The following is a 144179-nucleotide window of genomic DNA, read 5'->3' as shown; positions in this document are numbered from 1 at the left end:
GCAGTGAACTATCTGAAAAGGAAATTAAAACATTAATCTCATTTAAAATAGCATCAAAAAGAATAACATACTTAGGAATAAATTCAATGAAGGAGATCAAAGATTTGTGGGATGAAATCTGTGAAACATCGATGAAGGAAATTGAAGAAGAAACAAATAAAAGGAAATAAACTTTCTAATCATGAATTGGAAGAATCAATATTGTCAAAATCCTATACTACCCAAAGTGATGTACACAGTCAATGAAATCCTTACCAAAATTCAATAACATTGTTCATTATTCACAGAAATTAAAAAACAATTTAAAATTTGTATGAAACTACCACAGACATATAACTGAATAGCTAAAGTAATATTGAGCAAGAAGAACAAGCTGGACGTATCACACGTCCTTATTTCAAATTATATTACAAAACTATCATAATCAAAACAGTATGGTACTGCATATAAACAGACACATAGAGCAATGGAACATAATAAAAATCCTGGAAATAAACCTACATATATAGGGTCCACTAATTTTTGACAAGGGCACTAAGAGGACACAATGGGGAAAGAATAGTCTGTTCAGTAAATGGTGTTGGAAAAAACAGGTATCTTTTATGGAAAAGAATAAAACTGGATCCTTATATTACACTGTACACAAATATTAATTCAAAATGCATTGAAGACTTAAATGTAAGACCTGAAATCCTAAAACTTCTAGAAGAAAACATAAGGTAAACTCTCCCTGACATCAGTCTTGGCAATGATTTTTTTTTTTTTTTTTTTTTTTTGTATATGAAAACAAAGGAATGGGCAACAAAAGCAAAAATAAACAATGACACTATACCAAACTAATATGTTTCTGAACAACAAAGGAAACAATAAAAAAATGAAATGACAACCTATGGAATGGTAGAAAATATTTACAGACCATGTATCTGATAAGCAGTTAATATTCAAAATTTATAAGGGACTCATATAACTCAATAGAAAAAATAAACAACCTGATTATAAAATTAGCAAAGGACCTCAATAGATATTTTTCCAAAGATACTCAACATCACTAATCATTAGGGAAATGCAAATCAAAACCACAACGTGCTATCACTTCATACTTGTTAGGATGACTATTATCTAAAAGTCAAAGATAACAAGAGTTGGAAAGGGTGTGGAGAAAATGAAACTCTTGTACATTGCTAGTGGAAATGTAAATTGGTATAGCCACTTTGTAAAACAGTATGGAAGCTCCTCAAAAAATTAGAAGTAAAACTATGATATCATCTAGTTATTCTATTTCTGGATATACAGGTTGAGTATCCTTTACCCAAAATGCTTGGGACCAGAAGTGTTTCAGATTTCAAACTATTTTGGATTTTGGCGTATTTGCATATACATTATGAAATATCTTGCAGATGGGACCAAAGTCTCAATATGAAATTCATTTATATTTCATATATACCTTATACACATAGTATAAAGGTAATTTATACAATATTTTAAATAATTTTGTGCATGAAACAAATTTTTGACTATGAACTGTCATTTAAGTTAGCTGTAAAATTTTCCATTTGTGACATCATTTCAACACTCAACAAATTTCTGATTTTGGAGTATTTTGAATTTTGGATCTTCATATTGGGGATGATCAGCCTGTATATGCAAAGGAAATGAAATCATTATCTTGAAGAGATATCTGCACTCCCATGTTCATTGAAGCATTATTCACAACAGCGTATGTTCAATATACTAAAATATAATATATATATATATTTACAATGGATAATAATGATATATTTTTAATCAGCCTTAAAAAGAAGGAGATTCTGCCATTTGCAATGATATAGATAAAGCTGGAGGACATTATGCTAAGTAAAATAAGGCAAACACAGAAAGAGATTCAATGATCTCACTTACATGTGGCATCTAAAAAAGTTGAACTCGTGGAAAAAGAGAGTAGAAGAGTAGTTACTAGGGGTCCCGGGTTGGGAGAAATAAGATGATGGTCAAAGGGTATAAACTTTCAGTTAGAAGATGAATAAATTATGGAGACAATGTATAACAAGGTAAGTATAGGTAATAACAATGTATTGTATACTTAAAATTTGCTAAGAGAATAGATGTATGATATTCTCATCACACACATCACCACACACACATACACACACACACACACACACACACACTATGTGAGGTGAGGGATATAATCATTAGCTTGATTGTGGTGATAACTTCACAATGTATGCATATATAAACACATCACGTTGTACACTTTAAATATATATCATCTTTTGTCAATTATACCTTAAGTAAGCTGGGGGCAGGGGAGAAACATATTGTAATGTTTTCCAGTTATTCATATTTCATTTTAGCCAAAATGACAGCTCTGGGGGCAATCTGACTGTAGATTGTCAGGGCTGATTTGGCTAAAACTGAATGGCTAAGCAGGTGCCTCTTTTTCTGTCACTGTTCTGCATAACCCTAAACCTCATGCAAGTTCCACTGAAGAGTATAGCAAAGTTTTCATACCCGGAGAAACCTTCTTCACACAGTTACTCAGGTTTATCAGCAGAATCTAAACTGGGTTTCAAATCTGTATGAATTCCCCCAGTATATCTAGTAGAATACTGTGTACACAATTATGATTAAACCAACTTTATTTGCATTTGTAAGCAAATATATTTTTCCTCTCCGACTATTGTTGGATAGATTTGTGGTTACTAAGTCTACTAGACCCACATTTAGTTTTCTATTTCCTCGATGTTACCTGAAAATCCTACTTGTTATTTCACTGTGCACTGTGCATCTATTCTAAGAGGATGCTGTATTCAAGTGCTTTGGTGAATCTGGCTATGGTTATTCACTTATTACATCAAGTATTTCCAATAAATTTTAAAACGCAACCTAATACTTTCTGATTTTCTTTTAAAGCTAGTTATAATGAACTAATTTGGAGAGAAGTTTGATAATACTTCTTGGTAATATAGTAGTTCCCCTTTATTCACAGGGGATATACACCTCCAGCAGATGCCCAAAATCTTGCATAGTACCAACCCCTATACATATTATGTTTTTTTCTATACATACATATCTATGATAAATTTTTTTTTTATTATACTTTAGGGTTTTAGGGTACATGTGCACAATGTGCAGGTTTGTTACATATGTATCCATGTGCCATGTTGATTTCCTGCACCCATTTTAATTTATAAATTAATCATAGTAAAAGATTCATAACAGTAATGGATAATAAAACGAAAATTTTAACAACCTGCGAGTATCACTACTTTTGGTCTTTGGGGCCATTAAGTAAAATAAGGGTGACTTGAACACAAGGTCTGCAATACCATAACAGTTGATCTAATATCCCAGATGGCTACTAGGTGACTAGCAGGCTGGTAGTGGACAGCATGGATATGCTGAACAAAGGGAGGATTCATGTCCCAAGCAGATGGAGTGGGTCTACAGAGATTTCAACACTACTTAAAACGGCTGCTTGATAGCATTTTACTCACTATAGAGCTTCTTTCTGTAAAGAAGATTGAAGTCAATCCTCTCAAACTCTGTAGCTGCTTCCTCAGCTAAATTGATATAATATTCAAAGTCCTTTGTTGTCACTTCAACAATATTCACAGCATCTTCACCAGAAGTAGATTTCATCTCAAGAATCCACTTTCTGTGCTTCTTCACTAGAAGCAACTCCCCGTTCACTGAAGTTTTATTATAAGATTGCAGCAATTCAATCACATCTTCAACCTCCACTTCTAATTCTAGTTCGTCTGCCATTTCCACAACATCAGCAGTTATTTTTTCCACTGAAGTCTTGACCCCCCTCAAAGTCATCCATAAGGGTTGTAATGAACTTCTTCCAAACTCTTGTTAATGTTAATATTTGACCTCCTCCTGTGATTTATGAATATTATTTATGGCATCTAAAATGATGACTGTTTTCCAGAAGGTTTTCAATTTATTTCAATTATCCAGCAGAATAAATCATTATTGATGGCAATGATAGCCTTATGAAATGTATTTCTTAAATAATAAAACTTTAAAGTTGAAATTACTCCTTGATTCATGGGCTGCAGAATAGATGTTTTGTTAGCAGGCATGAAAACAACATTGATCTTCTTGCATCAGAGCTCTTGGGTGACTAGGTACATGGTCAATAAGCAATAATATTTTGAAAGGAATTCATTTTTATAAGCAGTAGTTCTCAATAGGGGGCTTAAGATCCATAAACAATGCTGTAAACAGATATGCTGTCATCCAGGCTTTGTTGTTCCATTTATAGAGCACAGGCAGCGTGGATTCAGCATAATTCTTAAGGGTGTTAGGATTTTCAGAATGGTAAATGAGTATTGGCTTCAAATTAAAGTCACTAGGTGCATTAGCCTCTAGCAAGAGTCAGCCTATTCTTTGAAGCTTTAAAGCCAGGCATTGACTTCTCCTCTCTCACTATGAAAGTCATAGATGGCATCTCCTTCCAACAGGAAGCTGTTATGTCTCCATTGAAAGTCTGTGGTTTTAATGTAGCCACCTTCATCAATTATCTTAGCTAGATCTTCTGGATAACTTACTGCAGCTCCTACATCAGCACTTGCTACTTCGCCTTGAACTTTTGTATTATAGAGGTGGTTTCTTTCCTTATTTCATGGATCAACCTCTGCTGGGTTCAGTTTTTTTCTTCTGCAACTCCTTCATCTATCTTAGCCTTCGTAGAATTGAAGAGAGTTTTGGCCTTGCTCTGGATTAGGCTTTGGCTCAAAGGAATGTTGTGGCTCATTTGATCTTCTATCCAGACCACTAAAACTTTCTCCCAATCAACAATAAGGCTACTTCGCTTTCTTAACATTCGTATGTTCACTGAGGTAGCACTTTTAATTTCTGTCAAGAACTATTCCTTCACATTCACAAGTTGGCTAACTGGCATAGAGGCCTAGGTTTTTGTCTATATTTGCTTTTGACATGTTTTCCTCACTTAGCTTAATCACTTCTAAATTCTGATTTAAAGTGAAAGCTGTGTAACTACTCTCTTTTTCACTTGAACGCTTAGAGGCCATTGTGGGATTAACTGACCTAATTTCCATATTTTTGTGTCTCAGGAAATGGGCAGGCCCAATGAGAGAAAGGGAGATGGGAAATGGTTGGTTGGCGGAGCAGTCAGAAAACATACATTTGTGGATTAAGTTGCCATCTTATAAGGGTGTGGTTCATGGTTCCTCACAAGAATTACAATAGTAACATCAAAGATCATTGATCACTTATCACCATAACACATCAAATAATAATGAGAAAGTTAGAAGTATTGAGAGAATGACAAAAACGTGACACAGAGACATGAAGTGAGTACATGCTATTGGAAAAATTACACTGATAGGCTTGCTCAAAGCAGGGTTGTCACTAATGTTCAGTTTGTTAAAAATGCAATATCTGCAAAGTGCAATAAAATGAATGAAGAGTAATAAGACAAGATGTGCTTGTACTCTGACAGATACCAAAATCAATACTGAAAATAAAGTTTTTAAAAAATCTGCCAGTAAGTATCTACTTATAACTGTTTTATGCATTTGAATTTAAAATTCTGAAAACAATTCTGGGCCGGGCGCGGTGGCTCACGCTTGTAATCCCAGCACTTTGGGAGGCCGAGGCGGGCAGATCATGAGGTCAGGAGATCGAGACCACGGTGAAACCCCGTCTCTACTAAAAATACAAAAAATTAGCCGGGCGTGGTGGCGGGCGCCTGTAGTCCCAGCTACTCGGAGAGGCTGAGGCAGGAGAATGGCGTGAACCCAGGAGGCGGAGCTTGCAGTGAGCCGAGATTGCGCCACTGCACTCCAGCCTGGGCGACAGAGCAAGACTCCATCTCAGAAAAAAAAAAAAAAAAAAAAAAAAAAAAAAAAAAAAAAAAAGAAAACAATTCTGAATTGTGAAGGATAATAAAAGGATTCCAATAGGGTTTTGTAAAGCACAAATTATCTCTTGTTGAGATTTTTAAAGGTAACATTTTAGTACAGAAAGTTTATACTTGAAATAATATGTTCCACATAAATTCTTTTTGCAAATGAAAGTAATCGTTTTTATTAGTTTTTAATTTTAATTTTATTTTTCCATAAGTTATTGGGGTACAGGTAGTATTTGGTTACATGAGTAAGTTATTTGGTGGTGATTTGTGAGATTTTGGTGCACTCATCACCTGAGCAGTATACACTGCACACTCTATGTAGTCTTTTATCCCTTGCCCTCTCCCACTCTTCCCCCCAAGTCCCCAAACTCCCCCAAATTATATCATTTTTATGTCTTTGAATCCCCATAGCTTAGCTCCCACATATCAGTGAGAACATACGATGTTTGGTTTTCCATTCCTGAATTACATTACATCACTTACAATAATAGTCTCCAATCTCATCCAGGTCACTGCAATTGCTATTAATTCATTTCTTTTTATGGCTGTGGAGTATTCCATCATATATATATATAGAGAGAGATAGATATTATATATATATATGTATATAAATTATATCTATCTATATATATGTATCTCCCAGTTGCTTTATATACTCATTGATTGATGGGTATTTGGGTTGGTTCCACAATTTTGCTGTTGTTAATTGTGCTGCTATAAACATGTGTGTGTAAGTATCTTTCTCGAATAATGACTTCTTTTCCTCTGGGTTGATACCCAGTAGTGGGATTGCTGGATCAAATGGTAGTTCTACCTTTAGTTATTTAAGGAATCTCCAACTGTTTTCCATAGTGGCTGTACTAGTTTACATTCCAACCAGCAGTGTAGAAGTGTTCCCTGTTCACCGCATCCACACCAACATGTATTGTTTTTTGATTTTTTGATTATGTCCATTCTTGTAGGAGTAAGGTGGTGTCACACTGTGGTTTTCATTTGCATTTCCCTGATCATTAGTGATGTTGAGTATTTTTTCATATGTTTGCTGTCCATTTGTGTATCTTCTTTTGAGAATTGTCTATTCATGCCCTTAGCCCACTTTTTGATGGGATTGCTTGATATTTTTTTTTTTTTTTTTGAGATAGAGTCTTGCTGTGTCACCCAGGCTGGAGTGCAGTGGTGTCATCTCGGCTCACTGCAACCTCCACCTCCCAGGTTCACACCATTCTCCTGCCTCAGCCTTATGAGTAGCTGGGACTACAGCACCCACCACCACACCCAGCGAATTTTTTTGTATTTTTAGTAGATACAGGGTTTCACCGTCTTAGCCAGGATGGTCTCCATCTCCTGACCTCGTGGTTTGCCCACCTCAGCCTCCCAAAGTGCTGGGATTACAGGCATGAGCCACCGTGCCCAGCCTGTTTGAGTTTTTCTTACTGATTTGTTTGAGTTTGTTGTAGATTCTGGATATTAATCCTTTTTCAGATGTATAGATTGTGAAGATTTTCTCCTGCTCTGTGGGTTGTCTGTTTACTCTGCTGACTGTTCTTTTTGCTGTGGAAAAACTCTTTAGTTTAATTAGGTCCCAGCTGTTTATTTATCTTTGTTTTCATTGCATTTGCTTTTGGGTTCTTGGTCATGAACTCCTCACCTAAGCCAATGTCTACAGGAGTTTTTCTAATGTTATCTTCTAAAATTGTTATAGTTTCAGGTCTTAGGTTTAAGTCCTTCATCTTGAGTTGATTTTTGTATAAGGTGAGAGATGAGAATCCAGTTTCATTCTCCTACATGTGGCTAGCCAATTATTCCAGCACTATGTGTTGAAAAGGGTGTCCTTTCCCCACTTTATGTTTTTGTTTGTTTTGTCAAAGGTCAGCTGGCTGTAAGTTTTTGAGTTTATTTCTGGGTTCTCTATTCTGTTCCATTGGCCTATGTGCCTATTTTTTATACCAGTGCCATGCTGTTTCAGTGATTATGGCTTTATAGTATAGTTTGAAATCAGGTAATGTGATGTCTCCAGATTTGTTCTTTTTGGTTAGTCTTGCTTTGGCTATGGGGGCTCTTTTTTGGTTCCATATGAATTTTAAAATTGTTTTTTCTAATTATGTGAAGAATGATGGTGTATTCTGATGGGGATTGCGTGGAATTTCTGGATTGTTTTTGGCAGTATGGTCATTTTCACGATATTGATTCTACCCATCCATGATCACGTGATGTGTTTCCATTTGTTTGTGTCATCTATGATTTCTTTCAGCAGTGTTTTGTAGTTTTCCTTGTAGAGGTCTTTCGACTCCTTTGTTAGATATATTCCTAAGTATTTTATTTATTTATTTATTTAGCAGCTATTGTAAAAGGGGTTGAGTTATTCATTTGATTCTCCACTTGGTCACTGTTGGTATATAGAAGAGCTACCAATTTGTGTACATTAATCTTGTATCCGGAAACTTTGCTGAATTCTTTTATCAGTTCCAGGAGCTTTCTAGAGGAGTCCTTAGTGTCTTCATATCATCAGCAAACAGTGACAGCCTGGCTTCTTCTTTACCAATTTGGATGCTCTTTTTTTCTTTCTTTTGTCTGATTGCTGTGGCTAGGACTTCCAGTACTATGTTGAAGAGGAGTGGTGAAAGTAAGCATTCTTGTCTTGTTCCAGTTCTCAGAGGGAATGCTTTCAACTTTTCCCCATTAAGTATTATGTTGGCTGTGGGTTTGTCATAGATGACTTTTGTTACATTAAGGTATGTCCCTTGTATGCCAATTTTGCTGAGAGTTTTAATCATAAAGGATGCTGGATTTCGTTGACAACTTTTTCTGTAAGTATTGAGATGATCATGTGATTTTTGTTTTTAATTCTGTTTATGTAGTGTGTCACATTTATCGACTTGAAACCCACTTGATCATGGTGGATCATCTTTTTGATTTGTTATTGGGTTCAGTTAGCTAGCATTTTGTTAAGGATTTTAGCATCTATGGTCATCAAGGACATCGGTCTGTAGTTTTCCTGGTTTTGGTATTAGAGTGATGCTGGCTTTATAGAATGAATTAGGGTTGTTTCTTTCTCTTTCTTGTGGAATAGTGTCAAAAGGATTGATACCAATACTTTTTTGTATGTCTGGTAGAATTCTGCTGTGAATCCGTCTGGTCCTGGACTTTCTTTTGTTGGTAATTTTTAAAATTACCATTTCAATCTCACTGCTTGTTATTGATCTGTTCAGGGTATCTAATTCTTCATGATTTAAGCTAGGAGGTTGTATTTTTCCAGGAATTTATCCATCTCTTCTAGGTTTTCTAGTTTATGTGTGTAAAGATGTTCATAGTAGCCTGGGATGTTCTTTTGTATTTCAGTGGTGTCAGTTGTATATCTTCTATTTCATTTCTTCCTGAGCTTACTTGGATTTTCTCTCTTCTTTTCTTGGTTAATCTTGCTAATGGTCTATCAATGTTATTTATCTTTTCAAAGGGCTAGCTTTCTTTTCATCTAACTTTTGTATTTTTTTATTTGTTTGTTTGTTTCAATTTCATTTAGTTCTGCTCTGATCTTGGCTACTGCCTTTCTTCTGCTGGGTTTGGGTTTGGTTTGTTCTTCTTTCTCTAGTTCCTTGAGGTGTGACCTTAGATCATCTGTTTGTACTCTTTCAGACTTTTTGATGTGGGCATTGAGGGCATGAACTTTCCTGTTAGCTCTGCCTTTGCTGTATCCCAGAAGTTTTGATAGGTTGTGTCATTACTGTCATTCAGTTCAAACAATTTTTTAATTTCCATATATTTTTTTTGATCAATGCTCATTCAGGAGCAGATTACTTAATTTCCATGTATTTGCATGGTTTTGAAGTTTCCTTTTGGAGTTTATTTCCAGTTTTATTTCACTGCGGTCTGAGAGAGTGCTTGATATAATTTCAATTTTCTTAAATTTATTGAGGCTCGTTTTAAGGCCTATCATTTGGTCTATCTTGGAGAAAGTTCCATGGGCTGCTGAATAGAATGTGTATTGTGAGGTTGTTGGATGAAATGTTCTGCATATATCTGTTAATCCCCTTTGTTCCAAGGTATAGTTTAAATCCATTATTTCTTTGTTGACTTTCTGTCAAGATGACCTGTCTAGTGCTGTCAGTGAAGTACTGAAGTCCCCCACTATTATTGTGTTGCTGTCTATCTCATTTTTTAGATCTATTAGTAATTTTATAAATTTGGGTGCTCCAGTGTTAAATGCATATATGTTTAGGATTGTAATATTTTCCTGCTGGATGAGGTCTTTTACCATTATGTACTGTCCCTCTTTGTCTCTTTTAACTGTTGTTGCTTTAAAGTTTGTTTTGTCTGATATAAGAATAGCTACCCCTGCTGCTATTGGTGTCCTTTTGCATGAAATACCTTTTTTTCCACCCCTTTAAGTTTATACGAGTCCTTATGTGTTAGGTGAGTCTCCTGAAGGCAGCAGATAGTTCGTTGCTGAGTTCTTATAGATTCTGCAGTTCTGTATGTTTTAAGTGGAACATTTAGGCCATTTACATTCAATGTTAGTATTGAAATGTGAGATATCATTGCTTTCATCATGCTCTTTGTTGCCTGTGTACTGTGGTTTTTTGTTTCAGCTTTTTAACTTGTATTTTTGTTTTATAGCTCCTGTGATTTATGCTTTAAAGAGGTTCTGTTTTGATGTATTTCCACGATTTGTTTTAAGATTCAGAGCTCCTTTTAGCAGTTCTTGTAGTGCTGGTTTGGTAATGGCGAATTCTCTCAGCATTTGTTTGTTTGAAAACAACTGTATCTTTCCTTCATACATAATGCTTAGTTTTGCTGGATACAAAATTCTTAGCTGATAATTGTTCTGTTTCAGGAGCCTGAAGATAGGTCCCCAATCCCTTGAAGCTTGTAGGGTTTCTGCTGAGAAATCTGCTGTTAACCTGATAGGTTTTCCTGTATAGGTTACCTGGTGCTTCTGTCTCACAGCTCTTAAGATTCTTTCCTTTGTCTTAACTTTGGATAACTTGATGACAATGTGCCTAGGTGAAGGTTTTTTTGTGATGAATTTTCCAGGTGTTCTTTGTGCTTCTTGTATTTGTCTAAGTCTCTCGCAAGGCCAGGGTAAATTCCCTCGATTATTCCCCCAAATATGTCTCCCAGGCTTTTAGAATTCTCTTCTTCCTCAGGAACACTGATTATTCTTAGGTTTGGTCGTTTAACATAATCTCAGACTTCTTGGAGGCTTTGTTCATATTTTCTTATTCTTTTTCTTTGTTGGATTGGATTAATTCGAAGACCTTATCTTCAAGCTCTGAATTTTTCTCCTACTTGTTCAATTCTATTGCTGAAACTTTCCAGAGCATTTCAGATTTCTAAAAGTGTGTCCAAAGTTTCCTGAATTTTTTATTGTTTTTTCTTTAAGCTATCTATTTCTATGAATATTTCTCCCTTCACTTCTTGTATCTTTTTTTTTTTTTTTTTTTTTTGGATTTCCTTGCATTGAGCTTCACCTTTCTCTGACCCCTCCTTGGGTTAGTTTAATAACAATCTAATTAAGGTTAGCTTAGTAACTAACATCCTGAATTCCTTTTCAGGTAAATCAGGGACTTCTTTTTGGTTTGAATCCACTGCTGGTGAACTGGTGTGATTTTTGGCGGTGCTGAAGAGGCTTGTTTTGTCATATTATCAGGGTTGGTTTTCTGGTTCCTTCTCATTTGGGTAGGCTCTGTCAGATGGAAGGCCTAGGGCTGAAGGCTGTTGTTCAGATTCTTTTGTCTCACGGGGTGTTCCCTTGATGTAGTACTCTCCCCCTTTTCCTATGGATGTGGCTTTCTCTGAGCTGAACGGTAGTGACTATTGTCTCTCTTCTAGGCCTAGCCACCCAGCTAGTCTACCAGGCTCCAGGCTAGTACTGGGGTTGTCTGCATAGAGTCCCATGATATGAACTGTCTATGGGTCTCTCAGCCACAAATACCAGCGGCTGTTCCAGTAGAGGTGGTAGGGGAGTGCAATGGACTCCATGAGGGTCCTTAGCTTTGGTGGTTGAATGCTCTATTTTCCTGCTGGGAGGTGGCGCTTTTCAGAAAGCATCAGCTGTAGTATTGTGGAGAGGGACAGGTGTTGGGCAGGGCCCTAGAACTCCCAAGTTTATACACCCTTTGTCTTCCACTACCAGGGTGGGTAGGGAAGGACTACCAGGTGGAGGCAGAGCTGGGCATGTCTGAGCTCAGACTCTCCTTGGGCAGGTCTTGCTGAGGCTGCTGTGGGGGATGGGGTGAGATTCCCAGGTCACTGGAGTTGTATACCTACGAGGATTATGGCAGGGAAGTGGGGGAAAGCCAGCAGTCACAGGCCTCACCCAGCAGTCACAGGCCTCACCCAGCTCCCACACAAACTGAAGGGCCAATTTCACTTCCATCGTGCCCCCACCAACAGCCTGGAGTCTGTTTCCACCAGGTGGAGGGTGAGATGAGCTTGAAAACTTGTCCGAGGATATCCACCACCCAGAGTATTTGGGGTGTCTCCTAGGTCTTGCAGTAGCAGTCCGCTTCCTTCAGAGGGTCTGTGGGTCCTCTCAGGATTGCAGGTTTGTTCTTGCTGTTGATCTGGAGCTAAAATTCACAATGCAAGCCTCTGCTTGCTGCTCTGTCCAGGGTGACAATCTAGTCCTGCCTCCCATCCGCCATGATCCTAATGCCACTTCACCAGAGTTGAGAATTTCAGACGCAAGGAAACAGTTACCAAATCTATTTGTTTTGTGTCCTCCTGGACAGGTACAAAGTAGTCCATTAACTTTATTAACTCTTGAATTTATGTATTTATATGTTTAGGCTGTTACTGATGTTCAAAGTGAAAGTGGCAGCTAAGCTTCCACATATATTATCTTCAAAAGCAAAACAAAAAATGCTTGGTTTCCGCTAAAAGTAGATATGTATTTGCATCAATATATTTTTGAGTATATCATTTGCCACTCAGATAATGATAATTTCCTACAAAAACATGATTTTTATATTCAAACCTATGAATTCAAGTTGTTTAACAATTTGTATGAGGCCATGGTTTTCTTGTAATACTGTAATAGTAACTTCAATTGAAAAATATTTTAAATACAGGTGGAAAGCCAAAAAGAATTCTTCAGTTACTTTCAAATAAATTATTCAATTGTGCATTTCCCAAATGCATACTTCTATAACAATTTAAATAAACATCATACTAACAAATATCAAATATGAAATGGCTTTTTAAATGGAAGAAATTATTTCTTTTTCTAGGAATCCTAGTCACTTTGTATCTATATCTGACTGAGTGAATCCTTTAATCATAATTTTACTGACATACATATATTAAATTATCTTGGAAAAAATGAACATTTTCATGCTTCTTAATGTGTAGTCATGTGATCACTTTAGTACAGCTTTCAGTTTGCCCAAGAGTACTGCTCTGGTTTTTCCCATAATTGGATCTCATCCAGTTAATGTATGACCCCTTTTAGCCCTTGTAATATCTGTTTCATAATGAGGAGGGGAAGAAAAAAAAAGCTGTTGAAACTCTATCACACAGTAACTGTACCAAGAAGAGGAGGTGGTTGAATTTAATATGTAGCATTACTAACCAGTGATATGAAGCATTCACTGTGAGCCTGCATTGCTGGGGTGCTAATTCCTTTACCTCTTGCAAGCATGTGAGAAAATAAAACTCAGGTTTTTACTATGTGGGATATGGGAAAGGGTCACAAATTACAGATTAATATGTATTTCATATCTCTTTTCTTTTTTTCTATTAGTGCTATACCGTTGAGACCATGTAAATATGGATTGATTTAAACTACTTGAAAATCTGGCTATGCATTTTGTGAAATCAGACCATTTGTTTCTGGAGAGAAAACTATGTATGTAATACGAAGAGCTTTACTTGGAGTGCTCCAATATTCTCATGTAATTTTCATGCAGGACAAATTAGCAAAGCATCTTATAAAATAATAGAAAAAAGAACCATCTGGATATTTTTAATTTCAACTGGGCAAAAGGAACTTTGACAGTGATTCTGAAAAAAAGGGGTTTTGTTTTGTTTGTTTTAGTTTTTTGTGTGTTTTCAGATTCTCATCCATCTAGGCTTATCTTTAATCAGGAAATGGCTGTTGAATATCATTATAAGAAAATTGGAACTCGCATTGTATTATGACAAGAAAGAAATTTCTTCTTCTTTTAAATGAATTCAAATTTTTATGATCAAAATCATTATATATCAAGACACTGATATATCTTTTAAGCATGACTCCATAAACTTAGAAAATTTAGAGACAATAGAAATGTTTCCACATAAATTATGAAACAAAATTCTACAGAAGTTTATGAAGGGTAAATAACAGAAAGATTCTGAAAAAATATAGACTTGCAAATTGGATATGAATTCAAAATAATAGCCCAGAATGAATGCTGAAAACAATTGAACAGTGACAAAGAATCACATGAAGAAAGATGGAAAAGAACCATAACTTTGGTTAAAGTAGAAAAATTGTCTGATAAGACACAAAGAGCTTTCCTTAAATGTCTTCAAAAATTTGAAGAAAGAGAAATTAGATTGGAGTAGAGTTTCAAAGAGCAGACCATGGGCCAAAGTGTTAGGCCAAAAAAGGGATAGATTGTCCAATTATTTGAGCTATTTGTAAATGTAATGGGCTATAACAGTGGAGTTTAAGCATAAGTTGTACACTGTCACTTATGTTTTAAAATACTAACAAAAACAATTTCTGTGCCCCCCGCCACAAAATTTCCCGTGTGGCATCAGATGAGGAAGATGATTTCTAAGTTATTCAACTCATGCTTGTTTCTTCTAGCTCCATAAACACTTCCTTTTCCCTATTTTTTAAACCAATTACAATTTGTCCTTTAAAATTGTGTTTAGCTTTGATGACAAGATTTTAAATGTATTATTTTTAGATTATGATTTAGCAGATAAGGAATACATACTTGAGTTTTTAGATCTTTGCAAAGGATGCCCTAAGATAAAATCACTGTAAATCAGACTACTGGCTATTTGTATAGATTATTATTTCTTCACAAAAACTAGGAACTTTGAAAATAATCTCATGACTTCTCCCAAAACACACTAAAATGTAATAAATGTAAGAATTGAAATGCAGTAATTAAAAGAAATTTTTTATTTTGGGGGTTGAATTTGTTTGAGGTAGTACTGGATGGTCTCAAAAAAAAGAAAAAAAATGCATGTATATGTTCATTGCAGCACTATTCACAATAGTAAAGACATGAAATCAACCTAATTTCCCATCAATGATAGACTGGATAAAGAAAATGTCATACATATACACCATGGAATGCTATGCAGCCATAAAAAAGGACAAGGTCATGTCCTTTGCAGGAACATGGATGTAGCTGGAGGCCATTATCCTTAGTAAACTAACACAGGAACAGAAAACCAAATGCTGCATGTTTTTTCTATACACATAGAGTGGAACAACACACACTGGGGTCTATTAGAGGGTGAAGAGTGGCAGGAGGGAGAATCAAAAAATATAGCTAATGCTTACCAGACAATACCCAGGTGATGAAATAATGTGTACAACAAACTCCCACGACACAAGTTTACCTATGCAACAAACCTGCATTTGTATATCTGAACTTAAAATAAAATTTTAAACAAAACAAGATAAACACACACAAAAAACTAATAAAAATAAACATAGTTACATGTTCACAGTAACGCAGGATGCTTTCTACTTGGTTGAAATTTAAAGGTTGGTTTATTGTGGCAACTTCCTCCTTGAGTTAATTGTAGCATTGAATAAATTTTGAATCAGCTAGAGGAAAGTGCTATGTGTAAATAGAAATCCTGCTGAGTTTGATTGCTTTTGTCTCTGGAGATAAGGCACCATGGATATGCTCGTCTTTGGCATGAATGGAGAGAAGCAAAGGTGTAATCAGCTAAATCCATTAGTAAGTTAGAGTAGGAGCAAAGTAAGAAGCAATGAAGGATTATAGGGGAAAGCAATGTGAAAAGAAAAGTGGATACATTCTAGATAATTTCTGAAGATACTGTCCAAAGAATTTTCTATTTTTTTTCTATGTGGGTCCTGAAGGCAAAGGAGTCAGAATTGACTGCTCAACAGCTAAACTTAAGCTACTGTCCTTTTCTGAAATGGAAAATTCAGAAAGGAACAAGTTGTTACTTTTTTTAGTGGGGGGCTGGAGGGAGAACAGGATCAAATATGAACATGTGAATTTTTAGATGCTTATGAGGCATTTATGAGGATATGTCAAGTGAGATACATGAGTCTGGCACTTAGAAGAATTAGCTTGGCTGGAAGAAAAAATGGAGAAATCTCTATATTTACAAGGTATTTAAAGCAATGAAAAATAGAATTATCTAGGAGAGTTTAGAAAAAGATAAAAATGGATATTGACCTATAAAAAGATAGAAATAACATTAACATACATTTCTCCTATAGGAATTTAATCATAGAGTAGGACATAAAATTTGCCCACATAATTTATTAACAAGAACTGAGCCTCTTACCCAGATATTTCTGAATGGATCTAGAACAAGTCAATTCTAATATTTAGGACACTGCTTGGCAAGACTGAACAGATTGAAGAGTTAAGGAAACTAAGAGTGGAATGAAATATGGCCCACGGATGGGGTTGGCACTAGGAGACACTGATGCAGCTGTGGTAACTAACAAATTTAGTAAGCACACACATCCTTGCACAAATACGAGGACAGGTCAACAAATGAGGGTCAGGGTTGTGTAACAGAAGTCAATAATAGGTTGTAATTGGTAGAGCACAGTAAGCAATGTTAAATTTGATGACTCGTATAGCTGCAGATACATAGGAGGAGTCAATCCTTCAGTAACCTTCTTCTCTAGATAGGAAGTAAGCTAGTATTGCTCTCCCTACTGACATCACGCTAGCATGTTAAATTCTACATTTGCCTCAGTGAATATCACATCCCTGTCTACTCTATTGTCTCCTCTTTCTTCATTAAGGATAGGCTTCTTGTTCCAGCCGACCGATCAACCCAAATTAATAACTTAAATGTAAATCAGTTCATATCATTCTTTTTATAAAACCCTTCCAAGGGCTTCCATTTGCACTTAAAATAAAATCTATGACTTCAAGGGCTCTTAATGTTCAGGCCTTTGACCCCATTTTTCCTCTTCATACCACTCTCTCTTATTACTCTCTGGCCAACTAGACTTTCATATTCTTAGAGGCAATAAAATCTCACCTTCGTAATTTTACTTACTCACTTCTTGCACAGAAGGCACTTTATTTATTTATTTATTTATTTATTTATTTAATTATTTATTTATTTTGAGACAGAGTCATGCTCTGCCGACCTGGCTGGAGCACAGTGGCATGATCTCAGCTCACTGCAGCCTCCACCTCCCAGGTTCAAGTGATTTTCCTGCCTCAGCCTCCCAACTAGCTGAAATTACAGGTGCCCACCACCACACCAAGCTAATTTTTGTATTTTTAATAGAGATGGGGTTTCACCAGGATGGCCAAGCTGGTCTTGAACTCCTGACCTCAGGTGATCTGCCTGCCTCAGTTTCCCAAAGTGCTGAGATTACAGGAGTGAGCCACCACACCTGACCAAAGGCACTTTACTCTTTAGGCAGGTGCGTCTGTTCCTTCAAGTTTCAGTATAAGTGTCACTTTATTGAATGGAACTTTCTGAACACCTTATTTAAAATAGTTTCCATCTTTTCGTCCCTCAACTCATTTTGTTATTTTTTTCCCACATAAGTTAGTGATTATATATTTTCTAATACATATTTACTAGCTAAATATCTGCTCATTCATTAGACTATAAACTCCACAAGGGCAAAAATTATGGCTTTTTGATTCATTATTAGACTCCTGGTATTTGGCATATGGGATATTAACATTAGCAATATTTACTAAAGAAATGAATAAACACAGGGATAAATGAATGAATTAATGACTGAACAAGTACATAAATACATAAACAAATGAGAAAACTTCCCATTAGCATCTGGCATTTTAGTACATGAACATAAGCCATCAGTAACAATAGTAGGGTTCAGGCCATCAACATCTTTCTACACCATGTGAAATTACAAAGAGCTGTTAATAGTCATACTCCAGTAAGTAAAATATTATTACAACATCTGTTCTTGGATTTCAATGTGCTCTTGGATAGTTGATTTAGAGCCTTTTTTGGTATTGTTCTAGATTTTAAAATAGATTTGTAAATTTTAAATTATTTTCCTGAGTATAGTTAATAAATTTTTATCTTAATTGATCTAGATATTGGAGTCTAATTTTATATACTTCTTGACCAACCAAACCATGAAGACTATTTAAATAGATTACATCAGATAAAATATGATTTTAATTTTACAATTTACTAAATTTCTCTATTCCATCTAAAACTTAGAAAACTTACTTGTTCTCTTTATTCTAGCAAGTTACTGGATAATCCTAACTTTAGTCTGAGATTATTGCTAAAAAGCAAAACAAGCTATGTCTGAACAACAGATCCCAAACTCTGTTATCAGTTTTAAACCTAGTTTTTACACATTTATATTAATGTCCAAAAGAAATTATTTAGGAAATGAGGCCAGTATTTTGCTCTGGTGTTGATAATATTTGTTGAAAATTTGTAAACCCTGCTAAAATCTGTGGCCTAGGGAAGAAAAAATATACTAATTATTTTCATTTCAATATAAATTTTGTTTAAAGTCACAAATCATCATGACTTTTGCACATGCCAAGACAGGTCTGATATATAATAGGGACTTAGACAACATTAAATAATGAAAAAGAGCCATATCATGTTAAAATTCTAACAGTAATCTAAGTAGCCCTTATTGTACACAGTTTTATATGTACTGATTTTCATTACCACACTTTGTCTATAATATCAGTACTTAAACAACATTGTTCAAATTTTAGTTACCATAGCATATTAACTGAATAATCACACAAGATATAAAATTTGCTTCTATCTCTTCAGGCCACAGATTACTATGTAAATAACAGACGCAACTCATGTTCAGCGGCCAATCACGTCACTTCTTTCAGAAAGGTAGGTGTTTTGTCACAATGCATCTGTTGCTCCGTTCACACACAGACAGCTAAGCAAGTCACTGAGTTGTATTCTTGTCTTCTAGTCACAAATCCATGCGACATTTTATAAAACAAATAATCAAAATGAGGAACTGGATAAGGAAGATGAAATTTCAGCAAAGAAATGAAAAGTGATGATACTGGAAGTGAAATTTGAATAGATGGGGGTATAGAAGGCATGGTTGACTAAGACAAGGAATGTTGACTACTGCATGTATGTAGTCAGGAGGAACTTAATGAGGGTGAGTTTATCAATATAGTGAAAAGGATAAGGATAAAATGATGATGATGTCCCAGAGGAAGTGAAGCCAGCAAAAAAAAAAAAAAATTATATTAAGGGGATTCTCAACAATACTTCATGCCTTCAAAAATTCAAAAGATGAAATGTTAAAAGCTTATCTAAACTTGGGAAGAATATGTTGGTTTGTTAAGGCATAGGAAAGACACTTACTCTTTGAAATTATGTGACAAGAAGGAGGCAAACACCGTTCAAACCACTCTCAACGAGATTTTTACAGTGAAATAAAACACAAATTCTCAATGTTTCTAAATGATTTAAATTACAGTGTTCTAAGAATATAAATTGTATTATTTGTTTTCATTTCACCTACATTTATAACTGATAATATCAGGAGAGGCCTTAATGTTCCGAAAAATAAAAACTGTAAAAATCATAGAACAATTGTAATTTTCTCACTGATAAGGAGATCACTTTGTACTGCCAGCTTTCACATCTTTTAAAAGTCCTACACTACCGTGAAAAGCAAGGACTGCTTGTACTAACTTCTTTACTTTATCTGAGTGAACAACAATCAAGTTCAATACATTTTACCAGGAAACAGGGACTATGTGGTTTCTAAATTACCTCTAATCATGTTTATATAATAAAAAAGTCTACAGTTTTGATATGCCTTGGAAATTTTTAATAGCCTAAAATTAAAGACAATCACTGCTACAAGCTTTTCAATATAACCATTAATTGACCCTGCTACTGATCAACATTGTGGGAAGAATAAAGCGTATGGAGTTTTCACTGGTCACATACAATATATTGTAATTCACCACTGAAAAAAGTAATCTATGATGCATAATTTAAGCTTGGAAGATATATGCTGAAGTTATAATTTATTATTTTGAAGAAAAAAGACTCATCTATATTTTCACCCATCCCAAGAAAGATGTCATAATTTTTTGGGAAAAGCTATAAATTATTATCATATCTCTGCAGATCATAAATAAATTAATTGCATTAAAATTTGCTCCCATAATAGAAGCAAGAAGATAAATTAATAATACATTTTAGTGTTAAAGAGGTACACATAAAGGCGTATATTAGCCTAAGATGAACCACAAACCAGGAAGCAGACCAGAAACATTCTATATAATCAGGGACTATGCTGGAAACAGAATACACTAAGATGGTTCAAGAGATTATAATGAAGGGTTTGAAGAGAGTTAAAAAAAGAATAGTGTGTTGAAGCAGCCAGAGATTAGCAAACATGAGAAGCCTTTATCACCTCTTGGCCTAAAGGGTTAAGGAGACGATGTGTTAATGAAGCCCAGGGAACTCTAGTGTGGAAAATAGGGACTAACAGACAGGAGTTATAGTCCTGGAGGATTCAGCTATTGCTGGAAATGTGGCTTAGAGCGGAAGAAAGAGGTCAGGAGATGCTCTGATCTGATCTCTTCCTTCTTTCCTCTGCAGTCTTTCACCAGTGGACCCCAAATCCACCACCAGTGAATCCCATTAGCCAAATCCCACTAGAATAAGCCAACAAGGGAAGTCAATGCAATCCATGAAGGTTGACTTCCTGAGGCCCTGAAAGGGACAGATAAGTAAGGAGTTTGATTCTGGAGGTATGGCAAATGGAATAAGCAGAATAACATAATAATAAGACCTTAGTAATGTACCTGTGTCTCACTGAATTATACCCCAGAAGCAAGACTGAAACACATCTCAAGATTTGAAAGTAAGCAGAAGTTTTAGTAAACTCGAATTCTGAAAAAGAAGCATTTTATTATAATAATGCTACAATATCAAGGAATTTAAGCTTCATTTTTCTATTTAATTATACTTAATCCTCACTTTCCCACCTCATTTAAGCCATTGCCTATATTTTGAGAAACTCTTAACCACTAACCTGGGAGTGGACAAAGATACAAACAAAATTATTCAAACATAGCATGGCATTACACAGAGGAGTGAGTGTTTAATGCCGCCTGCCCAGTCAATGGATCTCATGAAGTGAGGCCATTAAAAGTGGACAGGTGTCCACTGTCCCCAGAAGGTTGAGGCAGCATGAGCAAAGGTGAGAGAGGAAGCAGGAAGTGGCCTGATGCTTTTTTGAAACAGCAAGCTTCTCTATATATGGGAGTACAGAGTAAGAACGTGAGGTGATACTGGTTTGGAGAAGGGCAACTTTCTCTGAATAACTAGCCTCATGTGTCTTGAAAACAATCTTGGACTTTATAACTTAAGAGAAGAAATGGAGAAACACTAAAAACTGAGAATCAGGGGAGAACTAATTACTTTGAAAGCTTGCTCTGGCCGGGCACTGTGGCTCCTGTATTCCCAGAACTTTGGGAGGCCAAGGCAGGCAGATCACCTGAGGTCAAGAGTTTGAGACCAGCTTGACCAACATGATGAAACCCCATATCTACTAAAAATACAAAAACTAGCCGGGCATGGTGGCACATGCCTGTAATCCAGCTACTTTGGAGGCTGATGCAGGAGAATCGCTTGAACCTGGGAGGCTGAGGCTGCGGTGAGCTGAGATCCTGCTATTGCACTTCAGCCTGGGCAACAAGAGCGAAACTCCATCTTAAGGAAATCAAGAAAACGTTGGAACAATTTAATTCAGTATTAACTTGTTTCTTACTCTTGGGGAAACAAGAACAGGAAAAAAATAGAAACGGCGATTATGTTGTTTACGTAATTATAAATAATGCTTCCTACAAATGCTTTACAATGACAATTAATAATTATAAAGATGAAGCTATAAACATTGCACCAGACCAGGTATTTGGCAATGATTACAGCATGGTTCCTTAGGTATCCAGACAAAGCACATAAAACTGTGAAAAGAACATGGTTGCCATTTATAGCGACGTATGTGTATAAATCTGAGTGTTTTGACACATTGTGACTTTAAGACGAAGAAGAGAAATTGTGTGGTTACTAAACCTAATAGTAAGTGTCAGATCTGCAGCTCTTACTAGAAAAGAAATGCAAGAAATTCGCTGATTTATATAGACAAATCTCTGGAGAATACATGTGAGAATTAATTCTGAGGTGATAGAACAAAGAAGGAGAAATAATTTTAAATCAAGCTGAATTTATCAGCTTTGATGCACTTACCGGGGAATCTGGCCACAAACAGTTATGAGTAGTTTGAATTATTTGCTAGTTTGGTTTGATTCAAGTGACCCACACTCAATACAGTTTAGATAGCAGATAGTTATTGTTATAATGTAGGGAAGGAATCCAAAGACTTTAGAGGTTGTGCACTGTTAAAAACATAAATATCTTTCTCTTCATCCAAGCCTTAAGAAAAAGTAATTGGTGAGGGATGCATTGCTTTTTTTGAAGAGGAATTTTGTGGAAACATTTTATAGACTAAGCATACTGGCAGTGGACTCCACAGTTGATTTTAAGAAGAATGAGAGAAGTTGGTCATGCCAAGTAGTGATAAAATGTTAATTTCAGATGAGAGAAGTAATTATGATAGGCTGCAGTATAAGCCTACTCCACAGATTGGCCTGATTAACATACAAAAATTGGTTACAGAGTCTCCAGAGTCAAAAGAGATGGGCAATCCACAAAAATCTTCTTTGTTTTATTAAGGGAAAATTCACCTGGTAAAAAGAGGCCTGAGATGATGCATCAAAATAGAGAATTGTTCCCCCCCTCTCAATTTGCAGCTAGCCAATTCACAGGGCAGAGCTACTTGAATCAAAAACCTTGAAGAAAGGCCCTGCAATCGTATTCAAAGAGCATATTGTAGATTTTCCGACAGACGCCCCCCCGACTGGTCCTAATTTACCAGGGAATTCTCCACTGAGAAAAGGAAAACGCCTCAATTTTTCAGATATTATTGGGCCTTGGATTGAGGTAGTATTAATTCCTAAGAATCCAGAATGCCTCCACAGGCTCTCAGTCAGAGGGCAGTACTTCTTTTCTTTTCTTTTTTTTTTTTTTTTTGAGACGGAGTCTCGCTCTGTCGCCCAGGCTGAAGTGCCATGGCGCTATCTGGGCTCACTGCAAGCTCCGCCTCCTGGGTTCACGCCATTCTCCCGCCTCAGCCTCTGGAGTAGCTGGGACTACAGGCACCCGCCACCACGCCCGGCAAATTTTTTTTTTTTTTTTTTTTTTTGTATTTTTAGTAGAGATGGGGTTTCACCGTGGTCTCGATCTCCTGACCTCGTGATCCTCCCGCCTCAGCCTCCCAAAGTGCTGGGATTACAGGCGTGAGCCACCGCGCCAGCCAGAAGGCAGTACTTCTGAGCATTATTTAATGATGGGCTTTTGTTTGGAGCTCACATCATAGTAAGCTCATTGAGTTCTAAGACTCATTTCATGATTTTATACTGAATTCCTGAGTGTGTAGCTGAAATACATAATTTTCAGCAATTGGCAGGATCCTCATATTGGTTCTCTGGCTGATAGATTAAAGGCTATTATGTCAGGCAAGACTAAGGGGAAGAACCTGAAACTCCTAGTCATTACCAAAACATTAAACCAAGTTCAATTCTATGTACCTAGGGATAACACAGAGATTAATGCCATCATCAAAGACTTAAAAAACTGTCGGGTGGGGATTCCTATTACATCGCCATTAAACATTGCAGTTTAACCAGTGCAAGAGACAGATGAGTTTCAGAGAATGGCAGCAGATTATGGATTATTTTCAGTTTAATCAGATAGTGACTGCAATTGCAGTTGCTATTCCAAATGTTGGTCTTAAATAAATTAAAACAGGAATCGAGTAAGGATTATCAAATGAGCCAGAGGTGAGGACCTAGGTCATAAGAAACAAATGAAAAAGGGAAAGAGAGGAGAAATCTACTCCATTGTCTGATTCCTTTTTAACCCAAAATAACTAGAAAGAAAGCTTTTTACTAGAGGGAAGGAGTGATTACATTCTGGGAGGGAATGGATACAAAAGAGAAGCTGGCAAGTGACTTTTATTGCAACTTCTATTCCAAATGTAGCATATTTCAAATATTTTCTCCCCCACTTTCTCTTTCCTCTCATTTATATATGTGTTATACTGCTTGTCATTGTCCCACGGGTTATTGAGGCTCTACTCATTATTTTAGCTCCTTTTTCTCACTGAGTTTCAATTTGAATAATTACCACTGTGCTGCACAATCACTATTGTGATCTCTTCTTCTGCACTGTCAATCTCCTGTTAGGCATACCTAGTGAAGTTTTTATTTCACTTATTGTATTTTTTGTTCTACAATCTGCATTTGGTTCATTTTAATAGTCTTCATGACTCGATTTAGATTCCTCATCTTTTCACTTATGTTCGTCTTTTTCTTTATATTTTAAACAAATTTTAACAAATGTTTTAATGCCTTTGCCTGCTAGAGGCTCACATTTTACTATTTCTTCTCATGCCTAATAATTTTTAACTGTTTTCTGGTATTATGGATATATTGTAAGGAGTCTACTATTGTCTTCCTTTCAAGATAACAGGAATGTTTAATTTAGTTCTGAAAGGCAGTTTTGCACTTGCAGATGAGTTAGATCTTTTGGAGGTTTGTTTTCAGTTGTTTTCTAGAATGGAATTTTAGTTCTAAGACTACCTTGTTTCTAATATGTAGCCATTCTGAGGACTCACTTAAATATCTGGGTTGTTCAGTGTGTTCTGTCTACTCTGGGTCATTGGGAATCTTACGTGGCCCAACACCAGGATCTTTGTTCAGCTCGTAGACCCCTTACTAGTTATCTTGTGCCAGATCTCATCTTAACTCCCTCTGTTCATGCACAGTTAATATTTGAACAAAAAAAGTAGGGGGCCCCTAGGCAGATTTCTGGATCACTTTCTTTGAACCACTGTCTTCCATTTGGTATCTTGCCCTGCAGTATACATCCATTTTAACAACTTCATTTTTCTTTTTCTGTTGATATATTGCCTCAATACTCTGCAAAATACAGATAGAAGAATAAAGGAGATTACTGCCAGTACAATTATAAAGTTTTGAGCAGAAAAGGTTAAGAAAGGAACAGAAAATTCAAATATGCAAATATAGACATATACAGTAAAAAAGGAAATATGGATAGGTGAGGCTTCTGCCGTTTGTTACAAAGTAGGCAAAGAGCCAGAGGCCTGAAGGAATGAGGCATAGCAGTTATATTGTTAGCTCTGTCATGTAAAAGAATTCAGCTATCTGCAATTTTCCCCTGTAGTTGCCATAGCTATAGATCAATATAGTTACAATGATATCAATTATAATTATTTTATTAATTTTTGGCAATAAAGTATTATATGCTATTAAAACAAGAACATACAGACTTTTTTTTTTGAGACAGGATCTCACTGTGTTGCCCAGGCTGAAGTGTAGTGGTGCAGTGGTGCAATCTTGGCCCACTGTAACCTTTGCTTCCCAGGCACAAGCTATCCTCCCACCTCAGCATCCTGAGTAGCTAGTACTACAGGCACATGCCACTGTGCCTGGCTAATTTTTGTATTTTTTTTTTTTTTAGAGAAAGGGTGTTGCCATGTTGGCCAGGCTGGTCTCAAACTGCTGGGCTCAAGTGACTCACCTGCCTCAGCCTCTCAAAGTGCTGGATTACAGGTTTATTTTTATGTACTTAGAATATTTCAGAATGTTTATCCTATTAGTGTAATAGGTCAGACTCGGGGCACCAATTTTTAAGGTATTCTTGAATATTAACTTATACTCAGGATTTTAAGTTTAAATTGTATTAGGTACATATTTAAAATTCAAACATTTAAGAAAACAAAGTTCACTTGTTATAAGCTGTCTTATTCTTAAAAATTATTAAAATGCTTATAGATTTTGCTTGTGGTTTTGTTGATTATATAATTGAAATATTCTAAAAGAAAGGAGAATATAATAAACTTAAATATGGAGCTTAAAATATTTAGGTGAGTTTAATTAATTAAATTTATAGGTGAAGCCAAACATTAATCTGGGCTATATTTACTCTTAAAATTAGCCAGACTTATAAATAAAATAAAATTGGAAAACTGACCTTAAAAATACAAGGATTAACTAATATCAAATTATATATTTTAAAAAATAGTATCAAGTAGTTCATTTTTGTGCACATAATCTCTCATCGAGGACATTAAAAATTTGATCTACAATGCTTCACCTTCATATACTTAAGAAAGCTTTAATTTTACATTTGTATGGTTAATTAATTTTGATGTCCTCTATTGAACAGAAGATTCATGAAGGCAAAAACCTAGTTGGTTTCTGTTTTTTATTTAAGCCCAGTGGAGTGCTCCGAGTAGGCCCTCAAAATATATTTTTAGATATGGTGAATACATTCAAAGAGCATTTTTTCATTATCCAAAAAGACAGATATGAATCATCTTTATATCTAGGTAAATATAGATATATGCATATGTGTGAGGAAAATATTCCATTTATTTCTCAGGTAAAATATATACCATAAAAACCTTCAGTCTTACAGCAAGACAGTTCCAGGTACTCTCTTCCAATCCAAGAGTATCTGACCATTCACGTCTTCCTCTCTATACTACTATGAGAAAGGGGGAATGCCCTGGATTGGGAAATAATTGCTGGCATTAGTAAGTGTTCCAGAGGAGCGCAAGGCAAGAGGCCAGACTAAAGGTGATGGAGAGGACCGGCTGTAAAGGGAATATAACGAGAACGATGTGTAGACAGAATTGAGATTTCCTTTTCGTGTGTATGTGCGCGAATGATAACAATTTAGTCATATTAATACTCATTTAAAGAGAATGGCCTGTGCAAAGAGAAAGTATTCATGATGCATTGTCCTTAATGATGCATTGTCCGCATGGAGTTGCTAGTATGGCAGGAACACCAGAGGGATTAACCTTGCATATAGGAAGAGAAAATGTGCCACTAAGACAAGAAAAGAAAGAAAAGGAAAGGAGAGAAGGATGAGAGTGGATGCAGATACATGCTGATGACATAGGGCACACTTGGGCAATGCAATTTCAGGCTTTCTTATTGCCCTTTCCTCTTTTCCAAATCCCCCCTAGCCAAGTTCAAGTTTGCCTAAAATTCTGATTTTTAGATGTAATACTGTGATTTCATCTCTCCAACTTTGAAAGGTAATTTTTTTGTTAGTCACTGTACTTTCATTTGAACATTTATTACAAATATTCCTACTAAATTTTTTGAAAATGACTAGTTTAATGACTATCAGAATCAAATGTAGTTTTAATAATATTTATATATACATAATTAATATATACACAAATATATTGATTAACTAACATATATATATATTTTGTCATAGGGAAAATTGTAAAGCAGCACAGAGACAAATAAAGCACATCAAATGAGAGTATGAGGCGAGCATTGTCTATTATGGCTGACCTGTGTTTGCTGTTTGTCTAGCTGTTATTGATGATCAAAAAATATTTGCTCCACTCCTGAGATAGGAAGAAGTGTCTTCTCCCAAGATAGGAAACAGTCTCTTGACAGCTTTTTAAGCTAGCCAAGAAGACAGTGAAAAGTAATATATGTAAAAAGTGCAGAGTCAAGTGTACTGTAAAATGAAATGCATAAATGTGAAGAGTAAGTATGTGGTACAAAGAAACAGGAAAAATGATAGAAACACACAAATACAATTTTTGTTTTATCTGTAACCCTTAGAATAATATCTAGGAACTTTTAACAAATGCTCCATGCAATTTAAAGATTAATCTTACCTCACAATTTAAAGATTTCACAATGAAGCTAGTGACCCTGAGGCACCTTAGTGACAAGCCAATGATTAGTACCTGAGTTTCTACTTTGCTTTTAGCCATTGATTCAGGCTGCCTCTCCCAGGACACCAAGTTATTTCTAGGAAAACCGCAGCTCACATTTGACTACTTTATTGATCATTAATCTTCCATTTTAAGTGTAAGGATCTGAAAGTAAATACTAATCACCTTTTCCTGGAAATATTAAAACTTTAAAGGTTCACACAAAGGGGCTGAATGACAGGGGAAAAACTATACATTAAAAAAAAAAAGATTTGCAGGATGAACCCCCAAGGGTTTATATTCTCTATTCTGCTCTTATCCTATTTTATCATTCTCTATGATGACATGGCATATACTTTTCTAGTCATTTTCATTCGTAAATAGACTTATGTTAACATAAATTCATAAGGCTATTTTAAATCATGAGAAAAATACTGATCAAATCCTGTATTTAAAAAATGGAATATTCCCCACTTCATGTAAATTCAATGAAAGCAGAGTGTTTCTGTCTTATTCATAGATTTATCCGCAGCATCTCGTGTAGTACCTGACTCAAGATAAATGGTTAATAAATATTTGATGAATAAATGAATGAATGAACTATATTTCATCAAATCGAATCAATCAATACCATAAGCAATCAACTGTGTTACACATTAAAGAAACGCAAAAATGAGTACCCTGCCTACTCTGTAGTGGTAATAGAAAGAAGATTCTTCACTTGATCTGGGCCAAAAGTCAGAGAAGTAATGAAAGAACATTCTTACAGAGATGGGAGATGTGAAGTAGGAGACTGATGTTTAGCAGGCCACTTCACATACTTGAGACTCGGTTCCATGATTCGTTAAGTAGGAACCAATAAGCTGAGTATCACTGGCTCCCCATGAATATAAAAGGATGTATATTATACTACTATTTCCAAGAACTTTCCTACAAAGTGCCTGTGATGGATTGAATTGTTTTTCTCAACTTGTTACTCCCTTTTTTCCATACGAGGATTACATATCCCTTTCCCATTGGCATTGGTGACTTATTTTGGCCAACGAAATGGGATTGTATGTGATACACTCCTCATACATAGGTACCTAGTGGCAGAAATTGTATAACATAGGAAGTATGTTCCCCTTGTTCTTGTTCATGGCCCCTCTATTGTGTCCCAGCCAATAGCTATTCCTGCAGCCTAATTCTCAGAATAAAAAGTGAGGGGAAGAAAATCCAAACCTGACACACAACCAGAGGCAAACAGCAGCTGACCTGTAGCTGCTGGTATCTGTTAACAATTTATCTATATGAATAATAAATAGTTGTTGTAAACACTCAGTATTTTTAGCTTATTTGTAATGTAGCATGACCTCAAGAAAATCTGACTAATACAATCCCTTAACCACAAAAGCAAGTAATGTGTAAATGTGTATCCCTCTCCACAAGGTCATAACTTAAACTGAATCATCAGAAGTCTGTAAGTTCTTTCTTTTTTTTTTTTTTTTTTCGAGATGGAGTTTCACTCTTGTTGCCCAAGCTGGACTGCAGTGGCGCGATCTTGGCTCACTGCAACCTCTGCCTTCCGGTTTCAAGCGATTCTCCTGCCTCAGCCTCCGGAGTAGCTGGGACTACAGGCACGCGCCACGTCCAGCTAATTTTTTGTATTTTTAGTAGAGATGCAGTTTCACCATGTTGGCCAGATGGTCTCGATCTCTTGACCTCGTAATCTGCCCACCTTGGCCTCCCAAAGTGCTGGGATTACAGGCGTGAGCCACCGCGCCCAACAGAAGCCTGTAAATTCTTAAAAATCTTGTGGTATCTAATTTTGCACTCCAGTTCATAGTATTTGTGTTTGTTTTATAAGCAGTGTTTCGAAATACTTACAATGAGGTAATGTTACTCTCTAGGAAGGTTTCAAATCACATGTACATGTGGCATATCACAGCACTTATGAGAAGCACAATGCTGTGAAACTTCAAATAAAATAAGGTTTTTGCTTTTGTTTTCCTGTAGTAGAATAAGTCTATACTGATAAATTAAAAAAAAAACTTTTTAAAATGTAAAACTTAAACATTTTATAATGTAAAACTTATGAGGTAGCTCAAGTTTTAAATATATGTATACTGAAAAAAAACGTAGTTTACAAACATAAACAGAGCTCAGCAGAGCTGGTATGTGTACATGTTGACATATGCATGTTTTAAGTGTGCATATTAATGTTAGTTATTTGTTTCTTATTTGGTTATTTTGTTTTTTTATCTGGTTAATTACGATTTTTTAAAAGGGACTCTCATTATACTATCCCCAGAGAAAAACAGATAGATCTTCGACAGTTTTTTGATGGAAATAGACAATTTCAGGTTGAGACAACACATCAACTTCATGCATTCCTTCAGCTTGAAGTCAGCTGGGCCTGAGTTGAATCTGGTTCTGTTTTGTTGTTGTTTCATTTTGTTTTTTAGCATTTGACTATGTACAGCCTCCATTTCTAAGTCTTGATTTCCTCATTTATAAAACAAAGCAACTAAATGATATCCAATACACTTGTTTTGAAAATCAAAGAATAAACATGGCACCCAAGACAATTTTTTGTATCACAGGCACACATGAATGCTTTTTTCCTTTTCCTTTTCTTATCATAAAAACCTATATTTTGTGACTTTTATATTTATTCCTAGATGCTCTCATATGTATTATCTCATTTTTATAATAACATTATAAATATAAACACTATTATGCTATTTTACAGATGAGAGACTTGAAGCACAGAAGGCTAAAACTACCTTTAACTTCTAAAGAAATTTTGTGAGAAGCATCTGAGACTCTTGACAGTTAAAATCCCTATCATTTCAGAAAGTGCAACTGGGGATCACATGTATTTTAAATAATTCTAGTCAAGAATAGTAAAAAGTTGCATTTATGAAGGAAGATTGACATTTTTAACCTTCCCAATGATTTCATCAATCTCCTTTAGTACTCCTAGCCTCAGTTTCTTCACTTGCAAACAAGAATAAACAAAAACAGAAGCTTCGTGGATTAATTTTAAGAATAAATGGGAAAATGTTTATTGACATTTTAGCACAAGCCTGCTTACAATAAGCATTTTAAAAGGTTATTTATCTTAATAAATATCGATTATTTAAAATGAATATATTTTATTTGTGATTTTGTTTTTCTTGCTTTTTTTTTTGACAAATCTGCCAGGTGTTCATGAACATTTATTGATCAATTTGAAGTCATCCCATTTTGGTTAAATGGATTTAACTGTATGTATGAAGATGGTAATGATAAATATAAGTAATCTCTAGATGGCACGATTGCAGATGATTTTCACTTATTCTATTTGTTTATTAAATATTTTATATTTTCTGGTAAAATGCATTTATTTTATATTAAGAAACATTATTATATATTAAAACAGACTTTTAATCAAGAAGGCTTAAAGAACTGCATGCAATGTTATAAGGCTCAAAGGTGGGTAATGCATATTCAAAATGCTCAAACTCAGTTTTGTCATATTGTAAGAAAATTGTCCTCATGATCATTTCAAATGTTTGACTGGCCTCCTTTTAGAATTTACTAGAATGTCATTACTTTTGCTTCTGGACGTGACCAATGAGTAGCTCTAAAGAGAAAAGGTGTTAGCTCTGCCACTTTCTCATTTGTTTCACATCTATTTTGTGGTATCTTTAATCCATATTTGATTACAAGATTTTTTTTATCACTTGTCAATTTTTGGAGCATTTATGCTTTTAAAATTTGAAAATATAATTCATAAATCCATACCACTAGGCACACAAAAATCATGTCACAATGTGCTTAAATGAACTAATACGTGAGAAAACCATTGTGGTTATTTTCCATTGTGAAATGCTCACTCATTTTGCCTTGGAGTATGTCACTGACGAGAGAAGGCATGGAGTTATCTGTCAGAGTGTGATAAAGTCAATACAAATATTTAGAATGCTTAATGCCCATCTAACTTTTTAAATTAATACGTGTATATATAACATATTAATCCACAAAGACATTGTATATATACATATATATATGAAAATCAGCAGAAATCCTACTTACACTTTGAGATGTTATCATTTCACTTTGAAAAAATGCTGTAATAAGTAATTATTAATCATTTACTAATTAATCATTAATCATTTACATAATAAATGAGGACACATACTGAAACAATAATATTACACAGCTTCCCATATGCACTCATAAAGTCAAATGAGGAAGACAGATGGTAAACAGTTCAGAAGAAGGAAAAAAGCAGAAGGAAATAAAAGAGTTTAATGAGGAAGCTCATTTAGACATGATGGGCAAAAAAGCTCTCAAAGAACTGGTGTTATGGCTCTTCTAAAAGATTAGATGCCATGAATCAGGGAACAGTAGGAATGAAGGCTTTGAGTTAGAAAAGAGGAAATTTTATTGTAAGGGACTGTCTAAATCCAATATGACTGGTGTAGTGAAAGAGGGGAACAGTTGAATGGTAAGAGGTGTGAGAGGTAGGCAGGAATGAATTATAACAGGCTTTTCAGCCATTGAACGGGTTTTGCATTTAATCTTCATGCAGTAGCAAGGGTTTTACATTGGCTGCATGGAGAATAGATTAGATGAGCGAAAAGTAGAAGGTAGAAAACAAATTTGGAGTCTGTCTCTGTAAAGCAGGGAGGAGATGATGATTGAATGAAGGAATAGCATTGAGGATGCAGGAGAGCAGGTGAATTCAAAGTACATTCTGAGGACTGAACATTCAGGACTTGCTGATAGATTAGATGTATGGTATAAGGAAAAAGGAAGCATCAGGAGACTCCAAAACTTTTAGCCTGAGCAACTGGTAGATTGTAAAGACATCTACATCTATTGTGATGAGGAAAATTTGGGAAGAAGCGTGCTTGAGAGAGTAAATCAAGAGTATCCTTTCAACCAGATTGGGCTAGTGCCTTGGTGATGTAATGTAATGTTCAAAAGGGAAATTCAAGTTTCTATCTTTTGTAATTGGATGAGTGGTGGCATGATTTACTGAGATGGGAAATAAGAAAGAAACACATTCGTTCTTACTCTAAATTGGTGGGATTATCAGATCTCTATTTCCAAGGCATATTCAGGAGGCATTTAAGATGAGAGGCTGAATATGAATTTGGAACTGCAAGTTTGGCATACAAAGGAGAGATCTGGGATCTGGATATATTCATTTTAGAGTTAAAGTACTGTTATTTAAAGCAAGGGGTATGGAACCTGGGGAAAGAAATATAGAGACAGAAGAAAACCTGGTAGCAAGACAGTAGCAAACTCTGTGGTTCCAAAGAAAAATTTTTAAAGTTCCATTCTAGTATTCATGCCTCATAGAAAAAAAAATCCTAAAATAAACTATAATGGTTTTAAATAAACTCCAGCTTGCTGGTATAGCTTAATGACGTATGAAAGTATGGATTCTCCAAATCACATACAGATGCCCCTCGGCGTAGATTGGGGTTACATCCTGACTAACTCATCATAAATTGAAAATATTGTAACAGAAAAACGCATTTAATTCACCTACCAAACATCATAGCTTAGCCCAGCCTACCTTAAACATGCTGAGAACACTTACATTAGCCTATAGTTGGACAAAAACCTTTTAGCAGAAAGCCTATTTTATAATAAGGGGTTGAATATCTCACATAATTTATTGAATACTGTACTGAAAATGAAAAATAGAAGTGTAGTTTTTACTGAATGCACACTGTTTTCAAACCATTCCTAACGTCAAAAAATCAAAAATCAAACCACTATGAAAAGTGGGAGACTGTCTATATACAGTCTGAAAACTTTTGGCTACTTTTCAGAGTCTAGGTCACTAAGTTGCCTGATACTTTGTAACACTATTTCTCTGTTTCTTACTGTATTCAAATTATTGTTTTTGAAAAATGATTTTATTCACTACAGAACCTCTGCTAGCTGTGGTTAATTACTACTCTACCTTTTTGTGTACCTGTCTCTCCTGCAGGGTATGGAAAATTAAAAACTATACTTCTCGATTTCCCTTGTAACCATGATAGGCAATGCAAATTCAGTTCTTTCAATTAGATGCACCAAAAGACTGAAAACAACTTACAATTATTGGCTATTTTCTGTTGTCAAGTCATGGAGATGCCAGAGTTAGCCTTGTGGAAGTTGAGAGACCTTGATGATGGTCACAAGTCCTGGCATAACAGAGTCTAGTCTGTACTGTCTTGGATGTTAATTGCATTTTAGCTGTGACCAGACTCTTTCCAGGGTATAAGCTTCTCTCGGGGAGAGAGCCTGATTCTGGCTTCCTGATCCCTGCATCACAGCCAAGTTAATATATTCTCGCATTCAATAGTTGCAGTTTCAACTTCTGATTCTCCATCTTCCTGCCTGTGTTAGAAAGTAGTAGTTCACCTGGCAAATGAGTGCCACAGTGTTCTGTCAATCATTCTAGAAAGGCCATCATAGAGCCCATTATTCCAGTATTTGCTGCAGTTTTGTAAGAACTTTTATAAAAACCGATAGTTTCCTAAATCCTTGTCTGCACAAAAATACTTAGAGATATTTTTACTTCCTTTATTAAAACAAGACCCATAGCCTGATTTAACTCTGGGGATAAGCAGAGTATCAGCTGGAATTAAACACTATAAAATTGTCAATAGAGGGGATCCTTTCCAATTATGAATTTTTCATTATTTAATTTAGTATAATACATCGATTTATTATGGGTTTACATTGAGAAATACAGACAAACTTAGTAGCGAGTACCCAATTTCAAAATTCATGAGATAATTCCTGGGTAAAAAATAAGTGACTTGCAGTCATGATTAACAGTTCACACTCTTGTGCTTAATGTCCCTATCCATTACACACAAATTGAAGTAATTTATTTCTAAAAGCACTTTATTAATAGAAAAAGTAAAAGAAGATTCATTTATGTAACTGCACTCATAATAAAATTGTCAGAATCATTCTATTAGAAGAAACAATATAGCTTCTTAAAGACACAAATATATCCCTTTTTATGGCTAAAGTATTTGATATAATTTGATTTATGGCATAAGAATTGAACAATCTAGAAATGCAAAATGTACTCTTTTCAGATTTTGTGATAAATATTCAGAGAGTTCTGAGCTCATATCTATTATATTTTATTGTCTATATCAAAAAAAATATGAAAGAACAGGAGTTTGTCGCCCTCAAAAGTTAAGTTTAGTATTCTCTAGTATTAGTCCATTCTCACACTATTAATAAAAACATACTTGAGACTGGGTAATTTACGGAGGAAAGAGGTTTAATTGACTGAGAGTTCAACACGGCTGGGGAAGCCTCAGGAAACTTAGAATCATGGTGGAAGGGGAAGAAAACATGGCCTGCTTCACATGGCAGCAGCGAGGAGAAATGCCAAGCAAAAGGGGGAAAAGCCCGTTATAAAATCATCATATCTCATGAGAACTCACTCACTATTATGAGAATAGCATCATGGGAGAAACTGCCCCCATGATTCAATTACCTCCCACCAGGTCCTTTCCACAACACAACACATGGGGATTGTGGGAACTATCATTCAAGATGAGATTTGGGTGGGGACACAGCCAAACCATATCATCACTTGTGTGATACTTAAATATGGAAGATATTTTTCAGGCCAGAAGAACAGGTCAAGCACAGTGGCTGGCATACACCAGGTGATCAATAATTATATGTCCAGTGAATAAATGAATGACTTAAGAGATTCTAAACAATGGTTGGCCACACAAGTTTAAACAAAGCAGTTATTAAACAGCCATTATGAAGAAAAGAATCAAACATATCTCTGAAGTCAGTGAAGCTGGCTTTGGTTCCTAAATATGTGTTTTATTTAATATATTACATGTTCAAATAATAAAACAATTCCAACCTTGATATTTTCTCATCTGTAAAATAGGGATAAGAAAGCTTCCCTTGCATAGAGGTGATAAGGGTTACCTGATGGGTGCTCAAGAAATCATAGTTATAGGTATTGCACAAGCATTTTATTTTTAATAGAAAAAAGTGTTTAAACCGAGAAAATTTAAATATTATCCCTTGCTTTTTAAGAAAGAGTAAAGCAAAGTGTTTATAGAAGACCTGCTGAGCACTTTAGGTGCCTCGTGACCTGCCATGATAATTCCTCCGCTTCTATGAACATCCTTCACTCCCACTACACCTTTTGAGAGAAGATTAAATTCAGTATTGATATGAATCCTGTCTACAGTTTAATTCTCTGATATATGGGTTCTTCCTCCCACTGATGCAAAAAGAAGTATTAATACAAGTGAAACCATGTCTGCTTTAAATTCAATTTTACAGAATTTTTTTTCACATTTGAAAACTGTGCTAATGAAGGTTAAATTACAAGTGTATGTCTTTATATGAACATAAATATTCATGCCAAATATGTTCCTACACATGTATTATATTGCATGTTTTTCATGTTAAGCCGCTGAACCCTCATACTGAACATGGGTGCATCTATGTCCCTCAAGGACAATGAGAAACCAAGTGTGCCAAGTGTGTGGTTACATGCAGAGCTGGAAAAGAGGAGGTGACAGAGTAGTTTGGCTAATTCTCAACATGATTTTGAAACCAGCTCTCCAGAAGAGAGAGCTTAAAGCTACAGAAATACCTCTGACATGCTATGCAAAAGTTAAAGACTCATCTTAATTTATTAATCCTATAAATTCACACAAAAATTATACCAGTTTCTGAAAGAAAGTGTCTATTTGCCATCACATCATCCAATAAATAGCATGGTAATGATAAAAGAAGCAAACATAGTTTAATGTTTGGAGTTCAATTCAAATGATCTCATTAAAATAGAAATGTCTAGTGCATGAGAAGCACAGTAGACTAGTAAAAAGTTAATTAACTCGTATTTATTTTCAAAATGCATTTATTAAAAATGAATTACACGGGTAAGTTATGTTTGCCAATTCTTACAGCTACACACTTCCAAGGACATCAGGGATTTCCTGAATGCAAACTTTTAAAATATCACTACCCCTTTAAAGCTACCTTGAAGAAATTTTGCTTATGGCATAAGCACTTGTAACACAGGACACAGTAACAAGTGAAAGAAGAAATAAAATTCATCCTGCACCCATGGTGCTAAGTGGGCTTTTTAAGGAACAATTTAAAAGCAATAAGTAACTATTTTTACCCATTTTCTTGATACATAATAAATTCGGGAAACAGGGAAATCAGCAACTGAATTGATAATTTCTTTGCACTATGGTGCCTTAGTTGTCTATATAGAGCTTTATTACTCTATAAATATATAATAAAATTTGGAATGATAGGCCCATTTGGCAGTGTAGTGAATAATTAGTAAACTCAAGGTACAAATTGAATCACATTTTGGCAAAGAATTGAAGAAAACACAAACAATGCAACAAAATTCATTGCTGAGGATGTTCAAAAGCTAATTCACATCAGCAAATATACTTCACCGAAAGTGACATATAAAAACACATAGAGGAAAGGAATACTGGTACTCAGGATAAACTCAACCTAAGCAAGAAAAAAAAACTAATGCAAATGATTATTTTCAAAGAGCAAAATTCATCACATCTAAAATTTAATGCCCATTTTTGTGGGCTCAGCCAGCCCCAGTGAAATGTCAATTACCAGAAGACTAACAATCCTCATGTGTAATAGTAAGCCCTAGCCAATCAACAGAAAATTGAAAATACTATAGTACAATGTGGGAACTCTATGACCTGACACAAGATTATACACTGATACAGGGGGTTATAAGCAAGAACATGCTGAATGAATCTTCAGTGAAATGGCCCACACATTGCATCACTTTGATTATCAGATAAGACCTACCACCACAAGAAAAATGACCCATCTCTTGACTTCAGGGAAACGCAATAGGATATTAATTAATATACTAGTTTTTTTTGTTAAAAGTCTTAGATTTATTCATTATTTTAAAACTTGTTACCTCTTCTTGTTCTTTATTGAGACAGCAAAGGAAGATGTGCCTGGCTCAGGTATAAAACGTGAGTAGCCAAGGAATGAAGATGCATGGGATGACATCAGAGAACAGGACATGGTTTTGCTTTTAGTATTTTGCAGTCCCCTTCCAGTTGCCTTTCTACTTATATTCAAGTAGAAGAATTGGTAAAACTCGAGAGAGAGAGAGAGAGTGTGTGTGTGTGTGAGAGAGAGAGAGAGAGAGAGAGAGAGAGTGTGTGTGTATTTTTTTCCTCTTAGGACTGAATTATAGAAACACCATAAGTATTTTAAATCAAAGATCAGCTATTTTAGGAATTCATAGTAATATCAATCCTATCTTATGTATTAACATTAGCAATCTAAGGTTTTCTCTAGCATGGGGAAATAGAGAAAAAACAATTCACGAGTTAGAAAAAAAAATCTTATTCTAAGCTTAAGATTTTTGTGATTAAAACATAAAATTATTGAGAGTGACATTTCTGTAATACTAATGGATGTGAGAATCATAAATTACAATAGAATGACTTTCTAAAAAACAATATTGAATACATTTTCTTCTTTTACTCTGATGTAACATCACATAGATCCTAACTCTGTATGTAGGTTTTATAGCTGTATTGGGCTGTTATAAGCCATGGCCCTTGAAAATCCTGATCTTTATTCTCTCTGTAAGATACAGAATGAGTTTTAGCACACAAGAGATCATCTGGAAATAAATAGAAGATTTTCATGTTAACAATTTTCCTCTCTTCTGTTACATTCAGTATCTAAGGTTTTCACTTTCTCTTTGTCTGTAAAGAAACTAGATGATGTTTATCTGCTTGAAAACTATCATAACATAATGTACAGTATTATAATAATCTACTACGATAGTACCTTCTGTGTTTCTATGATTTTATTTAAATGCATTAACTTTCCCACAAGGATATATCATTAACTCTGCCCCAACATTTATTAGGAAAAATCATCTACGTTTTCTTGATCAGATTTAAAACTTCATCAATACTTCTACGTGCTTTATGCTATTATATGCCAAAGCAGAATTACAAAACTATGAAGAATATATACTTATAAATTAACATTACATATAATTAACATTAATATAGAGGTTAATGTTATAAACATTTCTTATGTATATATCTCTCTTGTGATAAAGCACTTACTTCCTCTCAAAATAACCCAGTTAATCTTTGAAACTCTTTTGATATGATGTGTTGTGTTATTATACACAGTATATGTAGGGATTAGGTTAAGAAAAAAAAGTCTACTAGAAAAACAAATTTAAGAATTGCTCCCTTCCAATTTTCCTTCCAGTTTAGCCATTACTGAGCCAAAGGTGAAAAGACTGAAAAAATTAAACTTCTTTTCTCTAATTCTACATCCCACTCAACTAGTAGGAGATTTAATTTTTATATACTTGTAAAAATTTGATTCATGTATGAAAATCTAGATTGTCTATGCTTTTCTTTGTTTAGTTCTAAAGAATTTACATTGTGGCCTATTAAGAGCTCTGAGGTGCCTCATTGTGAGTTCAAGTGCAAAAGAGGATCTCTATTTGCATTTGAATTACCGCTATCCTCAAATAACCAATCAAGTAATGTCTCATTTTGAAGGGCAAGTGGGTGGGAAGAAAGAGTAGTAAGTATAAAGTTTATTTTTCACATGAGGTGCCAGATCTTCCCCCACATATGATTTTTCAAACTGGGAAAGAATGGAGGAGTCGGGTGATTATTATACTCCTGGCATTTGGATGAAGACAAGGACATAGCCATGCCAATCATCTTTCCTATTTCATTTCCCAAAAGGGAAAGATCAGTTAGTATGATTATCGTATTTGGTGTGCAGTAATTTTACAGAAAGTATTGATTCTTTTCATTTATTTAAATGTGTACCACATATTATCCCATAAGATTCCACAGTACTATGTTCCATAAAAGTATATAATTTCTCATTTAATAAAAATAAACAATAAGAAAATAAGATACTATATTTTATTTGTCGTCTGATCCTTTAATATTTCAAATATTAACATTAACACTGAATCATAATCAGTGTGCTAAAATTAAAGGCAAAAATAGGTATTTTTGTTTTGCTTTATGTCAGAATAATTGTTGAAATGTTAAGCCTTTTTAAATTTAATGATTGGAAGAAAAAAAATGAAGACCACACTTAATGGAAATCAAAAGAATTTGTAGAATTTGACAATTTTCATGATATAAATACTGCATACATTTTAGCATGTATTAAAATTATATTAATATGCAATATATAGTAAACATGCAGTAAAAGGTTTCTACTGACACCTAATAACCATATCAGCATTTAGTTAACAGAATAACTATATTCGTCTTAGTTATATTGAAAGTGATAATTAATTGAGTTCAATCACTGGCTTCTTAAAAAAAGATTATATAGGTGGTATAATTCAGAGGTAGATTTTCTGTAACTTAACTAAATTGACCCAAATATGGCTATACTTGCATTATTGTAATAGCTAATCAATGAGCAGTTAATAATTGCCATTTGGTCACCATATGGCCAAACTAATTTAGTTATTCCAAGTGACCAAAATAACATAAAGAGCTATTTGTTATTCTATTAAAACCTTAAGTACAAATTGGAGTAACCATGTAACCAATATTCAAACTTGCAATAAAATATATTTCTTATAAGAAAAATATTAAATCTAAATCATATAAATGTTCTGCTCATACCATCTGAGAGCATAATATGGCTACATTCCATACTTGAGTGCCAAATTTGTTGTCTGGCTGCTCTGGGATTAAGGTACATCCAAATAAAAGCATATGCTTGAAATATACAGAAGGCTACAAATACTCAAAATGCACTTTTCTGTAGCTTTGGAAATGAACATGGACTATCTATCAAGAGAACTACAAGGCAGCAGAAGAACTTGAGCATCTATATCTAGCTACCAAATGAAGAGCTCTGTGTGTGTGTGTGTGTGTGTGTGTGTGTGTGTGTGTGTTTCCGTGCTCTTCTTTTTAATCATGGTCATGTAAATCAGCATTGAAAGCCATGTGGGTGATTAAGCTGAGAATCACACCCAAAACTTTCACAATCAGTGCACATATATGGTATTTTGGCTTCTTATATTTCTGACCATCTGTCAAAATGGCAAAAGGCCCAATTCAAAGTTGCCAGATCCTAGCAAGTAGTTTTCAGATGGTTATGGGTTTCAAGGGATATTCTAAATAATAAATAACACTTGTCATTTAAGGATTTCTGGCATTCTAATAAAAAAGAAATCGTATTATACTTCTTTTATGCCAAAGTAAATAGTATATAGATAAACATCATACTTCCTAGTAAGTGAAGTAAGTAAATGGGAACATCTTGAAACAACAACTAAAAATATTACTTCTAGGTTGTTTGAATCATTGTCTTCTTTATATAGAGATTTAAGTGTTTTCCCATTCAGTAATGGATCTATATGAATTGGCCTGATTTGTAATTATATTAACTGGCCTCAACTGGACGTAGGGGTAGGATTTGTGAAGTTCCTGTGTGAAATAGAAAGTCCGGTGACCTGAAAACCAAGGAAATCCTTGTACTTTATTTCTCTTTGCCTTTTATTTTTGGTGCCTTTCAACACCTTACTTAATAGCTCCAACTCTCATTTTATTCATGTTTAAAATTAAGCAACTGAAATAAGTAATTGCTCAAGTCTTTTTAATAGTATTTTTTAAATTCTAGAATGCATAAAATATTCTCTATTCCTCAATGCCCCAATCACAGATCTTCTCTGTGTATCTTTAAAAATGGGCCCCCCTCTTTCCCAATCAGAATTACTTCCTCATTTGTGTTCCCATAGTACTTTGTACATAAATCTATTAGAATACCTAGTACATGATAGTGTAAATTTACGTGTGTTTACGATATCTCTGGTAAACATTTTGAGAGCTCCTCAAGAGCAGACACGTTTTGGCATTCCTAATATTTAACCCAGTGCCCAACATACAGTATCTACTGAATAGTCATGTATTACAGTAAACAGAGACACAAGTATGTGCAACACTAAAACAATAGTAACTTTAGAAAAATAAAAACACACGCACACATTTTATATATATATATTTTCAAATAAACATATATCTTACATATTATATATCACTTATATAATATGTATATACATATATATTATATATGTACACATATAAAATATATGTATATATTACATATATGTATGTACACATATGTAATATATGTATATATTATATATATATGTTTATTTGCAAATTTTGGCACTCTGAAGTGAGCATGACTTGCCCTAATGCACAGGAAAAAAATTTGTCCTATAATCCACTTATAAATGTATGCATCAATGATAGCTTATAAGATTTATCCCTGCCAACATTTAATTTGATTAGGTGAGAATTATTCCATTATTTTAGAAACTAGAACTAATTATTGCTATCTTTTAGATGCTTTCTTCGCAAAGACGTTTATGTCCATCTGTCTTCTTTGTAGACTTTGTCAAAACTTGATGGGTTTCTATTTCAAGACAAGCTTTTGCTACATTCTCATTAGCTGCCATTTACCTCATTCTCTGAACTCTGTCATTTGGTTAGGATCAGTGCATTCACTTCTCATCTTCTGCATGGCATCCAGACCAGAGTGCTCCTAAGCCCTGTCGTCAGACCCAGGTGGCCTCACTTGGCCTTACCTTCTCACACGTAGACATTATAGATTTACTCTGTTCAGCTTTTTTAAAAAAGTATCACTCTAGTACACAGACCTAAAAGGACAGTAATTCTTAATACTCTGTAACATGGTTAAGGGCAATAAGTGGTAGGGCTGGAATTGGAACCTAGATCTTGCCTTTTTGACTTCACAGCCTTCCTTCTATTAGTTGTTTTCAACTGACCCATTTGATCGTTCTACAGTTTTCTGGAGTATTGACAAGCTCCTATGTGTGGTATTGCCTGAGCTTACTCATTTGATATCTGGCAACATTAGATTCCAAAGTGAGAAACAGAAATCTGGTGTCTCTAAGATCCATGCAGAGCATACTTTGAGAATGAGCCTTGTGAGACTATAGTATCCAAAGCATTCTGTATTTCATGTAGGCAGAGTTTAAGATGTGAGACCAAAGAACGACACTAATTGTTGGATAAAATAATAACATTTGGATGTTTCCAAATGATTTTCTTAAAAAATGTAATTAATAAATGGAACTGGGCTTTCATTTCCTAAATAAATATTTCATACAGTGATTGCACAAGACTTTCTTTGCATTTTGCACAACTGAAAGTTGGTCAAACATGTTGAATATGCAGCAATAATGAGATCTGTCATCCGAAATGGTAATTTTGCTTGAAGTCATGATTTCTTTAGAGTCCTTGTTATTTAAATAAATGCACTTATCCTCATGCTAGGCTTGATGCATTTTATTTTTACTTTACTTTTTAAAAATGGCAACAATTTAAAGAGAATTTTGTAGGATAAATTATGAGGATCTTATTGTACAGCACATCTTTTTAGTCTCACTAAATCTTTCTGAACATATATAATCCATATCTGTATAGAAATTGTAGAATTTTTTTTCAAAAAAGCACAGAAAGCATGAATCTAATTTGAAGTTGGCTCAGTATCTGAAATGAAATATGAGAAAAACAAAAGTATGCAGTTAAAACTAGAACTAAACTTTAGCTGAAAACTTTGGGGTTTTTTGAAAAGGAAATGTCAAAATTGCAAGTAAGCAAAAAATTATTTAATCTACACAATGTCACTTTAAACAAATAGTTATTTAAAAAAATAAAGATGATGAAGAAGAAAACAAATTACAAAAGACAATTGAGTATCTTTCCAGAGATTTTAGTTATCCTAGAAGAGAGATGCCCCTTATTTTTATACCCATGAAGCTAACTTCATAACATTGCACAAAATTTGTTTAAGAAAAAAAATAAGCCTCATGGACTGTGGCATATAATTTTCCAATGTGTTATTTCTCAAAATAGTAACATCTTAAAATCTATACAGTAAGCTTCAGATTATTTCCAAACAAGGGCCATGGTCAGAATAAATTAGTAGAGAAACTTCTTTGATTCTTCTATAAGAAATTATGTTGGGAATATTAAATGCTTGGCATACAAATATTTAAAGTAGACAAATGGTTATCTAAATTGACCTTTAAGTGGATACTAATATTTTTGTTATACAAATATAAAAAGAAACTCACCTAGGGTTTCTACTTTTAATAAAATTATAGAAAAAGCAATTTATATATAAATGTATTCTAGTGTCTCTAAAGTGGAAAAGAATTGTGTAGTTCAACAATGCATCCACTTTAAGCAAGTCCAAGACATTCTATGAGCTTGTGGAATGATATTCAAGATTTTGCTGAAATGGATTTCTACAAAGCCCTTGTTCACTTTTCCCCATGTGCGTGTGTGTGTGTTTGTGTGCACGCACAATTTTAAAGAGATTTAATCACAATGAGTCTGATTAATATACTTTCCTCTGATCAAAATGCTATTTAGCAAGAGTTGGATATTTGATAGCCAGTTATCTATGCTGGACCTTTTTCTTTGTATGGGGAAATGCGCATTTTGCCAAAATTAAATGGAAATCAAATATCAAGAATATGTGAGTAAGGTAAGGTATGAGATTTAGTGAGTTCCAAAGCTATAAATAAATTACGGTTGTGGTCTGAAATTCATTCCTACTGCTTATTCTCTATACATTAGGCCAGAAGTTTCACTCTAGATACTTATTGAGGGCAGGGCTGGATTAGACTCCAGAAAAATCAGGGACACCGGGTGGTCTGATTCAAATGAGCAGCTCCAGGTCATTTTTCATACATTAATTAAAAAAATAATCAACTTAAAGAGACTTTGTCATGGCCTAGATATTGCTCTAAATACTTAACACATGTGAACTTGTTTAAGTTTCCTACCAAGTATATGACGAAGGTCACATTATATAACCCATTTTACAGAGGAGGAAGTGTTAAGTAACTTGCTCATATCCGTCTAGTTGTTAAGTGGCAGAGCTGAGCTTCAAACCCAGGCAGCGAGGTTTTCCCAAAAGAAATGCTTGAGAAAACTATTAATATCCATTTAAAGGTCAATTTTAGATATGCATTTGTTTAAATAATATTTGTATGCTAAGCATTTAATATTCCTAACATGATTTCTTACAGAAGAATCAAAGAAGTTTTTCTACTCAATTATTCTGACCATGGCCCTTCTTTGGAAATAATCTGAAGCTTATTGTAGAGATTTTAGGATGTTACTCTTTTGAGAAATAACACATTGAAAAATTATACATGACACACAGTAAATTAGGCTTATGTCTTTTTTCTTAATAAATTGTTGTGCAGTGTCATGAGGTTAGCTGCATGGGCACTTCTTTTGGGAAAGCCCCACTGCCTGGGTTTGAAACTCAGCTTTGCCACTTAACATCTATATGGCCATGAGCAAGTTACACTAATCTCATTCTTAGATTAGGTTAATGATGCCCAAATTTTCTTCTTTAGTGAAGGGATTACAATAGGAGCCTCATAGATTCTACTCAGCAGAATGGAGGTGTTCATTTGACCTGAGACATGCTGAAAAGTGGTTAGTAATTCCAAAGAAAACAAGTAGCAAGGATTTAATAAATTCAGGACTCACGAGCCTTTTCTAGAGCTGCCTTTTCCTTGCATCGACACCTTCTCATGTGGCTGCGTGTCATCAGCACAATCTTTTACATTACTTCTCACAATTTCAAATGTGTAGCAGACATTCCAATGTACCTCAAATTGTGCCCATTTTAGGAATCCAGACAATTCTAGGGCTAGAATATGGTGCTTTTGGCCAAGTCATTCGACTTTGATAAACTATAGTTTACCATCTGCAAAATGGGGATAATGGGAGCAACTACATCATCACCTTTTTTTGTGGATCAAAGGAGAGACCATAGGTAAAGAACCTCAAAATGATAAGCATGCAATACTATTTACATGAGGACATTTCCATGAAGTGAAAATGTTTGCATGGAGCCACCAGGCTAGAAAGAAACATGGAGAAAATAGCTTGTGGTCTATTTTCTGAGCTGCGGAATGAACTCATGTCTACGTCCTAAAGGAAAACACCAGTTCCAGGAGGCAGCCTGTGAAAACACAGGGCTCACTCAGTTTTATGTGGGGGCAACATGTAGCATGACTTAGAGGACAGAAGAATTTCCTCATTGCTTTAAAACAGAGAGGGCAATAGGAAGCCCAGAAACTCTTGGGAATCTCAAGGCTGGGCAGAGGGTAATCATGCCCTTGGTGTGGACATTGGCTTTTCTTACTGAGACAGAGGCTGTTGATCATAGGAAGACTGCACCTTCCAGGGATTTTAAGTACCAAAAGGGAAATGTGGAGGAAGAAGGGAAGGAATGAAAATACATTAGTGTGAAGTACACAGAAGACTCTTCTCTGGGTTTTCTAGAAATAGTAAGTTGAAACCTTGAGGGAAGCAAGCTGAAATCCTTTTTGTAAATGCACATACACGTGCACACATTCAACAGTGACCCTATTAATACCTACTTTGAGGCTTATAAAGGAAACTTGGGTTATATTGGGTATTAATTTTGTCATTCTAACTACATTATAATGTCTTCAAATGGAAACCTATTTTATGAAAAGCCTCTAGTACATAGCCCAACATGTAGATAATTGATCATTATTTTCCCACTCTCTGCTTTGCATAATTAGTGATCCTAGAACCACCTCTGGACTTAGGTGAATCTCCCAGTAATATGTTATCATCTTTGGCTTTCTTAAGGTTGATTTTTTATTGTGTATTTTGTACACCTCTGATCAATTGTTGAGGAACAAATGTTTCAGGTTCTTCCTCAACCTCTCACCCTCAGCTTTCTAACCTGTTTCTTTATCATTTTGGTAGAGTTTCTTTTTGCTTTTATACAATCAAATAATTTTTTTCTATATTATATAATATGTGGTCTAACATAAATGTCTCTAATGTTGTATAAAAAAATTCTTGAACACAGAAATTTCCAAAACAAACAAATGAATGTGTAAGGTTTGTATGGATAAATTCTATTTTATTTTTATTAGGCTGAAATAATTAAAATAAAAATTTTGAGCTGAACGTATATAAAAATGCTTACATAAGTAATATTTTTGGGTTTTTTTCTATGTGAAAAATTATGATAGAACTTTTCAAATGCCTTGGCAAATATTCACTGGGGTGGAGGGGGAATATGACACAATTAGAAATAATTGTCTTCCAAGACTTTTTCTCTAAACACTGGGAAGAATTATAATATTATGAATTTTAAGTGTAATGAAATCCATAAGAGTAAAATTTTAAAAGAGAAGGACAAAGAAAAAGAGGAGGAGGAACAGGCAGAGAAGGAATTAGAGGATTTCATATACAAAAGCTGTTTAAGATCTATATATCACACATTTCCATAATGTTATGACAATTGTTTTATAGGATCACATGTTGTCAAGAGAATTCAAAACCTGCTTTTTCTTTGTTTGATTGTATATTTAAAAACTCAATATTTTTGCTGGGATTTTTCAGACCGTAAAAAAATGCTAAAACTCTTTCCCTACTGGAATGCCTCTGCTTAACCCATTTTTCCACATCGTTTCTTCCTGCATTTATAACTGGATCACACCAAACCAGAATACGCCCCACAGTACATCCAAGAAATATAGTGATAACATAGGTTCACCCATATCTTTGTTACTTCGTTGGCCTTAGTTTTCGGTTGTGCCTGCTCCCCCTCCCCTTTGTTGGCAAATAGATCAATTTGAGGTGTCTGCTTTATTTCTCACAAGCATATGTAAGCATTTATTTATGGGTTTTCTCTTAATGCATTCCATATTAGAAAAGGCCAAGAGTACAACATTTCTTTAAAAATTCAAATTTCTTGAGAAACAAGGAGGAGGTGAGGGGGAGGGAGTGTTAACTTGGCAGACTGTGTTTAAAATATTTTGCAAGAGGAGCCCCCTGAGGAGCTGTCCATTAAACTCCCACCATTTTGCTGTGAGTAGTGAATGTTTTTCCTGGCTCTGAATTTATGTGATTCTTAAATGTTCTCACAGGTTGAAACAAAAAAGAAATAACTGAATGTATACTTGACTATTCATGACTAAATTATCTCTATTACAAAGAGAATTTGTTTCTTGCTTGAACTTCATACTTCCTTTTATTTTTCTTAGAGAAAGCATAATATGTGGATAAGTTTTAACACTAGTCCTCTAAGAATATCAGAAGGAACATTACATTTATGCCACGATTTTTTTCTCTTGTCTGCATTTGCCTGATTTTGGAATGCTATTCACAGTCGCAGGAAAGCAGTTACGTCTTTGAAAAGCACAAAATAAGTTCTGTTCACTGAGTGGGTAATTGTTCAAGGTCATCCATTTATTGTCTTTGTCTTGATTGTTTGAATTAGTAGCTAATAATGGTGCTGAAATGTGAATGAATTATTAGCAATGGGGCATATTTTGGGGAGTGTCAGGAAATATTACAGGGCAATTAAGGTTATCCAATAGCAAAGCTGTGTTCCCAGCAGATGTCTTGTAATTACTGTGTTTAAGGAGTGTAAGGCTTAAACTAAGATCACAGCTTTTATATTGTCTGCCTTTAGAAGTCATATTTGGAATTTATTCAGTTTATTCTCCTGCCCTTTCCCTTTTGTTCTGATTCTGTCACTTACATTTTCATTTAAACATAGTCTTTTTATGAATTAAAATAAGCATCAGCAGATGGTATGCAGTATAGATGTTTATAAAATAGGAAAATGATTGCAGAGACATTTAAAATGACTATTGATAAATAATTTATATTGGTATTATTTGTTACTCACTTTTTAATTTCTGGAATTCAAATATTTTTAAATCTCAAATAGTTTTACAACCTGGCATTTATGAAAGTGTTGCCCCAATTTATTCATACTTACCAGGGTGGTAAAAATCATTCAAGAAATGTTGAGTTACATATAATCTGGAAGCTTCTAAGTTTTAAAGGCAACACTCATCACGCACTTAATTTCTTCTTTCAACATTGACCTGTCACAATTGTTTTTGCTTAAGTTTATAAAATATATTAAAATAAGTGGAGTAAAAATTGTTATGTCTCTAATAATAAGTATTTTTGATTTGTAGATAGAGCTTTAGGAAACAGCATTGCATGCATTGTTCACATCTGCTGTGAGTATACTTGACACAGCTGCTGTGGAGAGATGCTTGAAAAACATACTGTAAAATACACTCGGTTTCCTCTTATTGACATATTTAGCAGAACAAGGCTAATTGGACTATTCCAAGAAAGTATTCATGATCAAATCTGAAAGTTATGTATTTGACCAACTCATAAATTATTAGAGGACAAAGAGAATGGGTAGAAGGGGGAGTACCTAGCAAAATGTCCTTATTTGTAGATTGCTATCTCTCCTGAACTATGTAGAAATTTTAAAAGAACTAAAAAGAAAATAAATAAAGAATGAGCATTAAGGTAAAAAAAGTTGCATTAAAATCTACAGGTCTCTAGCTTACAATTATTAAGACTTTCTCAGTTTTGTATTCTCCATAGAATTGAATAGAGTATCTTGCTAATAAAAATGCCGCTATTAATGACACCTATGAGACCTTGGATTTTCATATTGTATTTAATTTCAACATATTTGGGAAATACTAATTAGGGCTTTGCTAATAATTTTTGAATAAATAATTTTAAACATAAGTTTTCTAGAACTTTTGGAATAATTTTATGAGTCATTGGAAGCCTTAAAACAATTGGTTGCTGAGTCTTGAATTTCTCCTTATAAATGGCAAAGCATGAAAACATTTTATAGTTAGAACATTTTGGTCACTATCTTTGATAGACTCATTATGAATATTAACAGTAAATAGGCATACATATTTATGCAATTTTAAAATATTTTGTTTAAAATTCAACAAGCAATTCTTGCATACTTACTCTTTGTAGGCATTGTGATAAACATTCACAGAAGTATGCCTCTGAGTAAGACACAGATTCTCCTCTCAAGGAAAAAGGGAATTTTGTTTTGTGGACCAGATAGGTGTAAGGTACATACTGTGACCCAAAACAAAATGTTGCTAGTGTTATAATAAAAACACAGTGCACAGTGGCAACACAGGAGGAAAAATGATATGTCAGTGCAGGTGATTGGAGAAGTTTTCCTGGGCCTTTAGCGTTTTGTGTATGAAAAATATAGGAAATAAGTTAGGTCAAAGAGGGAAGAGCAAATGATAAGAACTCTGGGCCAAGAAATAGACTTTGGGGACTTGGGGGAAAGGGTGGGAGGGGGTTGAGGGATAAAAGACTACACATTGGAGGCTGGGTGTGGTGGCTCACGCCTGTAATGCTAGCACTTTGGGAGGCCAAGGCGGGTGGATCATGAGGTCAGGAGTTCGAGACCAGCCTGGCCAAGATGGTGAAACCCTGTCTCTACTAAAAAATACAAAAATTAGCCGGACGTCGTGGCGGGCACCTATAATCCCAGCTACTCTATTAAGGAGGCTAAGGCAGGAGAATCGCTTGAACGCGGGAGGCGGAGTTTGCAGTGAGCTGAGATCATGCCTGCTTGGGTGACGGGTATACCACCAAAGTCTCAGAAATCACCACTAAAGAACTTATCCATTTAACCAAACACCACCTGTTCCCCAGAAACCTATTGAAATTAAAAAAAGAGAAATGGATGGAAGTGTAAAGGGATTTTCTTATTTAGAGATGAGAAAATAATCTTTTATTGCTAGGATGTAGATTTATAACATTGATTAATAAAGAAATAAACTTTAGTTAGGTTGGAGTTAGACTAGATAGGGCCTTAAATGTCACACAGAGGAGTTTAACGTGATCAATCAGTAGCTGTTTTGGGCTTTTGAACAAGAAAGTGAATGACCAGATCTGTGATTAGGAGATAATTTTGGAAACTCTGTGAAAGATGGAATTAAAGGGAGAGATTGGTGACAGAAAAATCAGCAGGAACCTTATTGCAATAGCTCAGTTTAGTGACAAAAGAGTCTTCGAAACCAGTAATTGTGTACTTTACCATTTTTTTGTTTTTGCTCATTTTATCTTCTCTGTCCTCCTCCACCCCATTGCTGTCAATAAGCCAAGAACAACAAGAAAAAAATCTCAAAAAATAATATGTGTTAGTTTTTAAAAATTCAATTAATAACTCAAAATAATAATAAAGACTCTGGCCCCCAGGGACAAAAGAGGAAGAGGGGACACTGAAGTGTAATTTAAACACAAATTTTGATATAATTTTATTGAAAGGAGGGAGATAATAGAAATAAAACTTTTACCAAAATAAAATAGAAAAAGATCCCTTTCTCTTTCTTCAGGCTTCATATTATGAAATAATATGTATCACTGATACCAATGACTTATTTTAATGCAAAATTAAAATTAGCACTTTTGTACCATGATACCAAATTCTCTCCACTCCTCTCTCCCGCCTCTCAATAAAATTGTATCAGAATTTGTATTTAAATTACCACTTCAGTCTCCACCCCTCAACTTTTTAAAAGTTGTGTTATATTGCTCACTTCTGAACCAAGTCATTTACTAAGATTTGCACCCTTACCCAAATAACTCTGTTTGTCCTGGAGTTAATACTCGTCTCTTCTTTTTCATAAATTGCTACATTCCAAACAATAAAATACCTATGGAGATTGTTTTGTTTATGTTTGCTTATGGTCAGTCTCACCAGGTAACGTGTCATGAATTCATTGGTTCCTTTTTTGTTTCCTGGAGACATTCATTCCTTAGTCTTCATGCTCTCAATAGCCTTGGGGTTTCTAGACTTGAAGAATGGCTGATGTCTTAGGATTTCCCTTCAACATTATTCCAGGAATTCTTTCCAACCTCTCCTATGTTGTAATCATTTTTCATTAATCCTATGTCTTATTTATTCCATTATTTTGGTGATGTATATCTTCCCACAGAAGGGTGTATCACAAATACATATTTTTAGATCTAACCTATCTGTAAGTTGCTTTACTTAATCTTTGTCTTCTGATTTTTTAAATGGCGCATAGAATTCTAGGTTCGAATTAATTTTCTTTCAGAAGTCTAAATGTTGTAACTCCCATATGTGATCTTCTTTATCTTTGTAGAAGTTTTTAGCATCAAATATTTATACGCATTGTGCAATTTCAGAATGATATACTTTTGAATATGTTTTTATTCATTTATTATGTTGACTCTTCAGTGTGCGTTTTTCTTTATTTAGCAAATATTATTGGATATTGTCAATATGCTAGATACTAGATGTTAGGGAAAAAAGCGATCTATATTCTTAAGTTCTCGGAAATTTCATTCAATTATTTCATGTATTATTTTTAAGATTCAATGGCTGTGGGATGTAAAGAGATCCCCAGAGAAAGTATAGAGTGGGAAGAAGACCTTGAAGACAACAATAAGAGGAAAGGAAAATCATCAATTAGAGGCTGACAGAAAATATCAGGTAAGTAAGATGAGACTCATTCATTTACTCAGACACTCATCCAACCTCACTCTTGGGAGCCTGTGGTTTCTGTTGCACATGGCTCCTGCAGTTCATGGAAGTGAGCCACTTCCCTGTTGCTCTCTCCCTTGGGCAACAGCAGAGTGCCTGTGGTCATGGTGTGCTCACTTGGCCCCTTGGCCCATCTCTAGCTCAACCCTAGGGATAGTGGCTAGTCCGTATATCTGTATTCCCATATTTCTTAACATTATTTTACTGCTGGTTGCAAATCCATCATTACTTCAAACCTCTGTTACAGTTAAAAAAATTCTCATAAACTTCTTTGTTCAAATTACCATGTGTTTTTCCTCTTTTGATTGTATCCTAACTGAATCACTGGATAAATATAGATCAAATTATAAACATGTATAAAATTATTATACCCCCCAGATTGTATTAATGTTAGTTATCTTTGGATATATTGTCATTATATTGCTTATCTGCATATTCTAAGTCCTTACAATAAAAATATATGTTTGTGATAAGAAAACTATCAATATACTTTTCTTAATCCCCCCAAAAATTGTTTTTTATCCACCTGTAGACCGTAAAGAATGACCTGCAATTAGCTGCAATTACTCAGTATGATTTAATTTGGCTCTTTGTGCCTGTTCAAATACTGTGTGATGAACTTAGAGATAAATAACCAACAGAAAACCCAGAGTTTTGGTACCATTTCCAGTACAAATTCATGATCCAAAGTAATTTACTGATGCATTAATGTTCATGGAACATTGCAAGAAATTATTTTCAGAAGGAAGGCAGGTACACAATAGAAGTGTTAGGGTTTCAGCTTTCCCATTACATGGAATAATCTTCCTTGTCTAAAACTTTATTGGTTTCCACATCTAATGTATACTTACAGAGATCGGAGGGAGGATTATTTAAACCTTTTTGACATCCGAATTTGAATTTTAGTTGACATCTTATAAAAATCAGACAGTGTATTGATCAGAAGTAATCTAATTGGAAAAGGTCCATCATTTTAAAATTTAACTTCTCTTGATATTTGTTTATGTGTACTGGATCACAGGAATTCTGAAATGAAAATGCTCTTACTTCAATAGAGAACCTTAGGTAAGCTAGGTAGTTACTCTAAAGGCCAGTAGAAGGGCTAGAGAACACACAGTGAAACTAGAGTAGTTCTCTTAAAGTTTGATTTAGACTATAAAGTGGTTTCTAAAAATTGCAATTTTCTTTCTCTCAGAAAATACATAATTTTCACCTTTAACTTGATTCAAAGTGAACTTGCAGTTATAGCTTTGACATTAGTAAAATCCTGCACTACTATTATTTTTAAAGCACTATTGCAAAAACCTAATACATACCATATTCTATATTTTATTTTGCAATAAAATAGAAAATTTCATCATATGCATTTAATTGTTTCACTATTTCTCAAAATAATAGTTTCACATAATTTTAAAGTATAACTGTAGTATTTTAGCAGTTAAATCTTGCCTTTCCTGGTTCAACCTAAAATTTCTGCCCTGGAAAAACAATTTAGCAGGTTTTTATCAGGGTACTAGATGGTAGCCTTAGAATGAAGCAAATGTGTGTACTAGGAATAAAACACAATGCTTTAAGAATTAGAAATGTTACACACAATTAAAATTATACGACACAGAAAAAGGACTAAATCAACTTTGTTTAACATATCATTGTGTAATATTATGTATGAAATATATAGGCTTGGTATGGAAAACCAGGTAGACAACTCAAGTTTATTTTATGAAGTATTGTCAAACATGAGCTGCTCTTGAGAATATTGAAACTCAGATTGGAAGCATTGCCATAGAGACTACATACTTGATAGGAACAGTTTTCTTTTCTTCTTTTAAATTTGATTAGTAATTTTGATATTTTCAACTTCATGACATCAGAAAAGTCATTCAAAATATTCATGAAGATATTAGAATTCCTTCTTCTGGAATAGGAATACATTTGTTTTATTTTCAGCCTTAAGTAGCTCATTTTTAGTTATTGGTCTGATTTTCCTAAATTTAGGATAATAATATCTTGCCCAACCCGTTGTCATAATAGAAAAGATCATTTTATGTACGATTTTGGTTAGCTTCTGCTTTGCTTTGTCAAATTTAGAACCACTTGAACATCGTGGTTTCTAAATTTAGTCAAACCCTTTGAGCTTTAAGTTCCGTTTGGTGCTGGCTGAACATGAACTGCTGCTTTGAAAAAAAAAAATCTCTTGGCACTATCAGAATCTAGATGTGTGCACTGCACAGACCTCCTCTTATTTAAAAGAAATACATTTACTTTTATTTGAAAGTTGGGAGCTCCAAGAGGATAAATAATAAAATGAGAAACTTGAAAGAAATAGGTCATATTTTGAAACAGCTCTCAAGCAGAATTAGGCCTTTGGGTTTAGGGCATAATATTATTTAAAAGAGAGAGAGAGATCCATTTTAGTTATTTTAAAATGTAGTGATTTAATTTATCTCAGGAAGTTAAAGCAAACTCTGTCCATTATGTTGCCATTAGTTTGGTGTTACTAAGAAGGATCTTGTTGAAGTATTTTATTTTTCATTAAAGACAACTTATTTTCCACAGTGTAAGGGATAATCAGAATATACATCCCTCAAAGTCAGTGGGTTAATTTTCTTTTTCACACTTGTACAACAAATTTAATATAGAATGATAATTAAAATTAACATTTATGGCTGGGCGCGGTGGCTCACACCTGTAATCCCAGCAGTTTGGGAGGCCAAGGTGGGTGGATCACCTGAGGTCAGGAGTCTAAGACCAGCCTGGCCAACATGGTAAAACCCCATCTCTACTAAAAATACAAAAATTAGCTAGGTATGATGGCACCCACCTGTAGTCCCAGCTACTCAAGAGGGTGAGACAGGAGAATCGCTTGAACCCGGGAGGCAGATGTTGCAGTGAGCCAAGATAGTCTCATTGCATTCCAGCCTGGGCGACAGAGTGAGAATAAAAAAAGAAAGAAAAGATAAAGAAAGAAAAAGAACATTTACAAGGAGACACATCAGGCAATGTCCTAAGCTTTTTACATGTATTAATTCATTGACTACAACCACCCTTTAAGGTAAGTACTACTATTATTCCCAATTTACAGATGACGAGGCTGAGGCTCCAATGGTGAACTAACTTTCTAAGTATCACACAGATAGTAACACAGGAAGTTGCACAGGAAAAGCCCGGGTCAGAACCAGAGCCATCTGTTAACTCCTACTATGCAGTATCTCAGTAGGCTGGATGAAATCTAAAGGCAACGATGTTCAGGGATCCAAGCTTCCCCTCATTCTGTCCACATCAAGCAAGTTAGCCTGTGTTTATGTAGCAAAGATTTTTTTTTCTCAACTTGTGCACTCACTCTTTAGACACATGTACAGAAAGCTTATGTAAAACCTGCCACACATAATGTTCAAATTGTGACATAACACAAGGTTGTAAGCTCCTAGACATTTTCTAAAGGAATCTTACTTGTCTCTTAAACTGAACATTCTGTCAACTTGCTTGAAACTTTCTGGGAAAACACACACACACACACGCACACACACTTCACATGATTCTTTGTATTTCCAGTCTCAGCACGCTTTTCCTTCCTTGGTAGCTCAAATCTAGTCTGAGCATTCCTAGTTTATGTGTTCATCCTCCTAATATTCTCTATACTATCTCCCTGTATACTTTGATGGCTTCTCCTGCAGGCCTCATGCACAGTTAGTAAGCGCTGGTTGTAACTAAATGAATAAATAAAGGAATTGCTGTAACACAGAGAGCTGCTGTTCCTGAGAGATGACTCTGTAAACACAAATAGGAGAGAATATTATGTAGACAGACTTCTGAAGGTAGATACATTTTTCCTTTTGTCTGAGAATAACCGAAAATCTGGTTAGAGAAATGCCCAGAAAAGTAATCTTTTCTCTATGCTTACTGCCCCCTTGTAAGATAAATTCAGAGTGGTCCCCTAAAGAGTTGGGAGGATTAAACTGAAATGCCACCGAGATCCTATCTGAAAACACTTTGGGATAACATCTCCAACTCTAATGAGCCTCTTTACTGGCAGCAAACAAGACAGAACATTTAGATATTTACGGTTTTACAGCAGGTTGGACCTTATGGGTAAAATTTCCTAAATCATACTTTCCTTTGTTATTTTAGTTTTAGTTTATTACTCTTAGGTTTCCTTCATAAGGATGCTAGAGAGCCAAGAGACTTGTGAGCCCTATGGAAAGAAATTGTTCAATACCAACCAGCCCTTCCCCAAAAAGAGGTAGTCATTTTCTTTTTTTTTTTTTTTTTTTTTTTTGTATTTAAGACCTCACTTGTAGCATTTACTGTACCTTATTATAGTGCAGCCATAATATTGGGTATTCAATAAATGTTGTATTGAATTGGATTGAATATTTTAGCTCTTACCTTAAAACATCTTTCTTATAATAACAAACTGAGCGAAAAGTGCACAAATGGTCTCCATTTTATGTTGGATTATACATGACATTTCTAGAAAGTGAAAAATGTAGGGAATTGCAGGGGCAATAATTTGTAGAGTGTTGGAGATAGAAATATCAACAAAATGATATACTCCAAGCTCATCCACTACTTAATGGTGGGTAGTCGGGTTCTATTCTGTGTCTTTAAGTTATTGTCACTGCCCCGTCATAAATTATAGTGACATACACTGTAGCTATTTCTTACATTCTTCTGTAGCAGAGTAAGCAGAATTACCAATTTCACATTTTCTGTGCAGTTCCCTGTAGATGGGATTTTTTTAAAAAATGGGAGTTTGAATGAGAATAAAGGGTAGAAGGGCTATAACAATCCAAAATAAATAAATTTGTAAAACTCTATCATCATGCATTTATTTTCCCATGTGCTCTGGTGTGTAAATTCTTTTTTCCCTACATAGATACCTGACAGAGAGTATAAATGCTTATGTATCTTTAAAACAGCCACTATTCCAATACAAGAGAAGAATAAAACTAAAATGTTGGTATATGACTGCAGCCAGAAAAATCAAGAAATCTGCCTCTCCGTACTCCAGATTAGCTTGAAATTTTCTGTCTTCCTTTTCTCTTTTGGAACTCTAATTTTCTTTTTTTAAATTGGAGCATACGAATTTTGCAGAAGTACTTATTATTAGCTCTTCTCCCCAGGTTTTGTTTGTTTCCGAAAAATTAGGTTTTCTTGGAAATTTGCTTTAGTGAGTAAACCATATTTAGAATATTATCTTGCTCAAAGTAGACACTCAAAATGTATTAAATAAATTAATTAATGTGTTTTACTTCATGTAAATGCACCTATTTGATTATATAGCTTTGAATAAGAATATTTCAAAGAGAGATTGTAAAGAGAGGGATCACGTTTGAAATCCCTTTCAGCTCTAAGCTCCTTCTTTGCCATCCTTTTTGGGTCATCTTGTCTAAAACTTCAAAATTAGTATCTGAATGTAGCATGAAGCTACCCTAATCGCTACACAGCAAAAAGGAAAAAATATAACTCATAGAATGTGATGAAAACTATTTGAAGTATATTAAATATAAAAAATATTTGGCGGAATATACACAAAACCAAATAGTGTTTACCTGGAGAGGGTGTGATGGGAAAGTCTGGGCAGAATTTAGTTTCTTCCACTAGATTATAAGTTTTATACAGCAAAGTCATGTCAGTTTTGTTTTCTATTGCGTGTCAAACTGCTAATATGGGGTTCAACCCATGGTACGTGTTCAAGAAATATTGATTAAATGATATTATATTCATTTTTCTTCTGTATACGTTTTTACAAAGAAAAAATATTCCTTTTCTAATCAGAAAAATAAACAATGAAGTTTTATACACAACTATGCAATATAGCATGTTATTGAACCTCTGTAAACATTTGTTGAGTGACTGAAACCAAGAAAAGAGCATGAAGTTAGTTGGGCAGACTGTGAAACATGAGCCACTGTTCTTTAGCAGCATGAAAACCACACCTTTTTCATCAGGATAAAACTGAACACCTAACACAGGCATGTCCAGGCCACCTGTATCATGGCTCTTCCCAGTGTTTCCCGTCATTAGGCTGATGCTAAAGAGGCCAGAACTTTCCAGTGGGAGCTTATTTGACATATCTCTAGTCCACTTCAAATGTATCTCTAACTCCAGGTATTCACTTTCCTTCTTCTACAGACTTAGAGAAAGAAGTGTCATTTTCTATCTCAAAAGCTCACGACTCCACCTATGCCTGGGATCCAGTCCCCATGGTCCTGCTCCAGGGCCTGATTCCACCAAGCTGCCCTCTTGTTTCTGGAATAGAACTCCTTACCATGGCTGTCCCCATCCATTCCACAACTGTGCATGACTCATGTCTTCTAAGAATAAAAAATCAAACCTCCAGCACCCAAGGAGCTGATCAAGCCACTGCCCCTTTAATAACTTCCCATCGCCTTCCAAAGGTAAATTATTCACTGAAAATCTGTGTGGCATTTGAAATCTCTGGGGAAGCTGGTGAGGTGGAATGGATAGCGATTTTGAAGTAGCCTACACACCAGCAAGGTACCATCCAATAGGTTTGGCTGGACTTCTGCTCCTTGGCTACTGCTGCTGATTCCCACTCCCAGCTCTGACTGTTGCATTCGCCTCATGAAGCTCTTTGTTGTCTCCAATGGGGACACAGTATTTAGCCTTGTCATTCCCCTGTTGTCTGTGACCAGCCATAACCTTCTCATGGCTGTTTTTATGACTACATGACAGAGTTTTTTTCAAGTTTTACATTACTATAAATTCAGACAAGGTTTTTTTGTTTCCTGGTCACCCACTTTCTCCTTAAATCTTATGCTTCAGTTTCTGCTTCCACCATTTAATAAAACATCTCTCACCAAGAGATGATTAAGAAACTCTTACTTGTGAAACAATGGTTTTCTTCAATTTCATTCTACTTCTCTTCTCTGGATTATACATTACTATAGACTAGAGATCACAAACTGGCACCCTGTGGACCAAATCAAGATAGCGATGTATTTTCTATAAGGATATTGTTTTTAAAAAATGTATTTATTTTGAAGTCAGTTACTTTATATGCGTCACATGCATTTCACTTTGCCTTTGTCCCGTGCCTTCTTATTACTTTAGACTTGGCTTGCTGCAATATTTGCTTGACCGCTCAAAAGATTCAACTTTGCATCTCTTAGATGATTCTCTCCTTTGAGCTACTACTCTACTCTCTTTGTTGTTTTTAACTACCTTTAGGATCACTCTTTCTTTTTCTTCTCTCTCAAGTTCTTCCAATTCTGCTTCCTCATCCCATCTTTGAGATATACTTTATAAAGATTTGCTCATAGTCTTTGTTTTTTCTCTAACCACACTCACTTCCTTGGTAATTTTGCTCAGTCTTATACTCTCAATTGTCACCTTTACCTAGTGAATTCCAAGAATCCACCTGTCTCCTCCTGACTGCCTGTGGGTTCTAGTGTGCATTGTACATCTTCAGCAACAGTTCTGAAAACCACTTAAATTTAGTATATATAAGTCAATATTTTTCTTGTAGCCCTAAAACCTACTCTTTTTCCAACATACCTTTCTGGTTATTACTAACCTCCTAATTGCCTAGATTAAAAATGTCAATTATTACTATTATCTCTCTCTGATGTTTCTTTATTGTCAAGTTCTATTTATTTCCATCTATCATATTTCTTTATCCTGATTTTCACTTCCCTTATATGATGCTCATGAAAAATCAGCTTGATGGTGCTTCCAATAGAGTGAAATTTTTTTAATTACACAAAATAGTGCACATCTAATATCCAGTATTTTCCTAGACATACTACTGTTACTCTTTTTTAATATATGGTCTTTTAAAGATGGTATCTTATGTTTACAAGGTTCACCTTTCTTCCCCTTGATGAGTATCATGAAGTCTCATTTTCCACACCTGAGTGTCTCACAGACCCACCTCTCCTTCTTATAGAGACATTCTCAAAGAACATTTTACACATGCATGTACAAAGGGAAGCCTGTAATTTTGACCTGGTAAGGAATGGGTGAGTTGCTGATCACCCTTTCTTTTTGTAATTCAGTTTAAGAAACAAGCTTCATTTTAAATTCCAATTCTATAGTCATATTTTCTACAATATTCATTATTTCATTCTTTCAACAAGTTAATATATTAACTTTTATTCCTAAACCAATTATTTTTTCCTTATTCATTTTATAACTCATTTCCAGATTAAACTTTCTGAAGCCTAGTTCCACTAAGTTTCCCCTACTATTCAAAAATGTAACAACGGTTTCCTCTTGTATATAAAATATAATGTTCAACTCCAGTGTAAGGCATTCAATTCTTTCCACAACCTGAACCCAGACTTCTTTTCCAACCTGATTTTCCCATGTACATGTGTCACACCCTTCAGCTAAACCAAAACTTTCACCTTCCACCCTGTGGTGGATAGGCTATGTGGTGGCCCCCCGTGATCCCCATGTCCTGACATTTATGGCCTTGAATAGTACTTTCCCCTGAGTATGACCATGACCTGTGACTTGCTTCTAACCAATAGGATACAGCAAACAAGACAGGAGGAATGTGATTATATATTTATGATTACGTAGAGAAGATGGTGTGATCATCTTGTTAAAGTTTATTTTTTCCTGGCTGGATTTAAAGAACTATACTGCCATGTTGTAGGCTGTATGTTGGGTGACCATTGTGACAAGGAACTTAGGGTGGCCTCTAGGAGCTGAGGATGGTCTCCAGTTGAACATCAACAAGACACTGAAATTCTCTGTCCTTTAACTGCAAGGAACTAAATTTTGCCAACAGAAATGAATCTTTCTCCAGTTGAGTTTCAGATGAGACTGCACTTCCTGGCAAATCCTTTTTGCAATCTTGTTCACCCTAAATAGAGGACTCACCTAAGCCCTTCCCAGACGCCAGATCCACAGAAATTTTAAGGTAATAAATGTGTGTTATATTAAACTGGAAATTAGTGATAATTTCTTATTCTGCAATAGAAAACTACTACTCACCTTTTGCTTTTGCATTATGTCTGAAAAGTCTTTCTCTATATGATCATATATTTTAACTCTACCATATATTATAACTCAATGCCAATTACTCCCAGAAGTATCCTTATGTCTTGGGAAGCAATCTATCCCATCTCTCAACTCCAACATCACCTTACTGGATCTGCTTCTAAGAACATACTTCTTTTACATTTTTATTATGGGTGCTTATTTTCTCTTTTAGACCATAACCTTCTAAAAGGCAGAATTTTATTTGATTCATCTTTAAAAACAAGGGATCCAACACATTGCTTTGAATATGTTAATAGCTCAATAAATACTTTAACTAAATAAAATTTTACAAAATATTTGAGCCTAAATATTTCGGTGCTGGGAAGATTAAAATATATGCTAACTTTCTGTTTTATACAATGACAAGCTTAGTGGGCAATTGATCACACTAGTAAATACTGCAGAGAAATAGACTCATACTTCTAATTATTTATTTTTTCAAAATCTGCTCAAACTCCTTTGCATTGTGAAATATAAGAAGTTTTTCTAAAGGAATGATATAAATACATAGTATTAGAAAAAATTAGAAATTAATTTTTATGTAAAAAATAATAGTTTTCTAAAGGTTTTACAAGGGCCTTACTATTAAAATAAAAGGAAAGCAGTTTAACCTTATTTCTCCATGGTCTACAGTATTTGTCTTCTATTGATAATGAACACTATCTGCTACACTCATAACTGTCGTTTGCATTGGGAGAATGATTTTGATTAACATACATAAGAGCATAAAATAAAAATTTAACCTTTTTTAGTTCTTCAAAAACATCTATAAAAATAGTAAGTGAAATGAAAGCAATTTTCTATTAACAGGAAGATAGTCTAGGGCTGAGTTTATGCTTTGTGGAGCATCCATGTTGTATGTGAAAGGTAGCTGCACTTTCATAAGAATTGCTGAATAGTAAAGAGAATTGGAATAATATTTAATACTACATATGGTAATACCATTAAAATATAAGCAGATTTATACATGTTTTCTCCTAGGAATGTGTCTTCATGTACTAGTTTTCTGTCTATATTGAGAAGTCATGATTATTATATCCTTATTCCACACTAATTAGCTCATTTCCTAATAGCAGTAAGTGCCAGTGTATCAGAGATATAAGATTGTTCTGAAAACTGCTTAGATGTAATGGAGACTCAGGACACTTTTCTAAATTTTCATTTATTCAAATATTATGTATTTATAGAACTATGGTTTTTAAAAATAACATTTTTAGATCTGTACTATATAACCCTGGTAGAACCAGTATCACACCAAATGTGTTCGATAAACACCTCTAAATTGCTAAGAGTAAGAAGAAAATGATCTTTTGTGATAAGAGATTTAAAAATGGTAGTCTATTTCAAAAATATCAAAAATAAAAGAAGGAATAAAAGCTTCACAATAAATTAATGCTTTACTCTCTAATACACTTCCTTTAAATATAAAACATTCCATTTAGCATTCAGAAACTGCTATTGAATCAGTCTACATCAAAAACATATTCACTCACTACAATTTGTGTTGTCATTTTGGAATATTACTTTAAAGCATGAGTCACAAAGCATGTGAAGTGCTATTGTCAAAAAAGTCATAACATACGTTATTTAAAGGAACACATTAAATTCTGCATTATTGTAAATACACTTTTCATAATGCTGTTTGCTAAAATACTTTAAAAAATCTACAAATTTACTTTCAATAGCTTTTCATTGAATAGGAGATTTTTAAAGCATATACTCCGATTTTGTGCTTCTCTGCAAGGTGATAATTTCAAGATTATCATTATAATGAGTACATTCTTTAAAATTTAAATGTTTTAAATTCAATATGCCTATAATTTTCTGTGAATCTGCACACATAAGTATCCACACGTAATTCTTATGAATATAGACTTCATCTCCTTTCCCCACCTATATCCACTTTCCTGCAGAACAGCTAGAGTAAGCCATTTAAAATGAAACCCAGATTATGCCATTCTGCTACTTAAAACACTCCCATATCTCTCCATAACACTTAGGATAAACCAAATTACTTGGCTGCTCAGCACCCTACTTGATTGGTCCCTGCCTCAGCCTCTCTAATGTCAATGCCTATCATTCTTCCTTAGTTCAGGGTGTGATAGCTATACTGGTAACATTCTGGCCCTTGAATGTCCTTGAATATCTGAAGATTTACCTCTGCATTATGGTCACAGCTGCTCCCCCTTTATCTTCTTATGCTTATTTCCTTCTTGACACGCAAATCTTAGCTTATATGTCACCATCTCAGAGAAGTCTTTGTAGGTCACTAACTCAAAAGTAGCTGCCATCTTCCAAGAGTTGCCCATAATGTCACCCCTGCTTAATTTTCATCTGAGCTGTCATCCTTTGTGTATGTAGGTGTATATATATTTATTTTGGTTTGATGTCAGCCACACCCAACCAAAAGTAAGCGGCATAGACCTAGCGCCTGGCCTTTAGTAGATGTTTTGAAGGGATGAGTGGAACAGTAAGATACAGAGGGCTTGCTGTAGCTTAACTCCTAACTCTTAGATTTTGGCTTTTTATATCATTTGCTATGTGACTTTAGGCAATTACTCAAACTCTCTAAGCCTATTTCCTCATCAGTAGAAATAAAATTGTCATATCTATTTCATGAGGATTTTTGAATAATAATGAGATACTATGTATTCAATATTTAACTTGTTGATTGATACACAGAAGTCAAAAATTGTTAGCTATTTAAATGTTGTATATATGTGTGTGTATACATATGTACACATATATGTATATACATATGGAGAGAAAGAGAGAGTCTCATCTTCAATACATTATATTTCCGAGGCTAATGTTTTATGTTATTTATGAATAATTTAAAACATAAAATAACACTTATGAGAAAAAATAAAGTTGTGAATGATAAAAGAAACATTAAAGGTTATATTTGGATTGAAATGTAATTTTCTCAACATAATTGTTAGTAACTTTTCTCCATAAAATGTGTCTGTATTTTATTGCAAATATAAAACAATCAATACAGAAGAGTATAAAGTTTCAAAAGTACTTGCTTCATGATCACTTTAATTTTACTATTATAGATTTCATCTTACATTGTCTGTTTTTATGAAAGCACGTGATTCAAATGCTCCATTACTTCTATTACTCTATAGAGTATTGAAAATCAATGTATTTTTAAAAAGTAAATGACTGGTGGGCTGATGATAAATGTTATTTAATGAAAGACAAATATTACTTTTCAAATGTTTTAAAACATAACTAATATGTGAGAATTCATATTTTTATAAATATGGAGTTTTTATCCTCCAGAAAATTTAATTATCTCACCTTTTAAAATTTATGCTGCTATAAGGGCCTTCTGTTTCGCAACATTATTGGAAATACAGTCTCTAAATCTTCATTTTAAAACTTGGCTTTTAAATTGAAAAATTTAAAAATATGGGCTTTTAGAAATACTTCTGGAATTAAGGGAAGAAAATTTATAAGAATGAATGAAGTTACAATATTCTAAGACAGAAAATGACAGGTTGCTGTCACTGATGTACAAGCTAGACCAATCTGTTTGGGTCAATGTGCGAATGTTGACTTAGGAAAGAGATATAGCAGGAAAGCAAAAGTTTTGTACACTAGAAAGCCACATGGCAGTCTGAACTTTTCAGAGGAGATGGGTGGGGCTTATGGATTCTTTAAAAAAGCAAAGTCATCACACTTTTAATATAGCATATAGGGCTTTCTTTAGTAAAAACGTATCTTTCTCCTAAATCAACATTTAGACTTATAGTCAACTATAAAAAGAAAGGCTGACTACCAATTAACTGACTCTTTCATACCACCCAGGCAAGCTTCTCAGTTACATTTGTTATTTTAGAAAAGTACATGTTAGACTGAAGAGGGAACCCACATGGGTTTTGGCATTCTTCTTTTCTCCTCAAATAAAACATGAAAAGCTGTATTGAAAAGAAGATCAAATGATGAACAAACTGAATTTGTTATAATCGTTGTTAACAATATCTAATAATTTTGTTTCTTCTCACAAAGTTCAAATAACAGTGTTAATTCAGTTCATACCATTTGAATTACAGTGAGATGCTTCAAAAGTGTCAAGTTAAACGACTTTACAAAACTGAGTTCTAAAATATAGATTTATTCAGGTTAAAACTTTCATTCCAATGCTATGTTAAAATAGTAATTTATAGAATAAATACACAGAGATTACTCAGCATATGCCAGGTAGTCTTCTAGGTGCTGAGACCCAAAACTGAACAAAAAAATACCCAGCCATGGACAGGTTCTACACATGTTATATAATACCTTCCATGAACATCTCTGTGCTTGGAATTGGAACTTTAAGGAGCTTGCCACCAGAATTTTATTCAGAACTTACCAATAAGGATCTATATAATTCAAATGAACTCCATTTAAGTTTTTTACGTCTTTATTTCCATGTGTGCTATAGGGTAGAGAGGAAGTATCCTGTGGTGGCTAAGCATGCATGCTCTGAAGCCAGGTGGCCTGCCACATTGCTTCCGATCCGTGCAACACTGGGCCCTCTCTGACCTTTGGTTTCCTCATCTACAAATAGAAGGTTATAATGATAGCTACCTTCTAGATTGTTATAAGGAATAAATTAAATAACACTTGTGTAGTACTTAGGCTAGAATTTACATTATAAGCACTCAACAAATGTTCATTATTATTATTGCTTAAGCTGAGGGAATAGCTAGATAGCACCAGATTCTTACATGGACTGCATAAGAGAAGGACCGCGGGAAAAAAATCCATATTGTTTGCATTCTCTTCTTAGAAAACAAGAAAGTGAAACATGAATGGAAGGATTTGTGCTTGTTGTTCTAACATCTGGCATAATTTTAATCAAAGAGGAGGACTACATGTCTCATTAAGTTTCTACTATTATTTTTCACCAAATTAAAATAAAAACACTGCCAGACTTCAATTTTCGAAAGAAGCTCAAACTATATATGTATAATTTCTACTTCTAACCATTTTATGATATGGTTATGGTAATATTTGGGAAGAATCTTCCCTTTGGGGATCTCTTTCTCATTATGTGTCACCTTTATTACTATTCTTTAAAGAAAATGAACAGTTTGTTAGTAATAAAATTATGGAAAATGGCTTTTGGTCCACTTTGGAAATAAACTTGAATAGCAAGCATGAGAAATATTTTGGAGAGTTTTTCTTTTAAGAGGCAAGCTATTGTTCTATTATGGATATAGTCAAGGTTAAAGAAGTTCCATATGGCTTGAGCAGTAATAACACCACCAATAATTAAAGGCTGCCCCAATGTCTCTACTTAGCTATGACACCATAACCATAATTATTTTAGGACTGAAATGAACTATAGTTTTTCTCTAGTCTAACCTATCATTTAACAGTTGAAGAAACTGAGGCTTCGTTAGATAAATTTGCTGACCCAAGACCACTTGGCAAGTTGGCAATGGAAAAGGGAATGCAATTCACATCTCCTGCCACTCATAACAACACCCTTGCCCTTGAACATTGGCATCTGGCAATAATGGAAAAGGTATACATCTTGAGCATTTTGTTCAATCACTTTTCCTTTATTTTCTCTAGAAAATATAACTATGAAGAATTATAATGTAAGTGAAGATAATGGGAATCTGGATTAATTTTTACTTTCAGTTCGCATATATTCTGACCCATATAAGAATTCACCTTTTTCCTCCCCCTTGAAAATCTGTTATATTTTTCTCTTCCACTTATAAGTTTTAACAAATAATAAATGAGTACCTCAGAAACATACATAATGACATGCATTGTTTTCGTTTTTTATATCACTTCAGAATTTTTAAGTAAAATTTATAATTAAGTTTATAATTTATAATTTATAAATTTAAGTAAAATTTATAATTTATGGTTAATATAGCAAGTACTATTTTCTTCCCATTATTCCCCTTAGGCACATGGAAATTGGGGATACACTTTAAGTATGATTTTAGAAGTTACCATGAAGGTAAATAAGTTTATTTGACATAAACACACTGTCTCATAGTTTAGCTATATAATAGAAGCTGTTTAATCTATCTCTGTATATATGTTTATCCCTTAGTCAATTGTGTGTTCCAGATAAATCATTTTGGTTTTCTTCCCCATTTTTAATCTTCAGAGTTTTCTTCCCTAAGAACAAAAGTCAATAAGCATATTACATTTTATACATTAAACAATTAACTGAATGGATTAAGATGGTTTTATTTTAGCCTAACTCTTAAGCAGGAAAAGAGATTCAATGTTGCCTCTTCAGTTTGAATTGGTTAGCTTTATGTGTAGGCAAAAAGGCAATTGCAGTTATATTATCTGATTATTTGTAAGAATTAAGATAAATTAGTGCTCTAAATGGAGTCAGTCAACCCTCTTCCATTTCCCTTTCTAGTAAATAGAATGAAGACAAGATTATTTTCAGAACAACATTCAGAAAGCTCCAGGCTGGCTCTTTGAGTAGGTAGGTGGTTTACTGGGCATCTGGGTGGAGTATAGAAGCACTGAGGTAGAGGAAGGAGAAGTGACAAAAAAGTACATATTTGCGAGATCTATTATTTGTCTGGCCTTTAACATAAATGTATGGTCTTTCTTCTTAGGTTTTCATAAGACATTCTCTTTAGGCATGCTTCAACTAGACATGTGTAAATAAGATTTGTTTTAACATATTTTCACTCCATGTTTGTATGTAGACACTGAGTACACTAGTTAAAATAACTGACTTTGCTGCCTTAAACATTTCATCAAGTCAGTTAGAGCTTCCACTCCATCAAGACAGGGAGTTTGCCCATGCTTGAGACCTGCTCTGTAATATTTCTTTATAATTGCAGCTATGACTTGGTTCATGCTGGTACAGAATTTAATGCTCACTCTTTGATTACTGTTGAAACTTTGCAATTTATAGTAGATTTTACCATTATATCATGGCCATTCACGTTTCTTATATTTCTTTTAGCCTTAAATGCCACCTTTTTTGGTATTAACATTGAGTCTTCTACTTTCTTTGTTTGCATTTTTTCTTATCTTTTTGTTCACTCCTTGACTCTCTAATTCTCCTTACCAATTGTTTTAAGCATGACTGTGTAAACATTAAGTACATTGGTGTTATGTTTACTCAATGTGAGAGTCTACCTTTAATGTCAAAATTCATCCCATTCTCAGAGTAGAGATCAGTATATCTTATGTTTATTACTGGCTTAAATTTTTTATTATTTTTTTCTCTTATTGCTTTATTTGAAGAAATTACTATTTATGTTATCTTTTGTTTTTGTTTCAATTATAGTTTTCCATTCTGTTAATGGTTTCCCCTTTTCTTGCTCTTCTTATCTTCTTATTAGATATCTATGACTCTACTATTATTTTAAGAAGATAAACTATGCTCTCAGTTGAGATAGACTGTCTTACTCAGCCAACACTCAGTTTTCTTTGATATCTTTCTCATTCCTCAAAACAATAACAAAGGAAGATGAAAACCTTAGAAAAAATTATATTAGGTCTCTCCACTATTTGCAAGATGCCATTTCAATTTTAAGATTTTTTTTTTTTTTAAGACAGAGTCTTGTTCTATCACCCAGGCTGGAATGCAGTGGCATGATCATAGCTCACTGCATCCTCGAACTGCTAGGCTCAGGTAATTCCTCCACCTTGGCCTCCCACAGTATTGGCATTACAGATGTGAGTCACTACATCTGGCTGCCTCAAGATTTTTTTTTTTTTTTTTTTTAAGACAGAGTCTCACTCTGTCACCAGGCTGGAGTGCAGTGGTGGTGATCTCAGCTCACTGCAAACTCCACCTCCCAGGTTCAGGTGATTCTCCTGCCTCAGCCTCCCAGGTAGCTGGGACTACAGGCGTGCACCACCACACTCAGCTAATTTTTGTATTTTTAGTAGAGATGGGGTTTCACCATGTTGGCCAGGATGGTCTCAATCTCTTGACCTTGTGATCCACTGGCCTCGGCCTCCCAAAGTGTTGGGATTATAGGCGTGAGCCACTGCACCCGGCCGGCCTCAAGATTTTTTAATTTAGCATTAAATAACCTACTAGATTTTATTTATTAAGATAGAAAAATTAGATTGAAAAAAGATAATGAGTAAATAAATAGGTGAACGAATGAATGGATAGGTGGATATGTACATAGATCACCACCTTCCTTCTCCCTCTTGTTTCTTATATTCCCTTTTGCTCGGTGTGAGTCTTTTTTCAAGTAATTTTTTCATGCAGTCTATTTGTGTGGTACATATTCTAAATTCTTGTGTATTTTAAAGTAAATAATATCTTAGGTTGCTATAGAATTATTGAGTTATAAATCTTTTCCCCCTTTTTAGTGTCAACTATTACTAATAAGAAATACCATGCCAAACATACTTTCTCCACAAACCTTGCAGACAACTTTTATTTCTATTTGGAGGTGTCTATATTTAAAAAACTTTTGACTTTAGGAATTTCACCAGGATAAAATGTTAGATTTATTTCTTTATTCATCAATTTAGTTTAGAACTCTTAAAGTCCTTTGGCTGCAGAGACGTTAGCTTTGTCTTCACGTCAGGGGAATTTTCTTAAATAATTTATTCAATTACTGTCTCTCCTATTTCTGTTTTTTTTTTCTCCTGAAAATTCTATCATTTATATTGTATCTCATGAATCTAGTCTTCAGTCCTTCTATCTTTTCCCTCATGATAGCCATCTCTCTATAGTTTTGCTTTGTCATTAGAAATGTTACTTGTACTTGACCTCTTAAGTTACTTAATATGATTTTTATATTGGCCATTCTCTTTCAGTTCAACTATTATATTGCTTACCCTAAAATAATGATTTTTTGTTTTATTTTGCTTTGCTATTGTTTCAGCACAAGACAGACTTTTGAAACTCAAGTGTACTGAATGCTATATTTTGTATTTTTATCTCTCCCCACAAGCAGTTTTGCTTCACTGCAAATATGCCCTGATTATTCTGCCTGATCATCCTTTCTGACTGGTGGGAAATTTGAGATAGGTTGTTATTTCTGACTTCTTGTCTCATGCAGCTCAGATCTAGAGGTTGGAGCTTCCTAAGAGTTTAGAATCCCATTGCTAAGAAAAGCAGAATAGTTCTGACACCCACAGTTTAGAGGGTTGCCTGTTTCTTGCCAAAGAACCTGGAGGAATTCTCTTCACTCTCTAGCTCTCCTGAACTCTTTCAGCCTCTAGGGACAGGAGAACTCATTCATCACTGCCCCTTTCCATCTTCTAGGGGCCAGAGGCACCTTATATATTCATTCAGAAGAATGTCACCCTTCTTCTTATGGTTTCCCAAAATGTAAGAAGAGAGCAGTTATGAAAAAAATGAAAGAATCATAGGATAGGTCCAGAAGATATAAAGCTTATTCCTTCCTTCCACAAATCTGTGAAAGCTAGAGTCTTCCTACAATCTACTTCTTTATTCTCCTTTTTCCCAGGCAATAATGCTTTACTCTAGTAGCTTGCCGTGCCACAGTTCTTCCTGCTGTGATTTTAACAGACATCGTATCCCAATTATACCAGTTTTCCATGGGTTCCAAAGTCTCCTGCATTAATAGAGTCAAATATCTTGGAATAGGAGTTGATAAAAGGAGAAGGTGGCCCAGCTGCTGCCAGAATCTCTGCTCATGGTATCTATTTTCTGTAACACTCCTATAGTGAGCTGATCAAATCCTACTAGTGAGCGAGTTCTCGTGAGATCTGGTCATTTGAAAGTGTGCAGTACCTCCCCACTCATTCTCCTGCTCTTGCTTACATGTGACAGGCCTTCTCTCCCTTTGCCTTCTGCCATGATTGGAAGCTTCCTGCGGCCTCTCCAGAAGCAGATGTCGCTATGCTTCCTGTAGAGCCTGCAGAACTGTGAACCAGTTAAACTTCTTTTCTCATAAATTACCCAGTTTTAGGTATTTCTTTAAAGCAATGCAAGAAGGAACTAATCCACTGCTCCAGAAAAGATATCATATATGACACAGCATCTACAATTAAGGCGTAAATTTACTTGAGTTATGGTAGCTCACTTTCATGCTCAAAGATCCATCTGACTTTTTTATGTTGGTGAATAAATGGCGATATCATCGGGACTACCTCCCATGGATCCTTAGGTCTTTAATAATGGCACTAACTGTGGCTATTTTTCCAGAATATGGTATTATTTTGGATTTATTCTCTTGACTGTAGAGTACAAGGGTAATTTCAGAGGCTTCCATTTAGCATTTCTTCTTACAATATCCCCTACCTCACAGGCCAAGGAACCAGGGTGGGATTGTTTCCAATGATAAGGTGTGCTTACTTTAATTATATATTGAGGACCAAGAAAATGATCATCCATGGCCCTAGTAGACCCACTGTGAGCTGGACCTGTTCCAGAACCTGCATTTATTATTCAGCCCTCATTCACACCAAATCTAATATAGCGGCCATGGTATTTCTTCCAGCCCCTGTTTATCTAGGTCAACTCGAGTCCTACATGAAACAGTCCTCGAACTATTTCAGTGTTCCCTTTCCCCAGTGAACAATTACCTAAGCAAATGGCCACAGACCTTTTGGGGAAGGACTGGAGAATTGTTACCTAAATACTTTTCATGGTAATGTTGGGTCCTTCCCCTGAGGAGTTGGCATCTCCTCCCATCAGTGGGTTCCTGGACTGAAAACTGCTACAAGTTCTGCAGTAGGAAAGAAATTGTGACTCTTTATTGAGGCAACTGCCCTTAAATTCTTGTTCATCCCTCTGTGGTTTTCATGGCTTGTACAGATTGAGCTAGACTGTGTAGCAGGAGAATATCACAGGTATGATGAACACATTTGGAAATATGTGATCTCATTTGTGTCTTCATCTGTTGTAACTATTCTGGCCACTGCAGGCTCTTCTTACCTACTGAGGAGAGCTGATCTGGCATTGCCCTTGGGAGTTTCTCTACTCTTAAATTTCTTACTAACATGATGTGTTTCTACTAACATAGATTAGTAGAAACAAACAAACACATGGGGTGTTGCTTGAGTGTGACCAGTCTCAGATTCCACTGTGTATGACACAGTTTCACCAGCTCTCAGTCACTTCATCTCCTCAACAACTGACTCACTGATAGTGTTCTGCCTGTAACTACATCAGGAGTAGGAATAAACAGAAGTGTGTGTGTGTGTGTGCGTGTGTGTGTGTGTGTGTCTGTGAAGAAGGGGAGGATTGTGGTGGGAAAAGGTCTGTATCTCAAATATATTTTTTCCTTCTATAGAGCACCTTCTGACTCACCCATTTACTATAATCTAACACTGAGATAAAGTGCAACTTTCTCAGCTTCCTTCAAGGTTAATTTTCAGAAATCTGAACATGCACACTGACTTGAGCTGTCAGAATATATCTTGATTTCTAAAAGGCATTTAATCAGTTTTCCAAGATATTCCTGCACATAAAATGAGTGAATGTTGAAAGAATAATAATAAAGTTATTATTTCAGTTATGAATAACCACACCCAAATAATACCAAGCTTTGAATCACTGTCAGCCTTGAGTTAGGTTTCTTGTGACATGCATTGGATACTGTCTTATTCAACATTTTAATCAATGGCTTGGATAAAAATAAAGGTACACTTATAAAAGCAAAGTCAGATGAAAAATGCTAAGATTTAAAAATAAAGTTTTATTAGTCCATTTTCACACTGCGGATAAAGACATACCCAAAACTTGGAAGAAAAAGAGGTTTAATTGCACTTACAGTTTGACATGGCTGAGGAGGCCTCAGAATCATGACAGGAGGTGAAATGCACTTCTTACATGGTGCAGTAAGAGAAAACGAGGAAGATGCAAGAGTGGAAACCCCTGATAAAACCATCAGATCTCATGAGACTTATTCACTACAAAGAGAACAATATGGGGGAAATCGCCTGCATGATTTAAATTATCTCTCACTGGGTCCCTCCCATAACATGTGGGAATTGTGGGAGTACAATTCAAGATGAGATCTGGGTGGGGACACAGAGCCAAACCATATCATTAGTCATAGTACAAAATTAATAAGATGAAACTTAGAGAAGAACACCATCTTAGAATTATACTGCAGCTAAGATCATGCAGTTTCAAACTGCTGATTGTATAGATGAGGAAACTAATTTCCAGAGAGGTGAAATGATTGACTTAGGGCCACTCAGCTTGCTTGTAACAGAGCCACAATTGAATTCTGGCTCATTTTTCCGGTGTTATGTGACTATGCCTTGGTTATTCTCACTCAAATACTATCCTTAGATAGCCTCCATATTATGCCTCCAAATTGATTTTTAATTTGCTGAATTCTGAATAGATAATAAAAACTATGCTTATCAACGTGGAGTCCTATATCTAGTCCAAAACAAACAAACATAAATTGTTTGTATTACTGCAGGATGGACAAGGCAGACATGTGAAAGAGACATTGGTTTTTTGGCAATAATATGTCTCTAAAATGTGATTTGACTTCATAAAATGCTAATTCAGTCTTAAATTGCATCAGTGAACAGGAGGTATTCGGATTGAGACAGGCTTTTGTTGCATTTTGTTTTGCAATGATCAGAGCACTTCTTTAATGGCCTATCCAGTGCTGGGCAGCACCTTAACAAACTAAAGTACATTAATCATAGGACCATCTGAGTGAAAATCTGGAAATTATGACAGAAATAGAATATTTGTTAAAACTGACATTGAGATTTTTTTCACCTAGAGGAAGAAAGCATTTTATTTATGTGTGTGTTTATTTGTTTGATACAACACATTAGTAAACAGCCATGAAGAAAAAGACTGATTTATTTGTAATCATGTTCAGTTCTGTCTGAAGTGGTCAGAATTTTCTGTAATAAAGAGAGTCTGGTAAAGCTGAATTTTCTTTCTGATTAAAAACAGCATTAATCCTCTTTGCTTTTGTTAATCTAAAATGATCCAGTGCCTTTTTTTTTCAAAAACCACAAAAAGTTGCATTTCTTTGTTTAGTACCTAAATATGTTACCCATTGAGCCAAAAGATATGACCCCCAGAAGCATTTTTATTCTTTCTACTGTTTGGCTGTATAAGCAATCTGTGGTGAATGTTTGAATGTTTCTCAGTTAACCCTGCCTGGGTGTCTATAGCTTTAAGAGTTACCCCATTATAGTCACAGGCCTGTGTTAAATCTTTTAAATAATTTTATTTCAAAGCATAATTTATTTTATTAATAAGTAATATATTATTTCTACATGATGTTAGTAAGTAGCTCAAAAAAGACACTAAAAATAAAGTGGGAATTTTATTGTCTTTAAGTGTCTTTTGTTCACAAGGAGAATCATTTTAGGTCTTTTATAAAAATATTAGTTGGAAATATTTTATTAGTTAAAACTCTCAAACACTAATGAGTTGACATAAGAAAAGTTTTTATCCACCTTTTCCTAAGTGAAGTATTGAAATTGAAATTGAAAGTATTATTATGAACCATGCAGGAAGCCAATATTTTTAATGTTATCATGTTGAAATAAGACTAATAACATACTGATTTTCATGAGTGAAATAAGAGGATAGTTGAGTTCATTTGAAAAGCAAAGTATAAATATTGATGAATGCCTTTTGACTCTGTCATCTAAACTTCAACTTTAATGATAATATTATATGCAGTGTCCACTAGTTTATATTTGTAACATGGACAATATATGTAATGGAGCATTTAGGTATAAAAATATAATTTTTAAATTTTTATATAATTCAACCAAATCTCTGTTTAAAGACCCTATGTGATTCATATCAGAAGATGTAATAGTCGTCAATTTTGAGTAAATTTAGGAAATAAAGGTTTAAACTCAGTCATTTCAGATTTTCCTTAAACCTCTTCTCCCTTGAATGCGTCTAATTTAGGGATAGTGAGTCCTAAAGGTGTTGAGAGATGGGTGAGAGAACACTGAGTCCTCGGTCACCAAATGTCTGTTGGTGTCCACAGGGTGTATCACTTTCTGCTGGCCCTTTCTGCCTCCACGGAGTTGTCCAAGTTGCCATCAGTCCACACAGTCTCTGTTTTCTCAGCCTAATTTCTCTCTCCCTACATTTCTCACACCTTTAAAAGGCAGAAGTCATTTTGAGATGCTCTGCAAAATGCGCACTCTGCAAAATGAGACACCAGGGAGCTGGATCAGGTTTCGTCTGGATTCAGTATGCTGATATTTCATGTCAACTATTACCATGGTTCAGGATTATCTAAAACTTTTCTCACATATCTCTTCCCTTTCAGAAAATGGCAAGGTCTTTTCTGCTTCGAATTCCTTAGCTCTCTCCTGGTTTTCTACCATTCATCTCCTGGAGCTGATGCCTCAGCTCTTTCAAGAGACCCTCACCTGAGTCTGACTTTCTTGCTTTCTTTTCCCATTCTCTTTCTCTCCAAGTTTTCAGAGTTGGTTTTTCCTTTATCCTTTTTAAAATTTTAATCTCATCTCCATTTAGAGCAGAGGAAAATGCTTTGCACTTTTCCATCTCTTCTTTCTTAAACCTTGGACGTTCATGTTTTCATAAAGCCAATAGTTTTCTGACATCATGATTTTCTGGCTCTGTCATAATACCTCTCCCTTGGGGCAATGGAAGTTTCAAGCCCTATAGTAGCAAAGGAGTGGGGAAGGGGAGCACCAATGGGTTGAAAGAAAATGTGCGTGCGTTGCAGGGGTAGATAGGATGGGTGGGTAGCAAAGCCTGCTTAATATTTTGTAATATTGTTCTGTTATGTGTGCTTCATCATGCTTATTGGTTCATTAGAGAAAATCAAGTGCCTACGTGGAAAGAGAAACAGGTGTCTCTCACTGGAATGTAGCTTCCTGAGGTCAGGGACTTGCTTTGTTTTCTTCTATAACTTTAAAGCCATGCCTGGCACATAGCAGAAGCACTATAAATAAATCCAGGATTAATGGGTTGAAGGAATGCCCATTACATATCTAGATTGAAAGTGTTCTTAGGTTCAGCACTGTGCTTCAGAGTGGGCCTGAAAAGAAATTAAATGAATGAAAGCTCAATCTTAAAACAGGACTAAAGCTTTGATAATTTCAAAATGAGAAATAGGTCCATTTTTAGACTGCACCTTTGAAGTGTTAGATATCTCAAGTGGGTCATTTTATGGTTGAACTCTCTGACAAATGTCTAAAATGTGACTACTGTGTTGAAGAATAGAGATTAATGTACTGTAGGCCACATTCCCTGCTGGTTCACTGCAAATGGGTCTATGAGTGCCATGTATTGATCTTCTCAGCGCTATGGGTGGCAAGAGCCTCTTGGCTACCACCTTTATCTGACAGAAGCCTCTTCCTTTTTTCTCAATTTGTCATCTAAATACATGGAGCAAGCAAGGTTGAGCCTAATGTAAAAAGTCTGACCTATATTCAAGCTAATTTCTTCTAGCCTCAGTTTTTCTCTAAATGATAAATTATCAAGTATATAAATTGACTGCCACATAGGTAACATTCACTAATATCGGTTGTTATTTTTACTTTATATGTGGAAAGGCTGATTCTGAGCAATGCTGCATGCTATTTGCATGTTAGGTATGAAGTATATGTCAACTTAAGCAGCAAAGACTTTGTTCTCATTTTAAAATATTAATTATTGCAACAAAAGCAGTAGCTTTGTTAAGCTACTTGCTAGAGCCTGAAAATGAATCTATGCTATCGGTGTATAGATGAATATTTCACGTTATATTCTTTTAGTCCATTTCATCTAATACAATAGCTACATCAAATAAATTGGAATTAAAATAAGACCTAGGATAATATATTATTTTACAGTATTTTAAATTGAAATTTATTTGTTCTTAATTGTTGTTATGCACTCTAATTTTGGTAGTATGTTGTGGCATATGCTTTAAGAAAATATTAATGACCTGGGATCTAAAAGTAAATGGATGATTTGTATCAAAGGCAGTTCCAAACTATGAACTAATATGTTTAGTGAGAGATTACTAAGGACTTAAAAAATTCCTTGCTTATTCCTTTTCTCCATTAGGTTTCAATAGTTTATATATGCATAAAATTCTCTCTCTCTCTCTCTCTCTCTCTCTGTCTCTTTAAAACAGAGATGGGATCTCACTCTGTTGCCCAGGCTGGAGTGTAGTGGTGTGATCACAGCTCACTGCAACCTTGAACTCCTGGACTTAAGCAATCATTCTGCTTCACCCTCCTTAGTAGCTGGGACTACAGGTGCACACCACCATATGCAATTAATTTTTTAAGCTTTTTGTAGAGACAGGAATCTGACTATGTTGCCCAGGCTGGTCTCAAATTTTGGGCTCAAGTGATTTTCCTACCTCTGCCTCCCAAACTACCTGAATTACAACTGTGATCCACCATTCCCAGCCCCATTTATCTCATAATTTGGTAGAATGAGAATCCTGGGCAACAATTTGTTTGAAACCTGATAGCTGTATTTGAGAAATAGCAAAAGAAGGCTATAATTTGGATTTCTATTTTGAAAGATGGCATAAACAATACTAGGAGTTCATTCTGGGAGAATACTATCTAAAGACATAATTAAGAAAATAATTTTGCATGAAAAAAGAAGGTCATTAAATAATAATATTTAAATAATTTGTAAAGTTAGGGATCTTTTCTTGGTGTTATCTTTATCTTTAAGCAAGAAATTTGTTGTTACATGATAGGGTAGTATAACTGGATCTGAATTTTTTTAAAAATCCACAATTTGGATGAATTTTTGTAGGACCCAAGTGGAATAAATTGTTTAGTAATCGGTAGATTTCTGCTTAATGATTATCCTTGCAGAAGTCTAATGATATTTACAATTTCTACATTTATAGTTGCTCTTGCTGGCTGAATAAAATATCATTTGTTGAGACTCACTGTTATCTTCCCCCTAAATTATTTGGACTTTCTAAATTTTAAAATTAATGTTTATTCATTATTTAAAATCAAAATTCCATCAGAATTTTAACTCGCTTATTTTTAGCACTATTCTTTTTCTTCTTGGCTATCTTTAAAAAACATAGAGATTAAGTGACATTTAATTGTCCAAAAATGAAATAGTCAAGCCTGTTTGATACGTTTCTATAATTGATTAGGGCTAAATAAACAAAGAGGCAATATTTTCCCACACTCTATTTGGTCAGCATAGTATGAAAATTTTTTTAGACATCAAAGGATTATTTTTATTAAATTAGAAGCCTGCCTAAACCATATAATTCCTTGGTTTTACCTCCAAATCATTTATATTGCACAAATCACTCAGGGCAGCAATAGTGAATGACAAATAGTATAAATTTAAAAAGAAATGACTTACAATCCATTCTAAAATATTTGCCTAGAGAATAGGTATAAGTAAGATAAGGGACTAATTTTAAATAATAATGCTGGTCCCTTCATTAGAGAAATAAATTAAATTGTCTTTAGATTTCCCACAGGCTGCCATTTACCATTATCCACTTTTGATAATGAGTTTGAGCAGGTATTTTTCTCTTTGATTCAAACTGCTCTTCTAGTGAAAGAGCCCAAAGGGAAGTAATCTTCTTCAATTCAAATTTCCTATGCCAGGACCACTGACAACCCTGGCAACTGCAACCACTAAAATCAAATCGGATAATGGCTATTTACGTAAAGTTCACACAATTGTTAAATTGATTCCAGATGTCTAAATAATCTGCATGCACATTAGCAGGAAGTATATCAAATATATACGTGTGTGTTCTATATACATTAACCTACCACCTGTCAGTTACATGACAGTAGATAGACCAGAAGTAATAAAGCCTTACCACATGTAAATTGTAGCTCTGAAGTCTACCTTCACTTATATGAGCTCAAATCCATATAGCTAACTCACCTTTACTTTTATCAAAATTGCTTTGAATTAAGGATGAGAGAAGAACCTTGGATATGGACACATTAGTTACATTAAAATCAAGTCTGTTGTGAACCTAAGATGAAAGCTGAGAGGAAGGTTTAAAAGCAGATCTTTTCTTTCCATTATGCATTCCAAGAAAGGATTCTAGTTGTTGGGACTCTATCGTAATGCTCTTGCTGAAGGTTCTTAAAGTATAACTCGGGGTCTGCGTCCCTACTGCTCTTTGGAAGAGAAGGGAATTGTTTTAAAGATGTGGTCTACAGCATAAAGTATTACGTATTAGAAATATTGATTCTTGTTTGTGAGTTCCCCTCCACAACTCTAATGACCAGATTATCTTAGATGTAAGATGATATTTCAGTCCTGGTAGGGCTCCACAGTTGCCCTGAAATTACTGCTGTCTTAGGGAGAAATTTTCTTAATTGCTTTAATGTAAAATTATTTATATTATATGTATTTATTTATTTTCTACTTAAATATTTTAGTTTATTTTTGTCTCAGGGAAATTTTAAAATCACAATAATGTCTAAAGTTCATAAATAGATATTTTTAGATGTCATGCACTCAAGAATTTCCTAGGAGCTGTCTTTAAGGTTAACATTCCTATCTGGGGCTAGCATGGTTTAGGGTCTTGAAGGACTGCAATAGCACTAGTGAAAGGAGGAAAAGAAGATGTACTCTTTTGGACAGAGGATTTTTTTTTTTCTATCTTCTGTTCAAAGAATAAAAGCAAATATGAAGGTATACAAAATATTTGGAAAACACACTCTAAATTTGGTGTATTCAATAAAGTATAAAAAGGATAAAATAATAAAAGCTGTTTTGCCTAAGGTAATATGAGTATCTTATAGCTCTTCTCTTAAAGAAGTGATTCTGAAATGTTTTAGCATTTACTTCATCCGAATAATAAACTCATCAGATGAATGCCCCTGCACCCACTTCATATATAACTGACCACTGCCTAAAGCTATGGACTTCCTAGCAGAAATCTCTCCCCGATGTTCTATCTCCTGTCCCAAACCATTTTACAGTTTAGACAGGCAACTGAGGCAACTACACACAGATGTGATATATACCTCAAAAGTTTTGTAAGAAACTTTTATGGAGTTTCAGATGAGGGGAAGGCTTTGTCCTGTTGGAAGGATCTGAGAGTTCCATGCTGGAAATTTCATTTCAGTTTGAACCAAGGAATGGACTACACTGGATCTCAATAGGAACAAGCAAGTTGAGCATATTCCAGACAAAGGACTAATGTGATCAAAAGATCAGAGAAAAGAAATCTCTGACATGACTGGTGACCAGGTCAATTCATCAAACAGGTGGGTCAAGAAATAATGCCATTTGAAAAAAGAATGTTAGAAAGTTGGTTGGGATTGCATTATAGATACCCCTGCATATCAGATTACATTTTGAAAGATTTTTACTCTTCATAAAGGAAGCTGTGGCAAATATTCAAAGAAATTTGTGATCTTATTAGAGCTGCATTAAGATTAATATGATGAAATTCATAGGATGGAATAAGAAGAGAAACTAGAGGTGGGCAGAGAGAGGCAAAAGCCCAAACTAGGGTGGGGACATTGAGAATGGAAAGAAAGTGACATATTGTGAAAGAAAAAACACAATTTGTGGTTACTTAAATGTACAGAAAAACAGCATAAGCAGATTCTTAATCAACAATTTGCCAATATTTGTTTTACGTATTAATAGAGCCAAAGGGTGTTTCATAGTTTCAGGTGGTGCTTCAAGAGATCTGTGCCATATCCTCCTCTGGAATGTTCACAGTGTTAACACATCAAAGTCTATGAGAAGACCTGTGTAAAGATACCAACTTAACTTTATTTCAGCAAGAAATTATCCAATTTATTCCAGTAGATATTGGCATGTCTGTAGTTGTATGTGGAATACCTATTCATAGTCTAAAAACCTAGTATTCTTTAGTACACACTTTCTGGTGCTTAGAGCAGTAATAAACATTAGCTGTCAGTTCTGCCTTTTGTTGTGACACAGCCATACTTTCTTGTCATTTTTATTCCACACACGTCATTGCTTACCAGTGTGTGCTTATTGAGGGGAGGGGTAATTTTGAGCCATAACATAATTTATGTTATTGAATCATCAAATATTTTGAACTAGAAAGTGTTCTAATCTAGCATCACTCAGTTAAAACTCTATTTGAAAATATCTTGGAAACATATAATAGAATGAAAACCATAAGAACAAAGACTATAAATCCAGAAAATAAAAATGAATGAAAAGATCAAGATATAATATACAAATGACAGTTAAACTTTTATAATTCCTTAATTTATGAAAAACAATTCAAATACATTTAGTATTTTACAAATGAGCAGGTAAAATAATTATGATTTTTAAAGGCTATATTATTTCTTTATAAGAAATGTAGACATAATACTTATAATTTGTTTCTGCAGTTAATAATTAACATGGGTCTTTTTTTAGATGAAAAATCCTGAACATGTAAAGAAAAGTCTTGACATTATTTATTGTATTAGAATAAAATACTAGAATTCTCTCATTCCTCATTAAAAAATTAAGCCTATGTTACCATGTTTGTCAATCTCATTTGATTTTCTATTCTTAGGTCTAAAGTTTCTAATAACAATTTAATGTATTTATCAGTAAAACACATGCTTAGAATCCAAATGCATTAAAATTTTTGCTAAAGTAAGCAAAATAGATAAATAATGAAATGTTTTTACTTTGATTTTTAGAAAAAAGGTAAAGAATTTTATTCTCTAAGAGAGCAAGACAAATTATCTTATGGTGACACTGAGACAGAAAAGAGTTTGTTTTCATCTCTGGTATTATTTGCCAATGTTTGACAGTTGAATTTTGTTTCCAGATGAGAATTGTTCATCAATGTTCAAGTCCCAAGAGATGTTATCAGTCTGAACAGCCCAGTGAACAAGTATTTGTGACTGTCCTTCCAAATGAAATGTTCTATAGAAAGGTGGAAGTGGTAAGAAACCGTTGAAACAGTGGTTAAGAGGTAGGTCTTTGTGGTACTGATGGGAAATAGTCGTTAGGGGAAAGCTGCTTCACCACACAGGAAACAGAAAAACTCTTGAATGCATCTTGTCCAGCTGTGGCAGAAGAATTTACATAGATAACATTTTAAAACCAGAGAGTGTGTACTCAACTGGTGACCAAGAAACGGAGAGATGAAGGGCTGCAGGCAGAGGGTAGAAGGGAAATGTTTTAAAGTTAAAGACCTACAAGCTGTGCATTTTGCAAATCACATAGCTACATATCTTCTCAGAAAAGATGTTTAAAATAGAGACCTACACTTTATCATATTGAAAACCATAGCAATCTCAATGAAAGTTTAAAAAAAAATGTTTACCAAACCAAAGGAAACTCAAGGAAACATTTTATAAGCTAACAGAGCTATTATTGAATGCCTTGAAATGGAAATATTTTTATTTTCTAATTATAGATATTGAAAAAGGTAGTAAGTATAAATATTCATAATAAATATTAAAATAGTAACAACAAAGTTTGCCACTTTTTCTCACTTAAGAGGAACTGATTTGGTTTTGTGATTTCACTTAATTATAATGAAAATTCTATAAGCTCAGAACTGCCATCCACATATTATAGATGAGCAAACAGACTCACATAGATTGAGGCTTTTGGCCAAGCCCCTAGGGCTCAGGCTTTGAACCCAGATGTGATGGAGTCTGAAGCTTGTGCTTGTTAAACATTATGGTGCAACTCCCATCATAATAATTTGAACAGTAACAAAAATAAGTACATTCTGTGTTTGGTTCATTCTCTCTCTCTTTTTTTTAAGTTATTTTATTCTTCTTCCAGCATGTCATATATATTATTCTCCATATAAGGAAATATAAGAATATATTCATCCTTAAATAAAATGTTGGAAATGCTCTCTTGGAAAGGTTTCTTTGTGGCTTCTGGTTTTGTTCATTACTCTGTTTTTAATGATCATTATTATTATTCTTTCACAATATTATAATATACCACCAGAGTCATTTTATTGTAAACACTTTGAAAAACATACTTCAACAATAATATTGTGGCTATTATCCAAATTCTCACCCACACGGAAAAAATGTGTGTTTTCGCTATAAAATATATGTGGAAAAAAGAAGTGTGAAGTAGAAAATGACAGCAAAGTTGAAATAAATTCATTAAAAGCATAATTCATTGGTCTTTCATTCTGTTCTTTCATCTAGTGAATTTATAATATTTTAAGTGTGTTGGTAATTTCTTCAAGCAATCTAGGTACTATTACTGGGGAAAAACATCTCAAAGGCAAACACTCCTAGTATATCAATCACTAACTTGAGACCATGTCACATACAAATAGTTGATGTGCATGTTCTTTACTTCTTTTTGCTTATTTCATGGGATCCCTTTTGCTAGGTGCCTAGTCTAGCAAGAAAGTTAGCCCAGTTGACATTTTACCTTCTAATCAATATCTAAGCAAACATTTTGAACACTATCTTCTTTCTTCTCCTTCATTTCCCCTGGCCTAAGTACTTCAGGAAGGTGCTGTCTGATTTGTACGTGTTTTAGCCATCATTATACATTTCATTTACATGAAGCCTAGTTCATTTCACATCTGAGGCCTCCTCCAATTCGCATAACTCTCCCAATTACTTCTTGAACATATGAAGAGTCAATCTCTCTTTCCTTTTTTAAAGTACTTAGAAAACTTCTTCATTTCCTAAATGTTTCAGTGTCATGTTCTAATTGAATTTTCATCAGGCTACAAGATAATTTAAAATATTACTTTACTGATTTTCTATTTAGGTTACAGACTACTTTCTAATAACATATTTCTGTGTGCTTTACAAGCATGCACAATTCATGCAAGATGCTTGTTTGGTCTATCCCAGAGCCAAGGCAGGCCACAGAATGATTTAGAAATATCCTCTGGGAGACAAACTTTTATGTAGCAGGTTGGCTATATTGCAAACATTTAAGACTTGTCTAAAACTCTCTACAACGTCCATAGTCACATTGTCACACTGTCCTTTAATACAGCTCTTTTGGATTTTTAAATATAGTGGCTTCCTAGGATTAAAGCAATTAAAATGGGAGCAACCACTTGTAGGAATCTAATCCAATCCTCTTATTTTATAGCTAAGGAAAGTAAGACTCAGCACCATAAACGTATTGAAGATTGGCTCAAGGATCAGGTTGTTTTCTGATTTCCAATATTGTGTACTTATTTTAGTATAATTCCTAGCAACTGATTTTTACTCAGTAAGACATTGGGCCCAGGGTCCCAGACCAGATAAAAAAAATAAATGATCAAAATAGCTTGAACCATTTTGGCCTAAATATTACTGTTTTAGAGAAAAATATGCTATCAATGGATTTGATGAGGCCTGAGATGCAATATTTGAATGTCCTCATGATCACTGATTCACTCACTTTTAGATTTTGAATGTCATTTTAATGGCTTTTAAAGATGATCATATTATTTTGGTCCAGTTGGATCATTAAGGCAATTTTTTCTAAAGTAAACCACATAAAATCACTAAAATGGAATAAACCTAAGTTACAAGGAGGACTAAGCAGACACAACCATGAATGAGTAAATCTAAATTCTATGATTAATGACTTTGAGGACCTTGTACTTGACTTCTGTAACAGCATTTAACAAATCCTGTCATCAGAATCATTTCTCATGCTGTACTTTAAATGAAGTTCTTTGTCTGGTCTAGAACAAGCTGGAGAAGAGCTGGCAAAGAGCCTTTGGTCATATATTTCAAATTCGTTAAGCATCTTTAATCTTCCCCTTGTAGATAAAATCTCTTCGACCAAATCTCTTAACTTGGTTCAGATAGTTCATAGTTTCTGAATCCCTAGTGTGCTCTGCTTTCTAACCCTGCCTTGCAGTTTCTTCTATACCTTTCATTAAACCCATGATGAAATTTAAAACACACAAGCAGAATGATGTAGGCTATAAACATTAAGGAAGTTGATTTGCCATTTGTGTTTTCATACTGTTTCTTTGCATTCCTACATCTACATAGATAGATGTTTTATCTTTCACTATATTATTTACTTATCTCTATCTTGATACACTTTGAATAAATAACTAGCCTCTACCCACCAATTTTAGTTGATTTATTGTTAAATTAAAATTAAAATGGCACACATGCACATTTATGTACACACACACACACTCATACATAACACATACACACAAAATCTTCTGATTACTGATTACCTTTGATACTCACTCTATTCATATCTATACGTCGCAATTTTTGTACTATACATTTAAAGATATACATTCTTGGTCCCGATGTGTGTTCTGGAAAGATGTTTTGAATTTGCTATTTTTCACTGGCTTTATAGACAACAGGTTGAGAATAGGGACATTGGAGTAGTTAAGCTCTAATATGGTGGAAATGAGTAGTTCTTACAGACTGAATAGGGGAGAATAGCAGAGGACAAAGAGAATTTTATTCAGATTTTTTAAAAAATAAGTTCTAGAATTTAAAAAAAGAAATCAAATATGTTAAAAATAGAAGAGCAAATTGGAGAAAGACTAAAAAAGAATAAGAAGGAAATGCAAATTTAAAGAAGTACAAGTCTGTTACAAAATGTAAGAATATTGGGAAAAAATAAGTTAAGCAGACTGATTATTTTGGCAGCACAAAATAAAATATCTGTATCTATCTATATATCCATATATATAATAAAAGAGAGGAAAGAACAAACCACAAGTCTAAAATACTATTGTACTAAGAAATAATAAAGTATCATCATTGCTGCTATTCCTCTTATCTTTGGTCATATTAAATATGACCAAAATTTCTACAAATTGAACCTGATATTATTATATTAATCAAATTAATGTATAATGCATTCTACACTTTCACTTTTACGAAATACTTATATTGCATTATTGCTCAGTCAATTTATTCGATAATGTTGATCATTTTAGACATCTTTAAAAGTTCAGGAAATGGGGAAGGGGGAGCGAGATGGCTGATTAGATGCAGCCAGGAGGCAATGCTCCCATTCAGAGAGACCAAATTGTCAAGTAAACCACCATAATTCGAGAATGTCTTCAGAAATAAAATGCCAAACTCAATGAAGAGGTGTTGCTGAAGCTGAGACTGAACAGCGAGGAAGCTGGGAACCCCATGCGGGGTACCTGAATGCTAGGGCTAGCTCCTGATCCTGAATGGTTCCTGGGAAAGAAGTGAGTGAAGGATGACTCACACTTGTCATGAACTTCTGGGATCCTTGCTACAGGGGACCCCACATCCCCCATGGACTTATGAGTTCTCTGGAGGATCTTCCCAGGGAGCAGGCAGAGACAAGCCTTCAGACAGCATGGATCCTGGGAGCATTTGTTCACTGGGCAGTTCCAGCAGAGAGCAGCCATAGATGGCCACGCCGCAGGGATCTCTATGCACCTCCGGGAAGCACTGGCCTTAGCTGACCTCTGAGCTAAGAGAGAGCAGGGCTGGTTTCCCTGTGGGACTAGAGCACATGTATTCCATAAGCCCTCCTGCCTATTGGCCTCTCCTGCCCACTGGCCCCCAGAGGGTCCACGCCTAACTGTTCTGCAGAAACAAGTGCACAGTGCAGCCTCTGCAGTCCAGTCTGAGTGCACTGTTCCACATGAATACTTTCCTGGTAACCCAAGAGCACATCAGATCCCTCAGCACAGCCAGAACCCAACCCTGAGCCACGGGATGCCCCCAGGGATGCGGCACACAGCTGGGGAGAATGAGCCAAGCTCTGTAGCCTGCACCTGAGCAGGGAAGGAGCACCCCCCCAATCTTAAAAGCACTGCAGTGGGTGAGATGCACAGGTTCTTGGGCCAGGGTGGAAGTGGGATGAGCTTCCTTCTGAAGGACCATTCCAGAAAGACTGTGGCATATCTCCCTGCTGTAGCCTTTCCTTAAGGGAGCCCCACGGCCCAGAGCACCTAACAAAAGAAATGTGGGCATGGTGCCAGTGATTGAAGGGGGCTCCCCATTGGGCCATGAGCAGACCTGGTGAGGCAGTAGTGTATCTCCCCTCAACCACAGAGCACGTCTGCAAACTGAATGAAGTACATAAAGTGGTACAGTTTGGTATTAGCCTACCTATAAGCCATTACTCCTAAGCACCATCTACTGCATCACAGCCCAAATTACAACAAAAATTATCCTGCTAATAACATACATGCCTGTGAAACCAAGCATAACAATTCACCCATACATAAAGATCCTATACAGAGCCCTGGCCCTCAGAAAGCATCCAGAAATGAAGCCAAGTGACTATACTCAACTTATATCATAGTTAAATGAACACCAACCCTCCAAAATGAGAAAGAATCAGCACAAGAATTCTGCTAATTCATAAGGCCAGTATGTCTGCTTACCTCCAAACGAGTCCACTAGCTCCCCAACAATGGTTCTTAACCAGTCTGAAATGACTGAAATGACAGACATAGAATTCAGAATCTGGATGGCAAGGACACTCATCAAGATTCAGGAGAATATTGAAATCCAATCCAGTGAATTCGAGGAATCCAGTAAAATAATCCCAGAGCAACAGTCATTTTAAGAAAAAAAAACAAAACTGAAATTCTAGAAAAATTCGCTACAAGAATTTCATAATACAATTAGATGTATTAAGAACAGAAAAGACTAAGCTGAGGAAAGAATCTCAGAGCTTAAAGGCTGGTTCTTTAAATCAACTCAGACCAAAAAAAAAAAAAAAAAAAACAGATAAGAAAAAGGAAAAGAAGTTTTAAGAAATGAACAAAACCTCCAAGAAATATGGGATTATATAAACAGACAAAATCTATGACTCCTTTCTATTCCTGAGAGAGAATAAGCAACTTGGGAAATATATTTGAGGATATAGTCCATTAAAAGTTTCCTAATCTCACTAGAGAGGTTGACATGCAAATAAATACAGAAAACCCCAGCTAGATACAATGTTAAGACTACCATCCCCAAGGAACATAGTCATTAGATTCATCAAGATCAACACAAATGAAAAAATAAAGTCAACCAGAGAGAAGGTCAAGTCACATCCAGAGGGAACTTTATGAGGTTAGCAGCAAACTTCTCAGCAGAAACCTTATAAACCAGAAGAGATTGAGGGCCTATTTTCAGCATTGTTAGAAAAAAAAATTCCAATAAAAAATTTCATATCCTACCAAACTAAGCTTCATTAGTGAATGAGAAATAAAATCCTTTTCAGGTAAGCAAACACTAAGGGAATTTGTTTCAAAGAAACCAGCCTTACAACAGGTCCTTAGAGAGTGCTAAACATGGAATCAAAAAAACACCTGCTACCACAAAACACACCTAAGCACATAGCCCACGGGCACTTTAAAGCAACTGCACAACCAGCTAACAGGATCAAAATCACACATATCAATGCTAACCTTGAATTAAGTGGTGTCAAACACTCCATTTAAAAGACATACAGTGGCAAACTGAATGGAAAGACAAGACCCAACCATCTGTTGTCTTCAAGAGACCCATCTCAATGAATAATGACACTCATTGGCTCAAAGTAAAGGGTTGAGAAAGATCTACCATGCAAACAGAAAAGAAAAAAGAGAAGAAGCCACTATTTTTATATAAGAAAAAATAGACTTTAAGCCAATAAAAATGTAGAAGGACAATGAAGGACATTACACAATGATAAAGGGTATAATTCAACAAGAAGACTTAACAATTCTAAATATATATGCACCCAACACTGGAGGACCCAGACTCATAAAATAAGTTTTTTTCCTATGAAAAGACTTAGACACCCACAGAATAATAGTGGGAGAATTCAATAACCCACTGACAGCATTACATAATCAAGGTAGAAAACTAACAAAGAAACTATGGATTTAAACATGACACTTGACCAACTGGACCAAATAGGCATCTACAGAACATGTCACCCAACAACCACAGAATACACATTATTCTCATATGCACATGATGTATTCTAAGAATGTATTCTAAGATTGACAACATGATTCATCATATTGAGCAAGTCTCAATAAATTTTAAAAAATGAAGTCACACCAAGCAAACCCTCAGACCACAGTGCAATATAAGTAGAAATCAATATCAAGATCTCTCAAAACAACACAAATATATAGAGATTAAACAACATACTCCTAAATAACTTCTGGGCCAACATCAAAGTTAAAGCAGAAATGTTTAAAATCTTTGATATTAAAGAAAACAGGGAGACGATTTACCAAAATCTCTGGAATGCAATTAATGCAGTATTCAGAGGAGCATTTATGGCCCTAAACATCTTCATAAAGAAGTTAGAAAGATCTGAAATTAACAATCAAACGTTGAACCCAATGGATCTAGAAAAAAATAAAATAAAACCAATCCTAAAGCTAGCAGAAGAAAAGAAATAACTACAATCAGAGAAGAACTTAACAAAATTGAGTACAAATATTAATGCAGAAGATCAATGAAACCAAGAACTGGTTCTTCAAAGCAAATAAGCAAGATTAATGGACTGCTAGCCAGATTAACAGAGAGAAAAAATGAGGATTCAAATAAATAAAATCAGAAATGACAAAGTTGACATTACAACTGTTCCTAAAGAAATACAGAAGATCCCCTAGACAATAGTATAAACAACTCTATGTGCACAAATTAGAAATTCTAGAGGAAATGGATAAATTCCTAGAAAAAACACATTCTTCCAAGATTGAATCAAGAAGATATTGAAAATATGAATAAACCAATAACAAGCTCTAAAAATGAATCAGTAATAAAAACCCAGCAACCAAAAAAAGCCCTAGACCAGATGGATTCACAGCCGAATTCTACTAGACATATAAAGAAGAACTGGTACTGATCCTATTGAAACTATTCCAAAAAATTAAGGAGGAGGCACTTCTTCCTAATTTATTCTAGGAAGACAGCATTACCCTAACACCAAAATCTGGCAGAGACATGACAAAAAAAAAAAAAAAAATCAGGCCAATATCCCTGATGAACATAGATGCAAATATCCTCATCAGAATACTAGCAAACCAAATCCAGCAGCACATCAAAAAGATAATTCATCACAATTAAGTAAGCTTTATTCCTGGGATGCAAGGTTGGTTCAACATATGCAAATCAGTAAGTGTGATTCACCACATAAACACAACTAATAGAAAACACCATATGATCATCTCAATAGATACAGAAAAAGTTTTTGATAAAATCCAACATCCCTTTAAGAGACTAGGCATCAAAGCAACATACTTCAAAATAATAAGAGCCACCAGTGACAAACCCACAGCCAGTATAAATATTGAACAGGCAAAAGCTAGGACCATTATCCTTGAGAATGTGAACAACACAAGAAGACCACTCTCACCTCTCCTATTCAACATACTACTGGAATTCCTAGCCAGAGTAATCAGGCAAGAAAAAGAAATAAAAGGCATCCAAATAGAAAGACAGGAAGTCAAACTATCTCTTTGCTGACAATATTATTCCATATTTCAAAAACTCTAAAGACTCCATCAAAAGGCTACTAGGGCAATAAATGATTTTAGAAAGGTTCAAGATGCAAAAGCAGTGCATAAATGTCAGCAGCATTTCTATACACCAATAATGTCCAGGCTGTTAGTCAAATCAAGAACCCAATTCCATGTATAATAGCCACATGAAAAAATATGAAATAGGAATACAGATAACTAAGGAGGTGAACGATGTCTACAAGGAGACTACAAAACACTGCTGAAAGAAATCATAGACAACACAAATCAATGGAAAACATTTATTTTCTGTACTAATCGAAAGGAAAAATCAATTGTTAAAATAGCCATACTGCCCAAAACAATTTATAGCTTCAACACTATTCATATAAAACTACCAATGTCATTATTCACAGAATTACAGAAAACTATTCTGAAATTCATATGGAACTAAAAAAAAAAAACAAAAAGCCCAAATAGCCAAAGCAATCCTAATCAAAAAAGAACAAAGCCAGCAGCATCATTCTCTGACTTAAAACTATACTTTGAAGGATACAGTAACCAAAACATCATGGTAGTGGTACAAAAATATACACACAGACCATAGAACAGAATAGAAAACTCATTAATAATAAATAAAGCCACGCACCTACAACCATTACAAAGGCTGACAAAAACAAGCAATGGAGAAAGGACTTCCTGTTCAATAAATGGTGCTTGGATAACTGGCTAGCCATATGCACAACAATGAAACTGTACCTTTACCTTTCACCATATACCAAAATTAATGCAAGATGAAATAAAGATTTAAGTATAAGATCTCAAACTATAAAACCTCTAGAAGAAAACCTAGGAAATACCCTTTTCAACATCAGCCTTGGCAAAGGATTTTTGACTAAGTCCCCAAAAGCAATTGCAACTAAGACAAAAATTGACAAGTAAACATAATTAAATGAAATAGCTTCTCTACAGCAAAGAAACCATCAACAGAGTAAACAGACAACCTACAGAATGGGGGAAAATTAAGAAAAAAAAAAGAATGGGGGAAAATGTCTATAAACTATGCATCCAACAAAGGCCTAATATCCAGAATCTATAAGGAACTTAAACACATCAACAAGCAAAAAACGACCTGATTTTTAAAATGGGAAAAGATCATGAACAGACACTTCTCAAAAAAAGCACATACAAGTGGCCAACAAATAGGAAAAAATGTTCATGATCATCAGAGAAATACAAATCAAAATCACAATTAAATAAATATCAACTCACACCAGTCAGAATGGCTATTATCAGAAAGTCAAAAAACAACATATACTGACAAGGCCGTGGAAAAAAGGGAACACTCTGACCCAGCAATATCACCTCTGGGTATACAGATCATTAAACCCAAAAGATCATCATCACGGCACTATACACAACAGCAGAGACCACAAACTCAAACCAGGTGTCCATTAATAGTGGACTGGATTAAAAAAATATACATACACACTATGGAATATTGCACAGCAATAAAAAGGAAAGAAATCATGCCCTTTGCAGCAACATGGATGGACCTGGAAGCCATAATCCTAAGTGAATTAACGCAGGAACAGAAAATCAATGTTCTCACATTGTTAGTAGGAGCTAAACATTAGCTAAACATTAAGCCCACAGGAACATACACATGGGAACAATTGACACTGCATACTACTAGGGGGAGAAGTAGGGAGAGGGCATGGGAGGAAAAGCTACCTATCAGGTGTTATGCTCACTACCTGGGTGCAGTATAACCATGTAACAAATCTGCATATGCGTATTTAATCTAAAATAAAAGTTGAAATTGTTAAAAAAGAGAGAAAAAAAAACCAAGTACATAACATTTCAGAACTCCAGATTACCATATAACAACTATTAGAATTAAACAAAGATCACATTCAAAAGAATACCCAGAATACTTATCAAAAGAGATATATCAAATTGTTTTTAAATCGCTTGTTTAGTTTGCCCTACGAACACCTTATTCTCTATGAAAAGTATTTTAAGTGTTTAATACTTGAGATGTGTAAAAGTATATAAATTAACTTTCCCATTCCATTTATTTGATCAATTGGCTCTTTTCTTGGAATCTGAATGACAATGATGATAATGAAGAGATTATCTGAAATAGTCACTTCCTTTCTAAAGTTGAGGCTGAACTAGTCTGGAAACTTGTCCACTGGACTAAAATTTTAAGTTTTGACTGAGTTTTTATTTTCAATTTTTATTTATGATAATTTTAGAAAATAATTTGCAGATGGACTAGCCTACCTATTTGCTCTCATTTGAAGAAAATATTGATCTCTGTTTCCCTGCCAAACCATGGTTATTTTACAAGTATTTAATAGGAAAGTTGATTTTAAAAATCAAACAAAATGCCGGACACGGTGGCTCACGCCTGTAATCCTAGCCTTTTGGGGGGCTGAGGCAGGTGGATCATGAGCTCAGAAGTTGAAGACGAGCCTGGCCAAGATGGTGAAACCCTGTCTCTACTAAAAATACAAAAAATTAGCCATGCGTGTTGGCAGGCACCTGTAATCCCAGCATTTTGGGAGGCTGAGACAGAGAATTGCTTGAACTCAGGAGGTGGAGGTTGCAGTGAACTGAGATCGCGCCACTGCACTCCAGCATGGGCGACACAGCGATCTCAATAAAACAAAAACAAAAACAAACAAACAAACAAAAAACACTGCATAAGATTCCTATTATTTGAGTTGATTGATTTTAAGTTATGCAGCAGAGCAAGCTTATTAGAAGGTACAGTCTTTACCTACCCAGAAGACTGTAGTTGGTATCCAAACTCAGCCACTTATCACCTCTCAGAAGTTAGAGAACTTTATGAACATCACTGAAGATCTGTCTTTTAAGTTTTGAAAATGAAGTTAAAGTACTAAATATAAAATATTTTGGCTGATTAGTTGAGCATGGTGGCACATGCCTGTGGTCCCAGCTATGTAGGAGGCTGAGGCAGGAGGATTGCCTCAGCTGAAGAGTTTGAGGTTGCAGTAAGCTATGATTGCACCATTGCATTCCAGCCTAGACATCAGAGTGAGACCCTGTCTCTAAATAATAATAATAATAATTAAAATACATAAAATAAGGCCAGCACAGTGGTTTATGCCTGTAATCCTAGCACTTTGGGAGGCTGAGGTGGGAGGATCACTTGAAGGCAGGAGTTTGAGACCAGCATGAGCAACGTAGTAAGACCTCATTTCTACAAAAAAAAAAAAAAAAAAAAAAAAATTAATTGGTCCAGTGTGGTATTAGGCACCTGTAGTCCTAGGTACTCAGGAAGATGAGGTGACAGGATTCCTTGAGCCCAGGAGTTTGATCTACAGTGTGTTATGATCACACTGCTGTACTCCAGCCTGGGCAACAGAGCAAGACCCAGTCAAATATATTTATATCTCCAGTTAAATAAGAACATCTATGCAATTTATCTGATAGTTCTAAAAGATCAATAAATAATTGCCACTATGAGTAAAAACACATTTTTATAGCAGCATATAGTATCCTAAGTATACACATTTGTTTCTTTTAACTCACTTGCCTTACTAACATTTATTAAAAACTTTTATTTTTGCAATGTTATATTATTAAAGTCCTAAATCTGTCTCTCTTTTACATTTAGTTAGGGTTTGCATGCTATTCCATGATTGAGTTACATTTTGATTGGGGCAAACTCTTCACATAATTTTAGCATATTAATTCCACAAATTAACATTTGTAAAAAAGGTATTTTAAATAAAAATATCATTTCAAATAACACCCTTTCTATTCCAAACATTGTATGGCATTTGTTCATAATGTTTCCATTTATTATAAATAAACTTTTAGGTTTCATTGAGATATGAATAAATCTTTATCTACTGGTAGAGATAGAAAACATGATTTTGCTTCTGAGAGGAGATACACCATGTGGTCTGAGATTGTAGTAACTAATTTTGAGTCTACTACATCCCAGAATACACAAATAAATACACTGTAAGTAGATTTCTATCAAGAAGTCAACAGATATGATTCTAACTGACGAGGTCCAGTATAAATCATAAATATCTCTTAGGCATTTTAATGTAAATTGTGGTTATGCTGCTGTTATTGCTTTTGGTGACGATGATCATGATGCTACTTCAAATTTTCCAGTTTGTTAAGCTACAGGGGTAAAAAGAAATACATAATGAGTTTTCTTTAAATAGATTGCCATACTAAATTCAATTTTCATTTGTTAGCCAAAGCATTCAAAATTACATTTTTGGTAACACAAGATGAGAGCACTGAGCTAGAAGGAATTCTGTACTTAGAGACATACACTATAAGAAAGAGTGTCATTGCAGGTACATCATTAGAAAATAAAATTGATAGATCATCTGCAGGGATGAAGTGAACACTAATGTAAAGTCCTGGAAATCTACTGACATCATTGAAATATGCCACCATAGAGACAAGCACTGAAATAGTATGCTTGGACCAAATCATGCCAGCATTTCTGGTTTATATAGGCCGATAAATGATTTTCAGAGGAGAAAAAGAAAAGGATTTGAAAAAGACATTTTGTTTGTTGCCAAAATATTTAAAGATGAATTACACAAAGATTGGAACCTAATTTTCAGAAGACCAAATTATAGCATGTGGAGCATTTCCTGAATGCTCAATTCAACCCTTGATAATAACATTAGAAAAGTTTACATCATTCCTGGGATAAGATTAGTCCTCACTAGAGAAACATGTGAATGACAGACTACGCTCTAGTTCATCATTTGGCCAACTGCTGATTCACCAACTGTCACTCCAGCCAGTTCACATGGAGTCTGATGAATGTGCCTTGAGTTATCACAACAGGAACGGCAAGAACAGGCAAGAGCAAAAAACTGAGTCTTTCACAATGGCATCCATTATGAAAATCATTTGATCATTTTAGATAATAGGCATTGAAATAATTTGGGTAACATATATTTAGCCATTCATTATTTTTAATGACATTTCAATCAATGTTCAATGAGAAAACAGTATAAAAGGAGATTGAGCTCACCACACTTAAATTATTCAGCTCAGTGTCTGGTGAATAGCCTATCTTTTTCAGTCAGTTTTCCTACAGAGTTGTCCCCAGAAAGCCTACTCATGTCTAAAAGGATCTTCAAGGTTACTTTTAATTTCCACTGTTGATGAAACTACTTTTGGCAATCAAAACCTTCCTACAGATAAAAACCCAAAGGCACTCTTGAAGATACAAAAATACTTCATGGCAGTAACTATAAACACTGCTGAGCATTTGTATATTTGTGGAGGAATGAGATAATGGGAAAAAGTTAGGTTGGCCGTTGCATACATATGCCTAAGTTAATATTTGCCAAAATTATCTTTATCTATGCAGAAAAATGTATTGTATAGACTTATTATATTTAGAATGTATTATTAAGTGGTTTGATTATTTTGGGGATATCAAAAATGCACATAGAAATAAATTAAATTTTAAACACTATTTGAATTTCATAGTGTAGTTTCTGCAATATTTACACCAATATATGTGCATATGTGTACATATATGCAAATATATGTATATATAACATTAAATACATGTGCACATATTTACATATATGTAAATATATATTTATATATAATATTAAATACATGTACATATATATGTCAAACAGAAAATGCCCAAATATGTATATTTTAGCTAGATTTCTTCAAAGACTTTATAAATATTCTATAGTTGTATTGTGCAAAATGCTTACACAAATAATTAACTCTTTTTTTAAAGGATGAAAATTAGGAATTTAAATACTCCTGTTAAAAAAAATGCAGTAGCATCTTCTTATTTTTGAGCTTTGCTTAGAATGCATTCTCCTTGTCACAAGCTTGGTAATTTTTGCCTCCTAGATATTAAAATGCAATGAAATATTGTTTAGACATCTCATCATCTAATATTAGAAACATCATCAAGGTATTTTAGTCTTGTATGATTTGTAATAAAAAATATTTTGTAATAATAAAATTAAAGTTTATAACCTAATAATTTTGTAACTTTTAGAGCTTTAAAAATCAATTTTTCTTTCAAAGACAAAATGATTAGGATGGACAAGTTGACTATGTTGTTAATATCAGGAAGGAAAACACCCCAGAGAGCTTTAATTAACCAATTTACAATTAATCATATAGGAGTGTGTGTATCCAGTGGTTAATCAGAGATGGCAAGATCAGGTTAGCTACACATTGGCTGGTTGCATATCTCTGGTGTCACTCAATCCCAGAAAGTGTCTCACATCATAAGAAAGCATTTACATAGAGAGTACTGACTACAGGACATTGTTTCTGCATTTCTTATGTCAAGGTGTCCTTTCTACGTCAAGGGGGATGGGGAGCACCCCCCTGTGTTTCTCATGTCTTCCTGAATTAACTTCCTGTTAGTTTTCTGTTTCACCCCATGAAATTATTTGTTGAGTGCCTACAGTCTGTAGAATACTATGCTGAGTGCTAGAGCCTGTGCTTCATTGTATCCTCTACCACTTAGTACAGTATCTAGCATATAGCATGACTCAAAAGGTATTTAAAAAGTATAAATGAATAAGTGATAAAACAAGAAGTTTGACTGAAGGAATAGACACATTCTCTGAATTGTGAGTTATCTAATTATGTGTCCTGATTTCTAGATTTGGAAAATGACTGTTCTGGAACTGATGGTAATAAATGACTTGGACTTCAAGAGAGCCTGAAGGGAGCTGCATACATCTGTTGCAGTCCCTGTCTGGATGCCATAGGGAGAAAGGTTGTGCTTTATGTGGAAATCTCAATTTCTTATATATCAGAATGTTCTTTTGCTAAGGCGGGGCAGAGACCCAAACTACTGGGATCATGACAACCATTAGTTCTTTCTGAATTTCTGTACTAGTTAAGCATCTTGATTTAACACAATAAAGATCTATTTCTTGCTCCTCTCACAGTCCAATGAAGGTAACTGGGGTAAAAGGCTCTCTGTGCACTGCCATTCAGGGGCCTAGGCTTCTTTCATATGTCTCTCTCCTAAAGCCTCAAAGTTCTCCGTGGAATCCTCTGCACCTGGCTGAGTAAATGATCAAAGAAAGAGAGTATGAAACACAGCATGAGTGGGTCGAAAGGTCAGGTCTGGAAATGGGGAACATCATTTCTACTCATACTCCATTGGCTCACTTACCTGCAAAGACTCTGAGAAATGAGTCCTGCAGTGTGCCCAGGAAGAAGAGAAACACTGGTGAGCACAATCTCTGCTGCAACTGGCAACACTCCCAGGTAGAACTCTGCTTTTATAATAACTACTAAATCTTCATGCTGTTAAGGAGTTTATTTTGTTAATATTTATTTGTCACTACCAAACTTAGAAAGAAAAAGGAGAGGAAAGAGTAACTAGAAAAATATCTACAAACTGTCTATTGTCAGACGATAACTGATTTTTCTCTTTCTCAGCAAAGTAAGCACTGGTCCTGAGTCTTTAGGAAGGAGATGGAAATTAGAGTTATAGAAATTATTGGAAGGAAGTTCTCCACAGGTTAATAGTGAGGGAAAAATAAAGTAATGTATTTATATTTAATTATAAATGTAAATATATTTAATCATAAATATGAGTATCTGCATGTGAATACATGTGTTTCCTCCCAAGAGCTGCATACTTCTTGGGTCACTTAAGGAATAAAAGCATACTGGGGATTTTCCAGATTAGAAACCAGCAGCTGGAATAGGAGCATCAACTCCCACTCAAAACCAGTTCTTTATTCCCTTCCATTCTAGTGCAAACCCTCCCCCAACTTCTAACATTTCTCTTTAGATTCGTTTTTTCTTTTTTTTTTTTTTTTCCTATGGAAGGAAAACTGTGTCTTCTGGAGGCATTCTCACAGGTTAGAGTAACAGCCAGAATTTCTCACGACTGCCTTCTGTAGGCCCTTGAAATCTCCAAGACAAGCAAAGCCAACAGTGAGGGTTTTTGTTTGTTTGTTTGTTTGTTTATGGCTCAGTGATCTCATCCTTTCTTTGATCAGGACATGGTGATAGTGGGACTTTGAGAAGTACTAAGCTATGAGGACGCAAGGGCATAAGAATAATACAATGGACTCTGAAGACTTAGGGGGAATGGTCGGAGGGGGGCGAGGGATAAAAGACTACAAATAGGGTACAGTGTGTACTGCTTGGGTGATGGGTGCACCAAAATCTCACAAATCACCACTAAAGAACTTACTCGTGTAACCAGACATCACCTGTACCCCAATAACTATGGGGAAAAAAAAGTACAGGTTGTATTGAAAGTTTTCTAGGCATCTGGACAGCTAGAAGACAATTAGGTAGAATGTCACCTGCAAACAAATCAACTCAACATTTGCTTAATATACATCTGCCTTTATAAAAGGTGCCTTGTAAGTTGCATAGCTTTATTCTAAAATGGTACAGTTCATTTGCAGGAATTTTATCTCATGCTTTATTTTAACATGTATTTTTCTCAATAGATTTCTGGATCTCCCACGTATTATAATTTGGTCTGTAAAAATAATAAGATATTTTAATGTCAAAAATGATTCAAATAATTTTTTAAACTAGTTTGAAATGTATTTGTTTCCGTTTTCTTCTTTCAGTTATACCAACTTTTAAGTTTTAACTAAAACAATTCAATATAGAAGAAAAGGACTATATCAAGTAGTGTTCATTTATACAGTTGAAGTTAAGAAAGACTGTTAACACTTGATACTCCAGTAAAAACCTGAACATGTCTCTCTTAGATAAATTCTATTGCATTGTTTTATTATCCTTTTACTCTGAAATTATCTTACTACAAAAATTAATGCATTAGATATACACATTAGCATATTATACTTAAAATAGTAACCTTTCATAAATATAATCAATGAAATGAAAATAGCTTCTATTGCATAATATAAAATAAATTTATAGTTTACTTAATATAAAACAATTACAAATTAGTTATTAATTTCCCTACAGAAAAACCATTTTATCACTTTGTATTTTAATAGCTTAAATGGCTCATCTATTTACATAACATTAAAAATAATAACTATTTAAAAGTTATGAATTATTAAGAATTTATCACATTCATTCATTAATCAACTATTGATAGGCTATTTGGCTTCAAGTATTACACAGTTATAATTTAGAAAATGACATGTTGATAATTATAATGTAGTATACTTGTACACTTGTACTTTAGTTTTGAGAGAATTTTCACCTCCAGTATTTTACTGGAGTCTCAGAATAACCAAGTGAATTTCCAAAAAAAAAAAAAGAGTCTGAGACCAAAATCTATGATCCTTTCCTCTAGTACGTCAGTCTAACTCTCTATTGAAAACCCCCAAATGCTGAGAAAATCCCATGGAAATAATATCCCAACTAGATGTGATAATATTATTTAGGCCATACTTGCTTTAACTTTTCTGCAGGATAAAAAGTTCTATACACTTGGGAAAGGATAGGGCTAAATAATGTCACCCTTAGGAGCTAGGTTTCAGTTAACTGCAAAGTCTATTTTCTACTGTTTTCTACATGGTGTCATAGAAGTTTTATCTGGTTAAGAAAATGGGAAAAATGATTTAAGAGTGCATTTACTGCCTCAACATTCATAGCATGCAGGAGTGGAAATAACACTAAGCTTGAAGTCAGTCGACTTGGATTTGAATCCTCTTAAACACTTGCCAGCTCTGATATTGGGCAAGTCACTTAATCAGAGTTTCCAACCTCTGTGGAAAAGATTGTTGCTCTTAATAATAATGATGATGCCAATGATTATGATAGTTTTGTATTTATTGAGCACTTCCACTCAGAAGTCATTTGTCTTGATGTTTAAAATAAATACCATTGATTAAAACCTATTTCACAGTAATTTTGAGAGTATGTCTATCATATACACATGTAATGTATGTTGACATACATGCATCTAGTGTCACGAGATCTGAAGGTGTAGTTTTAAAAAAAAACATTGGTTACTAAAGTTGATATGGAGACAGAAAAGACCCAGAACAGCCAACACAATATTGAAGGAGAAGAACAAAGTTGGAGGACTGACACTACCCAACTCCAAGACTTACTATAAAGCCATTATAATCAAAGCAGTGTGATATTGATGGAAAAATAGACAAATAGATCAATGGAACAGAATAAAAAGCCCAGAAACAGACTCATGTTTATATAGTCAACTGACCTTCAACAAAGGAGCAAAAGCAACATAATGGAGAAAAAATAATCTGTTCAACAAATGGTGTCCAACAATTGGACATCTACACAGAAATAATTAAATCTAGACACAGACCTTACACCCTTCATAAAAATTAACTCAAAGTGGATCACACACCTAAATGTAAAATTCAAAACTATGAAACTTTTAGAATATAACAGGAAACAATCTACATGACGTTGGGTATAGCAATGACTTTACAGATACAATATCAAAAGCAGAATCCATGAAAGAAATAATTGATAAGTTGGACTTCACTGAAATTAAAATTTTCTGTTCTCCAGAAGACACTGTCAAGAGAATGAGAAGATTTGTTACAGTTTGGGAGAAAATATTTGCAAAAGACATAACCAAAAGGAACATTGACTTTTTTTCCAATAACAGATGGTTATCTAAAATATACAAATAAATCTCAAAATGCAACAATAAAAAATGAACAGCTAGATTAAAAAATGGGCAAAAAATCTGAACAGACACCTCAACAAAGAAAATATACACATGGAAAACAAGTATATGAAAAGATGCTCAACATCATATATCATCAGTAATTTTCAAATTAAAACAACAATAAGATATTATACACATCTAATATAATTGGAATGGCAAAAATCCTAAACACTGATAACACCAAATATTGGTGAGGAAACGAAGCAATAGGCATTGATTGCTGGTGAGAGTGCAAAATGGTACAGTCACTTTAGAAGACAGTGTGGGAGTTTCTTACAAAACTCAACACACTCTTACCATATCACCCAGCAATCATGCTCCTTGGTATTTACCCAAATGAACTGAAAATGTATGTCCACATTAAAACCTGTATATGGATGCTTATAGCAGCCTTATTCATAATTGCCAAAAGTTGGAAGGAAGCAAGATGCCCTTCAGGAGGTCAATGGATAAATATCCTATGATTCGGACAGTGGAATATTGTTCAGTGCTAAAAAGAAATGACATATGAAGCCATCTAAAAAGCCACAGAGGAACATTAAATGCATATTACCAAGATAAAGAAGCTAATCTGAAAAGGCTGTGTACTATATAATTCCAGCTATATGACATCCTAAAAAAGGCAAAGTTATGTAAACAGTGAAAAGATCAACAGTAGTCAGAAATTAGGGTAGAGGGAAGGATGAATAGGTGGACTAGAAAGGATTTTTAGGTCAGTGAAACTATTCCATATAATACTATAATGGTGGATGCATACATAGTGCTATATATAGGTTAAAACCAATAGAATGTACAATACCAACAGTGAACCCTAACATAATGACATTGGGTAATAATGATGTGTGAATGTAGGCTCATTGATGGTAACAAATGTACTGCTCTGGTGCAAGATGTTAATAGTGGGAGAGACAATGCATACGTGCTGAGGGTATACAGGAACTGTGCATTTTCTGCGAAAGTTTGCTGTAATTCTAAAACTCTTTTGAAAAATAAAATCCATTTAAAAATTAAAATAAAATAGAACTTTTAAAAAGTGTTGATAATGTGATTGAAGTCATTTTTAAGTGTTTTAAATTTGTTGCTTATATTAAATCTTTCCCCCATGTCTGCTCAGTGTATAAATTCACATATCATTGCCTTTCCTTTCTGATTTACCACACTCCCCCTACACATTTCTTGCACTCTTCTTCTCTCATTTACTTCATGATGCTTGAGGCATATGTAGAGTTGTAGTCTGTGGGTTCAAGTTAGGAAAGGTACTAGATTTCATTGGAAAGTACTTACTTCCGTTCTTCTTTCCCCATTTCAAGGCCTTGTTTGATAAATTATCAATCAGTGTTTTACAGAATTATAATTCCTGGTAGGCAAAATGGAAGTTATATTATTAGGAGACAATGTACAGGTAGGACCCTTGAGTTATCTCTGAGCCAACTGACTGCCTGATTTATACATCAGTAAAAGCTCATAATGTCAATCCAAAAAGTATTTGACAACTTTAGTTTTCTTCTCAGTATCAACATTAGAAGAAAGAAATGGTTTTATCTTTTAAAGCTTTAATCAAACAAATTTAAAAGACACCATATTTTGGAGAATTTAGAATACTTTTTGCTATATGATTTATAGATGGAGTTTTTAAATGTTTTATTAATTTAACACATTTGTATTGATGCTCTGCCATTTGCTAAAATCTGGGGATATGGTAAAGCACAAGAGAGATAAGTTTCCTGTTTTTGTGGAACATATTTTCTGGTACAAAAGAAAAATAAAAAGCATGAAAACACAAGAGTACACAAATAATGACAATATAATGAACACTTGGAAAGAAAGATATCAAATACTCAAGAGAATCCAATTAGATGGTATGATTAGGGAAAACATGTCAGAGAAGGTAACATTTGGACTGAGACCAATAGAATTAAAATGAGCACACCAAATAGAAACTGTGGTAATGGGCATTCTTGGAAAAGAAAATGATACCCCGGTGCAAAAACAGTTTCCATGAAAAAACACAAAGTGGGCCAATGTACCTGAAACAGAATGAGCAAAGGAAGGATTCATGTAGCGAAATCGAGGAAATAGAATGGAGTCATCAAAAGCCTTACAAACCGTAGGAAAACTTAAGATTTAATCTAGCACATTAGGAATTCATTGAAAGATTTTACATGAAGGAGTAGTATGATCTGATGTATGTCTTAAAATGTTTATACTGGTGGTTGTATTTGAAATAAGGATAAACAATGGACTACTAAAAATTAGTAGATTACCACATCGGTCGAAGGGAGAACTAATCAAGACTTGGACTAGAGAAGTGATAGTGGAAATAGAAAGAATTGAATGTATTTAAAATATCTGTTGGAAATAAAGTGAATAGGATGTGTTGCAGATTAGATGTTGGGGGTATGGAAAGGAAATTATCAAATAAAACAACTAGGTATTTGTCAAGTAGGCAGTTGGACATGAGTCTGGTTTGGGCACAAGGTTGTCCACATAGAGATCTGTCTTTCATAGTGAACATTGCATTGCCATCCTGGAATGTTTGGAAATTGCATGTGGGCATTACTTAGACGTCACAATGATTTGGGGGGTTCTATTGACATTTAGCTGTCAGTGGCTGGGAATGCTAGATGACCAGCTGTGGTGTACGACAATTTGGAAAAACAAATTATTGGCCCATGTCCTACACAACATTTCAATGTTCTCTCCAACTGAATACCTTGTAAAGATAAATTGGTAGTAGTTAATTGCATGATAATTCTTTTTTATTCAGCAAGCAGTTACATAAGAAGCCCAATAACTTATAAAAAAGATAGTTAAGAAGAAGGAAAGCAAATATATTGTCTTAAAATCATGAAATATATTTGTGTGCTCTGTTTATCTGTCTCGTACTTGATGTATTCTTGTATTTCCAACCATATATTTAGTGGTAACGCATTTCAGTGCTGTAATGCAGCTATTAAAAATCAGTAGTTTTAGTGCTGTAATGTAGCCCCGATGTAACAGATGAAACCCCTTGCAACAGACTCAGAACCAAATGTTAATTGAAATAGTGCAGATGTATTAAGGAATGTCATTAATAAAACTTTAAAAAGATATATCACTGCTAAGATAAGAAATGACTAAAGTGAAAATAACATGGAAATGTTATATTTGTTTTGGGGCTGCCTATTGTTTCTCAGACGTTCTGTCCCCAGAGGTGTAACACAACTACTCTATATCCTCTTATATTTCTGCTTCTCTTTCTATCTATACTCTAGTCCCTGTTGCCCACTGAAGTAGAGTCCTGTGTCTCCTTAAGTACTAGAGACTAAATGTAGGCTTCCCTTTGTGGTAGAATTTTAAGAGAGAAAATATGTTTGAAATTTTGAGATACTTTATCATTACTTCATACCATGCAATAACATACAAATTATTTTAGAACTAAGAAAAAAGTTCCTTAATAGAATATCAAACTTTCTTATTGGTTCCACTTCAACAGTCTGAAATTTATCTTTGGCCACTTTTCTTATTCCCATTATAGTTACTTTCTTCCCGTATACAACTGAATTGTATTTATTATAACATTCTAAACTAGATTTTATTCTCAAGGCCATTTCTACCTCTCTGCACTTTTTTATATTTGTTTGCTTCTTGTATATAATGGCTTTTGATTGTCTCACTTATAAATTCATTATAAATAGGTACAAACATTACCTATGGATATGTCTGATAATAAAGATATTTCTAAAAATTTACATGTTAAATCATATTATTTTATTGTAAATTAATTTTCTTTTATTTTTTCTTTATCTTTGAGTTAGGCTGCTGTATTGACTTTTTTTCTAATCATGTCTCTAAGTAATTTACAGTATTTGTAAATTTTATGTGGGGATAGTAAAGATGGCAGTGTAATAAAATATTTTATATAACAGAAGGCCTTAGATCCAACAGGAATGAGATCCACTGATATAAGTGTTATTTTAGCCAGCCTACTAGATGAGATCATCCAGGAAATGGCATAGCCAGAAAGGAGGAGGGGGCCTGGCACTTGGCTCTAAGATACTCTAACATGTAAGTTGTGGGTAGAACAAGAGAGGCAAAAGTGAGGAGCAGGAGTAGCTAGTGACGAAAGAAAGAAACAGAAGATATTGGCATCATGGAAGCCAACAGAGAGAAGTATTTTGGAAAAGACATGGGATCTCCTTTGTTAAAGGCTGCTGAAACTTTAAAGATGAAGACAGAGTAAAGTCCTTAGCATTTGGCAAAATGGTAGCTATTGATGACATTAAGAGGAGTTTCAGTGGAAAAGTGGGAAAGTAAGATTGTAGTAAGTTGAACAGTTAATTGGAGGTAAAAGCTGAGAAATTTTTTTCTTACAATGAAAATAAGAATTGTATGTAGTGAGGATTTCAGAACAGAAGAAGTATCATTTATGAGAGATATGACAGGAGATTAACAAGAAAAATGATCAAATTTTAACAGCAGAGTCTTCTGATTCTTTTGATTACACATTTAGCTTATAAAAGTATATTTGTTATAAATAGTATAATAATGAAAATATTTAAGATAGTAAAATTTTAAATCCTGGTAAAATAGGCACAAATATTAAAATAGTTGATGAGAAGCTTGAAATTGAAATAAGAAAAAAAATCCCTGGCACATAGAGGGTACTCAGAATATATTTTTAAATAAATAAATAGATTATTTGTAAAAGACTGATGTATTGCTGTTCTTTGGAAAGGGGTGTAAATAAAAACCTTAGCTTATGTTAGGTGTTCCCAGACTTTCTGTTGGGGCTATATTTAACTTTACTACTTGAAAGAAAGAACACTAAGTCCTCTTTTTTTTTCTCTCTCTCTCTTCAAAGAACCAGTAAGCACTTGATGGGTATTTTATTAGTGATCTATGTAAACATCATAGCTTAAATATTAAAACATTACATAGAAAATCATCTGTCTATTTAAAACTGAAAGTGAGAAAAATATCTAATGACATTTGTTTTGAAGCACTTCACTAAGATTTTAGGTGAAATATTTTAAGTTCTTGTCATAACAATGTAAAATATACAATTTTAGTGGATTTTTTGCTCAATGTAATTTTCACTTTAGACAGAATGACTCAAAATACACTGATAAAATTGTCTTTCCTAACAAGGCAATTTCTGGTTGAACCTCAGGGAAAATGGCTTTTTAATATATATGTGTGCTTGAAGTTATTTTAATAGGTAATGTCAATGTAAGCTTGGAAAATGGAGGCTACACTGAAAATTGGTTGAAGATGGGGACTCCTCTAAATATGCTTTTGTCATATTTTGGAGACAATAATTCAAAAGCTAACATAGCAGTGGACTATGTTAAACGTATGTGAACAGAAAGTCTTCCCCTGAACAGTAATTCACAACACCAAGTAATTGTGGGAAAACAGTAATTTTCCCCAATACCAGGTAGTTTATGAGCAAATGGCTTTAGTTAGGTCACACTGGAACACTTGTGCCTGTTTATAAATTATGTCACTTGTCATGGCCTCCTAATATCCACCATTGGTTGGGTGATCAGTAGTAGGAGGAGAGAGAGGTATAGAGGGTGAGAATCAACCTAAATTAAGGACTCTGATGAAATTGTACATATTATAATTCTATGATCTTTTAATATGTATTGCACTGAAGGTCTTTCAATCCAAATTATAGAATCTGTTCACCATATGCTGCACACTCTCTGGAATTCTCCACATGGAAACAACCAATTTATTTCTAAGAGAAATTTGACTTAGACTATTTTTGTGCAGATTTTGCAGTGTTTTTGTGTGTTTAGTCCAACGAACTTGTTAAAGCTATAATTATTTTTATGGAGAAGGCTAACTACCCAAACACAGGAAAAAACAATTTTCTCAAAGCCTATTTGAAAACTATAATGAAAAAGTTAAATATTTTATGATAAAATAATAATTCTCATCCTACTATGTGTAGATCCTACAATAATAACTCAATTTTTTTCTTTGCTAAAATTGCCACACTTAAAAGCATTTCTTAAAACACGTACCATCTTTTCTAACACTGGCATTTCAAATGTCTCTTTTCCATCCATGGGATCACAGGCATGCCATCCATCACTGGATACCCCTTGATCTTATAAAGTTTTCTCTCTCTCTCTCTCTCAATCCTCTATTACAGATACTACCCTGTTATGCAGTGGGCTTAGAATATTTGACTATTTCACTAAGGAGTACTATGCTCTAGCATATAATGTACTACATCTTTAAAATTTCTTAATTTCATGATTTCACATGATTTAAAACACATTAGTTCCTTTTTTAGTTTTTTAAGTTTCAATTTTCTGCAGCTTATGTTCATTTATGAGTGACAGCTGTATTTACAAACACTCTAGAGACTATAATCCATTATATTTAGAATGGTAAATTATTTATACATCTATTCTAGAGAGTATATTGATTTTTCTTTAAATAATCATTTTTTTCTGAAATAGAAAGCATATTATCCTCTTTTGCTATGCTATTGTTTCAGTTTATGTTTAGATTTTTAATTTCAGTCTTCATGATATTTTTGGTGGTGAAGGGTTTCAGTTTTGAAAAAGTGATGAGGTAATGTCTTTCTTTTTTAATCAGCATCTCCTCCATTCCACTCTTCTCGATGTTTCTGCCTCCTTGAATAGTCCTTGATAAAATGAAACTCAATCATCATTCAGTTTGTAGTTTTTCCTAACAAACACTACCTTTTTAAATTAAATATTATATGAACTTTGCGAATCCAAGCTTATGTAATATTTGGAAAGACTTAGAAATCATCTGTCCAATCTCCTCAGTTAGTGGATGGGAAAAGTAAGCTTCCCTCAAATCCTAAGGTGAAATGATTTCTTCGAGATCATAAAACTGGCTAACACATAGGGTATTTCTCAAAATTAATTCCCAAAAAGATTATATGTTTCATCAGCTAAAAAAAAAAATCCCTGAACATTGGTTCAATAAAACAAAAACATTTTAAACAAAATGAAAGTCAATTCATTACAGATGCATAAACCATTAAGACAATAAAATTATTTCAAACATTTATATAAACATAAGCTTGACATTTTCATTTTAATTAATAATTTCAACATTCTTGTCTTTCTAAAAGTTTACAGGAGCATTTGACTAGTTGTGTTCTTAAAAATGCCTTTGGCTACTTTTGCAGCCAAATCATTACATAACCACCTCTACTTCAGCCGTGATCAGGTGAATAATCTTTGTACACTTGGACTGCATTTTGAAGGTTATGTTTATACTGAGTTGTCATGTTACAGGATACAGATAATGGGTCTGTATGAAACTCAGCATAGCACTTTAATAGATATGCTACTTGCTATAAACAAGTAGCTTTAAATTGAGTTAGATTGTTTTTGCCTTACAGTGAATCAAGAAAAAAAAATTATATAGGTGCTCACCATTTAATTTGGTCTAAAAAAGAATAAATTTTCAGGCACTGTCTGTATTGTAAAGTTCCATTGCTACCTCTTTATTTCCATGTAACATGTTAATCATTTTGTTCTGGGGTTGAAATAGATTCTTTAGTACGTAAATATTTCAAGCCTTGGTATAGCATTTCAGAAATGCTCTCAAATGTAGAATTTCATAGATCACTAAAAAGCTGTGATTTAATTTTTACAAACAGTGCAATATAAATTTAATTCATCTGGGTGCTGGGTGGCTTAGTGCATGCTTATCTAGTTATAGTATTTGGTGAGTAGCAATGTGAATTTTATTAAGTAAATGATCTTCGGGTTGCAGAATGGTCTCCATTATGGAAGCAACATAAATCTGATAGCTGCATAGACTAAGGGCAGAACCAACAATGAAATATATGTATCAATCCCCGAATCATTTTCTGAAATAAAATGATAGAGTGGTTCATCTTTATTCATAACTGGGAAATTTTAATGTATTAAGTTCAATGGACAACAAGTGAATGCAGAAATAGTAAGCTATATTACAGGTGTGTTTTTAACAGTCAACAGTTTGAAAGGAAAACAGGAAACTCTTACTGCTGGTCTACTGGTGATGTATGTCATTATTTTTACAAACAAGGAAGACTGTAGCTAGTTTATTTGAGCTATTGTCTAGGTAAGACCGCATGTCTTAACTACTCCATTCAAAATTTCTCCCAAAGAAGATATTGCTTTGTCTCACGCAACTCTTCACATTATACCATCTCAATTTGATGGCTTGATTTATTGTATGTCTCACCACTCTTGATTATTTTTGCTATCTAGTTTTACAGAAATATAATTATCATTTAAATTATAGATTTATTGCCTAAACACTGGAAAATAAATTTAAAGCCATTAAAAACACAGAAGCAAAAACTGTATTATTTAACAGTAGTTAAAAATCCTTAGTTGGATATATTGACTGCATCTTGCCACTTGGAACTTTCTGTAAAAGCTTAAAAAATTAACTTTAAAATGTTCCTACCAACTTCTTCAGTTGCATTTGGACGTTTGTTAAAAAAAGAAACTAGGGTTTTTTTCCCCCTTTTTAAAACAGCAACTTTGATAAAGCAGATAAAAGTGAATGCTAGGTTGTTTATCAAGTGCATATTTTAAAATCTTAGCTTTGTTTATCTATAGTAGTTTCTTTGGAGACCATTATAAGAAGTGGCTACCCAATGCACTTTAATCTTTCTAGTTTGTGATATGGTTTAACTGAATGTAAGATTAAGCTATATCATCCTAGCTTTACATCAGTAAATACCTGGTACAAATTAACCTTGTACATAAATAGCTTAGAATTTAACCCTTTCTATATAATTTTACTTCAAAACTGTGATGGGTTTTTCCACATATCAAATGTAAAATATAATGAGTAATTTAGGCTTGTTTAGCTTAATTTCTAATCATAGATATTTAAAAATATATGAAAGACTAAACATTGACAGCTAGCAAGTTTAACTATCAGAAAATTGTAACATATATTTTACATTTCTGCTTCCTCGATTTATTGATACTTTTCTTCAAATAGCCATTCTCAAACGCAGGTAGCTTAACTGAACTTTCAAAGGCCAGCATTTATGCTGTATGATTAAGCTTGCAGACTAGATACTTTGTTCTGAATGTGACTATAATGCTATGAGCTTAACCAGTAAGCTCTTCGAGAGTTAGAAAGAGCTCCAATAATCAGCATCCCTCCCAATTCAGAGTATTACATCCTATAAAAAGATTATTTATTATCTGTATGTACACTGAATATATCTATCTCAGCTTTCACATAAGAACCTTTGGAGTAAAGTAATCTAATAGATTTACCACACTCATCCTAAATATTTATTCAAGGTTCAACAATCTTGATTCTTTTAAACTTTTCTCTATTACATTTTTTTCTCAGATATCTTCATTCTGGTTATACTTCTCCAGATAAATTATAGTTCAGAATTATGTTTCAAAACGCTTTAGAGGAGATTATGTTGTAGAAAAAATGTATTATTTGTTATTTTCCTTTAGCGATGGAATATAGCTCTTCCTTTAATTGAACAGTAGGTTAAAGTAATTGAATTTTTTCATTAATATTCCTACTGAACCGTATGTTAAAGTAACTGAATTTTTTCATTAATAATTCTATTGTATAAGAACACATGGTTCCTATAACATTTAAATTCCAGTGTGGCAATACACTGACAAATAATGTGACACATCAAAGAATAATGTGATAACAAAATGTATATCTTTGATGTCACTCATTCAAAATAATACATTGAAAGCACAGAATGGTGAACAAGATCATCCAAATTATTTAAATCTTATTTTTCTATTCCATCAAAACTTTGAACGAGATCCCCAAAAATATCTGAATGTATATTTCATGTCAAATATGACACCTCGAGGAGCTGTTATTTCAACAATGCACTCAATGTTTAAAACAAAATCAAATGCCTCAATGTCAGTGTAATCCTTCTCCTACTTTAGTGAGGTACCTTATATTTTCTATATCTCTCTCCAATAAATTTATTCTCCTACTACTTCCCCCAGATCTCTGAAAAACAGGACATATTAACCCCTTATTTTTCCTCAAGGCCCTGTCAAACTATCATGCCAACATAATAATAATTTTTAAAAAGGACTCCCTTTTAATATATATACCTTTTTGAATATACACTTATGTATCTTACACCATCATTTCTCTCATTATTTGCATTACATCATCATTTCTTTAATTATTTGCATAGTATTTATCTTAACATCTAATTAATTGTTTTACCTCTAACCTTGTCTGTGCTCTGACAACAATTTTAAATGTTAAATATACCTGTTAAATTCCAGGGGGATGAAGATGATGAATTAAATACAACCTGTTTCTTATATTCCCATCAAGAATCCCACTAAGATAAAAATAAGGGGATTTTTGAATGTGAACACATATAGGACAAAGATAAGTAGAGTAGATACCATCACAACTGTACTTTGGAAGACAGAAAGCATATGAACAGATAGTAACTGATTTAGCAATCTGGGAAAGACTGAACTCTTAACTCATGGCAAAAATCCAAGAAACAACCTTATCTATACTACAGAATACCATTAAAAAATTAAAAATTTGTAGTGCCAGTTTTCTGATGGAAATGAAGGCAAGGTAGATTAAAACAAGGATGAGTAGTTGTAAACTTTAAGCAACAGTTAAAACCATACACCCATTAGGATGGCTAAAATTATAAACATGGATAATAACAAGTGTTGACAAGGATGTGGAGTACCTATAAAATGGTCCAATCACTTTGAAAAACTGATAGTTTCTTAGAAATGTAATCTTACACATCTAGTACTTATGGAATGGAAACAAAAGCATATGTCCACATAAATATCTATACACAAATGTCCACAACAGCTTCATTCAAAATGGTCAAAAATTAGAAACACCGCAAGAGTCCATTTATAGTTAAATGAATAAAATAAAGGACGTACGTTTATGCCATGGAATAACACTCAGTAATAAAAGAAGCAAATCATTGTAAACACAACATGGATAAGTCTCGAAATCATTATTCTGAGAGAAGCAAGACACAAAAGATTACAAGCTGTATTACATTTATATAGATTGCAAAATTGTCTATAGTAGTTGCCTGGGGTAAGGACTAAAGTAAGAATTGACTGCAAGGGATGTGAGGAATATTTTGCAGGTGATGGATATATTCTGTATATTGATTGTGGTTGTGTGGTCATGAGCAAATATACTATCAAAATTTATTGGGGTGTATACTTTCAATAGAAGGGATTTATTGCATGCCTGTTATTCCTCAATAAAATCTATGAGTAAAAAAGCAATTTAAAAAAGAACAAAGAAACAACTAGAACCTCAGGTCTTCTCAATCATTGCATACCTCCAAAGGATTTATTTTATTTTGTTCCAAAAAAAGACTGGAGGTGGGCAAGATAGAAGGTTTCTAATCTGGGAGACATTTGAAGGTAGGGTATTCTGTTGAACATAGGATAATTAAATTAACATTTATAATACTGAATATTGATCCCCTAGCTCTCTCCCCAACATATCTTCCAGAATGACAGCAGCCAAGATTATAACCTCTAGGCTATTGAAAGATCATTATATGGAGAATCTACTTAGCCAAGAGAAAAAACATATATACGCTTTTTTTTTTTTTAAAACAGTGACATAACCTATAGTGAAGATTACAGTTACAAGCTTCATTTGGGGGCTCAATATTCCAAGGCAACTTTTAAATGCCCTACTTTTAAATATTAGCAGACACCCAAGGATCACCAGCCATCTGTGAAATTCCAAGTTAAAAAAAAAAGGATCAAAATATACAGAGAAAAAATAAGAAATTTTGGAAATTGGGACTGTGCATGAAAAAAGAATTTTATTGATATGCTTAGAGAAATAAGACATTTTTATTAAAAAAGGATTCAGCAAAATTTTAAAAAATTCTATTGCAATATCCAAATATAAAGTTGAGAAACTCTCCTTCAAAGCACAGAAATATAGAATTAAAAAAGAAGAAAGGAAAATTAAGTGAAAAAAATATAAGAAAATGAAAGAAAAACTAAAGGAAGTATAATATCCAAGTAACAGAAGTGCCAGAAAGAGAGAGAATAATAAAAACTGAAGAGAGAAAACTATCAACTAAATAACTGAGAATATTTCTTACAATTGAAGGACTTGGGTTGTGAGAGTAAAAGCCCCACTCTGTGCTCAGCAAAACAGACTCAGCAAAATGGACCCATATCAAGGTACATCAACATGAAACTGTAGAACCCTGAGGGCAAAGATAAGATTTTATGACTTCCAGGGAGGGAACAAAAATGAATCACATGAAAAGTCTCAGGAGTTAGAAAGGCTTCAAGCTGTTTATGAACAACACTGGAAGCTACAGACAATGAAGCATTGTCTACAAGATTTTAAGGGAAAATTATTTAAAACCTAGGGTTTGATACTCAGCCAAATCATAAATCAGTACTATGGTAGAGATGTTCAATGTTTGTAAAATAATCTACTAGGTAATTTTATCAAGAAACTACCCTAAATGAGCTTCATTAAAATAAGGTTATGTACCAACAAAGATGGAAGCATGGAATATAGAAAATACAGGAAAAAGTGAAGAGCATCTTTTGGGTCACAGCAACATGAAAATTCCACAAAGATAGATGTATAGCAGGCATAAAGGAAAATCAGTCCAGAATGGGGCAGGTTAGAAGTCCTCAGAAGAGATGACTTCAAAAGATATATTTTATCCATTAAATGTTGCATTTTAAAACGAGATTTAGACAATTGGTGAAGAACTTAGATTTGACTTAATGTTAAGTACATGATAAAAAAGCATGCAAAATTCAGGTAATTTTTAACTCCAGAGGGTGAAAAAATTGATTAAGAAAGGAGAAATAGTTTTAGTATGCAAAATATCTTAGAATAGCATTTACATACACAACACGATGTAATCAAACATAACTATACTGATAGCATGGGGAAGATTGAGTGTGAGAGTGTGTGTGTGTGTGAAAGAGAGAGAGAAAAAGAGAAAGAGAGATGCAGAGAGAAAAAGAAAAGAGGTAAACATTTGTGGTAAGAGCTGAGTGTATGAGAGTAAAAAGGTGCTAAACCTAATTTCTTTATAGGAGAAAATAAGTAGAGAATACCTAAGAACTGAACAAAAAGTCAAGACATAACAATATAGTTCTGATATTTGAATTATGGACGCAAATGCTAAAAAAAATCAGCTAAAAAGTTAAAAATAGTTGCCTCTATAGACTGGCAAATTAGAGAGAGAGGGCACAATGAATTCTCTATTTTGTTATAAGTAAAAACTACTTGACTCTTCTAGCTTTGCATGTGCATATATAAGGAAAATAAAGAATAAAACAAAACCACATTAAAAAATACAAAAAAATAAAAGCTATTATCCTAGTGTGATGGTTAATACTGAATGTCAACCTGATTGGATTGAAGGATGCAATGTATTGATCCTGGGTGTGTCTGTAAGGGTGTTTCCAAAAGAGATTAACATTTGAGTCAGTGGGCTGGGAAAGGCAGACCCACCCTTAATCTGGGTGGGCACCATCTAAGCAGCTGCCAGTGCAGCTAGAATATAAAGCAGGCAGAAAAACAAGGCTACATATTTCTCCCATGCTGGATGTTTCCTGCCTTCAAACATCGGACTCCAAGTTCTTCAGTTTTGGAACTCAGACTGGCTGTCCTTGCTCCTCAGCTCCTCCTATTTATATATAATAGGAGATATATTAGTTCTGTCCCTCCAGAGAACCCTGACTAATACATCTGGCTTCAGAATTCCTCAGTCATGTACATTATTATATTAGGTATTATGTCCATTATTATATTATAATGTTCCTTATCTCTAGCCACACATCATCGTATAGTCACGTTTTGTCATTACAATCAACTTGTCTCATCTGATGAAAAGAAATGTATTTTTAATGTTTTGATTCTAGATCTAAATTCAAGATCAGCATTCTAGCTTTTTATCATGTATTACTTTCTAATATCTGAACTTACTATTTTCTCTTCATTATGATTTATAATATTTCCTATTTTTAACACTACAATTTCCTGTACTTCAGAGTCTTTCTGTCTTCTCTTGACCAACTTATCACTCTAAACTACATATTCAGCCATTCACTATAACTTCTCTAACAGCTAAGGATGCCTTAATTGCTTGAATGTTCTCTATTGTAAATCTCTAATTTCTTCATAGCTACATCCTTGCCAGGTTCCAAAAGGTCTTCAGAGAAGTCTGGACTCCTATGCTAACTTATGTTGATTACCTACTCTATTGTATAGTCCTCAAAGTATCAACGTTACCCGTCTTTCTAATATTCAGCTAATTTTTCCATGTGGTTTAAATTTATCAACTTTCCTCCTTTTCTTCATAAAGTATCCCTAATGTTTCATTATTCTTTGTGCAATAAAATATCACATATCTTATCTCATATAAAGTAGAGGAAGAAATACCTTTCTCCCTTTCTCTATTTTTAACTAGGTCAGGTCGTTCTGTACTGTGTAGTAGGCAGAGTTCTAATACACCATCCTCTGAAATCCCAAGATTCCTGGTCCCTGGTGTACACACATTTTCTCTCAGTTATTCAATCAAACACTAATCTAGGTATCTCTGTGATGGGGTTTTGCTGATATAATTAAAAGTCTTAGGTTTTAATCAATTGACATTAAGATTATCCTTGTGGGCCTGACCTCATCACATAACTACTTTAAAATCAGAGAGGTTCCTCCAGATAGTTGCAAAAGAGCATTTCAGAGATTTAAAGCACCATTGCTTGCTTAAAGATGGAGGAGGACACATGGCCAGAAGTGCAGTGGCCTCTTGGAACTTGGACCAGGCCCTGGCTAACAACCGACGAGGAAATGAGGACATCACCCGGAAAGAATTGAGTTCAGCCAAGAACAGGAATGGGCTTGGAGGCTGTCTGTGCCCTAGACTCTGAAGATAAGAAGTCAGCCCAGCTGAAATCTTGATTTCAGCTTTGTGATACTCTGAGCAAGGAGCACCACCACATTATTGCAGACTTCTGACCTATAGAAAGGTGCACTAATAAATGGGCAATGATTTTTTTACTTGCTACATCTGTGAGAATTTGTTACACAGCAAAAGAAAACTAATACTGCAAAATTCAATTCTCTACTTGATTCTGAAACTCTATCAACTAGCCCTTGTTTTGTGTGTGCATGTTTAAATTCTATCCTATCCTACCCTACCCTACCCTACCCTACCCTACCCTACCCCACCCCACCCCACCCCACCCCACCCCACCCCATCCCATCCCATCCCATCCCATCCCATCCCATCCCATCCCATCCTATCCTATTATTCTGCCTCCTAATTTTAATACCAATCTTCTTGCAAAAATAAGCTACAGCTACTATCTATATTTTCTCCTTAATTCTGAAGAATACAGAGCCAATGTCCTGTGGAGCATGAATGATGTTTTAATTGACAAATCCTGTTATCTTTGTTCACCCTTTCTATTTCTCCACAGTGTTGATTACTGACAGGCTTCTCTAGTCATCTTATCCTACATGATTCTCCCTCTATTTCTATCAACATGGAATTTTGTACTCAGCAAAATAAAAATCTTTCAAAACTGAGCACCAAAACAAAACAAAAGACATTTTTATATTAAAAAACCGAGAGACTTTGTTGGTAGCAAATTAAAACTACAATAAATGGTTAAATGAAGGAATATGGTATCAATTGGAAATGTGGATTTCCACAAAGGAATTGAGGACATTTGATATTATAAAAATGTAGGTAAGTATAAAAGAAGTTTATTTTTCTTAGTTTTGAAAACATTAAGTAATAATTGACTTTTTAAATCAAAACTAGTAACAATGTATTGAGGAGTTTACAATATGGAGAAAAGGAGTAGCAAAAGACTGTTGTAAGATTCCTAGAATGTATGTGAAGTAGAGTATTATTATTTGATTGTAGACTGTGATAAGTTAAAGACGTAGAGAGTAAATCTTAGAGCAATTACAAAAAAAATGATGTAAAACAAATAGTGGAGACAAAATTGAATAATAAAAAACTATTAAATTATTTCAAATTGTTCTCTTGAAGAGACCAAAAAAAAGAGAGAGAGAGATGGGACAAATGGAAACCAACCAGGAAGATAAGAGATTTAAACTCAAACATTTTAATAATTACATTAGATGCATTTACATTAAGTTGAAAGACAGATATTGTCATAGTGGATTAAAAAATATAGGCCTGGCGCAGTGGTTCACACCTGTAATCCCAGCACTTTGGGAGGCCGAGGTGGGCAGATCACAGGATTGAGACCATCCTGGTCAACAAGGTGAAATCCCATCTCTACTAAAAATACAAAAATTAGCTGGGCGTGGTGGCACGTGCCTGTAATCCCAGCTACTCCGGAGGCTGAGGCAGGAGAATTGCTTGAACCTGGGAGGCGGAGGTTGCAGTGAGCTATCATGCCACTGAACTCCAGCCTGGCGACAGAGCTAAACTCCATCTCAAAAATATATATATAATTCATATATATCATATATTTATTTATTTATTATATATTATATATATTTATATATTATATATTATATATATTTATATATTATATATTATATATTTATATATTATATATTTATATATTATATATTTATATATTATATATTTATATATAATATATTTATATATCATATATATTATATATTTATATATCATATATATTATATATTTATATATCATATATTATATATTATATATTTATATATCATATATTATATATTATATATTTATATATCATATATTATATATTATATATTTATATATCATATATTATATATTATATATTTATATATCATATATTATATATTTATATATTATATATCATATATTATATATTTATATATTATATATCATATATTATATATTTATATATTATATATCATATATTATATATTTATATATTATATATTATATATATATTATATATCATATATTATATATTTATATATTATATATTATATATATTTATATATTGTATATTATATATATTTATATATTATATATATATACACATATCTCCTGTTAGAATTCATTTTAATATAAATATATAGAAAGGTTAAATGGATCGAAAAAGCTATGCAATGCTAATACCAAATACAAGAAAGATGGAATTCCTATTTTAATATCCAACAAAGTAGATTTCAGAGCCAAACATACTACCAATGGCAATCAGGCATATTACATACTGATAAAAACATCAATCCATCAAACAGATATAACTACCCTAAATGTGTATGTAACTGTTAACTTAAAGACATAAAATAAAAACTGAAAGGAGAAATAGACAAATCCACAATTATTGTTGTAGGGCACACTCTTTTCTGAATAATTGATATAAGATGGGGGGAAAGGCAGTAAAGTTAAAGATATATACCACCATTACCAACTGGACATAAATGACATTTGTTGAACACTCTACCTAATAACAGCAGAACACACATTCTTTGAGGTACATGTTGATCAAACACCAATATAGACCATATTCTGAACCATAAAGCAAACATCAATAAATTTAAAAGATTTGAAATTATACAAAGTATGTTCTTTGGGTATCGTATTTGGAAATTAAACAACAAATTTATAAGTAACTTATTCGTCAAAAAAATCACAAGGGGAATCAGAAAATGTTTTGAACTGAATAAATATGAAAATACAACCTATCACAATTCTTAGGACAAAGCTAAATTGGGGAAATGTGTAGTAGTAAATGCTGAACAATTACTAGAATAACAAAAACAAAAAAAGTGCTGTCGGGAACACAGAACAACTACAGTTTGCAAAGCTTTTAACAGTTTCTTATAAATTAAAACTTTTACTTATCTAGATATTTCCAATCCTAAATATTTACCAAATAGAAATAAAAATATATGTCCAGTCAAAAATACTTAAGCAAATTTTCAGAGCAACATCTTTCATAATAATCCCAAACTGAAAAAAACACACAAATTTCACTCCTAGATATTTACCAAAACAATTCCACTCTTACATATTTACCAAAGAGAAATACAACTATGTGTCTAGACAAAGATCTGTAAGCAATTCTTCACAGCAACTGTACTCATAAAAACCCCAATTTTTGTCCATGGGTGTGTAAATAAATTTTGGCATATCCACACAAAGGAATACTAATCAGCAATGAGATATAAACCTATTAATACATGTTACAACACAGATGGGTCTCAAAAGCATTATGCTAAGAAAAAAAACATAAAAAACTTCATGCAGTGTGCTTTCATTTATATGATCTTCTGGAAAAATCTAATTGGTAGGAAACTCTACAAACAGAAAACAGATCAGTTGTCCATAGGGAGGGTAGAACAGGGTATTTATTGGATAATACAATGTTTGGGATAATAGAAATGTTCTGTATCTTGATTGTGGTAAACATTGGTCAAAGCTAATTGAACTGCATATTTTTTAAAAGATAAATTTTAATGCATATGAATTACACCTGAATAAACTTCACTTTTAAAATGTTCTAATATATTCAGAAAGTTTCTTTCTACTTTTGAGTCAATTTCTGTGACCCTATCAACATATTACTCTGCTCTGTCTAAACTTCTTACTAGTATTAGAAATACAGGATCTTTTCTTTTCAACTTTTATTATAGTTTCAGGAAATGAAAATGTTCAGAAAATTGTTTCTCCTAGATTTTCTCAAGAGGGGTAACAGTGCTGTTGAAAGTGTCATATGCCAGCATTATTACTATTATTGGACAAGGCATCATATAAAACCTATGCTTTTGTCTTTAGATTTCTACTTTCCAACATGATATTTTTGTGACATCAGACATCTATAGGGCTTACTGGCACCTCATTTTTCAATGTGATTTCAACATATGACCATCCCATTTCAACTTCCCAATTTGGAAGAATACCATTGCATTTTATTACAAAAAAAAAAAAAAAGAAAAGGAGAAATTCAAGAAGAGAATGGGTTTTTTATCAGGATATTATGAGTGCTGGTAATTAATTTCCTCAATGAAAAGGATGAGCCCTTAGGAATACAATGATAAAAGAATATTATTCATCTTCTTCCTGCAAGCTAACAAGCAAATCAGTATCATTAGTGTTTTTGAAAGATTAACTTCTCACCTAAAAACATGCTTAGGGATACTGAACATTTGGTATCACTAATTTTCTTGAGCACATGTAATAGCCTTTTTAAAATATTTGCTAATAAAATGAAGCTCACTCCTTCTCACTTAAATTTCAGCTTAAGCCACTCCCTCTTTTAAATATTACACAATTCATTCAATTTTATAGTTTTAAAATTATTTCTTATTCAATTTTCTATCACTCTTAGCTCACAACATATTCATTTAAATGTAAAAAATTAGTTCTAACTTTATTTACCTTTTAGGTAGTGATATTGAGTTGAACTAATTCTACATTTTTTAATATACCTAGTGATCTAGTGCTGCCTTTTGTTTATGGAATGTTGATCATCGTGATTTTTAAAATGATCGTTATCTGGATCAGATGGCCTAAAACTAAAAGTATCCCCATTTAACCTTTCTCATTTGCCAAACCAGCAGAACTCAAATACATTATCTTCATATAAACCAGATTTTCATTAGTGTTTACCTGTCAAATTTCCATCTATTTTTTGATACAAGACTCTTGCTCGTTTCAATTATTTGTATGCTCAGAGGCCTCATCACTCTGTCTTTAACACCAGTCACACATTTTCCCTATTACATTGTAGAAATCTGAAAATAACCAATGCATGTTGCTGAGTTCTCAGATCAATTGCCTCCCTGTTTTGAATATTCAGTTTATGGTTAAACTGCTGCATTTCAATATCACATGCAAATAACCATTTTATCAACATTTAAAAATTCTCAGTGACTGACTCACGTCTCTTTTCATCACTTTACTGCAAGAAAGGAGTTGAGCATATGCAACCTTCTTGCAGTAACCTCAGTCACTATATCATGAAGACTTAAACAGAACTGAAATCTGCAATACAGGAAATAGATGATTAATTAAAGATAATTTGTCATTAATTAAGCCATTCTTTACATAGTGGCAGAAAACATGGTATTTTCCTGCCTCTTCATAACATTCATTATTTTCTGTTCTCTAGAATTTTTAGCTTTGAACTCTCCTTCTGCAAGTACAGGTGTGTGGATGATAAACGTAGAGTGATTCTGAACTTACCAATACAACTAGTCTAGGCGTCATCTTACTCCTCAGAATTAGAACTACTTGAAATCTGAGAAACACGTACAGCCTCTGTGGCTGGTTCATTTTGATTGTGGCTGAATTTTTCCCTCCTACCCCTTCATCATCCTCACTCTAAGTGTGTGGTAGTCTCTGACGTCACTGAGATTTTGTCTTCTTCACACCAAATCAAGCCTTTGCACACTTTTCCATACTCTCAGATTGGTTTTAAAACAAGTATATGAAAAGGAAGTGAACCCAAGGCATCCAAAGTATTGGTGGTTTTCATTTCTTCCAACTACTATATTGTATTTCTTTTCCTTTTTTTTTTTCACGTAGTTACTTTGAGCTTGTACTTAGTGGACATTTTTTCTGGACATCTCCTGGAAAAAGTTATTTGTTCATTATCTTAACATGTACAGATTCTCAATTCATTGCACTTTTCAAAATGAAGCTATAAATTTGCTGTGAATTTTAAAACTTGTATGCATTTCACATTTCTTCCACAGTCGTTAAATTTTATAATCTGATTTTGAAATAAGCTCCAATTTTTGTTTATTATTTTGTACATAACATTGAAATAGATCATAACATTCCCTTCTAAATAGATTCAGAGAATAAGCCATTACCACTCTATTGTTAATCTTCAGAATTCTTTTTCTCGTATTTGATGACATACTTATGTAGAAAGCATGACGCAGCCCACAAAACATTTTAAATGGTTTCAGACTAGTTAGAAAATAAGATAATGGACAAATAAAAATAAAGAATCAGGAAGTAAGGGAGAATTTGTTAGTAGTAGTAAAATGAGTATTCAGACCAGAGAAAGAGTTTAGCTACCAAATTCTTATCACTCTTGTCATTTTACCAATCTTTCTGAAACCCTTGAAAATGACTTTGTTTCAGGATTTGAGTTTATTCTTTAAAAAGTCTATCCACATGAGTATGCAAGTCATGAGAAACAGCTTCACTATGACAGCTGCCAGATGACTAAAACTACCCTTTATAATCTACTGAGATTCACTGTCTACAATCTCAAAGGCAAAATGTGGACATAACTCATAACCCTTTTCACTAACCACATTTTAATAATAGAAACCTACAGCAATTAGTGGCACCAAATTAGTAGGAGGAATAACCAGAAAGGAGTCAGCAAGGCATACCTAACAATTTCAAATCCATTCCCAAGCTATTTTTAAAATGTTTACAAGTAATAAGACTCCCAGTTTCACCACACTTGACAAAACTCAAGACTAAATGTTTCAATTTCCATTTACAAATAAGTATTAAAAGATAATAATACGGCAATGTTGTTAAATGTGTAAGATTTCAGGTAAATCTTCAATAAAGTCACTGGAGAATTTAACTAGGAGATAACTACCACTTTTAGGATTCTTTCATTTTAAGGGATACCATATGTAGCATCTATGTCTTGGGCCTGAGGACTGGTGCTTTTCTGAGGATGACACCAATAGTTAAGTTTTCTGAAAAGTCCTTGTTTATGTGTTCTAGAAAGTCATACCTTGAATTTTCATGTTTTTCCTCAACATTCTGCCAACTATTTTCCAATTTTAAATTCAATCTCTTTGTAAACTTACATAGTCACTCTTTCCTTACCCTATGTCTTGGGAGTATCTTTGATTCATAATAATTCTAGTATCTCTTTTTTTTGACATTTGAAGCCAACTTTCCTCTTTCATTTCTGATACTCATAGCTTTTGTTTTATGTTTCTCATACGATATTTATCTATGTGTCTATTCCTTTGGGCAATTTGTTTAACCTTTCCGAGTTTTTTATTTGCTGAAAATCAGCTTAATAATTAGATTAAAGGTATGACAACAATTAAGAGGCTAAATGAAATAATGTACTGAAAAGCACTAAGCAGAAACTTGGATATGTATATTGCAAGCCAATCTATAGTTTCTGAGTTTATTCTTTTCTCATTTTCTTTTATTTTTTCTTAATTAGAATATTTTCTTTTGCTATGCATAATTTAAATTTATATTTTCAGTTATACAAAACAGAATCAAATCATTCCTGTTTTATATTTATCATATTTCTTTATATGTCTATGACCTCATTGTTTTACCTCCAACAACCAGGAATTCCAAGACACAAGCGTATTTAAAACAGGCTTGATCATCATAGCCAGGGCTGGTCAGTGGTCACAGCCTCAGCTCCAACTGCTTCAAAAGGACTTTGTTAGAGCTGAGTGTGGCTGACCTCCCCTCTTCCCAGGGGAAAGGAGAATGTAAGGAGGTGTTCAATGTATACGTGGCATCATGGTCAAAGGCATTTTCAGTTTCCACTGTTCATACCTGGCCTTGAGTCCTACAGAATTCTGATCATTGCCAATTCAGTCCCTCAAGATTATCTCCTCCTGTCTTAGCAAATAGAGTCCCAGCCTCACTGACTGTGGCTGCTTGAGGAGAAAACATGACCACGTCTTAGTTGCATAATAGATTAAAGGTTTTCATCAGCCATGCTGTGGCTGTGCAGTTCCCCTGGCTTTTTCTTTCACAAGAAACAAATCAATGTACTGTCTTCATTTGTTTAGTCCCAGAGTTTCCAAAGCTCTCTTTCAGGTAAGAAGAAGAGCTCAAGTGTTTTTTTTTTTTTTCCCCCTCTAAGAAGACATCATCTTATCCCATTAGTTCAAGAATATTTGGTTTCATAGATTGAATCTAAAAATATGGAAACTTACAAATATGAAACCTATTTATCCTGGTCAAATGATGGGATACCATTGAAATTGAAGTGGTATTGTGTAAAGTTTGTGCTGGATAGTTGTTTTATTTATTTTATTTTGCATGCAGCTTCTGAGAAGTTTGAACAGTAGCAGTTTGTGATGTGGCAGTCACTCTTTCCAACAATACTAAGAATTAGTCTTTGTCCACACACACTGACTGCAATGCAGTCTCTGTTCTAGCACACACTGATGCTGTTGCCTATTTTCAGCTGGGTTGATGACTACATTCCAGACTCATGAAAACTAAGCACTGCTGTTATGGTACAAACCCTGGGTTTTCCTCTTGGCTGACACTAAAAATAACCGACCAAATTTGTAATTTTCAAGATAATTTTGGCTTTGGTTTTGTAAATGGTGACATACATCTGGATTATGTCCTCTAACCTTGACATTGTTTCAAGTGTTATCTCTGAACACATCAGCTCTTAGTTTGTATTAAACAAATCCATATTAAATTATTTTAGTTTTGTATTTATGTGAAAAAATACAAGTGCAAATGTTTTGAAGATCATTTAGCATATATTTCCCCTAGTAATCATTTCATTTTTAAAATGTCCATATAAGTAGAATATATTAATTTACTATGGTATAAAAAAATTTTAATGAAGTATTTTACTTCCAGCTACTTTCCTTCCACTTCAGACATAGAAAAAGAAAATATAGTTGAAAAGCAACTTATGACATTTTTCAAAGCTGCCAAGTTGTCAAACTTTGATTCTTGTGAGTTGCTAAGAATAAGCACAAGAGGGTGAAAAGTCTACCTATACCACTCTTGGGGCTCTGTGACAACTAGGAAAAGTGATTTCCAGCCATTCCTCAGTCCCTGCCCCAGCAGGATGAAAGCATGTTGTTTTACAAGAAACATGCACCTTTTCTTGAGTAGTAGGGAGACAGCTGATGCAATTGGAAGCTTTGCCATCTGTCCCTGTGACCACAGACTTTACACAGAAATGCTCCTACCAGGTCATGTATTTAGGTTCTGTGGTCATGTATTTATACTATGTGATTAAAACTGCTGGGGAGAGAAAGGGAAGGCCAGACTGTGATGGTCTCTCCTTCAAGCCCTTACATAAAGTCTATTCCTGTTCCTGTTTGCCTGATGTTGATCCAGAACTTTTCAAGCTATCAATTTAGTGTAATAGATGCCTGTCATGACATTAACAAGGAAGGTCAAGCTACACACAAAATGAATTTCAAATTTTAACTTGGTAAGAGTTTTTCATGAAGGATAGAATGCTGTATTCTGACTTAAGAAAAGATTTATTATTTACAGAGTAATCTTCAGCAAGACTTGGAATTTCCTCCTTCAGTGACTTTTGTCTCTCAGTCAGCTAGTGAAAGCACACAAAATGATCTTTCAACATTTTATCCAACGTTTAAATATTTTTTATTGTGAGTATTTTGTAAAGGAATATAATGCTGTGAGTACATTTATCAGTGGTGTTTTTTTTTCAAGTCTTATGGTGATAAATCTGGGATGGGGATCATGACCCTCTGTTAGCAATGAACCTCATCACTAAGTCAGAGAGAGATTAGTTAGAAAACCTTAATGCTAAAATGAAGGGGAGAAGTAGGAACAAGAAAGAATGACAAAAAACGAAGACAATAAAATAATACGTGCCATATGGGTTGGTCTTCCTGGGGACATTTCACTGCATAGATTTACTTACCACAACTGATAGAATAAGTTTTCCCAGCATTGGCTCCCTAAAGAACAGTACGGCTAGTAAGGATTTGCTGCTTTTATAACTTGACAAAAGAAAAAGTTTTATTCTCCCCTTAAACGTGATGCATGTTTCTCAGATTAACTAGCAATATAAACTCATGGTAGAGTAAGAGTATCACTGAAACTCCTGAAAATCAGTCAAGCCACTCAGGAGCTATCGAGCAAGCATCTCTGCAGTGGGAATAGGCACATCAACCCTACTAACTGCACAGAGAAGAGCAAATGGATGGAAACGAACTGTGCCTCCCTTTGCATATTAGCTTATAAATAAAAGGCTGTCTACTGTTTATTATAAAATCAATGGAAAAATTAGAAGACTTAGGGCATACTCAGGCCTTTCTGACAAGCTCGAGTATGTTTTCTCAGCATTTCCTCCCAAACCATAGTAAGCAACACAGACACACACACACACACATACACATACACACACACACACACAAGTCAAATCCGACACACACACACAAATCCAATCCAGCCAGGAGGGTCTCAACTGTCATCTAGATAGTATCTCTGATTTGAAAGGAAATTTGAAGAAGGAAAGAAGAAAGAAAAAAAAGAGGAAGAAAAGAAGAAAGAGATGAGAGAGGAAGAATAGTAGAAGTGGGAAGAGAGGGAAAGAGTAGCAAGAAATAGAGGAAATTGAGACATTTTCTCTCTTGTGCTGACCACAACCATGGAGAAAAAGGCAATTAGACTATCTTATATCTTCATTGAATTGAAATCTCTTCTTCATTGAAAATGGTCAGTATGAAAGAGAATTCTATGCAGTTATATTTATTTATTTATTTATTATTTATTTATTTATTTTGAGATGCAGTCTCGCTCTGTCACCAGGCTGTAGTGCAGTGGCGTGATCTTGGTTGACTGCAACCTCTGCCTCCTGGGTTCAAGCGATTCCCTCCCTCAGGCTCCAGAGTAGCTGAGATTACAGGCATGTGCCACCACCCCTGGCTAATTTTTTTGTATTTTAGTAGAGACAGGGTTTCACCATGTTGGCCAGGATGGCCTTCATCTGACCTCGTGATCCACCCGCCTCGGCCTCCCAAAGTGCTTGGATTACAGGTGTGTGCCACCGTGCCCGGCCGTTATCTTTTATTTTGAAATTAAAATCAGTTGCCCAAGAAAGCATGATGATTGTTTTTGTCTAGAGACAACTGAAAAGGGTGATGTGCTGCCCTGTATGACTCTCAGAACTTGGGGCATGTTATCAGTGCCATGCTTATTCAAAACATCAGTGAATGGATTAGTCTGGTATTTGATGCCGTTTATATTCCAACCTCTCTTGGAGATTTCAGTCCAAATGGAAGAGTGTATAAGATTTTTGACTAAAATAGACCAAGGAAGTAGCACACATAGAACAAAATTCTAGGCACTCAACTTCAGAGACTCTGTGCATCCATCTTAAGGAATACTCTTCATACCAAGAAAGAATTGTGATCTTTTCTGGGCCTGGACTCCTTTTCCCTACTTCTTCCTCAGTTAACACCTTTTATGACAAAATAGAAGTGTCACTTTTTTAATATAATTTACCTGCTTCAAAGCAAAAGGTTTTGCTTCATCTGTGAGTCTCACAACACCATTAGAGGCATCATTATAACAGGACCTCTTGGCACAGAAATTATTTTATCCATTGTCTCTTCTCCAAGATCCTCTGGAGCAGGACCTATGCCTTATTTAACTTTTTGAAACATATTTGTTGTGGTTTGACACTCAATAATTTTAAAAATAATAATGAAGTAAAAAAAATTGTAGAAGGTTAGGAAATACAAAGGGGAATACATCAACAGATTTTTAGGAATTAGCAGAGAAAACGTTATTAAGATAGAGAAGAAGAGGAAGACATAAATTAGAAGAAATGGCGTGGGAGTATATTTGGGGAGAGAATGGTGGGAGTGTAGGTAAATGGAGTAGAAATAGGGAGGTTGACTGTGGGAAACACAGAAAGATTAGTGTATGAGAAGCTGAGAGACGAGGCTGGGAAAGCTGTAACTTGAAACTGTGGGAATTAAGTCAAGAGGAAAAAGTTGGTTGATTTGTGTGAAGAAGGAAAGAAGAATTAATGGAAAAACATTGCTGACTACACAAAAATGCTTGGTTTGAAATGGAGGAGTCAATAGCAGTGGACTGAGTACAACGCAGCAGGAAATGTGAGGCAAAACAAGTAACAGGATCTAAAACTGTCCAACACTTCTACCAGGGCTTTGCAAAGTGTTCGAAGGGATTCTTTTGTGGATTATCTCATTTGGTCCTCAGAAGCAAATATCATGAGGGCATAAAAATGATCAATAACCACCATTCATTCATTAAGACATTGCTCCTATTCTCAAGGAACTTATAACAGATCAAGGTGAGAACATATAAAGAATAGGGATGAAAAATGGCAAGCAGTGGGTGAATGATGATAAGTGTTTTATATGTTCACAACTGGGGCCTGTTACTGGCATCTAGAGTAAAGAGGCCAGTGATACTGTTAAACATCCTACAAAGTGTAGGACATCCCCTTACAACAAAGAATTCACCAGCCCAAACAAAATGTCAATAGTGCTACAGTTAAAATGCCCTTGGACAGTGCATATTGAAACCTATTATAAAAATAGGTGTATTTCTTATATAAGCATTAGGTATTAGCAGAAACTTCAGCTGGTACTCCACCTTGGTGATATTGAAGTAACCGTTGCTTTGTTTCAGTACCTAGAAATCAATACTTTTTTAAAAAAAGTCTTGTTCCAATAGGAAGTAATCATTGACTAATATAACAAAATCCAAAATGTGGACCACTCTACTGAACTATTGAACCAGCTTCTTAAAAATTCATCGCAAAGAACACACACACACACACACACACAAGAGAGGAAACAATGTAGTTTTTAGAAGAGACTGAAGAGACCTATCAACCAATTATAATGTCTAAACATTTTCTTTTTAAGAGCTGGGATCTCACTCTGTCAACAACCCAGGCTGGGGTGCAGTGATGCAATCATACCTCACCGCAGCCTCAAAATACTGGGCTCCAGAGATCCTCCTGCTTCAGCTCCTGGAGTAGCAGGGACCACAGGTGCATGCCACCATGCCTGGCCAATTTTTTATTTTTTTAAGAGATAGGGTCTCTCACTATGTTGCTCAGGTTCATAAACATTTTTTAATTCTAATTTAGATGAACACTTCCTTAAAAATGTAATTTGGATGAACACCTCCTTAAAAATGTATGAGACAATCAGAAATTGAACAATAAGTGGACATTTGGTGATATTAAGTGAATGTTAGTTTTTAGGTGTGATAATATAATAATTCAGAATGTTATAAAAAAGACCTTATCTTTTAGAAAGATATACTGAAATACTAATGGATAAATAATATAATCTTTGGAATTGCGGAAAGAAGTGAGTGCTCGTATATGAGAAGTGTCCATGAGCTGATAATTATTGAAGCTGTGTGATGGATAGTATGGGATTATTACACTATTGTCTTTAATTTTCTAAATGTGCTTGATATACTCACTAAGAAACAGTTTTCCCCATATATACGCCAACCTAATTTATCACAAAAGTAACACTGCTGTGCAGTGGGCAACATGTAGTTTTTCCAATAAAGGTGCTGCATCAATGGATTACTTATTTGAGAAAAATAAGTATCTTAATCTCTGCTCACCCAAGTCACAAAAATCTATTAAAATTGACTGTGGTCTATGTGGTTAAGGTAAAACATAATGGCTTTAGATGAATACATGGGCAATCATCTTCATGATTTTAGAGTAGTCCAAGATTTCAGAAACAGAACATAAATAGTTTTAAACTAAAGCAAAAAGATAAATCAATAGCTCTGTTCATCAAATAACACTAAATAAATAAAAAAGGAATATATCTAAAAAAAATTTACCCCCCACACAAAAAATCATATCTAGACTCTGTAAAGAACACCTGCAAACATAAGGAAAGGATAGAAAATCGAATGGTAAAATGCACAAAATACTTAAACAATTCACATAAAATACATTACAATGGTCAATAAATATAGAAAAAGTTACTCATATTTATTACTCATTGACAAAATGCAAGTTAAAACCACAGTGTGATACCTCTACTTCCTCACTGGAATTGTTAACACAAGAAGACAGACAATACCAGGTGTTGGTGAGGATCTGTAGCAACTGCAAGTTTCATATACTATTGATGTGAGAGATAGTTTAGTATAGTTTAGTACAACCTCATAGAAAGCTCTTTGGCAGTGTCCCCTAAAGCTAAATATATGCATACCTTACAGCCTAGCAATTCAAATTCTAAGGATATACCCAACAGAAATGCATACACATGTTTACCAAAACTCCTGTACTAGTATGTTCATAATTCTAGTGAAATACCATATGTCAGTAAGAAGGAACTGATTACAACTGTGTGCAAAAACAGTTCTAAATTTACCAAGCATGATGTTGAACAGCAAGTCACACACAACAAAATAGATACAGTATCATTTTGTTTTAATGAAATCAACTAAAATTCACAAAATTAGTCAATGATAAATTTTATTTTGATAAAGGTGAGAGATATGCAACATCTCTGGTTTTAGAAGTGGATAAGTGTCAACCATGGGGTGGAGAATAGTAACTGGAGTTGGCATAAGTGGGGTTTTCCGACATACTAGCCACATCCTCTTTCTTGGTTTACGTGATGTTATACACGTGTTTGGTTTCAAAACATTCATTGAAGGGAGCCTCTAAGAAATATGTAAGTTTGTGCAAATATCTTATACCTCCATATTAAATTGCCAAAAAATACTACTAATTCAACTATGTTAAAATCTAGAGCTTGCTATGAAAGAATTACACCCTAAAAGAAGTACTTGGTCACACAGTTCTCAACAATGTTTCTTATGATACTTCTGACAATGTGATGTGATGATAGAATAAATGTATTCTTAAAAATAGAAGAACTAAATCATGATAAAAAAATCAAATATTGCCACAAACTGATGACGGATATTGGTTTTGATAAAATATCAAAGAAACTAGAATGAGAATTATTATTGTATTTTCATGATTTTAAAGTAATATTTCAAAATGAATGAATCAATCAAGATGTGCAAAGATGCAATTTGATTAAACTATGTAATATCCTATGTAATTTGAAATATTAAAACTTAGAATAATTTTTCTTAACAAGTCCCTCCAAAAAAAAGCAGAAAAGAAAAAATTGTAATTGATGTGGCATTTTCCATTAATGTCATTGTTTACAAACTCTGAATTACCCTTTTGTGGGGAGCTAATGCTCTGATATTTATCAGTTGGTTCTCAATGATATTTTTAATATCAGCAGTGTGCTATCATGGTGGGAAAACAAAGAAGTACATATTGAAAAGATATAAAAAATAATTTGTAGAAACAGACTGACTCTCATGAAGCCTGCAGTGACAGGTGTTATTTGATTAATATAAGGAAAAAGATCAAAATACACTGAGCACTTACCATGTTCAAGAGTTAATTCTTAACTCCCTATATTTCTTCTCTTTTAATCTGTAAAATAATCCAGTGAGGCTGATAACATTGCCCTATTTTACACATGATAAAGTTCAATAAGTAGTCCAAGTTTGGGAAGATACTAAATGATTGGAATTTAAATCCAGGCCTGGATCATGCAAGAGAGTATGATGAGTGTGGAACAGAATAACCAAGGGTATATTCATAACTATTGACTCTGGTTGGACTCTGAAGCCAGATGATTCCAGAGATGAGTTCCAAACAGAAGTAGGAGTTATTGAGAGGTGAAGCCAGCTAGACTTCCTGGGTCAAGTGGGGACTTGGAGAACTTTTCTGTAGCTAGAGGTTTGTAAAATGCATCAATCAGTGCTCTGTAAAAATGCACCAATCAGCGCTCTGTAGCTAGCTAGAGGTTTGTAAAATGTAGCAATCAGTTCTCTGTAAAAACACACAAATTGGCGCTCCGTAGCTAGCTAGAGGTTTGTAAAATGGACCAATCAGCACCCTCTAAAATGGACCAATCAGCACCCTGTAAAATGGACCAATCAGTGATCTGTAAAATGGACCAATCAGCACTCTGTAAAATAGACCAATCAGCAGGACATGCGTGGGGACAAATAAGGGAATAAAAGCTGGCCACCCCAGCCAGCAGTGGCAACCTGCTCGGGTCCCCTTCCACACTATGGAAGCTTTGTTCTTTTGCTCTTCACAATAAATCTTGCTGCTGTTCACTCTTCGGGTCCTCACCACCGCTAAGAGCTGCAACACTCATCACGAAGATATAGCCCTCCACTCCATTTTGAGGCATATCATCTTTATAGGACACGGATAAAGTCCCATTACTAACATGAGAAAATGCTTAGGACTCTAACAGGTTTTTGAGAATGCATCGGTAAGGGCCACTAAATCTGACGTTTCTTGGTCCTCTTTGTGGTCTAAGAGGAAAGGCAGGGGTGCAGGTTTTTGACAATGCATCAGTAAGGGCCACCAAATGTGACCTTTCTTGGTCCTCATTGTGGTCTAGGAGGAAAACGAGTGTTTCTGCTGCTGCATCAGTGAGTTCAACTATTCCGATCAGCAGGGTCCAGGGACCATTGTGGGTTCTTGGGCAGGGGAGGGGGGTGCAAAACAAACCAAAACCGCAGGTGTTTTTTTTCTTTCAGATGGGAAACACTCAGGCATCAACAGGCTCACCCTTGAAATGCATCCTAAGCCATTGGGACCAATTTGACCCATAAACCCTGAAAAAGAGGCAGCTCATTTTTTTCTGCACTACGGCCTGGCCCCAATATTCTCTCTTTGATGGGGAAAAATCGCCACCTGAGGGAAGTATAAGTTACAGTACTATCCTGCAGCTTGACCTTTTCTGTAAGAGAGAAGGCAAATGGAGTGAAATACATTATGTCCAAGCCCTCTTTTCATTGAAGGAGAATTCACAACTATGCAAAGCTGCAATTTACATTCCATAGGAGGATCTCTCAGCTTACCTCCATATCCTAGCCTTCCTATAGCTCCCCTTCCTATTAATGATAAGCCTCCTCTAATGTCCCCCACCCAGATGGAAACAAGCAAAGAAACCTCTAAGGGATGGCAAAAATCCCCAGGCTATCAGTTATGTCCCCTTCAAGCTGTGGGGGGATGGGGATTTGGCCCAACCCGGGTACATGAACCCTTATCCCTCTCTGATTTAAAGCAGATTAAAGTAGACCTGGGGAAGTTTTCAGATGATCCTGATAGGTAAATAGATGTCCCACAGGGTCTAGGGCAAACCTTTGACCTCACTTGGAGAGACGTCATGCTATTGTTAGATCAAACCCTGGCCTTTAATGAAAAGAATGCAGCTTTAGCTGCAGCCTGAGAGTTTGGAGATACCTGGTATCTTAGTCAAGTTGTCATGATAGAATGACAGCTGAAGAAAGCGACAAATTCCCTACCAGTCAGCAAGCCATCCCCAGTATGGATCCCCACTGGAAACTTGACTCAGATCATGGGACTGGAGTCGTAAACATCTGCTGACCTGTGTTCTAGAAGGACTAAGGAGAATTAGGAAAAAGCCCATGAATTATTCAATGATGTCCACCATAACTCAGAGAAAGGAAGAAAATACTTCTCCCTTCCTCGAGTGGCTATGGGAGGCCGTAAGAAAGTATACTCCCCTGTCACCTGACTCACTCGAGGGTCAATTGATCCTAAAAGATAAATTTATTATCCAATAAGCCGCAGATATCAGGAGAAAGCTCCAAAAGCGAGCCCTGGGCCCTGAACAAAATTTGGAGGCATTATTAAACCTGGCAACCTCGGTATTCTATAATAGGGACCAAGAGGAACAGGCCGAAAAGGAAAAGTGAAATCAGAGAAAGGCCACAGCCTCAGTCATGGCCCTCAGACAAACAAACCTTGGTTTTTCAGAGAGGACAGAAAATGGAGCAGGCCAGTGACCCAGTAGGGCTTGTTATTAGTGTGGTTTGCAAGGACATTTTAAAAAAGGTTGTTCAGTGAGAAACAAGCTGCCCCCTCGCCCATGTCCACTATGCCAAGACAATCACTGGAAGGCACACTGCCCCAGAGGACAAAAGTTCTCTGGGCCAGAAGCCCCCAACCAGATGATCCAACAACAGACTGAGGGTGCCAGGGGCAAGCGCCAGCTCATATCATCACCCTCACTGCACCCTGGGTACGTTTAACCATTGAGGGCCAGGAAATGACTTCCTCCTGGACACTAGCGTAGCTTTCTCAGTGTTAATCTCCTGTCTCGGACAGCTGTCCTCAAGGTCTGTTACCACCTGAGGAATCCTGGGACAGCCTGTAACCAGGTATTTCTCCCACCTCCTCAGTTGTAATTGGGAGACTTTGCTCTTTTCACATGCCTTTCTTGTTATGCCTGAAAGTCCCACACCCTTATTATGGAGGGACATATTAGCAAAAGCTGGAGCTATTATCTACATGAATATGGGGAACAAGTTACCCATTTTTTCATCCCTGCTTGAGGAGGGAATCAACCCTGAAGTCTAGGCATTGGAAGGACAATTTGAAGGGTAAAAAATGCCTGCCCAGTCCAAATCAGGCTAAAAGACCCCACCACTTGTCCTTATCAAAGGCAATATCCCTTAAGGCCTGAAGCTAGTAAAGGATTACAGGATATTGTCAGACATTTAAAAGCTCAAGGCTTAGTAACAAAATGCAACAGTCCCTGCAACACCCCAATTCTAGGAGTACAGAAACCAAATGGTCAGTGGAGACTAGTTCAAGATCTTAGATTCATCAATGAGGCGGCAATTCCTCTATATCCAGTTGTACCTAACCCCTGTACCCTGCGCTATCAAATACCAGAGGAAGCAGAATGGTTCATGGTTCTGGACCTCAAGCATCCCTTCTTCTGTATTCCCCTGTAGTCTGACTCCCAGTTTCTCTTTGCTTTTGAGGATCCCACAGACCACACATCCCAACTTACATTGACGGTCTTGCTTCAAGGGCTTAGGGATAGCTGTCATCTCTTTGGTCAGGCACTGGCCCAAGATCTAGGCCACTTCTCAAGTCCAGGCACTCTAGTCCTTCAGTATGTGGATGATTTACTTTTGGCTACCTGTTCGGAAGCCTCATACCAGCAGGCTGCTCTAGATTTCTTGAACTTTCTAGCTAATCAAGCGTAGAAGGCATCTAAACCAAAGGCTCAACTCTGCCTACAACAAATCAAATATCTAGGCCTAATCTTGGCCAGAGGAACCAGGGCCCTCAGCAAGGAACAAATACAGCCTATACTGGCTTATCCTCACTCAAAGACATTAAAAAAGTTGTGGGGGTTCCTTGGAATCACTGGCTTTTCCCAACTATGGATCCCCGGATACAGCGAGATAGCCAGGCCCCTGTGTACTCTTATCAAGGAGACCCAGAGGGCAAATACTCATCTAGTAGATTGGGAACCAGAGGCAGAAACAGCCTTCAGAACCTTAAAGCAGGCCCTAGTACAAACTCCAGCCTTAAGCCTTCCCACAGGACAAAACTTATCTTTATACATCACAGAGAGAGCAGGAATAGCTCTTGGCATCCTTACTCAGACTCGTCGGACAACCCCACAACCAGTGGCATACCTAAGTAAGGAAATTAATATAGTAGCAAAAGGCTGGCCTCACTGTTTATGGGTAGTTGCAGCAGTGGCCATCTTAGTATCAGAGGCTATCAAAATAATACAAGAAAAGGATCTCACTGTCTGGACTACTCATGATGTAAATGGCATACTAGGTGCCAAAGGAAGTTTATGGCTATCAGACAACCACCTGCTTAGACACCAGGTGCTACTCCTTGAGGGACTAGTGCTTCAAATACACATGTGTGTGACCCTCAACCCTGCCACTTTTCTCCCAGAGGATGGGGAACCAATTGAGCATGACTGCCAATAAATTATAGTCCAGACTTATGCTGCTTGAGAGGATCTCTTAGAAGTCCCCTTAGCTAATCCTGACCTTAACCTATATACCAGTGGAAATTCATCTGTGAAAAATGGGATATGAAGGGCGGGTTATGCCATAGTTAGTGATGTAACAGTACTTGAAAGTAAGCCTCTTCCCCCAGGGACCACCGCCCAGTTAGCAGAACTAGTGGCACTTATCTGAGCCTTAGAACTTGGAAAGGGAAAAAGAGTAAATGTGTATACAGATAGCAAGTATGCTTATCTAATTCTACATGCCCATGCTGCAATATGGAAAAAAAGGAAGTTCCTAACCTCTGGGGGTACCCTATTAAATACCACAAGGAAATCATGGAGTTATTGCATGCAGTGCAAAAACACAAGGAGATGGCAGTCTTATACCACTGAAGCCATCAAAAAGGGGAAGGAGAGGGGAGAACAGCAACATAAGTGGCTGGCAGAGGTAGGCAAAGACAGAAGAGAGGAAAGAGAGAGACAGGAAGAGACAGAGACACAAAGAGGGAGTCAGAGAGAAAGAAAGAGACAGACAAAGAAGGAGTCCACAAGAAAGAGAGAGATAGAGGTAGTAAAGAAAAAACAGTGTACCCTATTCCTTTAAAAGCCAGGGTAAATTTAAAACCTATAACTGATAATTGAAGGTCTTCTCCATGACCCTATAACACTCCAATACCACTTTGTTGTCAGTGTAAACAAGGGCATAGCCCAAAACCACGGAGGCCACTGACAACCCATACCCTTCCTATCAAAAATCCTTAACCCAGCAGGTTTCCTAACAGGGGATCTAAATTTTAATTAATTACCATACAAACGTCCCACCAGACCTAGGAGGAACTCCCTTCAGGACAGGATGATAGATGGTTCCTCCCAGACGACTAAGGGAAAAAGACACAATGGGTATTCAGTAAGTGATAAGGAAACAGTTGTAGAAGCAGAATTAGGAAAATTGCCTAGTAACTTGCTCAAACATGGAGTTGTTTGCACTCAGCCAAACCTTAAAGTACTTACAGTATCAGGAAGGAGCCATCTATAACAATTCTATGTTAATATGGACTGAATGAGGTTTTATTAATAGCAAGGAATAATTGAAATTCCAAACTTACAAGGTTTTCAAGAAAAGTAAAGTTTGCTAAAAGTTAACAGTGTAATGTGTATTATCCTAACTTCCAATCTTGTGGAAACCAGACTCTATTCATGCCTCTCAAAGCTCAAGTCCGTGAGCACAGGGCCATACAACTAATACCCCTACTTACAGGGTTAGGAACCGGAATAGCCAGTTTATCTACTTCATTATCCTACTACCACACACTCTCAAAAGATTTCTCAGTTTACAAGAAATAACAAAATCTATCCTTATTCTACAATCCCAAATAGACTCTTTGGCAGCAGTGACTCTCCAAAACTGCTGAGGCCTAGACCTCTTCACTGCTGAGAAAGGAGGACTCTGCCCCTTCTTAGGGGAAGAGTGTTGCTTTTACACTAACAAGTCAGGGATAGTATGAGATGCTGCCCGGCATTTACAGGAAAAGACTTCTGAAATCAGAAAACGCCTTTCACACTCTTATACCAACCTCTGGAGTTGCACAACATGGCTTCTCCCCTTTCTAGGTCCTGTGACAGCCATCTTGCTATTACTCTCCTTTGGGCCCTGTATTTTTAACCTCCTTGTCAAGTTTGTTTCCTCCAGAATTGATGCCACCAAGCTACAGACGGTCTTACAAATGAAATCCCAAATGAGCTCAACTAACAACTTCTACCAAGGATCCCTGGACCAACCCACTGACCCTTTGGCTGGCCTCGAGAGTTCCCCTCTGGAGGACACTACCACTGCAGGACCCCTTCTTCGCCCCTATCCAGTAGGAAGTAGCTAGAGTGGTCATTGCCCAATCCCTAACAGCAGTTTGGGTGTCCTGTTTAGAGGGGGGGATTGAGAGGTGAAGCCAGCTGGACTTCCTGGGTTGAGTGAGGACTTGGAGAACTTTTCTGTAGCTAGCTAGAGGTTTGTAAAATGCACCAATCAATGCTCAGTAAAAATGCAACAATCAGCACTCTGTAACTAGCTAGAGGTTTATAAAATGCACCAATCAGTGCTCTGTAAAAACGCACCAACTGGCACTCTGTAGCTAGCTAGAGGTTTGTAAAATGGACCAATCAGCACCCTGTAAAATGCACCAATCAGTGGTCTGTAAAAACGCACCAATCGACACTCTGTAGCTAGCTAGAGGTTTGTAAAATGGACCAATCAGCACTCTGTAAAATGGACCAATCAGCAGGACATGGGTGGAGACAAATAAGGGAATAAAAGCTGGCCACCCCAGCCAGCAGTGGCAACCTGCTCGGGTCCCTTTCCATGCTGTGAAAGTTTTGTTCTTTCACTCTTCACAAAAAATATTGCTGCTGCTCACTCTATGGGTCTGCACCATCTTTAAGAGCTGTAACACTCACCTCAAAGGTCCATGGCTTCATTCCTGAAGTCAGCAAGACCACAAACCCACCAGAAGGAACAAACTCTGGGCACATTATCAAGTTTGATATAAACTGTATTCACATTATCTTTTAGGTTTATGGCAAGATGAAAAATTATCCCCAAAGATATCCAGGTCTTAATCCGTGGAATCCATCAGTGTTACCTTTATATAGAAAAAGGGTCTTTGCAGATGTGATTAAGTAAGAGATCTTAAGATGGGGATATTATCTAAATAATCTGGGTGGATCCTAAATGTGATCACAAATGTCTTTATAAGAAGGAGGCAGAGGAGGCATGGTGTGGTGGCTCACGCCTGTAATCCCAGGACTTTGAGAGGCCGAGGCAGGTAGATCACGAGGTCAGGAGTTCAAGACCAGCCTGGCCAAGATGGTGAAACCCTGTTTGTACTAAAAATACAAAAAATTAGCCAGGCGCAGTGGTAGGTGCCTGTAAACCCAGCTACTCAGGAGGCTGAGTCGAGAGAATTGCTTGAACTCAGAGGGCAGAGGTTGCAGTGAGCCAAGATCGTGCCACTGCACTCCAGCCTACGTGACAGAGTAAGACTCCATCTCAAAAAGAAGAAAGAAAAAAAAAAAGAACAAGGCAGAGGGAAGTATCACACAGAGGAGACAGCCATGTGACCACAGAGGCAGAGGATGAAGTGATGTAGTTACAAGCCAAGGAATGACACAAGTACCAGAAACTGAAGAGACAAGAAATGGACTCTCCCCTAGAGCCTCCTCAAGGATTGCTGCACTACCAGCATTTGTTTCAGCTGATGAAAATAATTTTCAACTTCTGGATTTCAGAACTTTAAGAGAATAAATATGCACTGTTAAGCCACCCTAGAGATTTTGCTTAAGTTATGTTTCACAGCATGCACATCATTTCCACCTGAATTGTAGGTTTAAGGGCGAGGGAGTGACTTGATGAACACTTTTGTAGATTACAAGAGTACTAAAGAACGCATCTACTTCTTGATACACATGCTGTTTAAAACCCAATCTTAGTCCCCAGATAGAATTTGCTTTCTTTCTTAATTTCCCTCAGAACTACTCATGAAAGGGAGTTGTAAAGTCAATGCAATTGAGCATACAACAACAACGAAAAAGTACAAAAGCCAGATGACAACTACAGCGTTCAGTGACATCCTTTTATCCCTGACTGCAAGCCAGGGAGGAGGCAGAGGAGAAGTCTGTGATGGTTAATACTAAGTGTCAACTTGATTGGATTGAAGGATACAAAGTATTGATCCCGGGTGTGTCTGTGAAGGTGTTGCCAAAGGACATTAACATTTGACTCAGTGGGCTGGAGAAGGCAGACCCACTCTTAATCTGGGTGGGCACAATCTAATCAGCTGCCAGTGCGTTTAGAACATAAACAGGCAGAATATTGTTAAAAGAGAGACTGGCTTAGCCTCCCAGCCTACATCTTTCTCCCATGCTGGATGCTTCCTGCTCTCAAATATCAGACTCTAAGTTCTTCAGTTTTGGAATTCAGACTGGCTCTCCTTGCTCCTCAGCTTGCAGATGGCCTATTGTGGGACCTTGTGATCATGTGAATTAATATTTAATAAACCTCTCCCTCTCTCTCTCTCTCTCTCTCTCTCTCTATATATATATATATATATATATATATATATATACATACTCATATATATATTCCATTAGTTCTGTCCTTCTAGAGAATATATATATATGTGTATATATATGCATATATATGTGTGTGTTTGTGTGTGTATATATATATTCCATTAGTTCTGTCCCTCTAGAGAACCCTAATACAAAGTCTATGACAGAAGAAGGTGAAGATGCAGAGCCCGATCCCTCCCAGTTCACCTTTCTACAGTTCACCAGTCTGAAGCCACCAGGAATTTGGAGAGGAAAAAGTGATTTAAATTGGTTGAGAGACTGGACCTTCAGCACTGCTCTTTCTAAACATCTGAAAGTCTGTATATGTCTATGCAATTCGCCCAGGATTTCATCTTGGAAGGGGAAGAAAACTTTGACAGAAGTTATTGAAAGAGGCAATGGTGAGAATGAATAAGGCTTGCGTATGATTACATGTACAGAGTTTAACCCATTCCAAAAAATAGTTACTCGTGTATCTCATTTCATTTCTACAACTCTGAGTTTTAAAAGGTAAAAAGCTAGCAAAGTTAAAGAACTCACTCAAAGTCATGCAAGAAAGAAAAAAATAGTAGGAGCTACCATAAGCTTTCTTAAGCTATTCTGTTCTTTGTTAAGCAGAGTGCTCATGCGTTATGTACATTATCTCATTTAATCCTCACTTGACCCTACTAGGTAGGCAGTTTATCTCCAGTCTTCAGATGAAGAAACATCCTTAAAGAAATTAAGCAACTACTGACTGTAACAGAGCAGGGATTTAACCCTACATCTATAGAGTTCCAAAGAATAGGTACTTTCTGCTTTGAAGTTTGTAAAAGTTACAAGCCAACTTTGAACTTTCAGTAGAGCATGGACATCATTTGTCAATGGATGAAGTTGATTAGATTCAGAATAGGAGGAAATGATGAGGACTTAGGAAAGACTGTATTGGGGAAGAATTTATGTTGTGACTCTACCAAATTAAGGCAATGCTGACTTTTACCTGGTTTCATTTGAAAAGGAAAACAACCAATTTACTTCACAAAGGAAAATCAATGTAAAATCTTCTCATCGATACCTGTGATACTCTGACAGAGGTTTTAATACTGCTGCAACACACTCCCACATTTGACTTAAAATGTAAGTGAGAGCATTAATGTCCAGCTTCAGAAAATTGGTGGGAATTGGGTGATCATTTCTAGATAAATACTTCCCTTAGATATAGATCAATGCATTGATGAAAATGAGGAGGATTCTGTGTGCACCTTCCAAGGATCTGGATCCTTGTTGGTGTAGGGATATAACTTGTTGGGCAGTGTGTAACAAATTCGCTTCATGGGAGGCTCAGTCAATGTTGACCTCCTCTTATCTGCATCTGCACTATTAAAAAAAAACAAAGAAAGTGACTTAATACAGAAAATTGTTTACACAGGTAGTAGAAAGTCAAAAGAGCATAAAAGGGACATTGAGGCTGCCCAGAGATGAATAACTTAAGAAAGAAGATACCACTCCTAAGACCTGGAAAACCTGAGGGAAGAATGGGATTACCAGAACATAGAAGCTTAGACGATGGATCTGGAGGGCTTGTGCTTGGACCTATGGAGAGACGCTCTGTGGAGCGGGTATCATGTATTTGACATTCAGATCTCTGAGGAGGGTGAAACCACAACTATAACTCCAACTGCGAAGGCCAAGCTACTGCTAGCCCCCTGAGGGGTTTCCTTGTAGCTGGCAGCAGGAGACCCAAAATAGTCTGGAGACTGCAGCTGGAGGTGGCTGCTCTGAATGCTCTCTATGCTATTTCCATATCGGCCCCGCCATTTTTATGAGGGACACTGTCAGAAGCTGAAATGCAGGGAGGGAGTCGCTTGTTCCTTTCCTCTGACTTCCAATCACCCTCTGGCTTCCATGGGCAAAAAATGAAAGATAAACAAGTTGACAAAGATGTCTTGGAAATAACAGTTTCCAGCAATTCTCAACTCTGCCCAGAGTGCAGAGGGTGCATCCAGAGCCAAAATCCAATAATGGGTCCAAGATATTAGTCACAGCAGTGAGAGTAAAATAGAGAAAATTCAGAGGACCTAAGGGTCAAATTTAAAAAGGACAGAGGATATTTGTACATTTCAACACCATAATTAACAACCACACAAAATTCTATATAATCTAGCCCTCCCAAGATTATTGCCCAATCACACCAGAACAGTTTCCTCATTTTGTTAATAAAGACAATAACATTCCTTTACCAGCTTTCTACTCTTAGGACGCAGGTTAAGTTGAACTTCACAAAGAACAGGCAAGTTTAGAATAAATTGCAAGGAATAAGCCTTACAGGTAATGATGCATATTTTTTGTTGTAATAAGAAAAAGGCATAACACAGGACCCTCTGACCATTTATTTTATTTTTTTTGAGACAGAGTCTTGCTCTGTTGCCCAGCCTGGAGTACAGTGGTGCGATCTTGGCTCACTACATCCTCTACCTCCTGGGTTCAAATAATTCTCATGTCTCAGCCTCCCATGTAGCTGGGACTACAGGTGTGTACCACCCCACCCAGCTAATTTTTTCTATTTTTAGTAGACACGGGGTTTCAGTGTTGGCCAGGCAGGTCTCGAACTCCTGGCCTCAAGTGATCTGCCTAACTCGGCCTCCCAAAGTGCTACGATTACAGGCATGAGTCACCATGCCTGGACTCTCTGATCAAATTTTTAAGTGTACAGTACATTATTGCTAGCAGTATGAACAATGTTGTACAAAAGATCCCTTCTAGAACTGTTTCATCTTGCATAACTGAAACTTGAAATGCATTAAAGAGCAAGTCCCCATTTCCTCCTCCCCTCAGCCCCTGGAAACCACCCTTCTACTTTCTGCTTCTATGACATTGACTGCTTTAGATATACACATATAAACACAAATAAATGAAATCATGCAGTATTTGTCCTTTTGTGACTGTATTCTTTCATTTAGCACAATGTCCTCACGGTTCATCTGTTATCACATACAACAGGATTTCCTTTATTTTGAAGGCTCTATAATTTTATGTGTATACCACATTTTCTTTAGTCATTCATACATTGATGGACATTTACATTGCTTCCATGTCATATATATATGTGTGTGTGTATATATATGTGTGTATATATATATGTGTGTGTATATATATATGTATATATGTGTATATATGCATATATATGTGTATATCTACGTATATATATGTATATATATGTGTGTATATATATGTGTGTATATATATATATATATATATATACACACACACATATATATGCTTGGGTTTATTTCTGGGCTCTCTGTTTCACTGTCTGTATGTCTATCTTTAAGTTAGTACCATAATGTTTTGATTACTGTAGCTTAGTGATATGTTTTAAAACCAGGCAGTGTGAGGCCTCCAGTTTTGTTCTTCTTTTCAACATTGCTTTGGCTATTTGAGTCCTTTGTGGGTCCATGCAAATTTTAGATTTGTTTTTTCTCTTTCTGTAAAAATTGCCATTGGGATTTTTTGATTGATAGGGATTGCATTTTAATACTCTGAAGTTTTTCAATCAATGAATACAAATAGCTTTCCATGTATTTGTGTCTTTAATTTTTTGGATCAAGGTTTTGTAATTTTCAGTGTATAAGACTTTTACCTCCTTAGTTTATTCCTAAGTATTTTATAATTCTGATGCTATTGTAAATGGAATTGTTTTCTTAAATTCATTTTCAAATTGTTCATTGTTATTTTATAGAAATACAATTGAATTTGCATATTAATTTTTTATCCTGCAATTTTACTGAATTTATTAATTCTAGCAGTATTTTTGTGAAGTCTTTAAGGTTTTATACATGTAAGATCATGTCATCTATGAACAGAGATAATTTTATTCTTTCTGATTTGGATACCTTTTACTTCTTTTTCTTTCTTGATTGATCTGGCTAGGACTTCCAGTATTACGTTAAATAGAAATGACAAATGTGGACCTTCTTGTCTTGTTCCTGATCTTAGAAGAAAAGCTTTTAGTTTTCTACCATTGAGTATGGTTTTAGCTGTAGGCTTTTTATATGTGACCTTTATTATGTTGAGGTTTTCATCCTATTCCTAGTTTGCTGAATGTTTTTAATTATAAAAGGCTGTTAAATTTTGTCACATGCTTTTTCTGCACCTATTGAAACTATCATGTGATTTATTTTCCTTTGATCTGTTAATGTGATGTATCACATTAACTGATTTTCTTATGGT

General features: G+C 34.9%; 2 long non-coding RNA genes across 2 annotated transcripts; one reads left to right on the top strand and one right to left on the bottom strand.

Moving 5' to 3' along the window:
- Window positions 1–38115: 38115 nt before the first annotated feature.
- On the bottom strand, window positions 38116–63729 carry LOC129458035 (uncharacterized). The gene is made up of 3 exons (XR_008649512.1): window positions 63547–63729; window positions 53221–53399; window positions 38116–38525 (listed from the first exon to the last, which is right to left on the bottom strand). It is a non-coding gene; the product is annotated as an uncharacterized lncRNA (long non-coding RNA).
- LOC129458034 (uncharacterized) lies at window positions 60934–117013 on the top strand. Its single transcript, XR_008649511.1, has 3 exons — window positions 60934–61266; window positions 82058–82174; window positions 116795–117013. It is a non-coding gene; the product is annotated as an uncharacterized lncRNA (long non-coding RNA).
- Window positions 117014–144179: the final 27166 nt, after the last annotated feature.

Source organism: Symphalangus syndactylus, chromosome 19 (assembly GCF_028878055.3).
Source record: "Symphalangus syndactylus isolate Jambi chromosome 19, NHGRI_mSymSyn1-v2.1_pri, whole genome shotgun sequence".
NCBI lineage: Eukaryota > Metazoa > Chordata > Mammalia > Primates > Hylobatidae > Symphalangus > Symphalangus syndactylus.
Note: the sequence above shows the minus strand (reverse complement) of the source record. Positions and strands in the feature narration are given on the sequence as shown.